This window comes from Melospiza melodia, chromosome 26 (assembly GCF_035770615.1).
Source record: "Melospiza melodia melodia isolate bMelMel2 chromosome 26, bMelMel2.pri, whole genome shotgun sequence".
Taxonomy (NCBI): Eukaryota; Metazoa; Chordata; class Aves; order Passeriformes; family Passerellidae; genus Melospiza; species Melospiza melodia.
In genome coordinates this window covers 9193958-9337267 of record NC_086219.1, presented here as the reverse complement: position 1 = coordinate 9337267, position 143310 = coordinate 9193958, and the positions used below count along the sequence as shown (strand labels likewise).

At 51.1% G+C, this 143310-nt stretch overlaps 1 protein-coding gene across 1 annotated transcript; it reads left to right on the top strand.

Moving 5' to 3' along the window:
* Positions 1-9529: 9529 nt before the first annotated feature.
* Positions 9530-11932, top strand: LOC134429725 (serine/threonine-protein kinase pim-1-like; the record flags this gene model as incomplete). Its single annotated transcript, XM_063177003.1, has 5 exons — positions 9530-10063; positions 10173-10223; positions 10428-10794; positions 11410-11586; positions 11826-11932. Coding segments are annotated over 5 exons (1236 nt in total), but the record flags the coding sequence as incomplete, so codon positions are not given.
* Between the last annotated feature and the right edge of the window lie 131378 nt (positions 11933-143310).

Here is a 143310-nt window from a genome sequence, read left to right as displayed (position 1 = left end):
CACCAAGCTGGCCTCTGCCCTCTGCAAGGTGATGGGCACCCAGCTGAAGGAATGTGCTGCCAGCAAGCCTCCACATGTGCTGGAAAACCTCTCCAAAATGTTGGGCTGGTGAAGGCAAGATGTTCACCAGAAAGCTGAGGAAGCGCTGAGTTGGACAACTCTGGATTTGCCTTTTGAGCTGTGCCAAAAATGACAGAATGCTAAGGAAGGGTGTGCATCTGCCCCGCTCTCTCCATTGCCCTTCCTAGTCATGGCATGGCGGCCTGGAGCAGCTCCAGATGGAGGACAAGGTGAAGGCAATCATGGCTCAGGCTCACACAGAGGTGAAGGGGGAGCTGGGCCAGTCTCTGCTGGGAGGAAGGGTCTTGTGGCAGCCCAGAGATGCTGTGCACATTGCCAGGGAACAGCTGTGCCCTGCATGTGCCCCTGCAATGAGCTGTGCTGCTGCCAGTGCCCCTGGAGCTGTGGGGCTGCTGAGCTGTGGGGCAGGCAGAGGAGCAGGAGGGTGCATGTGCAGCTGAGCCATTCCTGGGGAGCACAGGGCTCTGGGCTCCCTGCTGTCCCAGGGCAGCCCAGAGGCCACGCTGTGCCTGTGCCAGCTCTGGGCAAGTGCCTCAGGGTTTGCCCTGGCCTGCCTCAGTGTCTGCCAGCAGGAGCATGTTTCCCTGTGCAGCTGTTTGGACATTTCCAGGAAATGTGTCCCAGGAAATATGGAGCTTTAGCTGCTTTGGGTTTGCCTAGGTGGCCTCTGTTAAACTTTGTGTCTCCATTTTGCAGATCTGGCTGGTTACAGTCTTACCAAGAAGTTTTCTCTGGTCAGGAAGAAGCCGCTGCCTGTTTGAAGAGTGTTTGAAGAACAGGATTGATGCATTAGGCTTGATAGTTAGAGCTGTACGTATGTTTTGATCTTTAGTTGTAATTTTGAATTATTGTGTTTTGATTGTGTCTTTAAGTTTTGATGGCATACTTTTAATTGTATATATTTCATTTTGATGATGGAAAAAAAGTAAATTAAAAAAAATAAATAAATAAACCAAGAGAAGAATATGTGACCAGGACCTGCTAGCCTAGAGATTATGGGAGTGCAGCTCACTCAATGTGCCAGTGTCTCACCACATCCTTTCCTCATTAAGCCTCTCCTCTTCCACTTTGGCCACGTTTTCTTTGTGTCATTTGTGCTGCTCTTTGTTACTTAGCATTACAACAGAGTCACCTGTTGACCTGTTTGGGGGACAATGGATCCAAAAGATCCTGTATAGTCAATAGTTTTCTACCTAGGTGTGTTCTGTGCTCACCAAAGGCCTGAGTAAAGAAACCAAGAGTGCCCAGATCCCAAAGCTTTGCTCCTTTGCAATCTCCCACAGATCTGGCTCACAGGTGTCTTCAATCACAATTCCATAGGTAAGAAGAGGTCATGTATTTCACTGGGAAAAGGTGCACTGCTTTGGCAACGTCACCTGTATGTATATTTACCCGGGACAGCAGTGCAGCTGTGTTCTTTGCACCTTGTTTGCAGAAGGATAAGTGCACTGGGAGGCCAATAACAAGTGACAAGGGTTCCTCAAATCTGCACTGCAGCCTGGGTGCCATTCAGCCCAGAGCTAGGGGATCATTTGTTCCCGTGGACCAGTGCTTGCCAGTGGAATGAATTCCTGCACAGCTGGAAGAAGCAATTCGGGATTCAGCTCCAGCTGTTGGTGGGCTGTATGATCATTGACAATGCTGCCCTTCCAGAAATTATTCTGCAGTTTCCTTTCATAGTCATTTGAAGCTTTTAAACTTCACATTTCAATTTGCTTTGCCTTAGGGAAAAACACTTCTGGGCCCAGTGCAAGCTGTAACCTTTTGACAGCAAAGTCCTCATGGTTGCCAGCTTCTGATGTTACAGAATGTCACCTGGCTGCATGTGTTTGCTTAGCTCTGGGTCTAGTCCCGGCCTAGTAAAGCCCAGGCAGGGCGTCACGTTGCAGGGAAAACTGGTCCATGAGCTTATGGGGTTGGCATCAGCAGCAGAGTCAATGTGCCCTTTGGGGATTCCTCTGGAGACAAAATTAGGGACCTACTCCATGCCACAATATTCTCTTAGATCTTTCTAAAATACCCTAGAAAAGGCTGTGAAACTTCACACCTCCTTGCACACCCACTGTGTGAAGAGGGGCATTTTTGTCCCTCCTCAAAGTCATTGATCTTGCACACCAGAAACATGAACATCCACCAACAGGAATGATGCATGGTCCTGCTGCTGCTGCTGCAGAGGACTGGGCAGAGCAGGCCTGGGTATTACCAATATGAGCACTTAATTAGCATTTCATGCCCCTTCAAGCTGTCCAGACCTCAGGGCTTTTTGTTTCAAAGCAGCCACTGCACCATCTCTAGGGAAGAACAGGAAATGGGAAACAGCAACTGCCAGCCTTGCAGGGGTGTAGGGGAAAACCTGAAGTGTCTGCATCAAAAGATGAATGGGAAGAGTGTAACTGCCAAAGCAAACGCTTCGTTAGGATAGCAGGAGCAGTTCTTTACTGCATGCTTGCATGAAGATCATTTGGGATCTCCTTTTTGTATCTCATGCAGAAAAGGAGCTCTTAATAATACCATGCTACTTAAACCAGATTGGGATGTAGCTCTGTAGTGGTTCAGAATGAAGCAGACTGCCTGCTGTGTCACTGCCAGCCCTGCGGAGCCTGCGAGGGACCAGAGTGTATCCCATGCCTGTTTTGCCTCCAAGCAAAGCTTGGTTTTCCTTATTAGTGTGGAGTAAATACAAGAGTAATAAAATGGACAATTAGACTGGCCACTTTGGAGGATATGCTCATGCCTTCGCATGTCAGTCCTGTACCTCATGCTCCTGTCAAAGTTTTGACACTGGCACAAGGCCAAATGCCCCCATGAAAATACACTTTCTCTGGTGTCTGCTGTGAGATTTTGACCAGGAATAAACAAAGCAGGCTCTCACTTGAAAAAAAAAAGAAAAGTTTATTAACTAAACTACAAAAACAATTCCTAAACTACACACAAAAGAAAAAGAAAATACAAGGAAAATGAAAACCTCACAAAAACACTCTCCTCCTCCTCCCCCCTAAATTCCCAATACAATACTTCTTCCAAAATCACCAGTTCTGGGTCCAGCACCACCCTTTAAAATGCTCAACTTTCAGTTCCTCAAGAGGAGAGGGAGTCCTTCCATGTGTCGTGGTGGCCTTTTCCGTCCTTGTTCCGGTGCTCTCACCACCGAACAGGAATCAGGGCTGCTTCCAGGGTTGTCTTTTTAAGGATGCTTTGTCCAGTTCCAGGAAAGCACAGTCTTTTACCTTTGGGACATCTGTCCCCCCCATATTTTATATACCCCCTGTGGCCGAGGGGCATCCACACTGAATCTTCTTTGGCTCTGGGACATTTCTCCCCCTGGACTCAGTCTCTGTATCACACGGAAACATGGCTCTGTCCATGGCTACACGAAGGAGTCCAGCATAAAATGCCACTCCATCTTCTCCATTCTTCCAACATCTCTCACTCTCTCTCTCTCTCTGGTCCAGATCTTCATCACTCTTCTAGGAAGGGTTAATGTTCTGTGAAGTTTTCATTGTCCAAGAAGGGTTAAAAACTCCTCCAAGTGGCTGGACTCCTGGCTGCACACCCCCCCCATCTCCTCAGCCGGGCTGCCTGCTGCCAGCACATGTTTACTAAATTTCAAGGTAACGGCCACAAACACAGGCTGCACTCTCTCTCTGTCTGTCTCCAAGGGGGGGAACAGGCTGCACATTGCTTCCCGGCATTTCTTTACTTCTTCCTTCCACCCTTGGGGGGGCCAGGCCTACCTCTCCCGGGCTGGGCCGCATGGCTTTTCCCCTCCCCCCGCCCAGCCAGACACTGGGCCGGGGGAGAGACCCAACTCCTTCCCGCCGGAAATCCAAAGAGAAACTGCCAGGGGGAGAGCCCTGCTTTTACCCTGTGTTCTCAGAGGTGGATCCAATGCCCAGTGGTTGGGCCAGATGGCAATATTCAAATCCGAGCACTCGTTGGCCCTATCTACAGCATCCCAGAAATCCTGTTTCCAGGTCAAACCATGACAGCTCCCAAGGCTTGTTACTCATCATTAAATATTTTAACAAAAACCTCAGCTCTCATGTTACATCTGAATAAAACTGCATCAGATCATCAAGAATTCTGCTGTCAGGAACAAGACAAGAGCCTTCTGACATTCACTTGCAGCTGTCCTGGATTGCTGCAGCCCTTTGTGAAAAGCTGCTGCAGACAGAGTGTTTGGAGTTGGTTTGGGCCTTAATGAAAGATCTGTGGAGCAGTGTGCAGGGCTCTCCTGGCAGGAAACTGTTTGTCCAAGCCCAGGGACACGGTGCTGGCAGGAGCGGAGCGGCCCCGCTCTCAGCCCGAGAGTCTGTGAGCTGAGCCACGCCGGGGAGAAAAGGCAGCAAGGGTCTCCAACCCAGCTGCTTCACTGCCCTGCCCTCTCCATGGAGCTCTGCCATGGGAGAAAGCCGATGCCAGTCGAGCCCCTGAGCTTCCATCAGCTGCTGGAACTGCTCCGTGACAGCTCCTGTTCTTCCGAGAGAGAACCCGGCGCCTTCTTGTAACGCGTGTCATGGGGGAATTCTGTTTGTTAATAAACTGTTGGGGGTTTTCCACTTTCATCTATTAGGAATAATTTCCTATTGCTGGAAAGGGATTGTTGGAACACTTTAGAGGAGACGACTTATTGCACGATATCCTGTTTGAAGCTGTCTGAAACTGTGTGAGACAGACGGCTTCACACAGGAGCATCCCCAAGGCTGCTGAGGGGAAGGCACAGAGGAAGACAAACCCAGTATTTCTGAGGGAACTCCTTGACACCAAACCAACTAGAGTTGTCAAACAGCAAACCTGATGTTTCGAGACATGGGCCACAGGGGAAACCTTTCAGTGCGTTTGGTCCAGGCTGGGTTATGCTCAGGGCAAAGGTGTGTCAGTGTGTTGGATAATACTCTTTTCTTGACCTAGAGATTGGGCAACTGAGAGGTGTTTTAAAAACTTGTATTCCATTTTCAGTCTCATGAGAAGGGTGAGACAATACAGATGTTATAATATGCGCCATCACAATCAGAAGCCAACTACTTCCTAAATATTATACATTAGAAGTGTTTCTTGGTCTTTCAGCCTTTTGCCATGCCATGTTGTAGATGCCTTAAAGCCAATTATTTAAAACTACCCCTCGTGGGTCCCACTACAAAACATCTTTCATAGCTCTATTTTTCCAAAGTCTTATTTGCAAGGCCATCTTTTGAAACTTTTTTCTAGCTCCATTTCTCTTTTAAAAATATCTGTCCTATTCCATGGCATTTTAAAGTTAGCATTCCTTGTCTTAAGATTTATATATATGTGGAGAGTATTATTAATAATTGGTTAGCTGAGAAAGGCCATACTGACATAATGCCACTGGTTAAGCTGAAGGAGAAAAGTCAGCAGTCAGCAAGCTGAAAGGAAAAGTCAGCAGTGACCTTGCTGCAACATGAGGATAGGGAGTAGAGATTATTCCTGAATATATCCTAAGAATATGTAGAAAGTATCAAAAGTAGAACCATAGGAATGCAGAAGTAGGCATAGGTGCTGATATGTAACTGACCAATCCTGAGCTCAACTTTTGCAATATGTATGAAGCTCATTATTAACTGTATTTAACCCGCCGTACTGATCAATAAAATCGAGCCTGTGATGATCAAATTGATGTCCTAGTTCCCTTCCGTCGACATATATAGATTCATACTTTGTGGGCCTTCTATTAGGCTCTAAAAACTTTCTACAAATCCATTTCCCACATCAGTGCACTTGGCTCCTTCTCTCCTCATTGTGCCTGGCAAGCACAGGAGCCCAGAGCTCCTGCAGAACCCATCACAGCACTCAGTGGGAGCAAACTTGTGTCCAGTCCTCACCTGGAGCTGTGGTGCCCAGCATTCCACCTCATTGCAATGAGGAACTGTTCCTGCTCTTTCAGAAGGAGCTAAGGAGCTTTGGCCTTCAGATCAATTGTCTGCAGGCTCCTGCAGTGCCTGGTGCTGCTCCCTTGCCAGAGGCACCCCAGGCCAGGGGGGGCACATCTGGGCTGCTGTGTCTGGCTCTGGGGCTCCCTGTTCTGGGCAGTGAGGAGGAGCTGCAGAGGCTCTGCAGGACGGACAGGATGGGCTTTGGGGCTGGCAGGAGAAGTTGAGGGACCTGGGCTGCTGGAGCTTCTGAAGAGGAGGCCCAGGGCTCATCCTGCAACTGCTCCAAGGGTGGTTTCAGAGAATCCCAGAATCAGCAAGGGTGGAACAGACCATGGAGACCATCAAGTCCAACCTGTGCCCTGACACTTTCTTGTCTCCCCTGTGCCTCCTCTTCTCCAGTATAAACAACCCCATCTCCCTCAGCTGCTCCTCAAAGCTCTTGTGCTCCAGACCCCTCCCCAGCCTTGTTGCCCTTCTCTGGACACGCTCCAGCCCCTCCATGTCCTTCCTAAACTGGGGGGGGGGCAGAACTGGACACAGCACTTGAGGTGCTGCCTAAGCATTGCTGAGCACAGGGGAAGAATCCCTGCCCTGCTCCTGCTGGCCACACCATTCCTGATCCAGGCCAGGAGCCATTGGCCTTCTTGCCCACCTGGGAACACTGCTGGCTCATGTCCAGCCTGCTGTCCATCAGTCCCTGCAGGTCCCTTTCTGCCTGGCTGCTGTCCTGCCCCTCTGGCACCTTGTTGAGGGAGGGATGCAGGGAGGGAACAGGTCCAGATCCAATCCTTCCTGAAATGTGGTGTTTGCTGGCACTGCCAGTTCCCAGTTCTTGATATTTCCGTATTCTGGTACAGCCCAAGTGCAGCAATTTGCCGGCAAAGAAAGCCAAAACCAAGCAAATACCTGGTACCTACAGCAACCCGATCTCGGGTTTGCTGACACCGCCAGTGCCCAGATCAGGAATGTTTCAGATGCCTGCACAGCCTAATTCCAGCAGTTTGCTGGCACAGAAAATTATCATCTGGAAATTTCTCAGTGGCAGCAAAACCTAAATGCAGCAATTTTCTGGCAAAGAAAGCCAGAACCCAGCAGCTTCCTGGTGCTGCCACCAGCACCACCCAGGTCTGGTGTTTGCTGCGCAAGTTCCCAGATCTGGAAATTTCCCAGTGCTGGCACAGCCCAAGTCCAGCAATTTGCTGGCACAGAAAGCCAAAGTCCGGCTATTTCCTGATGCCAATACAGGTGCCCAGACCTGGTGTTTGCTGCCACTGCCAGTGCTCACATCTGGATAGTTCCCTATTCTGGCAGAGCCAAGTCCAGCAATTTTCTGGTAAAGAAAGCCACAATCTGGCAATTCCCTGCTACCGTCATTGGCATTGCCAAGATCCGGTGTTTGCTGGCACCACCAGTGCCCAGATGTGGGAATTTCCCGGTGCCAGCACAGCCCAAGTCTAGTAATTTTCTGGCAAAGAAAACCAAAACCTTGCAAATACCTGGTACCTGCAGCAACCCAATCTTATGTTTGCTGACACCACAAGTGCCCAGATCCAGAATTTTTCAGGTTCCTCCACAGCATAATTCCAGCAATATTCTGGCACTGAAAGTTCACATTTGGCAATTTCCTGGTGCTGGCACATTCCCCACCCAGATCTGGTGTGCGCTGGCACTGCCAGTGCCCACATCTGGCAATTTCCCTCTTCTGGCACCACCCATGCCCAGAATTTGCTGGCAAAGAAAGCTAAAACCTGGCAATTTCCCCTTGCCAGCACTGTCCAATCTGGAGTTTGCTGGCAGCAGGATCCCAAGCAAGAAGGAAGGCAAGAAGGAAAGAAAAGAGGAAGGCATCCAGATCCAGTCCCTCCTGGAGCCTGGAGCCTGAAATGGGCTGTTTGCTTGCACTGCCAGCGCCCAGATCTGGAAATTTCCCTATTCTGGCACAGCCCAAGTGCAGCAATTTGCTTGCACAGAAATCCAAATCCTGTGGCAGCTTCCTGCTACTGGCTCTGGCACCGCCCCCACATCTTGTGTTTGCTGCACCAGAACCCAGACTTGGAAATTTCCCGGTGCCAGCAGAGCCCAAATCTGGCAGATTTCTGTTGCCGGCAATGACACCACCTAGATCTGGTGTTTGCTGGCAGCGCCAGCGCCCAGATCCGAAAACTTCCTGGTGCTGGCACAGCCCAAGTCCAGTGATTTGCTGGCACAGACAGCCAAAGTTTGGAAATTTGAAGGCACCAGCACCATCCAGCTCTGGTGTTTGCTGGGACCGCCAGTGCCCAGATTTGGAAATTTCCCGGTGCCTTCACAGCCCAGGTCTAGCAATTTGGTTATAGCTAACTTAGGAAGAGAAGTTCCTTGGACTGTGACTTTCCTTTTTCTTGGAACTGTTTAAACCTGCTCTGGACTAAAAACCCAGAAAAACACCGGCAGCAGCTCACACCTGTGGCCCACTGAGTTCTGGGACGCTGCATTCCAGCACCAGAGGGACTTAGAAGAGACCGAGTGAGCCAACTACAACCCACAAAAAGGACTTTCTAAATTTGCCATCTCTTCAGCACTGTCCAAGGTTTGATTTAATATTGTTCATTTTTCATGCTTGTGAATACTTTACTTGTTAAATAAACTGGGGTTTTTTCCACTTTTCTCAAGGGAAGTCTTTTCCTGAACTAGTAAGGGTAGGGGCTACTTGAACTTGCTCTCTAGACGGACCCCTTTTGGAGATTTCCTCCCAAAATTTGCCCTAAACCAGCACAAACAGTCATAATGAAAACTTCACCAGTGGCCTAATTTCCTGGTGGCAAATCTTGTGACAGAAGCTTGACCTTGTTCTCCATGAGAGGTTCTGGAAAAGAGCAGACAGGAGAAGACTCCTGGAAAACTGAAACAGCTTTACAGAAATGAAATGAAAATGAGAAAAACAATCCAAGGTGTTTTTCTTTATTTATTTCTGTGTTCCCCTTTTCCATGTTGCATCCCAATAATTCCAGATGCACAGCACCTCTAAGATCGGTGACTTAGTGATTTTTAGACACTCCAAAATACCATGAGCCACAAACAGTTTTCCTTCCCCTATTTTTACAGAAAAGCAACACTGGAGATGTAAGTGCATTGCTTGGGTCAGGTAGGAATCCTACCCCAAGGGAAGGTGGCCCGACAGTGTTTGACCCTCAGCAGGGACAATGCACAGCAGCGAGCCAGGGGATTGCTGTGCCAGTGCGCAGGAGTCAGGGCTCTGCATCTGGGCTCAGCGCTGCAAAGTTCCCGTGTTTGGGCAGACAGAGGGGCTGTCCCCGGGGCGCGCGGGGCTCGAACGTGGGGCTCGTGGGGCGAGCGGGGAACGGACACGGGGACGAACGGCCCCGGTGCTTCAGTTGCAGCAGCGGCAGCAGCAGCGGCAGCAGCGGCGGAAGCAGCGAACAGATAGTTTTGAATACTCTTTCTTTCTCTTTCTCTCTTTCTTTCTCTTTCTCTCCCTTTCCCACTGTCGGGCACCCTTCTCTCGGGGTCCATTGCCCGGCGTCCCTCTCCTCTCCCCGCCTCCCTCTCCCCTGCCGGGCCGGGCCATGCCCCCGGCCCGCCCCCGGCCCCGGGCGGGGCTGCCCCGAGCCCGGCCCCGGCCGTCCCGCCGCGGTCTCGCCTCCGCCCGGCTCTGGCCGTACTGGCGATGGCGCTGCCGGGCGGGCATCAGTGCCTGGTGCGGGGGCGGCTTCGCCGCCCTTTGCCTCCGCCTGGCCCGAGCCCGGCGCCGGCCCCGGCCCCGGCTCCTCCCGGGGCCCGCGCAGGACATACGCGGCGCGGCCGCTCCCGCTGCCTCCGCTGCGGCTTCCCCGGCCCGAGCTCCGCCGTTCTGCGGCGCGGCCTCCGGCCCCAAGCCGCCGGGGCCCGGGGCGGGTGGGGATGCCGGGCCCGGGGCGGGTGAGGGGCGCTCGGGGGCCGTTGCTGGCCCCGGGCCGAGCGCTGACAGCCGCGTCCCGCCCGCAGGGAAGGCGCAGGAGGCCCTGCAGGAGCGGTACCGGCTGGGCTCGCTGCTGGGGCGCGGCGGCTTCGGCAGCGTCTTCGCGGCCACGCGGCTCTCGGACGGCGCCCCGGTGAGCGGCAGGCAGGGCCGGCGGCGGGCGCAGGAGGAGGGGCGGAGGAGGAGGAGGAGAAGGTCGGGGCGCGGCGGGAGCTCAGCCCGCTGCTCTCCCTCGCTCGCAGGTAGCCATCAAACGCGTGCCGCGGGATCGCATCCGGCACTGGGGCGAGCTGGTGAGTGAGCGGGGCCAGCGGCAGCAGCCGGGCCGTGCCAGGCGGCGAGGAGCCGGGGCCCGGCAGGGTGGGAGCCGCCGGGAGCCCTGCGGGGAGAGCGGGCGTGGGCTGAGCGGGGCGTGCAGAGCATCCCGGGCTGTCTGAGGGCTTCCCCAGGCCTGGCACGGCATCGGCCCCACTGACGGCACCGCTCTCCTCCCGCAGCCCGACGGCACCAGCGCCCCGCTGGAGATCATGCTGCTGACCAAGGTGTCCTGTGGCTGTGGCGGTGTCATTCAGCTCCTGGAGTGGCTTGAGCTGCCCGACAGCTTCCTGCTGGTGCTGGAGCGTCCGGAGCGGTGCCAGGAGCTCTCGGGTTTCCTGGCGGAGCGGGGGTTCCTGCCGGAGGAGGAGGCGCGGGGGCTGTTCCGCCAGGTGCTGGAGGCCGTGCGGCACTGCACCAGCTGCGGGGTCCTGCACCGGGACATTAAGCCCGAGAATGTCCTGCTCGACCTGGCCAGCGGGCAGCTGAAACTGATCGACTTTGGCTGTGGCGCCTTCCTCCAAGACACAGCCTACACCCAGTTTGCAGGTGAGCCCTCGCAGGGGGTGCTCCTGGGCATCTCGTGGCCCAGCCTGGGTGCAGCACTGGGGCTTTCCCCTATTGCAGCTGGGATGGGATTGATGCTGGAGCCGAGTTGATTTGGGTGGGGTGTGAGGGCGGCCAGCTCCCAGCCCTGCTGACAGCCTTCAGCACCCACTGTGCCCTAGGCTGGGGCTGGAGCTGGGGCAGCCAGCCCAATGCAAACCCCCGTGGGGGCAGCAGAGAGGGGGGTCTGACCGCGTGCCCCGGATGGTTTGGTGTGCAGGCAAGGAAGGGCTGGACTGCTCCACTCCCCTTGCTTGCCTTGGCTTATTAATATTTTTGGGAGCCATGCAGGTGGGGAGGAGAGTGGATTTTCTCCACTACGGGGTGGGTTTTTCCTTTGTGTGTCATGGTTGGGCCTTCCTAGGGTTTCTGCTGCCCCCTTCCAGCACCAGTGGCTTCTTTTCCAGGCCCGGGTTTGTGCACAAGTCCCAAGTGCTGGCGAGAGGGCAGCGCTCACCCCGTGTGCCTCTGGGGCAGCCCCCCACATGCCCAGGGATGCTGGGGCCAGGCTCTGGGAGCAGCAGCATCCCCCTGCTGAGCTGTGTCTGTGTTCCACAGGAACCCTGTCCTACAGCCCACCAGAGTGGATCCAGCACCAACGCTACCACGGCGAGGCAGCCACGATCTGGTCCCTCGGCCTCCTGCTGTGCCACCTGGTCATGGGGAAGCACCCATTCAGGAGGGGCCAGGAGATCATCCGGGGGCGGATCTTGTTCCCACGATGGCTCTCTCAAGGTGGATCCTCATCTCTGGGCATGGGGGCAATGCCAGTGCTGGGAGACAGCAGCGGGCTCATGGGCAAACCCCTCTGGCAGCTGCTGAGCAGGCACATGTCCTGCTCTCCTGCTGTCCTCCAAACATAGCATCAATGGGGAAGTTTAGGCCCAGCTCTGGTCACACCCAGCATGACCTGGGCATGGGAACAGGGGGGCAACTTCTCCAACTGACTGGTGATTTCTGGTTTCTCTCCCCAGAGTGCCAGGATGTCATTAAGAGGTGTTTGTCCATGCAACCCTCGGACAGGCCATCCTTAGAAGATCTTTTCTGTCATCCTTGGGTGAAGGGTGTTACTCTGCCCTAGAAGATGGAAGAGATCCACGTGCACAGTTGGATCCAGGGCCCTGGCAGGTACCAGCCCCAGGCATCTCTTGGCAATCAGTGGCAAAGCAAACCAAGCTGGTTTTGTCCTGCCTGTAGCTCTGAGCAGGGGTCAGCAGAAGGGAACACACAGCTCTTGGGCTGGAGCTGAGCTGGAGACCTGGTGTGGCACGCACTGGTGGCCACCATCCCCCTGGTTTTGTTTGTATGGTTCATGGATGGCTGGGGCCCTGGGCAGAGCCCTGACAGCCTGGTCTGACCCCAGGGAAGGAGAAGGAGCCCCTGGAGAAGCTGTTCCAAGTGGGGCTGCTGCTGGAGACACCAAGGACAACCTCAAGGATGAGAATCTCTTCCTTGGCCTGGCCAGCTGAAGATGATGGTCTTGGATTCTGCCACCTTCTGCAAAGCCAGGCTCCAGGCCCAATTTGCAGGTGAGTCCACAGGCAGGGGGATGCTCCCAGATCTGGGCATGGCACAGCTGGGCACCAAAGGTTCCCTCTTTGCTGGGGCAGATGCAATGAATTCTTCAGTCGGCTGCCCAGCTGCTTTTTGGCTCTGGGCAGCTGCTGAGGGCTGGATGTGCCATGGCTGGCTGCAGGCTGGGCACATGTCCTGCCCTCCTGCTCTGTGCCAAAGGCAGCAGGGATGGGCAGCTCTGGGCACAGCTCTGGGCACAGCCAGCATGGCCTGGGCACCGCAGGCCTTGGCACAAGGGCACAGGAGCCCTCAGCTGACGGGCGGTTTCTGCTTTCTCTCCTTGCAGCCGGGCTCTGCGGGTGCTGAGGCTGCTCTGGGCTCTGCCAGGGCTCTGCTGGGCTCAGCCCTGGGCCCAGCTGGGCTGGCTCTGCCCTCACATTGCTCTGACAGCTCTGCATCAGACGAGCCCATTGCGAGCACAGCGCCTGAGCTTTCTGCTTTGGCAGGTGAGGGAGACTCTGCTGCAGGCCCAGAGATTGCAGCTGGGGACACAGATCCAACTGGCAAGGACCCAAACTCTCCACAGTCCCAGCTGAGCGCCTGGATCTGTACAGGGTGTTTTGTCTGTCCCAGTCTTCATTCCTTTTTGGCTGGAATTGTGCAATTGCACTTTCTTCCTTCTCTAGAAGTGCCACGAGTGGGCCAAAGCTGGTGAGTGGGCCGTGCTCCTGAGGCAGTGCAATCTGGAGCTGGTGGATGGAGAACTGCCCTTCTGCACTGCCAAACCAGAGCAAAAAGCTGTCAGTGGGACTTTGTGTCTCTAACACATCCCTGACAGTTTTAAAGGGAATGTGCAGCTCATTCACAGGGTGAGAAGGAAGGTCATCTTCTAAAGGATTTGTGGTTTGACAAAGCTTCCATTCCCAGTCCTGCTTGGAGCTGGCAGAGCACAAAGCAATTTCTTCTTCCTTCACACCAATTTCACCGCAATTCAAAATTACAGTATTGGAAACAAACCCCAAAATCTTTTTTAAAAAGGTTAATGTAGCTGATAAGATGGATCCATGCCATTACCACATTTACAAAATAATATCTGAGTTCTCTTTTAAGAAAACTCAGTTTTCTCTTTATCCAAAGTTATGCGCTATTTTTCTTTACACATTTGGGTTTTGTTTGTATCTATCACATTGTTTATGTGTTTTTATTAATTTCTTTTCCTTTCTTTTTTTTTTTTTAACAGAAAACCTGTCCTATCAAAGGAATGTCCTTTGCTCCTGGTTCCCATGTGGAGCAGCTCCCGTCCTGCTGGCTGAGCTGCTCAGGCAGAGCCCGGCAGCTCCTGGCCCTGCAGGGCTGAGGCTTTTCCCTGTTGCTGGGCACAGACTGATGGAGCAGCACTGCTGAACACGGGCACACAGAGGGACCAGCAGCAGCTGCCTTTGGCCACCTGAGGCTCCAAGGCCCAAACTGAGCAGCCAGGGCTGGAAGAGACTGGCAGGATCTGATCCCTGACTCTGGGCCAGGGCTGCACAAATGACCCCACAGCAGCAGCAGCAGCAGCACATGGAGCTGACTTTGAGCACAGCCCCTGCCCCTCTTCCCTCCCGTGTGCAGCAGTGTCACAGCAGCCTGAGGCACCTGGGAGCCCCCAGTGCCAGCAGGGACTGGAGATGGCAGCCCTGGGCTCCTGGAGGCTGTGCAAGGAACAGAGCTGGGCACTCCCTGTCCATGGGGAGCTTCCAGATGGAAAAGGCTGCTGTGCCCAGGCAGCTCCAAGGGCACAGAAAGGAGGCTCTGGAGCACTGGATCTGTGCCAGTGCCACAGTCCTGGGCAGCAGCCAGCGAGCCCTGGGGGAACAGAGGGCACAGCAACAGGGAAAGAATCATTCAAGGGCAGAGACTGGAGGGAGCCAGGCCTGGGAGCGGGAGCAGCTGCTCCATTGCACTCTTGGAGAAAGCTCTTGGCTGGTTCAAAGTGCTGAAAGGCGTGAAGGGCAGAGAGGAGGCCCCACCAAACAATGCTGCTGTTTGCACAGCCTCCCCTCTCCGTGTCCCAGAAGGAATTGCATGGACTGTGTTCTTCTCTCCAAGCTGACTCATTCAGCATGAGCAGCTCAGCACCAGGAGCTGAAGGAGCTGAAGCCTCAGGCCACAGGAGCTGGGCAAGAGGGAGCTTTTGGAGCAAAGTAATGCTGCTGAAATAGCCCCAGCTGAATGCAGTGGATATAATCATGGAATCACAGAATCCTTTCTGTTGGAAAAGCCCTCTGAGCTCACCCAGTGCAGCTGCTCACCCAGCAGTGCCAAGCCCAGCACTAAAGCACGTCCCTGAAGTGCCAAGGCCTGGACACCAGCCCTGAGTGAGGCCTGGACAGCAGGCCCTGAGCCAAAGGTGGCCTTTGGATGAACCTTCCAAGCAAAGGTTATCTTTGTATCTGTTCCCTGATGAAATATGCATGGTCATTAGCCCTGTGATAGATGTAGCCACTCATCAGTGAAACATGTATTGACCTTTGTGTATTTAGAAGCCAGACAAGGCCATGAAATCTAACATCTGGCCTAGTTTGGGGCTGTATGGTCAAAGTCAGCTCCCTTGGTTCCTCCTTGAGCCCTGGCCAGGCTTTGGGAGGGACCCAAGAGGAGGATGAAAGCAGATGTTGCCACACTAGCAGTGCTGTCAGTTTGTCCATTCAGCACTGTCAGAGCTGGGCCCTCTCCCAGCGGGGTTGGAGCCTCACCTGGGGCTGGAGGCACCTGCAGGAATTCCCAGTGCCCAGGAGTGGCTCTGCAGCCCTTGGCTGTGACAGCTTCCCCAGCTGCTGTGTGGGTCTGGGGGATAGTAAAGGCTGAGGGTAAATGCTGCTGGATCTTTCTTAATCACTGCTGCAGTCTTTGTTGGGGATTATTGGGTGCATTGCTGAGCTGCTCCTTTTGTGATTCTTTGCTGCTCTGAATTGCAGGAAATGACACTGATTCCTTCAGTTGGAGTCTGTGTCTTTGGTGCTGACTTTGCCCACTGGTAAAACAAAACTGGCACAGTCTGGCCAGATGACAACAAAATGTCACGTGTTCAATGTAAATGTGAGGAATCAGTGCCATCAGAAATTCCCAGCTGGGAAGCCCTTCCCTGGAGTTCCCTGGCTCTGGAGTGGGCTGAGGTTGGAGCCCTGTGTGAGCAGTGGGGCAGTTTGGTAAAAGACGCTGCACCCCTGGATGGCTTCAAATGCATCCAAAAATTGCACATGGAAAAGGAAAACACCTTGTGAGTTTGGGCAGACAGAGATTAATCTGTTGAGAGTACATTGGAAACAGCATCTTCAGGAGGAGCAATTATTGTTGGAATGCTCCTACATGGAGCAAAAGAACAAGGTTTTAATCTTGAGCTCAGATGTATTTGTGCAAGTGAAATATCAATATAATAACCAACTATATACATATTTAAAGGATAATAAGACCTTAATATATATTTATAGATTTTTATACATATATGTGTCTATCTCTATATCTATCTATATTTCTATATCACTATCTACATATAAAATAATAATAATGTGAAATAGTGCTGACAATACTAATTTGGTAGCTTTGGCTGCTCAGGGATGTAACACTAAATACCCTACAGGACAGGATTGGCCAGGACCCTCATGTCAGTGGTCAACTTTGTGAGATTGTATACAATGAAAAAAGGAGGAAGGGAGGAAATTGGCTGTTTTTACAGGGTGTGCTGATACTGTGATGCCAAGTGCTTTGTCTGTTCCTGTGAAAAATACAGTGATTTTGCCTGCAGAGATTTTCATGTACCAGACTATGCACAAGCTGCAGGATTGGTTGTGCAGGTGAAGGGGTTGTTAAAAGAGCAGTTGGAAAAATGAGTAGATAGGAACCTCTGCCCATGGAGAACCCATCTCCCAGATGTGCTCCATGCCCTTAACAATGGCCCACGGGGGAAATGGAAACCCCCTGGCTGTGCACAGCTGCCCCCAATTTGCAAATCCAGCCATGGGCAGTGAGACTTGGGCTGCCTGGGAAATTGTTCTGGCTGTGATGGGTCTGGCAGGGCCAGCCCAGAGGCTGCAGGACTGGGCCTTCATGCATTGGAATTAATGAGGAGAAATTCAAAGCAAATGAGAGCTATCAGTACTGAAACAGGAATTCAGATTCCTCCAGGTCACTTTGCTTTGGTAACTGCTCCCTTGGAGCTTGGCCTTGCAAAGTGTTCCTCTCATGGCAGGAGGAACTGATGCAGAATATGCAGGAGAAATTACAGTAATTCTGTAAACAATAATGAACAAGATTGGATTATTCAACCCCATGACAGAGTAGCACAATTATTGAACTTGCAATTTTGAGAACGATTGTGATAAAAGGAGATCCACCTCCAGTCACCACCGTTTGTGGGGATGAAAGGTTTGGATCCAGCAGGCCTAATAATGGAGCCAGAGTGTGGGTCCCAAGGCCAAAAGGCCCTCCCGAGGCAGCTGAAGGAGCAGCTCCTAGGAAAGACAACTCTGAGTCCTGAAACCTGGGCAGGAACAATGGGAATGTTTCCCTGCAGCCAAGGATTCTGTTTGAGAACAAGTAGATCTGCCAGGATATTGTTTTACACATCCTGCCAGACCAGATCTCCCTGTTTGCCCCATGGGCCCCTTTGGGAAATGCTCTGATCCACGGGGCTCCATGTGAAGGCTGCTGTGACACTGAGGGACTTGCACAGGAATTCCATCCAGGAGCCTGGGTGCCCCTCATGGACTGGGACCCGGCCCCCTCCAGCCAGAGGGGAAAGGGCCCCCCAAGCCTTGTTAGCCACAGACAGCATGGTAAAGCTGAACAGCAAAGGGCCTCGGGGCATTATTCTGGAATTAAAAAGGTGCCTGCTCCATGGACAACAGAATTCTTGATCCTAATTGGAATGAGATTGAGAAAAAAGAATGAAGAATGGTGTCACTAAAGTACTACTGATGTCTGTAAGGTGAACCTTGATAGTCAGCCAGAATCTTTGTCTGCTACAAACACCTCTAGTGTTTCACCAAGGGATTGGTCATCAAAATGTAATGATGGTTCTGATGGATTGCTGAGCTTCCTTTGTAATTCATTGCTAATGATGATGTGCTTTGCTGAGCTTATCCTTTTGTAAATCTTTGCAGCTGTGCATGATAAAAATGACACAATTCCTTAAGTTGGTGTCTGTGTCTTTGGTAGTGACCCTGCTCACTGGTGAAACAGGACCCCCTCTTGCCTAAGTTACCTGGGAAGGCAAAAACCCTCCCTCCAAAATTCCCCCCTTCCTCCCTGTTCCCTCTGCCAATACCCTGAACATGATGTGCTCTGGTCTGGGGTATGCCCGGGCTCAGTTGGGGTCCCCTGTCCTGGCTGTGTCCCCTGCCCAGCTCCCCCACAGCCCCAGCCCCTCCCCAGCGTGGCCAAACCTCCTTAGGAGAGTCCCTGCATCAATATCAGTCACTGAATGCTGCAATCACCTCTTGTGTAATAAGAACAGCAATAAAAGACACCCTTTAAAATAGGAATACATATTTCTTATAAGCTCTTTGAACTCTTTCTCCATAACTGTCAAAGGAAACCCTCCTAATGAACTGCACCGGAGCAGAGGGAAATCAAGACAGAGCCATGGTTTGTCATGACTTGCTTGATCCTGACTAGCCCTGTGGTGCATTTGGAGTGAGCCCTGGAACCTCAGGGCCTGGGAGGAGATTGCACAAACCCTTCCAGGAGTCAGAGTCAGAAGAAAACACCCAAAGTGTCTCAGAGCACTAATTGCTCCCACTGAGGTCCATCCCCAACAGAGGCTCCTCATGGACTCCTTGGAGGAGAGAACTGGAGACCAGGATGGCACAAAAGCCTCTCAAACACTCAGTGTGGGAAGGAAAATCCGAAGTACCTTAAACACCTTGAGTGTCTCAAAGCATTAATGAGCCCCACTGAGTGTCAGTACAAAGCTCTCCAGGGACTAATTAACGCAGATAATTGGGGCCATGATTGCACAAAGCTCTCAGAGACTCCAAGGCAAAAGCCAAACCCCACGTCCTTTGAAAAACCTGCAGTCCCTGCAGGGAGCATTAAGGAGCCCCCAGGCCCATTCCTGAGCAAGGCTCCCCAGGGACTCCTTCCAGCAGATCCTTGAGGCCACTGGGATGTGGGCCAGGGGGGGATGCTGAGGGCAGGACAAGGGGCTGACAGTGCCCAGCCTGGCTGGGGCTGTGCCAGGAGGCCCCAGGGCCTCAGGACAAGGTGTCTCCTCCCAGCCCTTGGTGGCACAGACCCTGCTGTGCCCCAGGGCACCAAGACTTGGCTTCTCTTTGTCCCCACCAGTCATCACTGCCTCCAGTTCTCTGCTCTGCCTGGGGCCTGGGGACACTTTCTCAGTCGTGTCCCTCAGTGGGACCCATTAAAAGTCCAAGAAACTTTGGAGTTGGATTCTGCCTTGGAGTTCTGGAGAGGTTCGTTCAGCTCCCTCTCAGGGACTGATGTTCAGGGCTCAGAGTAAAAGGGGTGAAATTCAGGTATGATCTACAAAATACTTCTTCCCTGTCAGGGTGGTGAAGTCCTGGCACAGGTTGCTCAGAGAAGCAGAGTAAATTAAGTCTCTGAAGTCTTCCTTTCTGTCCCATTGCTATTCCATAAGTTCAAGTTTCGTTTTCAGAGTGCCATCTTCTCAGCTGGTTGTCATTTGTGTCCTGCTTTCTCTCCTGCCTTCCTTTGTCTGCTCCTTTTCCCTTCTAGGGTCTCTCTTTACCTGTGGCAGCTTCCAGTCAAAGACCCTCCCCTGATTTTATTTGTTTTTTTTTTCTTCCCCATCCAGGTGCCTCAAACAGCCCTGGATGAAGTTCTGGAGGCTGGCAGTGAAATGTCTTTGTAAGATCTTGCTCTGCTTGTGTCTTGGCCCCTTCAGAATTTGGCCTTGAAGGGCAAGAGCATCTTTTCCTTGCTGGCAGCTGGAATTGCAGCCCATGGCAGTGTGTGCCAGAGATGTCAGAGGGCGATTGCTGAGGCTGCCAGGGCGCTGCTCCTGCCGTGCCTGCCAGGGGAGCTGTGCAGGGCAGGGTCAGGCTCCAGCAGCTGGCTGGGCTTCCCGAGCAGACAGCAAAGGTGGCTTTGCTGCACATTCTGCAGCTGGAAGCAGAGGGAAGAAGGGAAGGGAGTCCCTGACAGAATGCTGGAATGCTTGTGGCTGGAAGGAATCTGCCCATGGTTCCATCCAGACTTAAGGTGCCATGAGGAAGAGGTGCCTCTGCCCAAGTGAAGGCACAAATGGCACCATAGGAGAACAAAACCAGATGGTTTTGCTTATGGATTTTAATGAACAAGAAATGGGAGCTAGGGAGATCGAAGTGCGAAAGAGGTCTTGGAGAGAGAGAGCTCAGAAGATGATCAGTAGATACTTTTTAAGGTCCTTTCCTGCATTCTGGGATTCTAGAAGATGTGTAGATGTGCATTTAGATTTAATATTCTTCCTATTATTTCTTCTTCTTTCTCTTCTTCTTCCCATTCTTCTTCTTAATTGCTACTATTCTTTCTTCTTCTTTAAAATATTCTTTTTCTCCTTCTAATTAATCTGATTCACTTTTTATGCTTTCTTACACTGTCACCCTATTTATTCTTCAGGGATACAATCCCAAAGGACCAGCGTGGAATCCTTTCAAGATGAGAGGAAATGGCCTTTGATGGTACCAGGGGAGGTTCAGATTCAATATCAGATGGAATTTTTCTCTGACAGATAGGTGAGGCATTGGAAGAAGTTGCCCAGGGAGGCAGTGGAGTCGCTGTCTCTGAGGCGTTGAGGAGTTGTGTGACTGTGGCCCTTGGGGACGTGGTTTTGCAGTGATGATGGTGCTGCCAGGGTGCCGGTGGCACTGGGTGAGCATCAGGGTCTCTTCCCACCTCGATGACTCTGGGATTCCCTGCTGAGCACTCTGGCACCAATCGTGTCCCATGCATGCTGTTTAGGGCTGGCCCAGCAGTGACTGTGGGGGCTGGCGAGATGCTCCAGGCTGGCCGGGGCAGCTGAGGCTGCGGGGCCGTGTCCAGGCCGAGGCCGCCCATGTGGCTCCCTGGGGCCCCGCGCAGGGAGCAGCCGCCATCAGCCGGCCCGGGCTGGGCAGGGCCATGGGCGCTGCTCCTGCAGCTGCCGCGCCAGGCAGGGCCAGCAGAGCAGCGCCCGCAGTGCCCGCAGCGCCCGCCTGAGGCGGCCGGGCCGTTTGCTCGGGGCAGCCGCTGCTGCCTGCGGGCCTGCGCTCCCGGCTGGCCAGCTGGGGCGCCACCAGGGCTCTGTCGGGCAGGCCACCAGAAGAGTGACAGCCACCACAGGAGGAACTGACACAGGTGCTGAAGCCACTCAGGGTTATAAAGCTGTGACGCAGCTTTATGCAAATGTGAGTATGCTAATGAAGTGTTGTAATTGTGACTTTTAAAATGGAACTGAAGGCTAAAGGAGATCGTGTGGGTGACAGCGTGGAATCTCATGGAACCAAGTGTGAATTGTTACAGGACCCAGGAGACTATGATGACACCATGGAACCAAGTGCCCAGAGTTTCACGGCTCAGCCTCATGGAGCGCCGGAGACCATTGTGTCCCAATGGGAACACATGGAACAAAGGCTTCTTAGTGACACAGCAGGGCCTCATGGAATGCAAGAGGACCTTGTGATTGAATGGAAACTCATGGATTCAAGAGTCCAGTCTTTTGCTGCGTGGCTTCATGGAATGCTGGAGACCATTGTGGCACCAGGGAAATGAATGGCACAAAGGCTCCACTGTGACCCAGCAGGGCCTCATGGAACCAAGGACACCACTGTAATACAAAGGATCTTATGGAACCAGGGTCCAGTTGTGACAAAGCTGGGCCTCATGCAACCAAGGACACCCCGTAATGCAATGGAATCTCTAGGATCCAAGGATCAATTGTCGACACATCAGGTTCTCAGGAAACCAAGCAGAACATTGTGACACAGTGGAATCTCATGGGAGCAAGGCTCTGCTTTGATCAAGTGGGGCCTCATGGGACACAGGTGCCACTGGGACATTGTCAGGCCTGGTAGGAACATGACACCACTGTGGCAGACCAAGGCCTCATGGGTCCTAGGAGAGCACTGTGACACAAAGGAACCTGATGGAACCAAGGGCCCATTGTGACACAGCAGGGTCTCATGGAACCCCTGTGCCACTGGGACATTGCCAAGGCTCCTGCAAGCAAGATTCCACTGTGACAAAGGCAGGCCTCGAGGAACCCAGGAGACCATTGTGGGACAATGGAATCTCAGGGAACCAAGGCCCCATTGTGACAAAGCGTAGCCTCATGGAAGCCCAGTGCCACTGGGACATCTCCAACCTTGGCGGAAGCAAGTGTCCATTGTGACACAGCACAGCCTCAAATCACAGGAGAGCAGAGGGATGCCATGGAATCTTGGGGAACCAAGTGTCAATTCTAAACACAGCGAGGACTCATGGAACCCAGGAGACTATTGTGATGCTGCACTCTGTCACAATGGGGCCGTGCTTCTATGAGGATCCATGGGCCCACAATGTTCTCCTGGGTTCCAAGAGGCCCTGCTGTGTCTCAATGGCCCCTTGCTCCCATGAGCCACAGCACGGTCCCCATTGCCCCTCGGTTCTGTGAGGCCATGCTGCGTTCACAACTGACACTTGCTTCCATGAGATTCCATTGCGTCACAGTGGTCCCCATGTTTCCTAGGGTGACGTTGTGATGTTTGTATCCCCATTCATGTGTTCTGTAAATGCTGGATATTATGTTCTGTGCCTTTAAGACTGCCTCTGAAGAGTGAAAGTTTTGTTTGGGTTTTCTTATCAGCCTGGTGGGACACAGACGGGCAGTACATGGTGCTGCTTTTGCTTTCTTGCTTTAGATTTTTTGCTTTGCTCTATCTCTCACTCTTGCTTCTGCTTTGCTTCTGCTTGCTTTTGCTTCTACTTGTTAGCTAGTTTAGCTAAGCAGTCTGAATTTCTTCCTGGACTGTTTCTCCTTTCCTTTTTTTCGACCATCTTGAACCTGCTCCAGATTGGGATCTGGGAACACCGAGAGTTTGCACCTTGTGGCTGCAGCAGCTGCCCCAGCGCTGGAGGGACTGATAACAGAGCGACCACCCCCAAGAGAGACTTTCTGAATTTGTCATCTTTTTCAGAGTGGTGTCATCTGGTATTGTTTCATTCTGTGTGCTGGGGGGTGCTGTGCCTGTTAAATAAACAGGTTCTTTCCATTTCTCTCTTAGGAATCCTTCCCGAACCAGTTGTGGGGAGGGGCCCTGTGGGTTTGCTTTCTGGAGGGGCCCTCCTTTGGAAATTCTCTACCAAATTTGTCCTAAACCAGGACAAAATCTTGGTGCCCAACTCGTGGTGCTCGAGAGACAGTGGAAAAACCCTGTTTTGACTGCATTTTGGTCCTTTTTGCTTAGGATGCTTCTAACTGAGTGTGGGGTATATATTTTCAATTTTCCTCTAAGGGTTAATGTCTAGGTTTTAAAAGACATGTGTCTGCTAAGGAAGGCAGGAGCCTCCCTTGAAATGGAAAATGTAAACCCCCTCCTTCTGAATTATTATAATTTTGAAATTAAGAGGCTCTCAGGAAAGCAATATGGGAATAGGAATAACAGTTATTTACTAGGAAAACTAAAAATACAAATGTAATACTACAAAGAAAAAGAACCAACCTATTGACAGAGTCAGAATACCTGTTGGTCAAGGTGTTGGGAGCAGTCCCACTGAATGGTGGCTGCCATGCTCCTCCATGACAGATGTGGTTCTGTTGGAGCAGGGATTCTCTAGAAGGATGGAGTTTTCTTCTGAACACCCAGTGGTGGTGTAGAGGCCTGATCTTCCTCTGGGAATCCAGTGGGGAAAAGGCTGCTCCTCTGGGAGTCCAGTGGAAAGGCTGTACTGGTGTCCCAAATTCTCAGATTATACCCAGGACGGAATGCTTGGCTCCTCCCTCTGGGTGGAGCATCTCACAATGGGATGATGTAATTTTGATCAGTCATGCAGTGATATTCAATAGCCCATTAACAGCAGATGTCTCCCCAGAGGGAGGATTGGTTTGTGGAAGAGATTAGAAAAACTGCCCAATTAACAGATGATAACTGCCACACCTCTAACAGATGGCAAATAGAATACACATAATGCCTTGCAAACCAGGACGTTATCCACCCCTTATTCTATTTCCATCTACATCACAATGAAACCTTACACACTGTCCTCACTTAAGACTGGGTTTCGCTGTGGTACACAACGGCTTTTTCCATCTTTCTGCATTACCCACCAAGTGTAACCAGGTCCTTGAACACAAAAAATCCTATGGATGGGTTTGTCTTTGCCTGAGGTGGGAGTAATCCAAACAGTCTTTCCTAAAATACCTTTCATGTGTACAACAGGGACTTTATCTCCATCCACTGTGTGCAGGGGTTCAGACTGGGCAGGACCAGCTCCATTGATGGACCTTCGAGAGTTGACCATTCAGATGGCTTTTGCTAAGTTCATTTTCCAATTTCTAAAAGATCCCCCTCCAAGTGCCTTAAGGGTAGTCTTAAGCAGTCCATTGCACCATTCAACTTTCCTGGCAGCTGGTGCATATTAGGGAATATGATAGATCCATTCAATGCCATGTTCCCTGGCCCAGGTGTTGATAAGGCTGTTCTTGAAATGGGTCCCATTGTCTGACTCAGTTCTCTCAGGGGTGCCATGTCGCCACAGGACTTGCTTTTCCAGGCCCAGGATGGTGGTCTAGGCAGCAGTGTGAGGCACAGGGTTGGTCTCCAGCTATCTAGTAGTGGCTTCCACCATGGTCAGCACGTAGTGCTTGCCTTGGCGTGTCTGGGGCAGTGGGATGGAGTCAATCTGCCAGGCCTCCCCATACTTGTACTTGGACCACCACCCACCGTACCAGAGGGGCTTCACTCGCTCGGCCTGCTTGATGGCAGCACACGTCTCACAGTCATGGATAACCTGAGAAATACTGTCCATAGTTAGATCCACCCCTTGGTCTCGTGCCCACTTATAGGTGGCATCCCTGGCCTGATGGCCTGAGGTATCATGGGCCCATCAAGCTAGGAACAACTCCCCCTTATGTTGCCAATCTAGGTCTATCTTGGGCACCTCTATCTTTGCAGCCTGGTCTACCTGCTTGTTGTTTTGGTGCTCCTCATTAGCTCTACTCTTGGGGACACGGACATCTACACGGCAGACCTTCACAGGTAGCCTCCCTACCCTGGTATCGATGTCTTTCCACTCATCAGCAGCCCAGACTGGTTTTCCTCTACGCTGCCAGTTGGCCTCTTTCCACCTCTCCAGCCATACCCACACAGCATTGGCTATCATCCATGAATCAGTGTAGAGGTAGAGCTTTGGCCACTTCTCTCTTTCTGCAATGTCCAGGGCCAGTTGAATGGCTTTGAGTTCTGCAAGATTACTTGATCCACCTTCTCCTTAAGTGGCCTCTGTGACCTGTCTTGTGGGGTTCCATACAGCTGCTTTCCACTTCTAGCTCATCCCTACGATGCAACAGGAACCATCAGTGAAAAGAGCGTAGCGTGTTTCCTCTGTTGGCAGTTGGTTATATGGAGGAGTGTCGCAGACATTTCTCCATAGAAATCCTTTCTTTCAGATTTCTGCGTCTTCTGGAGGCCAGAGGCTTCAGAAGACAAGGTAAACAATTATTATCAGCTGCTGGGGAATGCAACAGGGACACCTTGATTGGCTCATTTCCTATGTTTATAATTAAAGGCCAATCACCAGTGCAAGCTAGGGGACTGAGTCCTTGAACACAACTTTGTTGTAGATTCTTTTCTGTCAATTCTTTTCTAGCCTAGCTGCTCTGCAAACCTCTCTCTATATTCTATTTAGTATAATAATGTATTATATATAATATCTTAATAAATTAAGCCATCTGATAGAGATACAAGATTCACCGTCTCTCTATCACCAGCACCCACTCAGGTGCGGTAATAGAGGAGCCTCTTCAGCCCGTGTCATTGGTTCTTGTTCTTCATGTATGACACCAAAATTTTCACCTTCGGGCCAATTTGTAATTACCTCCAAAATCCCAGGGCGATTCAGTTTACCTATAGGGGTGCGCTGAGTGATAACAGCAATCCACTTTCTCCATGTTGCACTGGTGGCATAGTAAGTGGAAGGAACCTTGCCTTTGAACATCCACCCCAGCACGGGTAGTCGGGGTGCCAGGAGGAGTTGCGCTTCTGTACCAATCACCTCTGAGGTGGCTTGGACGCCTTCATAGGCAGCCAAGATTTCCTTCTCTGTGGGAGCGTACTTGGCTTCAGAGCCCATGTGGCTTTGACTCCAAAATCCCAGTGGTCAGTCTCGAGTCTCCCCAGGCACCTTCTGCCAAAGGCTCCAGGACAAGCCATGGTTCCCGGCTGCAGAGTAGAGAACATTCTTCTGATCCTGTCCTGACCAGGCCAAGGGCTACTGCATGAACAATCTCCTGCTTGATCTGGACAAGGCTTGTTGCTGCTCAGGGCCCCAGTGGAAAGTGTTCTTCCTGCGGGTGACCAGGTAAAGAGGGCTCACGATCTGACTGTATTCAGGAATATGCATCCTCCAAAAACCTATGGCACCTAGGAAAGCCTGCATCTCTTTCTTCTTGGTGGGTGGAGACATTGCTGTGATCTTGTTGATGATGTCTGTAGGAATCCGTCGCCGTCCATCTTGCCACTTCATTCCCAGGAACTGAATCTCACGAGCTGGTCCCTTTGCTCTTTTTAATGGCAAAACAGCTCCCAGGAGGATTTGGATGATTTCCTTTCCTTTCTCAAACACTTCTGCAGCTGTATTCCCCCACAAAATGATGTTAACAATATATTGCAGATGTTCTGCAGATGTTCTCACCCCTTTCTAGTGCAGTCTGGATCAGTCCATGGCAGATGGTAGGACTGTGCTTCCACGCCCCTCCAGGTGAAGGCAAACTGAGACCTGCATTCTGCTGCCAGAGGAATGGAGAAAAATGCATTGGCAATGTCTATACTGGCGTACCACTTTGCTGCCTTGGACTCCAGCTCGTACTGGAGCTCTAATATGTCTGGCACGGCAGCACTCCGTGGTGGAGTCACTTCATTCAATGCATGGTAGTCCACAGTCAATCTCTATCCTCCTTCAGATTTACGCACAGGCCAGATGGGGCTGTTGAAGGGTGAGTGGGTCTTGCTGACCACCCCTTGGCTCTCAAGCTCTCGGATCATCCTATGGATGGGGATCACAGCATCTCGAGTGGTTCTATACTGTCGTCAATGCACTGTGGAAGTGGCAATTGACACCTGTTGCTCTTCTCCCGTCAGGCCTCCTACTGCAGATGGATTCTCAGACAGTCCAGGCAAGGTGTTCAATTGCTGGACACCCTCTGTCATTACAGCCGCTATTCCAAATGCCCACTTGAGTCCTTTCAGGTCTTTTAAACATCCGCTTTGAAGGTAGTCTATGCCCAAAATACATGGGGCCTCTGGGCCAGTCACAATAGGATGCTTCTTCCACTCATTTCCTGTTAGGCTCACATCAGTTTCCACCAAACTAAGATCCTGTGATCCCCCTGTCACACCAGCAATAGAAACAGACTCTGTCCCCACATGTCTTGATGGGATTAATGTGCATTGTGCACCAGCATCAACCAAAGCTTTGTACTCTTGTGGTTCTGATGTGCCAGGCCAACGAATCCACACAGACCAGAAAACACGATTTTCCCTGGCCTCTACTTGGCTAGAGGCAGGGCCCCTCTAAGCCTGGCTATCCTTCTTTCCCTGGGCATATGTTTTGGATGTTCCTTCGAGCGGATCAGACATATCATCATCATCATACCTGGCCATTCGGCTACGGGCAACTGGAGCTGCTTTCCTCCTGGTGGCTTCCTTCAGTTCACGCACCTGTCGTGCCAGAACAGCAGTAGGTTTTCCATCCCACCTTCTCATGTCTTCTCTGCAATCATGCAGGAAGAGCCACAGCTCGGCTCATGGGGTGTACCTTCTCTTGCCATCTGGGGAACATCTGCCTTGGATACCAGAACCTCTTATCTGTACTGCTGAGATTTGGAGAAGGTCTTCTTTAATCTCCTCTCTGAGCTTCTTACGGTTCTCCTCTATCTTATCCTCTAAGTTCTGCAGACGTGTTTCCACCGCTGCGATTCTGGCATGTGTCGGACCATGTACAGCATCTGCATATGCTCGGAGCTTCCTTGCCATGTCAAGCACAGTCTCATCCCTCTCATCCCTCTTCATGATGGCTAAGGCAGAAGCATATTCATGTGGCCCATTTCTTGTCACACAAGTTTCCACCACATCACAGATGTGCATGGTACTAAGTCTGGATTCCTAGTTGTTACGTCATCTGAGAAGACAATCTCTGCCACTGCCATTTCTCTCAGGCATTGGATCCCTTGTTCTATGGTCTTCCACTGTGTTTGCTGCATATAGAGATCATCTGCACACAGATATCTTTGTGCAATACTTTCCAAGACCCCTGCCCAGAGGCTGTGAGGGTTAGCCCCCCCTCAACATTCCTTGGTGGATGACAAGATCATGTGACAGGGATCCCAAATGCCTTGCTTCAGTGCCATCCAGAATTGTAGCCTCATCTGCAGCATCCCAGAGATGGACTAACCAACTAATTATGGATTCATCAGGTCATCGGGTGTAATCCTTCTGTAGGCCACGAAGGTCCTTCAGGGAAAAGGACTCAATATTTGCTTCTGATCTTGCACCTGCTGCTTGGACTCCTGATTTTATGTCAGGAGACATCGAGGTTCCTTCTCCTGTATCACCATCATCATCATCATCCACTGGTCAATTAGTTTTTTCTGTGCATTTCCCACTTCTAGTACTGGTAGCAACAGCCATGGGTTTAGACGCTGGCTTACGCTCACTGTCTGGTCTGGCTGCTGGCTTCGAGCCTGGGCTGTTGGCTACAGCTTGAGTGACTGGGATAGCTGATTTATCTCCCTGCCCCCCTGCCTCTGTCTGCTGCCCTACACTATCGAACAAAGTGCGATAATCATAGGCCAGGGCCCAGCTTATTGCAATTAGCCTTTTCTTCTTAGAATCATCATGGCACTTCTCTTTTAGGTATTTCCCCTCTTCTGCTGCATTCTGAATTTGTTCCCATGGAAAATCCCAGTCTACAGGATCAGAAAATTCCTTCAGGGTTTGGCCTATATTTTCCCACTGTCCACACCACTCAGGATTTTTGACACCTGCATCTGCTTCTGGGCCAGGAGTCTCACCAGCTCCTCTGGATATATCAGCCCTCATTCTAGAGAAGCTGCAGAACATATAGAGGAAGCTTACCAGATTAAATACCAGAAAGATGGTCTCTTTAACATTCAGCGGAAACTGAACATTCTCAAAAAGTGACATAACCGATCCAAAGGAGAAGAAGGAAAGGGAAGGCTGGAAAGTCTCATTCTTGGCTCCACCTCTAGCAGACTGAGTGTAATTACTAATAAATTCCCAAAACGTACTACTGGAATTGGGATGCAGTGTAGGATGAAGAAGCCATAAACCATACATATCATAAACAGACGCCAGTATCTTTGTAAACGCTTTATAAATCATTATCACCAAGGCCAGCACAACAGCTATTCCAATCTGTACCCCTCTGTACCGTAAAAATTACTTGTTATGGACAATAATCCTAGTGACCAGAAAGGTATTGAAACCTCAAAAAGGTCTAGAGCCCAGAGCCACACGGAGGCTTTCACAACCAGAGACATCAGGGGTCCAAGCAGCATGGCTACTAACTGCTTTAACAACAACAAACACACAATTAATAGAGCTTTTTCCCACCTTTTCCAGCCACGCGTTGGGCGCCAATTCATGTATTTGTCCAGGTTTAGAGCAAATTTGGGGAAGAATCCCCCAAAGGAGCTCCGCTGGGAAAAGCAGATCCAATCGGCCCCTCCCCCCAACTGGTCCGGGAGGAAAAAATACCTCCTTGGAGAAAGGTGGAGAAAAAACTGTTTAATTAACAATAAAACTAAAACAATATCAAACAATGAGACCCCATGCCACTCTAAAAGAGATGACAAACTGAGAAAACCCCGAGTTGAAGCTCAGCTCACTCAGACTGTGATCAGTCTCTCTGGTGCTGGAATTGTCACAGACCAGGCCCGGCCCGGTGGGCCACAGCTGCAGCTGCCGGTGCTCTCCTGGGTGTTCAGTCCAGAGCAGTTTCAAAAGGTCCGAAGAAAAAGAAAAAAAAAAAAAAAAACAGTCCAGGGAACTTCTTTGCCTCAGCTAGCTAACACTAACTAAAAAGCAAAAGAAGAGCTCTGTCCCGCTGTCTGCCCATCCACAGACAACAGTCCAGAAGGAGAGGAGGAGGAATGTGGAGGAGTGAGTGCAGTGTCTGAAAACAAACTGAGCACTTCTTCTCTCCCCCGCCCTTCACTCTCTGGAACACTCTTAAAGGTGCAAAATTTATTATTCAACATAAACAGAATGAGATGATTGGGGATAAAAGCATCTTATAGTCAACCCAGGACACTGTCCTCCTCTTTTCTCTTTCTTTCCAGACCTCTCTCTAACTCACATTTACTGTTCAATAAAGTACACTTTGGATTTGGTCTCATTAGCACCTTAATTGGGGAGAAGGCATCTCTCTAACAATTTTCTTAACCAGACTGTGACATTATTTTGGCACAGTGAGTTCAGGGCACTGTTCTCTGACCCCAAGTGCCTTTGACAACAGCATGATTCCCTCCACTCAGGAGGTTGTGGTTCTTTCTGGAAGAACTCTTGAAAACTTGGACACAGTCCCTCCTTCCTCCTGGGGAACTTATGGGAGAACTGATGAGGAAAATGGCTGTTGTGGGTGCCACGTGTAAAGAAAATATTTTGTTGTCCTTTCTTGAGAAGTTTGTTAAAATCACTGGAGGAAAGGGAGCAAATGATACCAGCGAGACTGACAAGGTTCATTCACCCCACGGTGAGGAACACAAGGTGGCTAAAAGTCCCAGAAGAAGCCCAGCTCAAGTAGATAGATTTCCAAATAAGTCCTGAATTCCCAGGCTTGGCGGCTTTACCAAATGTGAGAATAATTTTTCTTTTTTATCCCTGTCACCTTTGTGACAGCTACACAGAGCTTTCTCTTCCTTTTAATAATCTGTATTGGGCCAAATTTCCACTTTCTTGTTATTGGAACTGTCCAGCAGCTGAGCTGGAGCTGTGCAGGAAGCAGTGAATATTGGAATTGCCACATCACTTCTTGGAATGTCGGTTTATTCATATGTGGGATTTGTTTGCGCTTTCATCACAAGTTACTTGTGGGAAGAGCATATATTCTTCAAAGTGATTTTGCAGAGTCAAGTTTGATTTCTGCCAAGTTTATTTTGTCCAGTGCCCAGAGGATTCTCAAGGGGTCTCTGTGCCTCTCTCACTGGGGGATGCCTGGGAAGCATTTTAGGGGGAGTTTTGCTGTCCCTGTCACCCCAGGCAGTTCCCCAGGGGGGGTCCCTGTCCCTCTCACCCCAGGCCATTCCCCAGCGGGTTTATCCCTTTCCCTGTCACCCCAGGCCATTCCCCAGGCGGTCTCCATTATTTTCACCCAGGAAATGCCTGGGGGGTCTCCCTCCCTCTCACCCCTCTGCCGGGGGGTGCTTGGGGCAGTCTCTGTCTCTCTCAGCCCAGGGGATGCTCGGGGGTCTCTGTTCCCTCGCCCTGGGGGATGCTCAGGGTGTCTCCATCCCTCTGGCCTCAGGCAATGCCTGTGCAGGGCTGGGGACCAGGGGCTCTGTGTCCCTCTCACCGCTGAGGGTGCTCGGTGCTGGGGGGGCTCTCCGACCTTCTCACACCTGCGGAGGTCGGGGCAGTCTCTGTCCCTCTCAGCCCTGCTGTGACCCCACCCAAACATCATCGGGGTCAGAGGGACAGAGACACCCCCAAACCCCCAGAAGGGCTGAACCCGGGATTTGGTTTGGGGCTGAGGATTTAGGAAGGGGCTGGAATTGGGGCTGGGGTTGGAGTTGGGGCTAAGATTTGGATTAGAGCTGGGATTGGGGTTAAGGCCAGACATGGGATTGGCTTTAGGGCTGGGGTCGGGATTGGGTCTGGGGCTAGATGAGTTTGGGATGGGATGAGATTAAATACAGAACTGCGAGTGTGTCTCACCATGGTCTGAGATTGAGACCAGGATCAGGGTCAAGTTTGGGACTGAGTTCACCCACAGTGGGACAGGGGGGATATCACAGTGGGAAGGTTTGGGGAAAATCCTGGTTTGGGGAAAAAAAAGGTGTGAATGCCTTGTGTGGGGGATTCCTCCCACCCAAGTCCATCTCTAGAAGTCACCTGATGTCCAGAAATCAAGAGTGAATAAAAAAAGGCCACCCGGAGTATCCCATTTCCAGTCTCATAATTCTCAGGTTCTGGTTAGTCCCCCATCTCAGGGCTGGTGGGGATCCCATGGGTCCTGGGGATGCCCCCTCTTCAGGGCTGCTTAGGGATTCTGGGGGATTTTGGGGTCCTGCTCTGCAGCCTCTCCTCAGTCCAGCCACTTGGGGCTCCCCCCACTCCCCACTACCCTGTCCTGGTTTAAAGCAAATTTGGGAGAAAATCCCCAAAATGATTTTGAGGAACACAAGGCTGATGAAAGTCCCACAAGAAGACCAGCTCAAGTAGCTAAATTCCCAAATAACTCCAGCCAGGGGTCTCCAGAAGGATTTTTTGGAGTGTTTGGAGCCGGCAGATCCCGGACTCGAGCCCCGGGTATCTCGGCAGCCAAACCCAGCAGTGGGGTCAGTGCAGTGCCCATGGCCAGAGCCCCTTGCAGTGGCCCAGTGCAGCTTGGGCTGATGATCCACCCTCACAGCTGGCCCAGGGCAGCTCTGCAGTGGCTTTGGTGGCACCTGGGGCTGGCACACACCTGAGCAGTGTGTCTGTTTGCAGTGGGGAAACTCAGCAGTTTGAGATTGCTGCGAAAAGTACAAAAAGGGAAAACCCCTCTGAGGCTGGGTGCAGCCAGCTCTGCAAGCACAGCAGGGCCCAGGGCAGTGAGGACAGACAGGATGGGGCTGGGCAATGTGGAGCAAGGTTGTCCACACTGGGTCAGAGCTCAAGGCACAGCTTCTGTGAGCAGGCCAGAGCTGCTGAGGAGAGACCCTGGGTCAATATCAATCACAGAATGCTGCAATGACCTCTGGTGTAAAGAGAAATAAAATAAAATACTTTATTTTAAAAAGGAATGTGTATTTATTACATGTTCTTTGAAATCTTTCTGCATAACTGGCCTAGGAAACTTTAATGATTCTCACACAGCTTTGATGTTTGTTCCATCAGACTCAGTCCCTGAGAGTGACTTCAAAAAACTTCTCAAGAACCCAAAGTTAAATTTAGACTCCAAAATTTCTTGAAGTTTTAATGGGTCCCACTGAGGGACAGGACTGAGAAAGTGTCCCCAGGTTCCAGTTAGAGCAGAACACTGGAGGCAGTGATGACAGCTGGGGACAAACAAAGCAAAGGTGTCTCTGGTGCTGAGCAAAGCTGGATGTGTTTGAGGAATGCAAAGGGCCAAGGCCTGAGCCCCAGCCCCTGGCCAGGCAGATCCTGTCCCTCCCTCCTTGCTCAGGGCTCTTCCCGGGATGGGCACTGGCATGTGGGGATGTGCAATGCCAAGGGCAGGAGCATGGGGCGGCCCCTGCCAGGCTGCTGAGCAGGGACAGGGAGGCAATGAGGCCCCAGCCCTGCAAGGGTCACTTGTCTCCTGCTCCTGCCTCAGGCCCAGGCCCAGCAGCCATGGCCAAAGTGCTGACCAAGTTGGCTCTGGCAGGGCTGTCTTGCAGCTGCTGCCCATCCCTGTGCCCTGTGCAGCCCAGGCTGTCCCACGGTGTCCCTGCCCTGCGCCTCTGTCCCTGCAGGCTGTCGGCATCCCCCGGCTGTCCCACCTGGCTGGGCCCTTCCTTTGCTGACAGCTCTGCCTCCTGCCTGCCTCTGCCTGCCCACACAAAGCCTGGGGCTGATACCAAAAGGGTTCATTCCATTTTTACCCTCCCTGTGAACTTTCAGCACAGCAACGAGGCATGCAGGGGCTGCTTTCCCAGCAAGGATGGTTGGAAGAGAAGAAGAAGACATCTGGCTCAGGGATGCAGGAATAGGGGAAACAAGGAGTGAATCTGGGAACTTGGGGTGGGTTTTATGGAAATGGGTAAATTGTAATCTACATTTAGGAACTGTATATAAGCGACAGCCTGGTATAATCTCCTGTCAATGTAAGTTTAGAAGTTATCCCATGTTGCACCTAAGACCTGAATAAATTATGCCCTCATAAACACCAAATTATTGTTAAGGAGACTTACTCTGTTTTTTCAGAGATTTCGTGACAGCGGTTCCTCACAGAACCAAGGAGTCATATGTGACACTCTGCCAACTCATGGAACAAATGATCCATTGTGACACAGCAGAACCCCACGGAACCAAAATCCATTTTGGCACCCTGGGGCCACATTGAACCAGTGGCCCATTGTGATAGTGCGGATCCAAGGAGACCATTGTGACCCTGAGAAACCTCTTGGATCCAAGGGGCCATTGTGACACTGCAGAACTTCACGGAACCAAGGTGACCGTGTTCTACCGCAGAACCTCATTGAACAAAGGGTTCATGGTGACACTGCAGCACCAAGGAGACTGCTGCTGGCAGTGTGAGAGCTCATGGAACCACAAGTCTGTTGTGACGCAGCAAGGCCTCATGGAACCAAGGGTCCCTTGTTAAACCATGTGGCCTTATGGAACCATGAGCCATTATGACACAGCGTGGCCACACAGAGCCAAGGCACCACCATGACACTGCGGATCCAAGGAGACCATTATGACACTGGGGCATCATGGAACCATGAGCCATTGTGATCAGCAGGGCCTCATGGAACCATGGAGTCCATTTTTACACTTGGAGGCCTTGTGGAATCAAAGGGCCATTGTGGCACTTCAGAGGCTTGTGGAGCCAAGGGGACCATAGTGACACTATGGGGGTCCATGAAACCAATGGTGACACTGCAAGGCCTTATGGGATCATGGAGACCATTGTGACACTACAACGCCTCATGCAAGCAAGGAACGATTGTGACACTATGAGGTCTTGGCAGTCCAAGGGGCAGTTGTCACACTGTGTGGCACCATGGAACCAACGAGTCCATTGTGACACTCCAGGGCCCCATGGAACTAAGGATCCATGGATCAGTGCAGGACCCCATGGAACAAAAGGTCCATTGGGACATTGCAGGGCCTCATGGAATCCTGGAGGCCATGGTGACACTTGGAGACCTCGTTGAATGAAGGGGCTCTGCAGGGCCTCATGGGACCAAGGAGACCCTTCTGACATTGTGAGACCCCATGGAACCAAGGGTCCATTGTGACACTGCGGCACCATGGAGACCTCTGTGACACTGCAAGGCCTCATTGAAGCAAGGGACCATTGTGACACTGGAGCCCCATGGAAACCAGAGGCCAGTGTGACACAGGAATGCCTCATGGAACCATGGAGACCATTATGACTCATGAGGCCTCATGGAACCAAAGGAGCATTGTGAAACAGCAAAGCCTCATTGAACCAAGGGCACAATAGTGACACTGTGGGGCTCCATGGGACCAAGGGGAGATTCTTAAAGTGCAGAATCAAGGAGACCATTGTGACAGTCTGGGGCATCATGGAACCACTGGTCCATTTTTACACAGCATGGCTGCAGGAAACCATGGAGGCCATTTCTACACCTTGTGAAACCAAAGGGCTATTGTGGCACTTTGTGTCTCCATGGAACCAAGGAGTCCATTGTGACACTATGAGGCCCTGTTGGGCAATTGTGGCTCTGTGTGGCACCATGGAACCAAGGGACCATTGTGACACTACAGGAACTAAGGATGTGACATCTCCATGGAACTAAGGATTCTTGGAACAGTGTGTGACTCATGGAACCAAAAGTCCATTGTGACTTTGCAGGGCCTCACGGAATGAAGGGGAGGGACAATTGTGACACTGTGGTGCCCAATGGAAGCAAGGGGCCAGTGTGATACAGCTGGGCCTCATGCAGACATGGTGTCACTGGGATCCTGAGGAGTCCAACAGAACCAAGGGGCCTTTTTGATACTCTGCAGCTGTGGAGACCCTGAGAGGCATTCCCTGGGTTAGGGGGACACAAGAAGCTTCCCTCAAAAGCTGTTTGATCCCATTGGCTCCTTCGCCTTGTTCTGTGTCCCTCAGCCACTCCCTCCCCATTCCCCTATTGGCCCCATTTTGTACTGCCCCCATGGCACTGATCAGCCCCTTCCTCTCGAGATACAGAAACCTGGACTCCCCCCAGGAGTCCTGCCTTGTGACCCTGAACATCTCACTGCATGGCTGAATTAAACATCTGTGGGTACCATGCAAAGGCCCTTTTTGGTTCCCTACCCTGGGTTTTATTAGCAGCTATTGCGGCTGCGACAATGGCCCATTATGGCAGTGTGGATCCAAGGACACCATGGTGACACTGCGGGACCTCATGGATCCAAGGGACAATAGTGACACTGAAGAACTTCATGGAACCCAGGGTCCATTGTGACACAGCAGGGCCTCATTGGAACAAAGGAACCATTCCTGATAGTACAGAAACTTATGGAAACAAGGTGCCATGGTGACACAGTAGGCCACATGGAACCCAGGAGACCACTGACATTTAGAGATCTCATGGAACCAGGGTCCATTGTGACACTGCAGAAACAAGGAGACCATTGTTGATGTTATGGAAGCTCATGGAACCAAGTAGCCATTGGGACACTCCAGGACCTCGTTGAACCAGGCAGACCATTGTGACACCACAGAACCTCATGGCACTGAGGGTTTATTGTGACACAGCAGGGGCCATGGAGCCAGTTGTCCATTGTGACAGTGTGGATCTGAGGAGACCATAGTGACAGCATGGAAGCTTAAGGAACAATGGGTCAGTTGTCACGCAGCAAGGCCTCGTGGAATCAGGGAGACCATTGTGACATCATGGAACCTTGTGGAACTAAGGGTCCATTGTTACAGTCCAGAACCAAGGAGACCATTGTGACAGTACAGAACGGGAACAAGATTCCATTGCTATGCAGTGGGGCTTCATGGAACCAAGGAACCACTGTGACACAGCAGAGCCACATGGAACCAGTGGTCCATGGACATACTGTGGATCCAAGGAGATCATGGTGATGCTGTGGAACCTCGTGGAACCAAGGCGCCGTTGTGACACTGGGGAACCTCTTGGATTCAAGGCAACCATGATACACTATGGAACCTCATGGAGCCAAGGGGCCGTTGTGACACTGTGGGGCTCCATGGAGCCAAATATTCATGGCGACACAGCAGGGCTGCTTGTGACCAATTGTCTGTCCATTGTGACCCTGCAGATCCAAGAGACCAGGGTGACACTTTGGCAGTTCATGGAACCAAGGGGCTGTTGTGACACACCAAGGCCTCGTGGAACTAAGGAGAGCATTGTGGCTGTGCAGAACCAAGGAGGCCATTTTGAGAATACGGAACCCAATGGAAAAAAGGGTCCATTGTTCTACAGCAGGGCCTCATGGAACCAAGGGGCCATTGTGAAACTGTGGGGCATAATGGAGTCAAGGACACCACTGATACTGAAACCCACTGGATAGAAACTTCTGAACAGAGTTTGGAGCATTTGAAGCAGGTATTCTTTATTACAGTATGGTGGTCACTTGGGCCATCCTCCCTCCATTGGAGTGCATTAAGCATTGAATGAACAGAGTTTTTATCACACACACTGAGTATGTATCCATTAGCTATCTCCACTTCCTTTGAGTTTATTTGACATGGTTGCATCTCTTATCACAAATCCTTTCATGGTTCTTTGGGTTTTGTCTTCAACATCCAATGTCCTTTTTAGTTGGCTGTTCCTTGTTCCCTCCTTTTGAGTAAGGGCAATATTATTGTTCTGCATAACTTCTGTTTTGTCAGCCTTGCAGAGCTGAGCTGGCATCCTGCTTGCATTTTGTGTGGCTTCTGTTTGCCAGAGGTACATCTTCAATCAGTTTCTCCAAGGCTGTGCTGTTCTCTTCTACTGTCCTTGACAATAGTAAATGTTGTTCTTTTCTCCTGTCCTTGTCTCAGTGCTCGCCCTGCATGAGGCGTCTGCAACCCCCCCAACCCATGGGCCTGGGGTGGGCAAGTGTTCCTGAAGAACAGGGATGGGACAGCTGGGCTGGACTGACCCAAGGGATGTTCCACTCCATGTCACACCATGATCCACAATCAACTGAGAGAAGTGGGGGGACAAGGAGGGTAGGGGATAAATTTCTTTTTTCAGACATTTTTATTTCAAAACAGCACCTACACATGCAGAATCCTCTCCTGCCACAAGGTGGTTAAATATTTTCTGCTGATAGGAGATTTCCTGTGAATCTGCTTTTCTTCTCTTTGTGGCCTTTTTCTTTTTGTGGTTGGTTTGTTTCTGGGGTTTTTGTGTTGTTGTGGGTGGATCTTGCTTTGGGTTTTTTGATTAGGTTTGGGGGGTTTAGGTTTTGGTTGGGTTTGGGTTTTACCCTATTGAACTGACTTTGCTCTGACGCATGAGTTTTTTCTGCCCTTTCTTGTGGCTTGCTTGGCACCTGATGGCAAGATAAATTTACCCAACTCAGTCATCTTGCCCAATTATGTTTTGCAGTCACCATTAACTAGATGAGTTGAGTGTCAATCACACATCAGTTCAGTCCCTGCAATTTGGCAGCATCCACAAAGGAATTGAAAGTATATTTCATGGCATTGTAGAGACAATAGAAATATTCCACAGTGGTGGCCAATTTGTTATCTTTTTCAGCGTGGTGTCATCTGGTATTGTTCATTTTGTGTGCTGGGGGGAGCCGTGCCTTTTAAATAAACAGGTTCTTTCCACTTCTCTCCAAGGAATTCTTCCCGAACCGATTGGGGGGAGGTGCCGTGTGGGTTTGTTTTTCTGGAGGGGCCCAGATTCTCTACCAAATTTTCCCTAAACCAGGACAAAATCTTGGTGCCCAATGCATGGCTCAAGAATGAGTGGAAAAACCCTGTTTTGACTGCATTTTGGTTACCATTACTCTGTGTTTGTTTAAATCAGCTAATAGCCATGCTGTTTGAATTCATAATGTCTCCTGGCATGAAGGCTTGCATGCATTTCTGGTCCCTAGGGTTTTTTGAGATCTTAATTCCTCTATGGTCCCTAGGTTTATTTTCTTATCCAGAAATAGCTTTAGTATTGTCCCTAATACGTAGTTTTTATAGCATAGAGGCAGTGACCAGAATAACTATCCTGCTGGGCTTGGTGGCAATGATTTGTAAGAATTTTATAAATATGCTGGGGTCTGCTCCATGTATTAATGGCTCATGGCTATTGGTATGCATCCAGTTTGTTAGAGGAGGAGCAGCAGGGGATGAGGTTTTTCAGCCTTTGCTTTCCTCCTTCTCCTATGAATTGGTTGCATCACTAGTGAAGGATGTTCAGTTTCCCCTGAATGTTAAAGAAACCATCTTTCTGGTATTCAATGTGGTAACCTTCCTCTATACAGCCTGCTGCTTCTCTAGAATGAGGGCTGAGATTTCTAGATGGGCCGATGAGACCCCTGACCCAGGAGTAGACCCAGGAGTAGACCCAGGTGTGGAAAATCCTAAGTGGTGTGGGAAATGGGAGGATATGGGCTAAATCCTGAAGGAATTCTCTGACCCTATAGTCTGGGATTTTCCCCATGAACAAATTCAGAACCCAGCTGAGGTGGGGAAATATCTGAAAGAGAAGTACCAGATGAGCCTAAGGAGAGGAAGGTCATTGCAGTGAGCTGGGCCCTGGCCTATGTATATCGCACACTGCTAGATACTGTTGGGCAGCAGACAGAGGCAGGGGGGCAGGGAGATAAATCAGCTATCCCAGGCTCGAAGCCAGCAGGCAAACCACATAGTGAGCCTAAGACAGCAGCTAAATCAAAGACTGTTGCTACCAGTACTAGAAGTGGGAAATGCACAGAAAAAACTAATCTACCAGTGGATGATGATGATGATGATGATGATGAAGGAGAAGGAACCTCAATACCTCCTGAATTAAAGTCAGGAGTCAAAGCAGCAGGTGCAAGGTCAGATGCAAATATTGATTCCTTTTCCCTGAAGGACCTTCGTGGCTTACACAAGAATTACACCCAACAACCTGATGAATCCATAAATAGTTGGTTAGTCCATCTCTGGGATGCTGAAGGCGAGGCTGCAATTCTGGATGGCAATGAAGTGCGGCATTTGGGATCCCTGTCACAGGATCCTGTCGTTAACCAAGGAATGATGAGGGGGGCTAATCCATGCAGCCTCTGGTCAACAGGTCTTGGACAGTGTTGCACAAAGATACCTGTGTGCAGATGATCTTTATATTCAACCAACTCAGTGGAAGACCATAGAGCAAGGGATCCAACGCCTGAGAGAAATGGCAGTGGCAGAGATTATCTTCTCAGATGATGTGACAACTAAGAACCCAGACTTAGTATCATGCATGCCTCTGACGTGGTGAAAACTTGTGCGACTTGGGCCACGTGAATATGCTTCTGCCTTAGCCATCATGAAGCGGGATGAGAGGGATGAGACTGTGCTTGACATGGCAAGGAAGCTCCGAGCATATGCAGATGCTGTGCATGGCCCAACACATGCCAGAATTGCAGCAGTAGAAACACGTCTGCAGGATTTAGAGGATAAGATAGAGGAGAATCATAAGAAGCTTAGAGAGGAGATTAAAGAAGACCTTCTCCAGATTTCAGCAGTACAGATCAGAGGTTCTGGTATCCAAGGCAGATGTTCCCCAGATGGCAAGAGAAGGTACACCCCGTGAGCTGAGCTGTGGTTCTTCCTGCGTGATTGCAGAGAAGACATGAGAAGGTGGGATGGAAAACCTACTGCTGTTCTGGCACGACAGGTGCGTGAATTGAAGGAAGCCACCAGAAGGAAAGTAGCTCTAGTTGCCTGTTGCTGAACGGCCAGGTATGATGATGATGACATGTCCGATCCCCTTGAAGGAACATCCAAGACATGCTTTCCCAATTCCCAGGGAAAGAATGATAACCAGGCTTAGAGGGGCCCTGCCTCTAACCAGGTGGAGGCTAGGGAAAATCGTGTTTTCTGGTCTGTGTGGATTCGTTGGCCTGGCATATCGGAACCACAAGAGTACAAAGCTTTGGTTGATGCTGGTGCACAATGCACATTAATCCCATCAAGACGTGAAGACAGAGTCTGTTTCTGTTGCTGGTGTGACAGGGGGATCCCAGGATTTCACTTTGGTGGAAACTGATGTGAGCCTAACAGGAAATGAGTGGAAGAATCATCCTCTTGTGACTGGCCCAGAGGCCCCATGTATTTTGGGCATAGACTACCTTCAAAGGGGGTATTTCAAAGACCCAAAAGGACTTAAGTGGGCATTTGGAATAGCTGCTGTAGAGACAGAGGGCATCCAGCAATTGAACACCTTGCCTGGGTTGTCTGAGAATCCATCTGCAGCATGATGCCTGACGGGAGAAGAGCAACAGGTGTCAATTGCCACTTCCATAGTGCATCGACGGCAGTATAGAACCATTCGAGACACTGTGATTCCCATCCATAAGATGATCCAAGAGCTGGAGAGCCAAGGGGTGGTCAGCAAGACCCACTCACCCTTTAACAGCCCCATTTGGCCTGTGCGAAAATCTGAAGGATAATGGGGATTGACTGTGGACTATTGTGCATTGAATGAAGTGACTCCACCACTGAGTGCTGCCGTGCCAGACATATTAGAGCTCCAGTACGAGCTGGAGTCCAAGGCAGAGAGGTGGTATGCCACTATAGACATTGCCAATGCATTTTTCTCCATTCCTCTGGTAGCAGAATGCAGGCCTCTGTTTTCACATGGAGGGAGTGCAGTACACCTGGAACCGACTGCCCCAGGGGTGGAAGCACAGCCCCACCATCTGGCATGGACTGATCCAGACTGCACTAGAAATGGGTGAGGCTCCAGAACATCTGCAGTATATTGATGGCATCATTGTGTGGGGGAACACAGCTGCGGAAGTTTTTGAGAAAGGGAAGGAAATAATCCAGATCCTCCTAGGATCTGGTTTCGCCATTAAAAAGAGCAAAGTAAAGGGACCAGCTCGTGAGATTCAATTCCTGGGAGTTAAGTGGCAAGATGGAAGGCATCAGATTCCCACCGATGTCATCAAGAAGACCACAGCAATGTCTCCACCCACCTATAAGAAAGAGACACACGCTTTCCTAGGCACCATAGGTTTTTGGAGGATGCACATTCCTGAGTAGTCAGGTCGTGAGCCCTCTTTACCTGGTCACCCACAAGAAGAACACTTTCCAGTGGGGCCCTGAGCAGCAACAGGCCTTTGTCCAGATCAAGCAGGAGATTGCTCATGCAGTAGCCCTTGGCCCAGTCAGGACAGGACCAGAGGTGAAGAACGTGCTCTACTCTGCAGCCAGGAACTATGGCTTGTTCTGGAGCTTTGGCAGAAGGTGCCTGGGGAGACTCGGGATCAACCACTGGGATTTTGGAGTCGAAGCTACAGAGGGTCTGAAGGCAACTATATTCCAAAAGAGAAAGAAATCCTGGCTGCCTATGAAGGAGTTCAGGCTGCCTCGGAGGTAATAGGCACTGAAGCACAACTCCTCCTGGCACCCTGACTAGCGGTGCTGGGCTGGATGTTCAAAGGCAAGGTTCCTTCCACTCACCATGCCACCAGTGCTACATGGAGCAAGTGGATTGCTCTCATCACTCAGCGCGCCCATATAGGTAAACTGAATCACTCTGGGATTTTGGAGGTAATTTCAAATTGGCCTGAAGGTGAGAATTTTGGTGTCACAGATGAAAAGGAACAAGAACCAGTGACACGTGCTGAAGAGGCTCCTCCCTATAACCAACTGCCACCAGAGGAAACACGCTATGCTCTTTTCACTGACGGTTCCTGTCACATTGTAGGGATGAACTGAAAGTGGAAAGCAGCTGTATGGAACCCCACATGACAGGCTGCACAAACTACCAAAGGAGAAGGTGGATCAAGTCAACTTGAGGAACTCAAGGCCGTTCAGCTGTCCGTGAACATTGCTGAAAGAGAGAAGTGGCCAAAGCTCTACATTTATACTGATTTGTGCATGTTAGCCAATGCTCTGTCAGGTTGGCTGGAAAGGTGGAAAAAGGCCAACTGACAACATAGAGGAAAATCAGTCTGGGCTGCTGATAAATGGAAAGACATTGCCTCTCAGTTAGAAACTCTAGCTGTGAATGTCCACCATGTTGATGCCCATGTCCCCAAGAGTCAGGGTAATGAGGAACACTGAAACAATGAGCAGGTAGGTCAGGCTGCAAAGCTAGGGGTGTCAAAGATAGACTTAGATTGGCAACATAAGGGGGAGTTATTCCTAGCTCGATGGGCCCATGATGCCTCAGGTCATCAGGGCAGGGATGCCACCTATAAGTGGGCACGAGACTGAGGGCTGGATCTAACCATGGACATTATTTCTCAGGTTATCCATGACTGTGAGACGTGTGCTGCCATCAAGCAGGCCGAGCGAGGGAAGCCCCTCTGGTATGGTGGCCAGTGGTCCAAGTACAAGTATGGGGAGGCCTGGCAGATTGACCCCATCACACTGCCCCAGACATGCCAGGGCAAGCGCTATGTGCTGACCATGGTGGAAGCCACCACTGGATGGTTGGAGACCCACCCTGTGCCTCACAGCACTGCCCAGAACACCATCCTGGGCCTGGAAAAGCAAATCCTGTAGAGACATGATGTGGAATGATCGTCATCCATTTGTCCCAGGTGTCTACGGGGTTGGGTTTCTTACCTAGGTATGGACAGTCATTTGGTGACAGGGGAACTCCCACCAGGCATATTGAGAGCAGATCATCTACGCTTCCCATGGCCATACAAAGATTGTCTGGCTTTAATGACTTTGCTAGAGTGACCCAGATGTTTTGTTTTGGCTGAGGGATGATCCAGCCGGTGGTCACTTGGATACAGATGAGGGCACTGATAAAGACGATGGCAACGGTGGCACTGGTACTGCTGCAGGGTGCCCTGGAGGATTTCACAGAAAGAATCATACTTCTTCTTTCCCACTGGGTAGTTTTCACTTGTGGATGGTAAAAACACACATTAGTTGACTTATTTTAAGACATTCTTAAATATTCTTAAGTTCCCCCTATAGTTCTTACCAACTCCTCCCAATCACTCCCTTCTCTTTTTTAAGAGAAGTTTGAGGGAGGGAAAAAGGAGTAGTTTCAAGAGGGGAAAGATGAAGGGGGTAGGGATAAAGGGTCACTGGTAGAGGGATGGAAAAGGGAGGGGTGTGTCTGCATTTGAGATAAACATGGACATTATTAGTTATCTATAGATATATCTATATCTACGTGTGATGAGTGTCCTTGCCACAATGTTTGGATATGTGAATTGCTTTTTTCTTGATCTCCAAGAGAAAGCTGCTTCTATGGCATGGTGGGAGAGGGAGATGACTTTGTGTTCATTCGAGGGATCGTCTTCAGATCTGTGTTCTACGTAGGGACTGATAAATCTTCTGGGAATCCACCAGGGTCCTGTATTTGTAGAAACACAAGCATATTCTGTCACCCACATAATGAGAGGGTATGGCCCTTCAATAATTTTAGATTCATGATTCTGGTCAAGTACTGGAGGTCTTTCTTTGAGGTGTGTGAAGATGTTGTTATGAGAGTGCCTTAAAACAGGGGGGTTTGGTTCTTTTTGAGAGCAATTCATGAAATATATATGACATTAGAATTAATGAAATTCGAATAATGTAAAGTACTTTGCACAGTCTCTCTTGTATAGAGAGAGCCAGGGGCTATATACAAATCACAAACGGGAAAGGCACTGCTGTGGAACGTGCCTTGAGCTGTTTATTTTTCAGCATCAGTTTCATTAAATGGTTTTGACATTGTGAAGATGCCAGCAGCTCACATCCCAGGCAGCAGACCAAGAACTTAATAGTACAACTTATTTATAAGTTTTTTGACCAATCCCACAAAACAAAAGCATATTGACAGTGTTAGCGTTCAAAAACACATAATCACGGGGGATTATATGCGGTGCTTTTTATTAAGAACCCTGGGAATTGGGGTATATTCAACCCAAATCTGACTCCGACCATACATCCCAAATGATCATGTTTTATACTCTATCGTTACATAACTTTCACGTTAATTATTAAACTTATATTGTTCTATTGTATACATAAATTTAGCCCCTCTCTGAATTTCTAACATAGTTTCTCACTATTCTTCTTATGGTTATATAATAATTACATTTAATTATTAAACAATCATCACATCTAACAATTATATAATTTATCATATTGCTTAGGCAGGTGCAGTGGATCTGGGAAAGCACAAAGCTTAACATTTTAGATTCTATCTTTAGATTTTTCCAGGGCTCCACTATCACTGGCAGTCTGCGTACCATGACACATTCTAGAATTTATTTATTTACAGTAATCTATAATATATAATAATAGGTAGAATTACATATACGGTATAATTTATTTATTTACAATAGAGATAAAAAATGGAAAAGAAGAAAAGAAAAATCTTAAAGAAACAGAAAATTCCACTGGCTCAGGTGGCCACAGCAGACAGAGCCTCTGGCATCAGCTCTCTGCACAGCTCTAGCAGCACAGCCAGCTGAGCCCCCACACACGAGGCCGAGTCCTCCATGCCCTGTGCAGCTGATCTTGCAGCCTTTGGATGGTGGAATATCGCCCATGCTGTATTGCTCAGAGGACATGCAGTGTTTCAAGTGCCAGCTGCGACACATGTGAAATACAAAGCTGTGGGCCTGGCTGGCAGCGCCACAGGCACCCAGGCTTTGTGCTCTGGTCTTGGGCAGTGCCTCTGGAGGCCCCACAGGAGGAACTTTCCTGGCAGGGGCTGCACTTTGCTTCTCCCTTGGCCTCCCTGGGGAGGCTGGCAGGGGCTGCAGGTTGATGCCATTTGTCCTTGCTACCCCTCACATCCCCCTGGCCAACCAAGAGCCTCGAGGCAGCCGTGAGGGACAGGCCCTGCTGGCCCAGGCTGGGCTCAGGGCTTGGCCTTTCTGCTTCCTGCAGCCAAGCCAGGCCTTGCTCAGCATTGCAGTTCCCTGCTCAGAGCCTGTGGCTCCCTGCAATCCTGGCCTCAAGGATCTGCTCTCACCAGGCCCTGGGCAGCCTTTGGCACTCCCTGCCCTCACTGGGGCCCAGCCATGCTCCAAGGGACTTGGAGTTTTGCTGCTGACTCCTTCAGCAGCTTCTTCATCCTTCTCTGCGTGCCTGAGGCTCCTGGACCCAGCCCCAAATCCAGCGTGGGGCTGATTAAAATACAGAAAGCCCTCAGGAGCTCTTTGTCTCCCTTCCATTGTCTTCAAGGCTTTAGGGTGTGTGCAGTGATTGGAGTCAGTTTGGACTTCTGTTAAGGAGGAAGATAACAAAATGCACATTGTGATTTTTTTTAATCAAGGGTGCATTTTTTTATTTTTCATTTCATTGAAGAGGTGGCAGAAGCATTCCGCAAGTCCTCTTGACCCTGACTGTCTCTTTAGGAGGTCTGGGCAGGGAGAATGAGCCCCTTAAAGGCTGAGCCTGTTTGCACAACCTGCTTCTCACCCTTAACCTCACCATCGCCCCCTTGGACTGAGATCCCAAAACATCCCAAAATGTTCATGCAATGTTTTTTTTAATTTTTATTCTGTAACACATTATTTAGTGTTAATATTTTATTATTTCTATATTTGCTATATTTATTTATATTTATAACAACAGGGTTAGTTTTTCTTACCTAGTTTTTATATTTATATAGGAAAAAATCAAGACATTTTGAGTAGACGAGAATTTTAATGCTGAGTGTTTCTAAGTAAGACAAATCCTTTTGTGAAAAGTGCATATTATATGGTTCCAAGCAGATATTTACCATATGTATTTTGATGCATTGATTAGTAGTGCTGTATTAACATTTTAATAATAAATGTAGTCTTGTAATTAAAAGATACCTTTTGTAGTTAAAAAAAGAGCTATGTTAGTGGGATTTTTTAAGAATGGAATGAGGCACTCGCAGCAGATAGCAGCCCCAGGACACCTAAATCTTTAAGAGAAAAAAAATTTATTGCCCTCTTATGAGAAGAAACAAACTTCTTCCTGCCTTGAAGGCACTGTTAGGATTAGAAGGAAGAAGTTGCTGATGACCAGACAGAATCCTGTATTTGAATGGAATTTATGCATCATATATGAAGCATGTGAATATGCAACAGGCTATTGCTCTTAAGGGTTAATTCTTTGTTAACAGATGTCCTTTATTGGGCTCATGCTGCCCAGAAAAAGGTACCCGGATGACCGTAACTCTTTGTCTGTATTGTCTCATATTGTCATAATTCAATTTTTCCAAAATACTATTATTCCAATTGCATTACTATTTTTATAACCCTTTTATTACTTATAAAATTTTAAAATTTTTAAAACAAGTGATTGGTGTTTTTCACACCTTTTTAAATTAATTAAGCTCTAGTAGCTATTTATTTCTTCCTCTTTCTGGAAATTAGATATATTTGTAGTCTTTTTGTCAGCTTTTTTATAATATTTTTAGAGTACAGGCTCGGGGGAGGGCACGTTGGGGTGACTGGAGACATTTCAGGGGCCCATTTGGGGCAGTTTTAGGTCTGGGGAGGGAATTCAGAGAGAACTTGAGGGTCTGGAGGATACTTGGGGGAGCCAGGTGGGCACTTGGAGGGGCACTCAGGGAGTCTGAGGGACAGTTCGGGGTCTGGGGCAGTACTTGGGGGTCCAGGGGGGCCCCTGGAGGTCGTGGAGGGGAATTTGGGGCCCTTCGGGATCCGGCAGGCCCTTGCGGGGGCTCGAACGGGGGCTCTCTGGGGCGCGGGGGGTGATGGGAGTTGTAGGCGAGGTTTATCATAGGGTTTAAGAAGGCCGCAGAGCATCACGGGAGTACGAAGCACAGCTGCAATGCCTCTCGGTGGAACGCAGGGCATGACGGGAGATGAAGTCCCGGCTGCATGTGCGCTGCGGAGCATGATGGGAGCTGTAGTCCCGGAAGTGGTTTGGACGGGGTGTTTGGTGGTCCGGAAAGGCACTTGAGTGACACTTTTGCGTCCGAGCCGCGACTGGAGGTCCTCGGGGAAACTTAAACGGTTTGGGAGACCCTTCAGGGAAGCTCGGGAAACTCTAACGGGCCCCTTAGCGCGCACGGCACAGAAGGACTTTTAGCCGCAGGACTGTGTTCTGAGGGCCTCTGGGGCTGCGGGGGATGAGAGGAGATGAATTCCCAGAAGTGGCTGTACCGGGCATCTGTGGGGTGGGGAGCACTCAGGGGGTCCGGGGAAACTTTGGGGGGTCCAGAATGGGCACTGAGGGAGCACGGACGGATCCTGGAGGGTCTGGTGGACACTTATGGGACAGATGGTGGCGATGCCGCGGGTTCTGTGGAGCGCGGGGCATGACGGGCGTTGTAGTCCCGGCTCCAATTATGCTATATGGGGCCGTGGGGCATGATGGGAGATGTAGGCCAAAAAAAATGGCGCCAATCTAGGCACTGCCCTCAGACCCAGATCCCTGGTGCTGATTAGGTGCGGGCAGTGATCGGTGGGAGCCTCGGCAAATGGGATCTGGTGTAGGCAAGAACAGCCTATTCACACTCCTCCAGTCCATCCCACTACAGCCCAGTTCATTCCCAGTACAGACCAGTATAACCTTAGCAAAGCTCAGTTCATCCCAAGTAGAATCCAGTAGAACCCCAGTGCCCATCCAATACCTCCCAGTACAGCCCAGTCCATCCCAATACACCTGAGTTAATTCCCAGCCGTTCCCAGTTCCTCCCAATGTCATCCATAGGTACCCCAGTGTCCCCAGTCTTCTCTGCAATATCCCCAGTGTCCCCAGGTTGTCCCAGTCTTCCCCAGTGTCACTCCCAGTATGTCCCAGTGTCTCCCACAGCCTTCCCAGTGTTCCCCAGTATGTCCCAGTCCTCCACAGTGTTTGCAAGCACAGTTTCATTTCTCACGGTGGCCGTGGCAGCCAAACCCAGCAGTGGGGTCAGTGCAGTGCCCATGGCCACAGCCCCTTGCAGTGGCCCAGTGCAGCTTGGGCTGATGATCCACCCTCACAGCTGGCCCAGGGCAGGTCTGCAGTGGCTTTGGTGGCACCTGGGGCTTGCACACACCTGAGCAGTGTGTCTGTTTGCAGTGGGGAAACTCTGGAGTTTCAGATTGCTTCAAAAACTAAAAAAAGGGAAAACCCCTCTTAGGCTGGGTGCAGCCAGCTCTGCAAGTACAGCAGGTCCCAAGGGAGTGAGGACAGACAGGATGGGGCTGGGGAATGTGGAGCAAGGTTGTCCACACTGGGTCAGAGCTCAAGGCACAGCTTCTGTGAGCAGGCCAGAGCTGCTGAGGAGAGACCCTGGATCAATATCAATCACAGGATGCATCGATCACCTCTGGTCTAAAGAGAAATAAAATAAAATAAAATAAAATAAAATAAAATAAAATAAAATAAAATAAAATAAAATAAAATAAAATAAAATAAAATAAAATAAAATAAAATAAAATAAAATAAAATACATCCTTTAAAATTGGAATGTGTACTTCTTAAAAGTTCTTTGAAATCTTTCTCCATAACTGGATTAGGAAAAGTTTAATGACTCTCACACAGCTTTGATGATGTTTACATCAGACTCAGTGCCTGAGAGTGTCTTCAGAAAACTTCTTAAGAACTCACAATTAAATTGAAACTGAACTTCTTGTAGTTTTAAGGATTCCTACTGAGGGAAACAATTGAGAAGGTTTCCCCAGGTTCCAGTTAGAGCAGAACACTGGAGGCAGTGATGACAGCTGGGGACAAACAAGGCAAAGGTGTCTCTGTGCTGAGCACACCTGGATGTGTTTGAGGAATGCAAAGGGCCAAGGCCTGAGCCCCAGCCCCTGGCCAGGCAGATCCTGTCCCTCCCTCCTTGCTCAGGGCTCTTGCCGGGATGGGCACTGGCATGTGGGGCTGTGCAATGCCAAGGGCAGGAGCATGGGGCGGCCCCTGCCAGGCTGCTGAGCAGGGACAAGGAGGCAGTGAGGCCCCAGCCCTGCAAGGGTCACTTGTCTCCTGCTCCTGCCTCAGGCCCAGGGCCAGCAGCCATGGCCAAAGTGCTGCCCAAGTTGGCTCTGGCAGGGCTGTCTTGCAGCTGCTGCCCATCCCTGTGCCCTGTGCAGCCCAGGCTGTCCCACGGTGTCCCTGCCCTGTGCCTCTGTCCCTGCAGGCTGTCGGCATCCCCCGGCTGCCCCACCTGGCTGGGCCCTTCCTTTGCTGACAGCTCTGCCTCCTGCCTGTCTCTGCCTGCCCACACAAAGCCTGGGGCTGATACCAAAAGGGTTCATTCCATTTTTACCCTGCCTGTCAACTTTCAGCACAGGAACGAGGCATGCAGGGGCTGCTTTTGCAGCAAGGATGGTTGGAAGAGAAGAAGAAGAAATGTGACTCAAGGGTGCAGGAATAGAGAAAACAGGAGTGAATCAGGGAATTTGGGGTGGGTTTTATGGAAATGAGTAAATTGTAATTCACATTTAGGGACTGTGTATAAGCAACACACTGGTAGATTTACATGTTCATGTCAAGTTGTGAGTTATCCCATGTTGGACCTCTGGCCTGAGTAAATGATACCCTCTGAAATAGCAAATGAGTGTTCAGGAGCCTTATTCTGATATTTCAGAGATTTGGTGACAATGGTTCCTCACAGAACCAAGGAGTCAGCTGTGACACTGTGCAAATTCATGGAACTAAGGGTCCATGGTGACACAGCTGAACCCCATGGAACCAAAATCCATTTTGGCGCATTGGGGCCACATTGAAGCAATGGTCCATTGTGATTGTGCAGATCCAAGGAGACCATTGTGACCCTGAGAAACCTCTTGGAACCAAGGGGCCATTGTGACACAGCAAGACCTGGTGGAACCATAGGTCCATTGTGACACTGCAGAGCTTCACAGAACCAAGGTGACCGTGTTCTGCTGCGGGACCTCATGGAACAAAGGGTCCATGGTGACACTGCAGAACCAAGGAGACTGCTGCTGGCAGTGTGAGAGCTCATGGAACCAAAAGTCCATTGTGACACAGCAAGGCCTGATGGAATCAAGGGTCCCATGTTAAAATGTTTTGCCTCATGGAACCATGAGCCATTGTGATCACAGCGTGGCCACATGGAGCCAAGAGGCCACTGTGACACTGCGGATCCAAGGACACCATTGGGACTGAGGAACCTCGTGGAACCAAGAGTCAATTGTTCCACTGTTGGGCCCTGTGGAACCAAGCGGAGCACAGTGGCATTCTGGGGCCTCATGGATCAATGGAGACTGTTCTGACACTTTGGGACCCACTGGAACCAAGGGGCCATTACAGCATGGCAGGGCCTGGTGGAATCAAGGGCACTGCAGTGAACACTGTGGGTGTCCATGGGATGAAGGGTCAATTCTGACACCATGGGACCAAGGATACCATTGTGACACTCTTGGGCATCATGGAACCAAAGGTCCATTGTGACACAGCAGGGCCTCATAGAACCTGGAGGCCATCTTTACTCTTGGAGGCCTTGTCGAACCAAAGGGCCATCGTGGCACTTCAGGGCCTTGTGGAGCCAAGAGGACCACAGTGACACTGTGGGGCTCAGTGAAACTAATGGTCTGTTGTGACGCTGCAAGGCCTTATGGGATCATGGAGATCACAGTGACACTACAGGCCTCACTGCACCTAGGGCCCATTGTGACACTACAAGGCCTCATGGAAGCAAGGAACAATTGTGACACTGTGGAGTCTTGACAGGCCAAGGGGCAGTTGTCACACTGTGGGGCACCATGGAACCAACGAGTCCATTGTGACACTCCAGGGCCCCATGGAACTAAGGATTCATGGAACAGTGCAGGACCCCATGGGTTCATTGGGACATTGCGGGGCCTCATGGAATCGTGGACGCCATGATAGCACTTGGAGGCCGTGTTGAATCAAGGAGCTCTGCAGGGCCTCGTGGAACCAAGGAGACTCTTCTGACATTGTGAGTTCCCATGGAACCAAGGGTCCATTGTGACATTGCATCACCAAGGAGACCCCTGTGACACTGCAAGGCCTCATGGAAGCAAGGGACCATTGTGACACTCTGGAGCCCCATGGAAACAAGAGGCCAGTGTGACACATCTGGGCCTGACGAAACAAATGATCCTATGTGACACCATCACTGTGAGACTGCAGGGCCCCATGGAAACAAGGGAACAGGGAACAGATCTGGTTGGCTTGGCCTGACTGGTCCAACTGCCCTTGGCATGTCAAGGGTCTTCTCAAGGGTACCCCTGAAACCCTGGAGCTCTGGGCTTTCCTTCAAATGGAAAACAAATGCTCTTCTCATTCGGCAGACATGGCCAAAATGGGATTCCCCCTTCAACCTTCCCAATATTCAGGGATTGCTCCCAGACAAAAGCTGCCATTACCAACAATTCTGGCTGCTTTTGGCTTCCTGACAGCTGGGCCTCACCTGCCTTCAAACACTGGGGCTCAGTGCTTTCTTTCCTATGGAAAATAAACATCCTTCTCAAGGTGCCCATGGCTGAAATTGGGATTCCATCTCCAAAAGTCCTATATCCAATGGTTGCTCCTATACAAAAGCTGCCCTTACAGACAGGTCTGGCTGGGCTTGGCCTCCTGAGGGCCGGCTCTCACCTGTCTTCCAAACACAGGGGCTCTGTGCTTTCCTTTCTGTGGAAAAGAACTGGCCTTGTCTTCTGGGCAGAAATGGCTTAAATTGGGATTCAACATTCAAAATTCTGAATATCCAAGGGTTTCTTCCAGACAAAGATGCCAAGACAGGTAGGTGGGTCTATCCAGAGGCCTTTGTCTCTGGTAACTGCCGTTCATCACCCCGGAAACGCTGGGGTGCCATGGTTTCCTTCTTGTTGAGATCATGATGAGAGTTTGGGGACCCTGTGGAACCAAGGGATCATTGTGACATTGTGGGTATCATCAATACCAGAGACCATTGTGACACTGTGAGACCCCGTGGCACCAAGGCCATCACTGTGGCTCTGTTGGGCTGCATGGTCCCAAGGGGCCAGTGTGAAGCAGCAGGGCTTTGTGGAACCAAGAGGCCATTGCTGCATTTCAGGGCCTCGTGGAACCAAAGGGCCGTTGTGATTCTGCAGGGCACCGTGGATCCATGGAGAGCACTGTGGAATTGCAAGGCCCCATGGAATCATGGAGACCATTGTGATACTGTGGGGCCCCACAGAACCAAAGGGCCACTGTGACCCTGCAGGGCTTCATGGAAGCATGGGGCCATTGTGACACTGCAGAAGCAAGGAGAACATTGTGACACTGCAGGGCCTCTTGGAACCAAGGGGACATGGAACAAGTCTGGCTGGTTTGGCCTCCCAGGGGCCACCTGACAGGTCCAGCTGATCTTGGAATACTGGGGGCTGCCTCTCATCAGCCCCTGGAGAACTGGGGCTCTGTGCTTTCCTTCCTATGGAAAAGATCAATCTCTCTTTCCAGGTGTCCATGGACAAAACTGATACTCCCCCTAAAAAATTCCCTATCTGAAAGGGTTCTCCTCGACAAAAGCTGCTAGGACAGAGAGCTCTTGCTGGACTTGGCCTTTGCTGGTCACCTCTCATCTCAAGGAAGCCCTGAGGAAAGTATTTGAACAGGTTTGACCAATGGAACATGAATGAGTGTGTCCTCCTCTGAAAAACTCAGATGCTTTTCTGATCATATGTGCCTTTTTAATTTCATCATGTATTAAGCATGAAATATTATTTTCAGTCAGGCAATATTATTCTTCTCACTCTACCAGTGTTATCTGACACAAATCACCTCCTAAACATATGGATCCTGGTCACGTGTTCAAGAAGACAGAAGAAGGGATCCAGCAGGAATGATTTGTGTCTGCTCCCATCTGTCCCATCTCCTCTGGAGCTGGAGGTGCAGCCCCAGCACTTGGCAGGGCTCAAGGGCTCACAAGCTCAGCTCCCACCCGGAGAACTTGCAGACCCTGGGCTGCTCTTCTTGGCCCCTGCAGGCTCAGCCAGGCTGAGATGGACACTGATGTTTTCTGGGCCAGGCTCTCGGAGCCCAGCCCAGCTCCCTGCAAGCTCTGACAGCTGCCCTGAGCTCTGGGCAGCACCAAGGGCCTCTCCCCAGCCCAGCCCAGCCGGCTCTGGCCCCACAGCTCTGCTCAGGCCAGGCTGCTCTGGGCACTGCCCCCACGGCCTCAGCCCCTGGCAAGGGCACAGCAGCAGCTGAAGCTGCCACAGGACTCAGCCCCAGCCATGGGGGAAGGTGCTTGGCCAAGGCCAAAGGAGGCTCCCTGGCTGCCCTGCTCCCCTCGGGCTGAGGTGCTGAGAGCTCTGCAGCCCCTGCTGCCATCCCATCTGCCCAGGGCAGCACAAGAACCCCGGCCTTGGGGCCCTCAAGAGCTGCTCCTGCTCCAGGCCCAGGGCCCATCCCAGGGCTGGGGCAGCCACAAAGCTGTGCCCATTTCTGTTCATTCCTTATCTGATCAGGATGTGTTGTGGTGTGCTGTGATGTCCCATTTTGGCCTTCCAGGTCACTTTCCCAGGTGTGCCTATACGTCTATCCCTTCCCCCTTGCCCCCATGCTGAGTGAGTCCTGTCAATCAGGCTAAACGTTCCAGCAAGGCGTCGTGTGGTTGGTCAAGTTTAAAGGATGCCACTCAGGCCCAGGGGTCATTGGCCTGTCTGGGTGTCATCTTCCCCTGAGACCCTGCCCCTCTCACCTGGTTGGTGGCTCACCTGTACCTCCACTCCCCCTGTCCCTGAGCTTAAAAAGGTGATCAGACCATGCGGTCACAGTTCTGTTGGAGCAGCTCCTCACGTTCAGACCTCTGTAACCATGGAATAAACCTCTGGACATTAAACCCTCCAGCAGAATCCACTCCTTTTTCTCTTCACCATCGCCTGAAGCTATCCCTCCTGAGGTAACGGGGTCCCTTACAAGCCTGGACTTGTTCAGTGCCCAGCTGCAACCACCAGCAAGCTAAGGTATCTCTGGGGTGACATGCCGCAGTTGCTGCCTTTGGCCCAGCAGCGAGGGTCAGACTGGCCCAGGCACAATCTAACTGGTAATATTGGGAGCCTTTTTTTCCAATATTTGGCGTCCCTGGGTGGGCAAAGCGACTCTGCAGCCCAAGACAGACCTGCAGTACCTTGGAGAAGCTTCTGGCAGCCGTGCATCCAGCTGAAAGGGGCTTTGGTTTCATCGCCCTCGGCTAGAGACTTAGGGAATATTCCCAGAAGAAGTTTCGTGGACTGTTCGGCGCCTCTGGAAAGCCCAGCTCCTTTCTGGTGAGCAGATTTTCCAGACGGAGGACAGGGGAGCCTCTCTCGCCCATAGAGAGGTCCTGTTCCGGTGAAGAGACCTGCCTGTACCCAGCCAGCTACAGCTTCCATTTTGGGTGAGTATCTCTGCTCTCGGTAGGGCAGGAGCTCAAAAACAGACTCTGCCGTGAGTTCTGTTCCTTTTTGCATTTGCATTTTTGGCTGCGCAGCCCCACAGACGGGAATTCATTGATTTCTAGCTATTAGCTTTCTGCCGCGTGTTTTGCTGTCTTTTGGAATTCGCGCGGGAGCTCTCTCTCTCTTCCTCTTGGCTCTGCAAGCTCGGCTCTCTCCACGTGGTCGGGAGATCTTTCTCACTCTCTGTGCGGGGCGGGGGGGGGGGGCTCTCGGCTCTCTTGCCGCGGGGGATCCCTCTCTCTCTCTCTCTGTGTCGGGGAAGGGGGGGTTCTCTGCACACGCGGCGCGGGGGGCCCCGGTTTCGGCTTGCCACGTGGCGTAGCTGCTCTCTCTGCTCCGCGGGGGGGTGCATTCCACGGCGGGGGGGGGAGGCTTTGTTTCTGCCTTTGCTCGGCAGGGCGTGCCCTGCTGCTGCTGCCCGGGAATTTTAAAAGCAGTATATACAGCTCCATTGTGAAGCTTTTGTCGGCTCGTTATCCCTTTCCATCTGTGGTTTTTTTTAGAAATCGGTAGCTGATTTTGGCTTTGTTTTTGGTCAGGCAGGATTTAGTACTTTGCTTTTTACATTTAACATGGGTTTGAAACTCAGCATTGTACAAAAAGGAGTGTATTATAATATTGTAAGCATTTTGGACAGTGGTAATGTTAAGTTCTCAAAGGGAAAATTGAAACAGTTTATAAGATGGCTTTTCCTCCACTTCCCACAAATCTCCCATGAAGAAATCCACAATATTCAATTCTGGGATAAAGTTGGAAATGAATTGATAACCTTAGGACAATCTGGCAATGCACCCTCAGCTAAATTTGTGTTTTGGAGTTTACAAATTCGAACAGCATTGCTCAAACAAAAGGAAATGGAGAAAAAGCCAGATGTAAAGCCATGTATCTCTGCTCTCCCTGTTTCTCCCTCTCCTAGCTCTAAAACCCCTAAACCTCTTTACCCAAAACTTAGTATTTTAAACAGATCAAACTCATTGGGAAGTCGACGCCCAAAGTCTGTTGAAATGCCTGAGTTGCCCTGTTCACAAGGCCCTGGCCAGGCTGCATGGTACCTTTCCCAATCCCCTATGTCCCCTCCTCTGAAACCCACAGCACGTGTTAGCTTTCCGGAGAGCAGTGATGCCCAAAATGGCCCCCAGTCCCTAGGGGGTCCACAAGATGGTGGATGCCACGTGGCATCTTCCCAAACCTGGTCTTCTTCTTCCCAAAATCCTCTTAAGCATCCCGAAACTCCAGCCCCATCCCCCTCTCCTCCTGTTCCTCGTGACACCTTCCCCCCTCCCCCTCCCTTTCCTGCTATACCCTCAGCTCCGCCCCTCTACTCCTCCCAGAGGGTGTCTGCTGACGTGATGTCACCAGGTGTCCCCGCCCCCTGCCTGCCCCTTGACCCCGCCCCTTGTTCCCACGGTTTCCCCGCCCCTTGCCGGCCCCCTGTCCCCGTTGCGTCCCCGCCCCCTCCCCGGGTTCCCACGGTGGGGACACACCCACTGCCATCCCCCAAACCTGTAGCTGTGATCCCAATGCTTCTGTTTCAAGGGATACAGAGCAGGAAACAGCAGACCCAATGCATAGTCCCATGTTGTCACTGGCTCCTGTTACCTTTCAGCCTGCTGCTCAGGGGGGAGCAGCTCCAACTGCTAATTGGAGTTCTTTTGGACGACAATTGATTAAAGAGATCTGTAAATCTCATAAAGAATATGGTCCACACAGTCCATATTTCCGTGGCCTTTTAAATTCTGAATTGAGTAGGACTGTAGTGATTCCACATGATTTAAAACAGCTTTTTTCCTGTCTAATAACCTCCACGGAATTTAAATTATGGGAAATAGCATGGAAACAAATGCTAAAAAATGCTCTCCCAGGCTTGCATGCTGATCCAAACACAGCCAAAGACAACAGTGGTAACCCTATCACCATTGAGCACCTCTGTGGTGAGGGCCAATGGTCTTCTCCCTCGATCCAAGCTGCTGCAATTCCTGCAGAAACACTCGAAAAAGTAAAGGAAGCAGCTGAAAAAGCGTTCTTTTCCCTACAACCTGAGGGGCCTTTTGAGCCCTATAGTAAAATTAAACAGCTACCATCAGAGCCTTTTTTGAAATTTGTAGAAAGGTTAACTAGAGCTATTGAAATACAAGTTAAAAAAGAGAATGCTAGAGAAGCAATTTTAGAAGAAATGGCATTTACAAATGCTAATAAACAGTGTCAAGCGGCAATCCTCAGCCTTCCTCTCGAACCTACCCCTACGTTAAAGGACATGCTTCTAGTGTGTAACAGGAAAGTGCCTCTAAAGAGTGTGACTGAAGACACCAGACCAAGGCTGCTGCCAAGACCACCTCAGCGTGTCGCCGTTGCCAGCCCTGCGCCTTTTCCCTCATCACAGCAGTACCCTGGGCAGCAGCGGAGAACAGCACTGGCTGAGCCCACAAAACCATGCCTGCTTTGTAACAACCTAGGGCACTGGAGTAACCAGTGCCCCCTGAAAAGGGAATTTGATGAATTTAGAAATGGCAGGGGAGGAGAACTACAAGCCCTCCCTGGGGGTCAACAACAACAAAAAAACTGAAGAGCCAGCGCCGGCCTGCCAGGCGCGTAGACACAAAAAGAGCAGGCCAAGGGAATAAGGGTAGCAAAACAAATCAAGCGCGTGATAATATTAATGTTTGTGTAAGTGAAGCAGGTGCTTCAAAGACTGTGTATGATTTAAGTGATCCTGTGTTAACCACGTCTTCTGTCAATGAGCCTTACAGGTTGCAGCTGACTGAGTCACTCCATCTGGAGGACACTGATTGGCATTTTGTGTCTGTAAATCCTGAACAGAAAGGTACTTGGAACCGGATTCGTTGTAAGTACATCGTCATTGGGGACACCAAACACACACCACAAGAGATCGAAATTGCTCCGGGAATGACAACATCAGATCCTGAGCAATTCGTTCTTGGCCTGCATTGTTTCCACCCACCCCTGTTCCTTCCCAAGGGACAAATTATTGCACAAGCTATCCCTGTGCCATCTTTACTTAAAAATATCAAAAAACAAGGGCCCACAGTCGCCCGGGTCCAAGTTATTACAAAAGACAGACCCAAATTATGGTGTAATGTCAGTGGGGGTGGGGAGTCTAAACGCATTGAGATGCTTGTAGACACAGGTGCAGACTGCACAGTGATTCCAGTACAAGACTGGCCAGCACATTGACCTTTGCAAAATGTTGCAGGTCATCTTCGAGGTGTAGGAGGTCTGCAATTGGCAAGACAATCCAAAAGCATTATTCAATTTGAGGGACCAAACGGACAATTGGCTAATATCCGTCCATTTGTGTTGGATTATTCAGAACCTTTGTTAGGGAGAGATTTAATGGCCCAGTGGGGTGTCACAATTGATATTCCAGACTCTCCACAGCATATTTGTACAGCAGTCACTGAACAACAGCGCCCCACCCAAAAACTGAAGTGGATAACAGACAAACCAGTTCAGGTGAAACAGTGGCCGCTAAGTAAACAAAAAATAAAGGTGCTTGAAGAACTAGTGGAAGAGCAACTAAAAAAGGGCCACATTGTGGAGACCATGTCCCCATGGAACTCTCCAGTGTTTGTCATCCAAAAAGCTGACAAAAAGAGATGGCGGCTCCTCTGCGACCTCCGACAAATTAATAATGTAATTGAAGATATGGGTTCTCCCCAACCTGGTATGCCATCCCCAACAATGCTTCCCCAAGATTGGAAATTAGCTGTTATTGATATTAAGGATTGTTTTTTCCAAATCCCCTTGCACCCTGACGATGCACCGCGTTTTGCATTCTCAGTCCCTTCTATTAATATAGAATCACCTATGAAAAGGTACCATTGGACCGTTCTCCCTCAGGGATTAAAGGTATCTCCAGCTATCTGCCAGTGGTATGTGTCTTCCCTGCTTTCCCCAGTACGTGCAGCCGCAGAGAAGGACATCATCTATCATTATATGGATGATATCCTTGTGTGTGCCCCCAATGATGATTTACTCACACATGCGCTTGACCTAACGATCGATGCATTGGTTGTTGCAGGGTTCGAGCTCCAGGAAAAGAAAATTCAAAACATGCCACCTTGGAAGTATTTGGGCTTAGAAATTGGAAATAGGACCATTGTTCCTCAAAAATTAGAAATCAATCCAAAGATCAAGACCCTTGCGGATGTCCACAGGTTGTGTGGGTCTTTGAATTGGGTAAGACCATGGCTCGGTCTGACTAATGAAGACCTTGCCCCTCTTTTCAATTTATTGAAAGGGGAAGAGGACCCAGGTGCTCCTAGGTCTGTTACCCCAGAGGCACGGAAAGCTCTAGAAAAGGTTCAGATTGCAATGTCCACAAGACAGGCCAACCGGTGCCGGCCTGACCTGCCATTCAAATTTATCATCCTAGGTAAGTTGCCACACCTCCATGGAATTATTTTCCAGTGGGAGGAAAAACAAACACCTAAGGCAAAGAACACACCAAAAAAGGACCGGGACCAGAGGGACCCTCTCTTGATCATAGAATGGGTTTTCCTCAGTCACAAAAGGTCCAAGAGACTGACAAAGCCTCAGGAGCTGGTAGCAGAGCTGATCTGGAAAGCAAGGACCCGGATCAGGGAGTTAGCAGGATGTGATTTTAAGTGCATTCACATTCCAGTTGAGTTAAAATCAGGTCAAAATACTATGAAAATACTGGAACAACTGTTTCAAGAAAATGAAGTGTTGCAGTTTGCTCTGGATTCCTACTCAGGACAAATTTCGGTAGTGCGGACCGCTCACAAATTGTTCGAACAAGATGTTCAATTTACCTTAAAACTGAGAAGTGCTCTAAGTAGGAGACCTTTAAAAAAGGCTCTAACTGTCTTCACAGATGCATCCGGGAGGTCCCACAAGTCCGTTATGACTTGGAAGGATCCTCAAACCCAGCAGTGGGAGACAGACATTGCTGAGGTGGAAGGTTCACCTCAGGTTGCTGAATTGGCTGCAGTTGTTAGGGCCTTTGAAAGGTTCTCAGAACCATTCAATCTGATTACAGACTCTGCATACGTGGCAGGAGTAGTATCCAGGGCAGATCAAGCAATACTGCAAGATGTGTCTAACATCGCACTTTTCGAATTGCTCTCAAAACTGGTGAAGTTAGTCACTCACCGAGAGCAACCATTTTATGTGATGCATGTCAGGTCACACACTGACTTGCCAGGGTTTATCGCTGAAGGCAACAGAAGGGCAGATGCCCTTGCTGCACCTGCAGTGATGGCCACTCTCCCAAATGTTTTTGAACAGGCAAAAATCAGCCACCAGCTTTTCCACCAAAATGCACCTGGCCTGGTTCGTCAGTTTAACATCACTCGAGAACAGGCCAAAGCGATTGTGGCCACATGCCCAAATTGCCAACAACATGCACTCCCTACAGTGAGTACGGGAGCAAACCCAAGGGGACTGAACAGTTGTGAACTGTGGCAAACAGATGTAACACACATACAGTCTTTTGGACGGCAGAAATATGTTCATGTTAGTGTAGATACCTTTTCTGGAGCGGTCTATGCTTCTGCCCACACAGGAGAATCATCTATCGATGCTATTAAGCACCTCTTACAGGCTTTTTCTTTCATGGGCATCCCCAAGGAGCTGAAAACTGATAATGGGCCTGCTTACAAATCCAAGGAATTCGGGAGCTTCCTGCAGCAATGGGGAGTAGAGCACAAAACTGGCATCCCCTACTCCCCTACAGGTCAAGCCATTGTAGAAAGAACTCACCGTGATATTAAAAGGGTCCTGGACCAGCAACAACAGGTTCTGAAGGTAGAACCTCCCCACATCCGGTTATCCAGGGCGCTATTCACAATAAATTTTCTGAATTGTTCTTTTGACAGCCTGAACCCACCCATCCTACGCCACTTTGGGGGGAGCAATCATAGGTTAATTAAGGAAAAACCTCCAGTTTTAGTAAAGGACCCTGAGACTTGGAAAATGATGGGACCTTACAAATTGGTTACTTGGGGACGTGGATATGCCTGTGTGTCCACCCCCTCTGGTTCAAGGTGGGTTCCTTCCAAATGGGTAAAGCCCTATGTTCCCAAGGTCTCAGAGAAATCTCCAGAAGCACCCCAGGTTGCTCATGCTGCCTGGAGAAGAAAACGCCGCACGTGTTCTCTGGAGGAAATTCCATTTAAGCCTCCTATCTGGAATAGTTTATAATATATGTTTGTTTCAAGTTTTTGTACCAGTTTAGATCCCACTGTTCGTGTGTAGCCTCGAGACACCATGAGACCGAGCCTGCTTCTCGTCCTACTCGTGATCATCCCACCTGTGACCTCCTGCATAGTTCCTCAGCCCAAACCACATATGGACTACCTTGACAACGGCTCTCAGACATCAACAGAGAAACTGACAACTGGCTGAATGAGCTGTTCAAAGGCTGGGGACTCTCGGGCTGGTTGGGATCTATTCTGAAAACTGTGTTTTTAGTTCTGTTTATTTTAGTTATAGTTATTGTAGTTTATAGCATTGTTTTTGGACTAATCGAACGCATGGTGCTCAAGTTAATTTCAAGCTCATCTCCCCCTCCTGAAGTCTACCATTTGGAAGCCCTCAGTGCTCCAATGGATGACCTGGAAGCCTCAGTAGAAAACACTGACCCTCCTGTAGAGGAAGAACTGATTTACCAACCATGGTTTGGCAATCATTCTGCACCACAAACCTAGTCCTCTTCTTTTTAAACAAAACTAGGGGGAGATGTTGTGGTGTGCTGTGATGTCCCATTTTGGCCTTCCAGGTCACTTTCCCAGGTGTGCCTATACGTCTATCCCTTCCCCCTTGCCCCCATGCTGAGTGAGTCCTGTCAATCAGGCTAAACGTTCCAGCAAGGCGTCATGTGGTTGGTCAAGTTTAAAGGATGCCCCTATGCCCAGAGGTCATTGGCCTGTCTGGGTGTCATCTTCCCCTGAGACCCTGCCCCTCTCACCTGGTTGGTGGCTCACCTGTACCTCCCCTCCCCCTGTCCCTGAGCTTAAAAAGGTGATCAGACCATGCAGTCACTGTTCTGTTGGAGCAGCTCTTCACGTTCAGACCTCTGTAACCATGGAATAAACCTCTGGACGTTAAACCCTCCAGCAGAATCCTCTCCTTTTTCTCTTCACCATCGCCTGAAGCTATTCCTCCTGAGGTAACGGGGTCCTAACAAGCCTGGACTTGTTCAGTGCCCAGCTGCAACCACCAGCAAGCCGAGGTATCTCTGCGGTGAAACACCGCAGTTGCTGCCTTTGGCCCAGCAGCGAGGGTCAGACTGGCCCAGGCACAATCTTACTGGTAATATTGGGAGCTTTTTTTCCAATAAGGATGGATCCTCAGCAACTTGGAGGTTGCTGTTGAATTTTACATTTACAGAGGCCTCCTGTTTCTTGATCTCTTCAATTCAGGAATTCAGTGAGAAAAGCTCATAAATATTTGTTCAAAACACCCAAACAAGACAAGCCCATGGGAATAATTCAAGTCTTGAATTCTGTGTCTAATTAGAAAGATTCCAGAAGTGTATTCAAAGTGAATCTACTATATTGAAAACAATCAAAGGAGAATTGTTTTTTCCTTTTTAGTTTTCTTTTCCCCTTTTTAAATTAGTATCAGCAATCCCCAGTTGATATTGATCCCCAGCCCCTCCTCATGCAGTCTGAACAGATATAAAAATCAAGACACTTATGGCTGACAATCAATCACACTTTGTTCCTATCCCCACCCCGCCATTTCCCTCACCCAACCCCTGGCACAGAGCAGCTGAGGAATGGAGTCACATCCAGGGCTGTCCCCAGGGCTCAGGATTGGGGCCAGGTCAGTGAAATCTCTTTATTGCTGATCTGGATGAGGCCATCGAGGGCACCCTCAGTCAGTTCCCAGGTGAGCCCAGACTGGGTGGGAGTGTGGCTGTGCTGGAGGGCAGGAAGCTCTGCAGAGGGATCTGGCCAGGCTGGAGCCATGGGCCCAGGACAATGGGATGAGGTTCCCCAAGGCCAAGGGCCGGGTCCTGCCCTGGGCTCACAACCACCCCAAATCCCTGGCCCTGCCCTGGCCCGATCCCCACAGCCTGTCCTGTTTCCTTCATCCTTGCATTGCCAGGGACTCTCTGGGACAAGGGAGCTCTGCTCTGGGGATGGAGGGAGGTGCAGGTGCCACCACTGGAGTGGGAACCAGAACTCACCAGGTTTGTGTCCTTTGGGGGTCAGGAACTGGTGGGACTCAGAGGCACAGAAAGTTTCTCTTCATGGCCAACATAAAAAATGTAAACTTGATACAATTTAAGACACATTTGACCACTTTCTCAGCAATGTGAGACATCCCAGCAACATCTGACATGTCCACCATTCACAAGGGATTTTTGTGCAAAACCAATTTTAGACAAAGATGATTCTGCCACAGTTATGAACACAGTTAAGTTGCTGTATCAGGATGCTCTGGGTGAAGTGGGATAAAACAGCCTGAATAAAAATAAAAATACAAGTGACATCAGGTTAGTTATAATTTTACACACGAATTTCATAAAAAAGAAGCACCATAAGGCTGCAGGACAAAGTCACTTCCCAGTTGTCGTCTTCAGTTATGTTTCAAGCATCCAGAAAAATAGTTGTATTGAAAAACACATGGATTCTAACTTGGCCCTTCCTGGAGTGCTATGGTCATGAATTCCAATGCCTAAAATCATTCCTAATTATTTTTACCTTTGTATTAGATATTACACAATAAGAAGGACATCTTTCTATTAAGAAAGATCAGTTTCATTATAATGAGAAGAACCCAAGGATAGTATAGGGACTTATGATCCAATATTTTCAGGAAAAAAGGGGTGAGAATTTATATTTTGGTTTTCTGTAGCCATCCATGTGGACAACATTCCAATATGTCAAGGTATGTGTCCAAAAGGTACAGGGGGACCTGTTCCCAGAGCCTGCAGGGACAGAGGCACAGGGCAGGGACACCGTGGGACAGCCTGGGCTGCACAGGGCACAGGGATGGGCAGCAGCTGCAAGACAGCCCTGCCAGAGCCAGCTTGGGCAGCACTTTGGCCATGGCTGCTGGCCCTGGGCCTGAGGCAGGAGCAGGAGACAAGTGACCCTTGCAGGCCTGGGGCCTCATTGCCTCCTTGTCCCTGCTCAGCAGCCTGGCAGGGGCCGCCCCATGCTCCTGCCCTTGCCATTGCACAGCCCCACATGCCAGTGCCCATCCCGGGAAGAGCCCTGAGCAAGGAGGGAGGGACAGGATCTGCCTGGCCAGGGGCTGGGGCTCAGGCCTTGGCCCTTTGCATTCCTCAAACACATCCAGCTTTGCTTAGCACCAGAGACACCTTGGCCTTGTTTGTCCCCAGCTGTCATCACTGCCTCCAGTGTTCTGCTCTAACTGCAAGCTGGGGACACTTTCTCAGTCATGTCCCTCAGTGGGACCCATTAAAACTTCAAGGAACTTTTGAGTTTAAATTGAATTTTGATTTATTGAGATGTTTTCTGAATGTTGCCTCTGGGACTGAGTCTTATGTAAACAACACAAAACCCTGAGAGGTTCATTAATATTTTCCTGGTCCAGTTATGGAGAAAGATTTCAAATACCTTGTAAAAAAATATACATTACTATTTTAAAGGATGTACTTTATTTTATTAGTCTTTAGACCAGAGGTGATTGCAGCATTCTGTGAGAGACCCAGGGTCTCTCCTCAGCAGCTCTTGCCTGCTCACAGAAGCTATGCCTTGAGCTCTGACCCAGTGTGGACAACCTTGCTCCACATTGCCCAGCCCCATCCTGTCTGTACTCACTCCCTTGGGACCTCCTGTGCTTGCAGAGCTGGCTGCACTCAGCCTAAGAGGGGTTTTCCCTTTTTGTAGTTTTTAAAGCAATCTGAAACTCCAGAGTTTCCCCACTGCAAACAGACACACTGCTCAGGTGTGTGCCAGCCCCAGGTGCCACCAAAGCCACTGCAGACCTGCCCTGGGCCAGCTGTGAGGGTGGATCATCAGCCCAAGCTGCACTGGGCACTGCAAGGGGCTGTGGCCATGGGCACTGCACTGACCCCACTGCTGGGTTTGGCTGCCACAGCCACCGTGAGAAATGAAACTGTGCTTGCAAACACTGGGGAGGACTGGGACATACTGGGGAACACTGGGAAGGCTGTGGGAGACACTGGGACATACTGGGAGTGACACTGGGGAAGACTGGGACAACCTGGGGACACTGGAGTTATTGCAGAGAAGACTGGGGACACTGGGGCATCCTATAGATTAAAATGGGAGGAACTGGTAACAACTAGGAATGAACTCGGGTGTATTGGGACAGACTGAGCTGCACTGGGAGGGATTGGAGGGGCATTGGGGTTGTACTGGGCTCTTCTTGGGATGAAATGGGCTTTACTGAGGTCATACTGGTTTGTACAGGGAATGAACTGGGCTGTAGTGGGAGGGACTGGAGGAGCGCGAATAAGCTGTTACCGCCTCCACTGCATCCCATTTGCCGAGGCTCCCGCCCATCACCATTTGCAGCCAATCAGCACCAGGATCCGTGTCTGAGGGCGGTGCCTAGATTGGCACCATTTTTTTTGCCTACATCTCCAATCATGCCCCGCGGCCGGATACAGCCCCATTGGAGCCGGGACTACAATGCCCGTCATGCCCCGCGCTCTTCAGAACCCCAGCATCCGCCCCCATCTGTCCCATAAGTGTTCCCCAGACCCTCCAGGATCCCTCTGCGCCCCCTCAGCGCCCATTCCAGACCCCCCAAAAGCGTCCCCTGACACCCTGAGTGCTTCCAACCGCACAGATGCCCGGTACAGCCACTTCTGGGAATTCATCTCCTCTCATCCCCCGCGGCCCCAGATCCCCTCAGAACACAGTCCCGCGCCTAAAACTCCTGCCGTGCCCCGCGCCCTAAAGAGCCCAGTTAGAGTTCCTTGAGCTCCTCCCAAGGGCTCCGGAAGTATTTCAGTTTCCCCAAGTACCTAAATTTGCAGCTCAGACACAAAAGTGGTCCCCAAGAGCCGTCCCTGACCCCCAAACGTCGCGTTTGAGCCACTTCTGGGACTACAGCTCCCAGCATGCTCTGCGGCACACATCCAGCGCTATTCCACCCCGGACTTCATCTCCCGTCAAGCCCTGCACCTTACCGAGAGCTGTTGCCGCTGTGCCTAGAACTCCCGTGATGCTCCGCGGCCTCGTTGAACTGCAGTATATCCGCGCCTTCAACTCCCATCACCCCCCGTGGCCCAGAGAGTCCATTTAGAGTCTCCCAAGGGCCTGCCCAGACCCCGAAGGGCTCCAAATCCCCCTCCCTGACCTCCAAGGGCTCCCCCCAGACCCCCAGGTGCTGCACCGGACCCCGAACTGTCCCTCAGAATCCCTGAGTGCCACTCCAAGTGCCCACCCGGCTCCCCCAAGTGTCCTCCATACCCTCAAGTTTTCTCTGAATTCCCTCTCCAGGCCCAAAACTGCCCCAAATGTGTCCCAGAAATGTCTCCAGGGATCCCAAAAGGCGGCCCCTTGACCTGTGTGAGAAAATAAGAAAAAAGGTGACAGAAGTGCAAAATTATTAGCATAAATAAGGAGAAATCAAGACCCTATAGTTGTCAATTAAGTAAGGGAATTTTGTTACTTAGAACTAATGATGAATAATTTTTTTGGTTGCTAAAATTGCATTTATTTTTCATATCAATTTAGAATTTGGGTAATAAAAATATTGATCAATATTATAAATTAGAATAATACAACTTAATTTTAGAAATTATTATCTTTTAAATTTCAAGTAAAATGCATATTTTTTTATGTTTTGGGATGTCTGTCCCAGGTAGGTGATGTAAGACATGGTGAGGCTGGGGGTCAGGAGCAGCTTGTCCAAACAGGCTCAGCCTGCAAGGGGCTCATTCTTCTCCATCCCCCGACGACCTAAGGAGACATTCAGCATCCAGATCACTTGGACTTGGAGAATGCTTCTATCCCCTCTTCTCTGAAATGTAAAGAGAAATATATTCTCTTGACTGTGGATAGTCAGGGATCTGCGTGCGGAAGAAATTGGGCTGTACAGTCAGTCAGAACATCCTCCCCCCTGCAGTCAGACCTTTGCCCCGTATCTGGCCGCACCCAGCCGGCCATGAGCAGAAGGAAATGACACTGACTGCCCAAGCTATAAAAACCTGTGTGACCCCTCAATGAACGCCATTTGCTGTCCACCATGTTGGTGTCAGAAGCATATGGACCAAGTGACCCTGGGGTTTGGGCCACCGTGCCGGACTAAGAACCAGGTCGCCATGCCTTGAGAAGGCAACATCTGGTGCCAAAAACCCAGGACACGATCACTGCCCGGGGTTCAGGGATTGCGTGGATGAGGAACCGGCGGCTGCACAGCTGGCCTAGTACAGCAGGGGGGACGCCCCCGGACCAGCGAGGAGCATGCACGCTATAATGAAAGTCGTAAGTCAGATCCACTCGCAGTGGGGTATTGAGTGTAAGCTTAAGGATTTTATTCTCGCAGTGCCGAGACTGATAAAGCTAGGGGCAATAGAAAGCCCGGTAGAAATTCTCCATCCGGAGATATGGGATAATTGCACGAAGGCTCTGGCCGAGGAAACCATGTCCTCAGGCTCAGGGAAAACCCTCAAATCGTGGGTCAGAGTTATCCAGGCTCTGCAAAAAGCTCAGCAAGAGCAAGAAACCTGGAAAGCCGCGCCAACTTTTTTATTAGCCACACCGCAGTTGGGGGTAGGGGCAGCGACACAAACCACGGAGGACTTTGACCCGGTCGGGCGCGCGGAGGCGCCAAGGCCGGAATCCCCTCAGCGACCAGACTCACCATCAGACGGGGGGGAGCGCATGCGGACGTTTTGGCAGGGGCTAGCAGAGGAGGCGCGGAATGCTGCTATAATATCGGACCCCGAAGCGGTTGATAAAAAGGCACCCCCACCATATGCATTTGAAAATGGCGCCGGAGAGCGTGACCAGAGCTGGAATGATGACACGGGGTGGAAACGCAGAAGGCTTGCTGAACAGTGCAAGCGTGGGCAGGCAGGGAGGAGGGCCGGCCCTAAAGAAGGAACTTAAGACCAATCAAAGCGCTCAATTTAAATTAGGTCCTTATAGGGCAAAAACCTCCCCCAGCAGGAGGCGGGGGGAGCCCAGGGGGAGGGAACAGCCTGACCCCCGCAAGAAGGGGCGGGGTCGGAGCCTGAAAAAACGGCTGAGCAGCCCGGAAATGTCCGGCCAGTCGACTTCCGGCTTGGACTCTGACTCGAGCTGGGATGGGCTCGAAAGGTGCTCGGAGGATTCCGACACTGACACGGGCTTTAACAAAAAGGGAGCAGCGGCATACAAGACCACTAGCTGCAGCACTCCTGCGTGGGTTAAGGGGAAAGATCGAACTCCGCTTACAGACTGGCGGTAAACAAAAATGGCTCGCTTGGAGTGGGCTCCGTCTGCCACACTGGTTTTCCCGGTCCGTGGGGGGACGGGGGCAGGCGGAAATCAAAGAACCTACTCCCCGGTAAACCCAAAAGACGTGCAGGCAATTGTTAAAGTGTTTGCAGGCAGGGGGATTACTTCTGCCATGGTTTCCACACTCATTGACAGCGTTTTTGGAGGTGATGATATGCTTCCCTTTGATATCAAACAGACTTGCAGGCTGATTTTCGATGGGGCGGGGATGATCATTTTTAAACAGGAATGGGAGGACAATTGTGTAAAGCAGCTAGCCTTTGTGAAGGTCCGCCCGAAATAAACGGGTGACGAATGATTTTTGGGTGCAAAAATAACCAACAAGAGGCACAGGGGTTTTGCAGTAACAAATCAACAAGGTGCAATTTATTGATTATAACCACAGTTAAATATGCGTTTGGTTAAGGGATCCGGGGAAGAGAAGGGTAAGACAAGGAAAAAAAAAGGGAGGAAAGAAGGTCAGGGAATGGGGTATAGCTACCAAGACGTGATGTCTTCGGGGTCCCGCCGCCGAAACTCGCTGGTACACGTCTTGGGGAGATCTCAAAGGACAGTCGGGCCGAACCCCAATATATATACTGTTCTTGGTTGGGGGAAGGTAACTGAAATTAGGTTTCCATGGAGGGAAGTCCATTGTTTTCATGGCCGAATGCTCACAGGTACGTTAAGTTTTCCCCCTCCCTGAGTTGGGAGGGAGTACAGTCCCAGTCTCTGGAAGGAGGTTGCCATGGGGGTGCCATGGGGGTGTCAATAGGGTGCCAGAGGGGTTCTTGGTTCCTTGATGAGGAGATTCGCATCTCTGTTGGTCCGTCACGGTGGTTGAAGACAGGCAAGAGGGGTCTTCTCATGGAGCAGGGGGGAGCCACCCCAGAGCTCAGTCCAGCCAGCTCAGGAGTTTGGAAGAAAGTCCAGTTCAATTGTCCAGAAAAGGGCAGCATGCCCCCTTCGAGTACAGCATGGCGTGTTCTGCAAACATCACTTGTGAACACACTAGATAAGCAGGGGACTTTCTTTCCCAACCGGCTCAGCACTTTTAACTCTTCGGTAGTCTTTTCTCATGACAATTGTGAGGCAAAAAATGAAGGATTTTCGGATGGACTTCTACACCTTAGTAACAGGGGCAGACCATCCACTGCATGGCTCTAGCATACAGAGGCTAATGGGAACAGACCCCACTATGATCACACCCCAGGTGCAGGCTGAGGGCCTGCGGGCCCATGAGGTTATGACAACAACCCGTGCTGCCCAAGAAGCCATCCGTGTTGCTTCCAAAGTAACAGCCAGACCATCGCCATGGTCAACTATAAAGCAGAGTGAGAGTGAGAGCTTCACTTAGTTTGTGGACTGCCTTCAGGCAGCATTAGCTTCCTTTGCATTACCCTCAGAGGCGAAGGGTCCTGTGCTAGCAGACTGCCTACACCAGCAATGCAACTCAGCCACCAAGGACATCTTAAGATCACTGCCACCTGGGTCCAATGTAGCTGCCATGATCAGACATGTTGCAAAGGAAGAACACCTAGCTCCCATCAAAGCAGCAGTTCACACTGCAATAACCAGTGTGATGGCATGCTTTAAGTGTGGCCAGGCAGGCCACGTGGCAGAAAACTGCCCCCAGTCAGGATGCCCACCAGCAGCTGCTCCACCATGCCAGGGGAAACTTAGGGGACCATGCTGGGCATGTGGAAGGAAGGGGCATTTAGCTAAGGAATGTAGATCCAAGCCTCAGGGAAACGGGAAGGGGAGGGGGCAGCCAGGCCGTACCCAGCCTCCTTCCACCTGGAACATGAAGCAGCCCAGCTACAGCAACCCTCAATGGGGCACAGGGCTTCCATGTCCACTACCCCCTCAAGAAATGACCAACTTCGTCACCCAACCAATGGCTCAATCAAAACCACCTGCACCTCAGGAATACCAAGAACAGTCCCCTGGGGGGGAGGCCCCTGGGTGGCATTGGCCATGAAAGCATGGGAACGAGACCCATGGGTGGCCTTCGCTGTGAAGGTGGGCAAGCACCCACTGATCATGTGGGCAGTGTGTCGTCTCCACAACAGTTTCGATGACTCGGCCATCTGCCTTCCCTTTTGGGTGGACACAGGATCAGATGTCACCGTTATCCCAGACATACACTGGCCTCTACCATGGAAGCTAGAAGAAGCTCCCATGGTGGGCGGAGTTGGAGGGCTGTCCTGAGCCCACAAAAGCACCCAACCACTAGCAATAACCCTCTGCACCGAGAGAGGACCAGGAAGAACTATCACCCTCACTACATATGTTATGTCAGATTGCCCACCCTTGTTGGGGAGGGATGCCCTAGCCCTGCTGGATGTTAGGGTGACAAATTTATTCTAAGGGCCGCTGTCGCATACCCGCCATTGCCCGCATTCTCCACCAGGGGTGGGGGTATGCAGCCGTTAAAAAAGATGGGGACATTAAATGTGTCCACTCAAATCTATTAAACCAGACCTTCAGAGTGAAAATCATGCGAATTGTGAGACTTTGTTTCAGGACTGGATCATCGGACGCCCCCGCAACCCATCCGCCCCACTACCAGGAAAGAGAGAGAGGCCACCGAGCAACCCGACATCACCTGAGAAGCTTGCACCATCAAAATCAAAGCAGCAATGGTATCTCTGTGTGATCTTGTTTCTAGGGTTAGCAGGCGGAGGACAGACAGACGCAAAACATTACCCTCACCAGCCATTCAGGTGGGTTCTACGCCATCTCTCAGGTGAGGGGGTCATCAAAGAAATTGTTACAGCCGACACCCCATCTTTCGAGTTCAGGCTAAAAGACATTTTTCCCGTGCATACAGGGCACCCCAAATTTGAGGAGATGACATTATTTCAGACCTCCTGATGCCCTGCTTCCAACCCAGGAAAAAGTTACTGTAATTACCCAGGGTATGGATATTGTGGATATTGGGGGTGTGAAACTATTGTGACAAGCAATAGATGGAAACCACTACAGCCTGATAAGTTTCTGCAAATTAAGTATACTCCCCACGGCTGTCTCGAACCAAAATTTGATATGGATGGGTACGTGATTTCACCCCAAGGCAGGAAACAGCACACCTGCACAGGCTATATAATGACAATACTGCAGCCGACCCATGATGGCTGGGCCATGGGCAAAGTGTGGACAGCGTTTGTTTATCTCTCTCGCTGCATCTGGGCGAATATACAAATTATCAGATTCCCACCTCCAATATCCCAATCAGTCGGACCCAATCCAATTCTTGCAATGAGTAGACCCAGGAAGGGGATTGCAGCTAATGATAGTTCTAGGCACAAAACACAGATGCTAAAACTTACCTCCTCCCCATCTGATCTCTTAGCCAAACCAACCCTCTCCAATCCATTCTTAAGCGTGTTAAATGCTACCTTCTTATCGCTAAACCAATCCAAACCAAACATCACAGAGTCATGCTGGTTATGCTATGATGCACAACCCCCTTTTTACGAAGGAGTTGTCCTTGATCTCCCATTCATCTTCTCAAAGTCAGACAATCCATGCCAATGCAGATGGGACACCCCCCAGAGAGGCATTACCCTAAGTCAGGTTACAGGCCAAAGCAAATGCTTTGGCAATGCAACCTTGGCAAAGCAGATGGGCAACGTCTGCCGGGAATTTGTCAAACATAAGGGAGGGAAGTTCCAGTGGGTGATCCCAGCTGCATCGGGAATGTGGGTCTGTCAACGATCCGGGGTAAGCCCATGTGTACTCCTTGACAAATTCGATCATTCTACTGACTTTTGTGTCCAAGTTCTAATAGTCCCCAGAGTCCTGTATCACCAGGAAGAAGAGGTGTACCACTTGTTCGAGGAACCCGACTGGCTCCACAAATGAGAAGTGATAACAGGCATCACCATCGCAATGCTCCTCGGTTTAGGAGCCACAGGCATCTCGGCCCTTGCAACACAACATACAGGACTGGCACAACTGCAGATGACTGTCAACGAGGACTTGCAGAGGATCGAGAAATCCATTTCTTCCCTAGAAAAACCCCTTTCCTCGCTCGCAGAGGTCGTCCTCCAAAACAGGCGAGGACTGGACCTCTTGTTCGTGCAGCAAGGAGGCCTGTGTTCCACCTTGAAAGAGGAATGCAGCTTTTATGCGGACCACACCAGAATCGTTAGAGACTCCATGGCCGAACTGAGAAACTGACTAAACCTGAGAAAAATGGACAGAGAAGCTCAACAGGGATGGTTCGAGTCATGGTTCAACCTGTCCCCATGGCTCACCACCCTGATTTCTACCCTAATAGACCCACTCACTATAATCTTACTAACCCTAAACTTCGGGCCTTGCATATTAAACAAACTGGTGCTATTCGTTAAAAAGCATTTAGAAACGGTTAACATTATGTTTGTCGAGTGCCGACATTATTTAAGGTGTGCCAGTTACTAACACACTTAGAATTTTATACTAATTTTACTAACACATGAAAGTTTGTAACCTCTACATTTTATAATTTTATATGATTTTTACTAATCATGAGGGAGGGGGGAAATGTGGAGAGTTAGGGATCTGCATGCGGAAGAAATCGGACTGTACGGTCAGTCAGGACATCCTCCCCCTGCAGTCAAGCCTTTGCTCCATACCTGGCCGCACCCAGCCGGACGTGAGCAGAAGGAAATGACACTGACTGCCCAAGCTATAAAAACCCGTGTGACCCCTCAATAAATGCCATTTGCTGTCCACCACGTTGGTGTCAGGAGCATATGGACCGAGTGACCCTGGGGTTTGGGCCGCCGTGCTGGACTAAGAACCAGGTTGCCACGCCTTGAAGGCAACACTATAACTGTTCCTTTTGGAATGAAAAGGGGAGAGTCTAAGCATAGAGCCTGGACAGTTATCTCCTGCAAAGATGTCAAGGTGACTACATCAGGTAGCATCGTGAGTGTCTCCATCTCTTCCCTGGTGTTGGTTAAAATCAAAATGTCTCTGAGCCATTCCTCAGGCCTGTATTTGCCTGTTGGAATATGGTGAACATAAATATCATGGATTGAAATTGAAAAGGCTCTCACCAGCTGCCTTTGGGTTCCAGGGCAGAGCTGTCTTCTGTTGAGTTTCTGCAGCAATCGAGCTGTCCTGATGGATCTGAGAAGGTCGCTGTGCTGGTTCTCCACGATGTTGCGGAGAGTAGGGCGGGACAGCCTCACATTTGGTGTCATCACGCAGGGCCTTTCAGCATCTTTGTGGGGTTTCCTGAAGGCCACCAGTTTTGCTAGGGTTGAAAAGCATGTGGACGAGGGGGGCAGTAAGGACAGTGGTTGTGATACCAAGATGGTCCCTGGTATTTGTCTTTATTTCAACAATTCTCTTGAGAATGCCTCATCTCCCCACATTTAATGCAAGGTTCTTTTTCATGTGTATGTCAGGGAATAACTTGGGAGACTACTAGCACCTCTACTACACCCCGATTAGGAGCCTTATCTAGGCTGGCATAAAGGTGTTATGATGCCTTAAGGGTGCATGCCTCGACCATTTGTGTAATGTTCGGGTTTGGGATGAGGGGTAGAGAGGGCAAAATGTCTTTTCAGGTGTTGTTAGTATTTGTTTCAGCAAGTTTCTGAAGTAGTACTCTCCTGACTTTTGGATGTTCAACTTGCTTCTCTATTGCTTGTGTAAGGCGGTCAATAAATTTTAGACTGGATTTCCCAGGTCCCTGCAGAATGTCTGTGAAATCTAGAGTAGGTGTTGTTCCACTGGGTGTCTGCATGAGAGCTGTCTTTGCATCACCTTCTATCTCTCTAACAAAGCTCGGGAAGGTGTCTTGCTTGGTTCTCAGGTTTAGTGAAATCTTCCTCCCTGGCTAGATGGTCTGGTGTTAGGTGCCCCCGCCTGTTCTTCTCTAGCATAGTCTTTCAATAGTAGTTGTATTAATTTTTTCCCCATTCTTTCCCACAGAATAAATTCAGTGGGAGAGAGTAGGATGTGCATAAAATGGCTCAGATCATGAGGCACAATAACACGTGCAGCGAAGATGGCATTTAACAAATTATTAAAACACGGTGAGCCCCGCCCATGGTCTTTTGCTGCTTTACAAAGGGATTTCATCTCCCCGTGTGTGACAGCTTCCCATTGGAGGTTTGCTCCCCTCTGGTACTGCACTGGTGCTGCTTGTATTTTAGCTACCAATTCCCAGTCCCCCTCAGCCACGAGCTTCCGCATCCTCTGCCAAGAATGCTCAGGCTCATCCTCAAGGTCGGATGAACCTTCCCTCTCCTCTCCAGAAGAGGGAACTTGATCTTTGGCAGAGGAGAGGGGTCTTGGGGTGACTGGCCAGGCCTGGTGTTGTGGGCCTTTGGTAGCCAAGATGGCAGCCTTCCGGTAACCACCCTGCACACTTCCGGCTCTGACAGTGTGGGATCCGCAAGGGGCTGAGTTGGAGGGGGCAGGGCCAGCGGGAGTAGGCAAGGAAGTGCTGGATCCTGACACAGGAGAGGTACCTTAAGCAGAGCTGGCACCCAACACCAAATGATTACCCAATGAGACAGCCGGGGGTGGGAGGGATTTTGACATTGACGTCCCGCCCCAGACAAGGGACTCCATTTTGTGATCTATCTGAAGGGCATACAGGGAGAAGAGGTACTGGAGAATGGGTTAGGGTAGAATCCAGGCCTGTGTGATCAGTACAGACCTGGTCCTGGGTTGCTGCATGTAAGACTCTTTTATCCCCCATATAAACCCTTCGTTCCCAGCCCCATTTTGTCTCTGGCCCTGGGCCCTCTTCAGGACACAGTGTTTGGAGTTCCACACAAAGACCCCTCTCTTGCCTCATTCATCAGCAGTTTAAGCAAGCCTGCTCTCAGCTCTGAGAGTGCAGGTCTCTCACAGAGGCTGGCTGTGGACACGCCACAACAAGTGGTGCCCAAACAGGGACCTTCTTTGAGAATTCCCTGAGAGCGACTCCAGTGAAAATCCGGCTGTTCCACTGTCACTGGACAGAAAATGCCTCAGGTCAGCCTCCGCCCTGGAGTGGGACCTGAGTTTTATCAGAGCTTGCTGAAGGCAGCGTCAGCACCCTCAAGGGGCAGGAGGGCTGGCTCAGCAGGTGAAGCCCATGGGACATGAAACACCTGCATCCAGAGCCGCCAGAGCAGTGAGTTGGGGGACAACTGCCTGTGGTGCAGGATCCTTGGGTGATATTTTAGTCCTGTGGGTGGGCGACCCTTTACATCAGGGGCAGCTATGGGTAACCAATTATCCAAAACTGAGAGGGGCATATATGTTTCAGTTAGGGAGGTTCTCCTTTCAGAGGGGAAGACTTCTACTAAGGGAGCTTGGAAGCCTTTTGTTCGTTGGCTCTTTAAAGAGTTCCCAGACATTTCTGTTGATTCAGTTTGTCATGGAGCATTTTGGGACTCAGTTAGGGGAAGACTCTTTCTTTTGCAAACTCAGTGAGTGGTAAGAGTCACAAAATTTTACCCAATTTTTCACATGACTTATAGAGTTTTCTCAAGGGTTCTGCAGTGCTCGAGCTGTCCCGATGGACCTGAGAAGGTCGCTGTGCTGGTTCTCAAGGATGTACGGGTGAGTAGGGTGGGATGGCCTCGCATTTGGTGTCATCATGTGGGGCCTTTCCACATCTGTGTGGGGTTTCCTGCAGACCACCGGTTTTGCTGCTGTTGGCAAGCATGTGGACAAGAGGGCAGTGAGGACAGTGGCTGTGACACCTAGAAGGTCCATGGTAATACCCTGAATTTATAAAATTCTGTTGAGAACGCCTCATCTGCCCATATTTAATTCAAGGCAATTTTCATGTATATGTCAGGGAATAACTTGGGAGGCTACTAGCATGTCTACTACACCCTGACTGGTAGCCTTATCTAGGTGGCATCACGGTGTAAGGATGCCTTAAGGGTGCATGCCTTGACCATTTGTGCAATATTAGGTTTTGGGATGAGGGGTAGATAGAGTAAAATGTCTTTTCAGCTGTTGTTAGCATTTCTTTCAGCAAGTTTAGCAAGCAATACCTGCCTGATTTTTGGATGTTCAACTAACTTCTCTATTGCTTGTGTAAGGCGGTCAACAAATTTTAGAAAGGATTCCCCAGGTCCCTGCAGAATGTCTGTGAAATCTAGAGTAGGTGTTGTTCCATTGGGTGTCTTTATGAGAGCTGTCTTTGCATCAACTTTTACCTCTGCAAACACAGCTCGGGAAGGTCTCTTACTTGATTCTCAGCTTTAATGAAATCTTCCTCCCTGGGTAGATGTCTAGTGTTAGGTGTGCCCACCTGCCTTCTCTAGCATAGTCTTTTAATAGTTGTTGTATTAATTTTTTCTCCCATTCCTTCCCGCAGAATAAATTCAGTGGGAGAAAATAGGATGTGCATAAAATAGTGCAGATCGTGAGGCACCATAACATGTGCAGCAAAGACAGCAATTAACAAATTATTAATATATGGTGAGACCCTCCCATGGTCTTTCGCTGCATTACAAAGGTCTTTCATCTGTGTGTGTGACAGCTTCCCGTCGGGGGTTTGCCCCCCTCTGGTACTGCACTGGTGCTGCTTGTATTTTAGCTACCAATTTCCAGTCCCCCTCTTCAGCCGCCAGCTTCCACATCCTCTGCCAAGAAGGCTCTGGCTTATCCTCAAGGTGGGGTGAACCTTCCCTCTCCTCTCCAGAAGAAGGAACTGGCAGAGGAGCAGGGCCTTGGGGTGACTGGCCAGGCCTGGTGTTGTGGGCCTTTGGTAGCCAAGATGGCGGCCTACCGGTTACCGCCCCGCACACTTCCAGCTCTGACAGTGCGGGATCCACAAGGGGCTGAGTTGTAGGGGGCAGGGCCAGCGGGAGTAGGCAGGGAAGCGCTGGATCCCGACACAGGGGAGGTACCTGACGCAGAGGTGGGACCCAACTCAGGGGGAGGACCCGATGAGACAGCCAGGGGTGGGAGGGAGTTTGACATTGGCATCCCGCCCCCACGAGGGACTCCATTTTGTGAGCTATCTGAGGGGGATCCAGTGAGGAGAGGTACTGGAGAATGGGTTAGGGTAGAATCCAGGCCTGTGTGATCAGTACAGACCTGGGCAGGGGGTAGAGAAGGAGGTGAGATGGCAGACAGCAGGTGGCTTGTCTGTGCTTTACAGCAGTTTCTGTCTCTCATCCTAATCTTGGTATCAGTGGGTTCAGGAATGCTGGGGGCAGAGCACAAAATCTGGCTGAATATTAGAACTTTAAACCCTTGAGAAAATGTCCAAAAAAAATATAAAAAGTTGGGTAAAATTTGGTGACTCTTATCACTCCCTGACTTTTCAAAAAATAGAGTCTTTCCCTAACAATGCTATATGAAGAATGGAATCAACCGAAAAGACTGGGAACTCGTTAAAGAGCCAATGAACAAAAGACTTCCAACTTCCCTTAGTAAAAGTCTTCCCATCTGAAAGGAGAACCTCTCTAACTCAAACCTATATGGCCCTCTCAGCTTTGGATAATTTGTTACCCATAGCTGCCCCTGATGGAAAGGATCACCCACCCACAGGACTAAAATATCACCCAAGGATCCTGCACTCCAGGCGCTGTCCCCCAACTCACTGCTCTGGCAGCTCTGGATGCAGGTGTTTCAAAATGTCCCATGGCCTTCACCAGCTGAGCTGGTGAAGGGGAGAACATCCTAGGGGGATATAAGGAAAAAAAGAAGTCGACGATACCAAGAAAATTTGCTGAATCCCTATGAGCCTGCAAATGCCCATAGGCAAGATCGTTGCATTTAGAGGAGTGCCTCACTTTAATTTGTCATTTTTGTCATGAGGTATTGCAGTTCCAGTAATAGGCCCCTGGGCCTCCACAACCCTGCACCTTCCTGGGATATCATTGCTGGGTGAGGAGCTCAGCAGTGCTGAAAGCAGAGGCTTGTCCTTTGTGGTCCCTTTGGGATGGCAGTGGAAGTGTCCTGAGTGCACGTTCAGAGGCACCTTCATGGCTTCTCATGCAAATACAACAAAACTAAATGTGCAAGGTGGCTTCCTTGAATGACATTTAGTCCTTTGAAATATCTGCACGAAGTGGTCTGAAGCTGCTTTCTGAGCCTGCTCCTTGGGATCAGCTGTGAGGGGCTGAGGGCTGGCCTGAGCGCAGTACTGTGTCCCACTGGGAGCAGCCCCACAGCCTCACGTGCAGAGCAGGCACTGCCAGAGGCCCTGGAGATCTCACCTGCTCTGCACCCACATTCATAAATGTGCTGTAAACATCAGTTGGTGCTGACTTTCTCCGTGGACACCTTGGTTTAGTCACTATGGGGAATTTCTTTCCTGAATCCCGTGGGATTTCCCCCTGGCAGCTGTGATGAGGATGCTCGGGGAGTCTGGGGCTTTGGGGGCAGCTGCCCGGGCAGGGGCTGAGCTCAGGGCCCTGTTGGGCCCATGGCCCCCAGCAGCAGCAGCAGCAGCAGCAGCCCCAGGGCCCAAAGCCCCGTGCCTCCTGCTCAGCACAGCCTGCCCTGTCCCTGCAGCTGTCACCCGAGTGCGGTCCAGGGGCCAGTGGCCGCTGGCAGCAGCAGGAATGCGGGCAGGGTGAGGATGCCCTGGCTTGGCTTTTGTCTCTGGAACAATGTGGGCTCAGGGCAGCGCAGAGCAGGCTGGGAAGCAGAGGCCGGAGTCTTTGGAGGCTGCAAGACTTAATGATCAGCCCCTGCAGCAGCCCAGATGCAGGTGCACCAGTTGCCAAGGCTGTGATGGCCTTCAGAGCGTGCAGGTGGATTTTGCATGCTTGTGGCCTGCTGCCTGCTCTGGGCCCAGGATTCCCTGTGGCGCCAGCAGGGAGGGTGGCTGAAGGTTTGCTGGCTGCTTTGGTGGCATGGCTGCAGGGGCCAGTGCTGTGAGAGCCCCCTGTGTGAGAGCTGGTGAGAGCTGAGCTCCTGGGGACAGCGCTGTGCCCCAGGCCTGGAAGAGCAGCAGTGCCCAGTGCCAGGAGTGGTGTCAGTGGGAGCCCCTGTGCACAGGGAGCCCCAGCCCCGGGGTGGCTGTGCCAGCACTCCCAGGGACCTCCAGCTTTCGGAACGCAGAACAAGTGGAACCCACAAGTGTGCAAACGCTGCTTGTGCCCAAAGGAATGGCCAGGAGAAGCCACATTTTAAAAGAAACAGTATTTATTTGCCAAAGTTCAGCAAAACATTATAACAATCCTTATAAAAACAACAACAATGTACAGAACATATTTACATGGGATCCGATGGACTAACAGTCTTCAAAACGTATTTACAGAGAACTTCTAATGTAGTGAATGTATTTACAAGAAACTTCCAAACTTTGAAACGTATTTACAAAGGCATCACAACTGTGCCATCGTCTGCACCAGTCCTGGAAGAAAGGAAGCAGCAGAATTGCACTCAGCTGCCAGCACTGGGCCCAGCAGGGCTGGGAGCTGGGCCCCAGGGGCAGGGCCAGGGCTGGCAGGGCTGGCGTGGCCCCAAGCAAGCGCAGGGCAGGCCGGGGCTGGTGCTTGTGGCAGAACAATCCAGGCCCCCTGTGGGCACCGTGTCCCTGAGCGGGGCCATCCAGCCCAGCCCCAGCCTGGTGTCAGGGGACCCAGTGTGTCTGTGGGCAGGGCGTGGGAAGCATCTGCCTCTCTTACCTGTGGGGCTCCATCTTCATCCAAGTACCATGGGCTCCTCCTCATCCTTCTCGTCCACTTCCATGTCCTCGATGTCATCCTCCTTATCCACCTCCATCTCTTCTATGTTGTCCCCCTCCTCTACTTCCATCTCCTCAACAGGGTCTTCCTCGTCTACCTCCATCATCTGTTCCCTCTCCAGCTCCATGTCCACTTCCATCTCTTCCACACTGTCTCTGGCAGTCTGCAAAGGGCAGCACAATCTCCCAGTGGGCTTCCTGTCCCACACCATCCATTCCCATATGGCTGCAGCCTGCCCAATCCAGGTGCCCCCTGCCTGGCATGGCACTGTACCTCCATTGGCACAGCAGAGCACATCGTGCTGGGATTGGCGCGCCAGAGCAGGCAGCGGGAAAAGCCCAGGCAGCAGCACCAGCTCAGCAGTGAGGGGCAGAGCGCAGAGCGAGTGGCAACTGACCCTTGGCAGCCGGTGAAGTGTCTGCTGTGCTTGTTTCCAGGTCCTGGACGTTCCACCTGGAACCCTCTGGGAGCTGTGATGTCACTGAAATTTCAGGGGAGCTGTGCAGTGGGAGATGGGGATGGCAGAATGATCAAATCCTTGAATGGTTTGGCTTGGAAGGGACCCTAAAGATGATCTGATTCCAAGCTGAGCAACCTCCCAGCACACCAGGTTGCTGTGGCCCCTGTCCCACCTGGCCCTGGATGTTGCTGGGGATAGAGCATCCATAGCCTCTCTGCACTGGTCCCTCTGTCAGAGACAAGCACTCTGAGAGTAAAGAACTTCTTCCCATCATGAAATCTCTTCCACCTCTTGCAGTTTGATCCCATTTCCCCGTGTCGTGTCACTACAGTTCCTGACAAAAAGTCCTCTCCCACTTCCCTGTGGATCAGGCTGTTCCTGCAGGGTGACATGTGTGGCTGGACCTTTAGATAGGAGAGAGAGAAGCCATGTACCCAGTCAGAAAAAATGGGGAAAGTGGAATGAGAGATGAGAGTAGGAGGAAAAAGTAGAGACATGCAAGGCATTGGTTTGGGTGGGTTTGGGATTCATGCCTTTTATTAGAGGCCAGGTTTCCAGGTGCACTCAGTTCTTATGTTGCAACCTGCCCACTGCCAACCTCTGTGAGTGACCTGCACTCCCAGAGCTGGGAGCATGCTTGCTTAAACTGCTGTTGAATGAGGCTCTAAAGGGATCTTTGTGTGGAACTCCAAACACTGTGGTTTTCGCTGAAGAGGGTCCAGGGAGGGAGATAAAATGGGTCTGGGGACACAGGGTTTTAAATGGGGTGGGAAAGCAGGGTAGCATTGCAGTAAGCCAGGATCCCTAGGTGACTAGAGAGGGGAGAACATTCCAAAGGGAGTACATATAAGGAAAAAACAGCAATTGAACTGGGTGATACCAACAAAAGCTGCTGCATCACCATGAGCCTGCAAATGCCCATGGGTGTCACCATTGCATTCTGAGGGATGCCTCTCTTCATCACTTTACCCTGAGGTATTACAGTTCCAATGGTAGGCTTCTGGGCCCTCACAACTCCACCCTTTTTGTTTTCTATAAAGAAGGCTTCTGCCATAGAGGTTTGCAGGAATTTAGCAAAAAAAGCATAAAATAACCGACACAATGAATACAATAAACAAAGTCCACAAAACAGTCTTTACTAGAGATGAAAGCCAGCCTTTCATCCCCCAGTGTTTGAAAAGTCCACTGAACCAGTTGTTGTCGCCTTCCGTCTGGACCTTGTTTCCTTGATCTTTTAGCAGCTGGATGCTCTGATATACTGACTCCCCATGTGACAGCAGGTTGAAAAAACACATGCCTTCAAATGCCTGACAGCCATGGCCATGGACAAGAACTTGTGGCTTGACTGTGGAAGCACCCAGCTAAAGGCATGCAGCTCAGTGAGGAGCATCCAGATTCCTGCTGCAGCGGCAACAAACGGCAGCATCCTCTAACTTGAGCTAATTTAGTATCTGGAGGCTTGGGTGGCCTAAAAGTAAACAGATAAAGAGAAGTTGAAACGTAAATTCTGGTCCCACTAAACTCTCTTCTGTAAGCCAAGGGTGTGAACACAGCTTATCAGAAGAATCATATATCAATGCTAAAATATAGTTTTTACAAACTTTAAGTCATACATTGTGGTCGTGGTTTGAGAGGAAGTGAGTTTTTTGGGATGGTGTGGTCAAACCAATGGGTGTTCAGATTGAATTTTGGCACCTGGTGTGGCCACTGGGGACATGGATACGCCTCTGAGAACACAGGAGTTAAAAGCAGAGAACTCCCAGGGGAAGCTCTCTTGGGTTCTGGCAGGGAAAAAAGGTCAGACCTCCCCTGCCATCTGGGTGGGGGAGGGGAAGCCATGCAGCCAGGTGAGGAAGGTCTGGCCCCGAAGGGAAGGGTGGAAGGGTGGAAGAGTGGAAGAGCACTGGCACTGAGAGGCATCGGGCAGCCACCCACCCCCGGGGGGGGGGGGGGAGAGAGAGAGAGAGAGGGAGAGAGAGACCAAGCCAGCCTGTGTCTGTGACTGTGCTACCTTGAAACTTGATAACATGGGCCCAGAGCATGGATGAGAAGGAGAAGGGAGGGAAGAGGGGTGCAGCAAGAAGGTGTCTGGCCCTATGGGAGTTCTGGGTGGGCTGAGCCCGAGATTTTAACCCTTATTTTGGACAATGAAAACTTTGCAGAACAGTAACCTTCCTAGAAGAGAGATAGAGATGAAACAGAGGAAGAAATGGGCAAGTGTGATGAAAGCTCCTGCAAGTGAAAGATGTCAGAAGAGTGGGGAAGAATCTTAGGTGAGAAGAGATGATGGAGTGGCCTTAGCTGGACTTTTCTTGTATAGTCCTGGACAGAACCATGTTTCCTGTGACACAGAGACTGCATCCAGGGGGAGGCAATGGCTCAAAGCCAAGACGGTTAAGTGATGAGATACCTTGGCCCCAGGGGGTGAAATTTGGGGGGGACAGGTGTCCCGAAAGTGAGAGACTGTGCTCTTTTTGGAATGGGACAAAGCATCCTTCAAAGGAAAACCCTAGAAGCAGCTCTGGTCTGTGTGCAGTGGTGGGAGCACTGGACATGGAAGGAAGAGGTCACGATGGCAGATGTTCTCCAGGCGGTGCCCACGAGTGACATGGAAACACATATGTGGGAATCCATAAAAATCAGAGTTTTAGGAAGGTTGTTAAAAGGACAGGCTGCAGAAACAGCAAGAATTGTGAAGTGCTAAAGCAGCAGAAAAAGATATATAAGCTGTAGCGAAGACAACAGGGCTGTGTAATGGGCCTGTTAAGTTGCAACAAGTTTATTTAGTATATATCTAGAAGGTTATGCTTATGAATACAGCTTTATTCGTTGTCTCTTATAAACAAGCCATTGTGTTGGAGAATTGGCTGCTATTGTTTTAACCAAAGCTACGGGTGTTTAAGATGATTGGATAGAACTACTGTCGGTATGCTTTTGCTCTATGTAATTGGCTGAGATGCATTTATGGTATGGTGTAACATTAAGTTTCTTTGGCCTGCTGCGAAAGTTGCAGTCGGGGCTGGAGCAGCTGCCCTGCAGCCCTGGCTTGGCTGTTTGTGGCAAGGCAATGCTCCCTGTTCCCAGCTGTCCCTGCAGGATGGCCCCAGGGCAGAGCCAAGCCAGGCTCCCACTGCAGCCCCTGGAGCTTGGGGCAGACAGTGCTCCCAGAGCTGAGGTTCCTGGGCAGCACCCAGAACTGTGCCTTGCACTCTGCTGCCGTGTGTCACAGTGCAGGCTGGCTCGGGCTGTGTAAATGTACCAGCCCTGGTTTGACTGCCTGAGGCCTCGCCCAGTCACATCTCTCCCAAGGCTGCAGCATTTTACTGGCCAGAATCTGACAAGGCATAGAGATCATAGCAGTGAAATTATCCCAGCTGGGTTTCTCAAAGGCCCTTTAGAAGGAAGGGCTTCAGAATAAACGCTCTCTGTTTGCCACGTGAACATCGGGGTGAGTGCTCTCTCTGTCTCCAACCCACTACCCCTCAGCCAACGTTACAGCCACGCACTCCCTCACACATCCCCCTCATGCCCTTGCACCGCCATGTCCTGTCAGGGCTTCCCAGCCCCTCGTCCCTTCATGGCCCCATGCCCTCAGGTTCTGCCCCAGCCTGGCCAAGCTGCCCGGCAGCAGCGCCGCAGCCCCACAGCAGCTCCATCCAGAGGCACCTGGGAGCCCTCAGCACTGCAGCCAGCAGCACACGGGCAGGAGGACACGGCTGGCGCTTCCTGCCTGGCACAGGGCTTGAGGCCATCTCCAGGCTCCGCTCTCACCGAGATCCCCGCAGCTCCGGCCCCTGCCCACCTGCTCTGTCACCAGCACAAAGGCTTCAGCAGAACCACCACAGGGCAAGGGGCTTCTGGCCATTTCCTCTGCAACACTGCACACCTGGACATCTTGCTGAGCCATGGCACCCTTTTCCCCCTCTTCCCCTATGCCATGCAGACCCTGGGCAGCAAAAGAAAGCTCCTGGGAGTCTGTGTATTATAACACACTCTATATTCATATACTAATGAAAAAAAAAAAAAAGAAAAGAACAATCTCAAAGAAATGAAAAATTCCCGCTGACTCGGGTGTCCTCAGCAGAAAGAGGCATCAGCACTCAGCAGAGCTCCAGCAGCGCAGCCAGCCGAGCCCCGACAGACGAGGCCGTGTCCTCCATGCCCAGCGGAGATGTTCTTGCACCCTCTGGAAGACGGAATATCGCTCACTCTGCAGTGCCTGAAGGACATACAATGTTTGATGTGACAGGTCCGACACAGCACTGCTGGTGTCCTCTGTCAGGTGTTCAAGGGCTGAAAGAGAAAGGAACAGAGCCATCGTCAGATCCTGGATCTGCGGGGAGCCGAGGAGAGCCCCGTGCCAGGGCCATCCCAGCCAGATCTAGCCATGGCCAGGAGGGAGCAGGGACCAACGGGAGCAGCCTGAAGCTGCTGGCCATGAATTCACCAGGTGGCCCTGAAATGTCTGTGTGCTCTGCCCATGCCGCCCCTGGTCCGCACAGGGAGCAGAGCACTCCGCAGCCGGGGCAAGGCTTGAAGCTCCCCCGGCAGTTCCCGCTGCCAGCCCGCTGCCCTCACTCACCGTTGCAGATGAGCTGCAGCTCTTCCTTCTTCCTCCTTAGGTGCCGCCCGGCCATGCCTGTGAACACAGAGCCTGTCACGGCGCCAGCGGCACAGCTCCCTGCCAGCGGCGCTGCCGGCGCTGTGGCCACACGGGCTGCTGGCCCGGCAGGGCTCAGCCCGGGCCCTTGCCGCACGCTGCCGCCCCAGGGCACGGCTGCCAGAGGGCGGCAGCAGCAATGCCCGGGCCAGGCGGGGCTCCACGGCGCCGGGCCCGGCTGGCGCTGCCGGGGCAGCAGGCGGGGCTGAGGCCGAGCTGCGGCGGGCCGGGCCGGGGAGGGAGCCCGGGCTCGTGGCTCACCCATGAACCTGACGGCCGCCGCTCGAAGGGGCTCCTGTGGGAACTGCAGGTAGAGCAGGGCCCGGCGCAGGTGCTCGGCCGCTCGGCTCCTGTCCTCTGCCAGCTGGAGAGAGCGGCAGGAGGGAAGGGTTGGCCCGGGTTCAGCCCCTGGGCCGGGCGCTGCCTGCGCCCAGCCCCGGCCTCCCTTGCCCGCACAGCCCTGAGGCGCGGCCAGCGCCCGCCGGCACCCGGCTCCCGAGGGGAGGGTCAGAGGGCCGGCTGCTGCCCGGGGAGCCGCGGTGCCGCCCCGCCCCGCAGCCCCGCCGGGCCGCGGCTCCGTCGGGAGCCTGGAGAAGAGCCCGCGCGGCCTCTTGGTGCAGCACCGGGCAGGACCACAGCTGCCCGCCCCGCACACTGAGCACCGCGCTCACTGAGCTTCTGCGGGCTGAGGCTGGGGCTTGCAGGCTGTCCTTACCAGGCACTTGCTGAACTTCCACAGATTCTGGTTCTTCACCAGTCTTTCAAGATCTCTCCTCTTCAGGAACTCAGCCACACAAAGCAGAGTTTCCTGAGAAGCCTGGAGAGCAGCAGAGACACGGAGATGGCCCCACAGCCCAGGGCACAGGACCCGCGTCCCTGTGCCAAGGCCTGGAGGAGGCAGCAGCCCAGCAGGTGCCAGGGCAGGAGGCAGCCGAGTCCCCTGCCAGGGGGACAGCAGCAGCCCACGAGTCCTCACCTGTGCCACATCCTGCTTCTCATCATGGCAGTGGAGGGTGAGGGGCAGCAGGCTCTGGCGCAGGGGTGTCTTCAGGGCCTTTTTTTCCTTTTCCTGTGGAAAAGTCACCAATATTCGGAAGAGTAGTATGGAGATGAGCTGAACCTGCCAATTGTTCTGTATGGAAGGAAGGAAAAAAAGACCTCAGCATCGGCTGCACGGGGCTCAGACTGGCACAGGCCTGCAAATTCACAGGGCACAGTGTGTCGGGACAGCACCCAGTGGCCGTGGCTGGGAGCAGTGAGCCTTACATGGTCAAAGAGTGGCAGGAGCGCCTCAAGCAGCTGCAGTGTGATGGCGCCAGGCACCAGCATGTCATTGTCCAAGGTGATAAAGCTGAGTAGCATGACTGTCATGAAAACTATCTCTCCATCTGCATCCCACAGGAACTCCACAAGACTTTCAGTCAGGCTCCACATTTTTTTTGGTCTGTGCAGAACACAAGTTTGTGAAACACCATCCTGCTGTCGCAGGGCCCAGAGGCCAAAGGCCTGTCCCAAAGCACTCGGGCAGCTGAACCGGGAGGCAGGAGAGCTGGGAGCAGCTGCCCCAGCACTCAAAGCCCTGCCAAGCCCAAGCGACCGCATTCCCCAGCTCAGCCTCAGCCGCTGCCCCCTTCTCACCATTGAGGGCTCCTCAATGAGCTCAAGAAGGGCCCTGAGTGCCAGGCGACGCCTCTCCCTGCACTCGCTCTGCAGCTGCCTTGAAAAAATTTGCAGGACTCTGTTAGCACCATGTTCACTCAAGTCCAGGAACTCGAGGACCTGAAAGGCACAGGGCAGTGACAGGGAGCCGGCCGTCAGGAGCCCGGAGCCGCACAGGGCCAGGCCCAGGCAGCAGCACAGGGCGCGGGCACCGTGCCAGGCAGCTGCGGTGACGAGAGGGCAGAGAACTGGGAGGCAGCTCAGCCAGGCAGCACTGGCCATCAGCCTCACCTCCGCAAGGAACGCCAGCGCGGGCAGCTCCCAGCGTGGGTCCTGTGTGCTGAGCAGCTGGAGCAGGTATCGAGTGATCCGGGAACACAAGGGCATGCAGACACAGCACATCTCCCTGGCAGGAGGAAAAGGAACCAAGACTGTGGGCCAGGGGGACAAACCTCTGCCAGGACTGATACACAGAGGTCTGGTCTTTCCCCAGCATCCTGCAAGCGGCCCTGGGCTATTTGGGAGGCAGCTCTTGGTGGGCACCCTCCTCTCCCAGCCTTTTCCAGTCTGCTTGGCCATCCCTCGGTGACAAGGCCTTCTGGGCCACGACCTCGGGGACTGTGTGGAGCTCCCTAGGCACAGAGCACAACTGTCAGAGGCAGTGGGGAGAAGGGGGTCTCACCTGGCCAGCAGACCCACGGCATAGTGGTGGGTGTCAGCACACAGCAGCGTGTCCCAGCCACACCTGCGTTCCATTGCCACCACCACATCCTTGTGCTGCATTCAGCAGAGCAGGGACTTCAGGGTCCGCACTGCAAACCCGCGTGCACAGCAAAGCTCAGGTCATGCTGTGAACACTGGCTCCTGCCCAGGGATGTAGCAGGGAAAGGAGGAGTGGGATGGAGCACCTGTTGGGGCTGGTAGCAAGGCCGTATTCCTCCTGGCATCCCTTCTAGAATGCATTGACATCCTCTGGCATATCCAGAGTGCTGAAAAACACTTGGGAGAGCAGATGCAGAAAGAGGTAGGGCAAATACACCGTCACCATATGTGGGACACAGGGCATCTGGAGGATCTTCCACATCACCACAGTTGCCTGCAAAGGACAAAGCCCCCCGAGACAGGGCTCAGTGCCGAGGTGTCCATGTGGCAGGGCCCGAGCAGGGGAGGGAGAGGCTCAGAGAGACGCAGGTGGAGCACAGGGCCTGGTGGGCCTGAAGCTGCCCATGGGCCACATTTCAACCCAGCGCCTGAGGCAGGGAGATGCAGTGGGGGAAGGAGGATGGAGAGCTGCTGGAGAGGCAGCCTTGGGGACAGTAAAGGCCGGTTACAGAAACTCACAGCCAGGGCAAAGACACCCGTTTTGTCCCCATTGGAGGTGCACGTGCTGTGCTCTGGCCAGCTCCCCAGCAGATCCAGGAGTATCAGCAGCGCTGGCTCTGCAGTCCTGGGCGAGCACATGATGATCTTCCACATGGTCAAAGCAGCTCTGTGGGGTTAGAGCTCTTTCTCAGGAGGGTCTCAGACACAGCACTGCGGCCTGGGCAGCAGTGGGGACCTGAGCTGGCTGCCAGCTCTGCCTGTGCCCATTGCCACTCGCCAGCAGCATACAGGCAGCCCAGGCCGCTGGGGACAGGCCCCTGAGGGGCAGCGAGGGAGCACAGCAGCAGGCTCGGTGGCTGACGTGCCAGGGCTGGCCAAGGGAGCAGCCAGAGAGCCCTGGAACTCTCTGTTAGTCAGACACCTGGGCCAGGCTGTACAGGCTGATGGGCTGGCGAGCCCTGAGCCCTGTGGGCAGGTGGGCCCCATACCTGTCACAGGACGGGGCCACACGCAGGAGCGTCATGACTATGTCAGCAGGCTGTGCTTCGGTGAGATCCAGCAGGGTCCTGTTCAGCCTGTGCTCAGCAAACTGATTGGCCAGGAGCCACTGGTGGATATACCTGACCAGGGCAGGAACCTGGAGAAGGCATGGGGAGACTTGGAAAGCTGCCAGAGGGAGGAATGTGCCCAGCTTCCCCACAGAAGTACTTCCCTTCCCTCCACACTGCCATGGCCTCAAAGAGTTACAGTGACCAGCAGGCATGGCTTGGGAGACCAAGCAATTCCTGGGAGGATCAAACCCTGGCCACAGGCTGCTTACTTGCTTTGGATTAGTAAAGCCCTCCTCTACGAGCATATCCAGCAGGGCAGCACTGGTCTTGGTTTTGAAGATGTGCGAATATGCTCTGAGCCCAGTGCCCATGGAGCTGTAAATGAGCCTTGCTTGGTCTTATCCTATGCAAGCTGTTACAGCTCCAGAGCTCAGTCCCCAAGGAGACTGGGTGCCAGAAGCCAGCTCGCTCTCAGACCAAGGCCGCGGGAACAGCACTAGCAAGCAGGGAATATTCAGCTCTTAGTGATTAGGCAGCTCTTAGGATGTCAAGCTCTTTGCTTGCTAGGTAGCTTTTCCCTTGGCCTAAGGCTCCACCAGATGGTAGAGAGAGGAGAAGCAGAAGACGCTGGCTGTTCCACAAGTATGGCTTTATTGGAGGGTCTGTGAAGGGTCTCAGCTCTTCTTTTTCCGAGTTAGTAGGGGTACAGTATGCTACTTTTATACCCTTGGCCCGGATCCAATCCTGACCAATGGCAAAGGTGTTAGAGTGACCATGAGTGACAATAGTAGGGTTACCAACATATCCCTATAGCCTTACATGGCTATAGGGATAAGGTACAAGGTGGATGTCCCTGGAGACAGGAAACTTCTTTGCCGCTGTGTCAGCATTCTATTCTCCAAGGGGCCCTGGCTAAACCTGAGGGGTTTACTACAACTCCACTTTCTGTTTTTACAAATATGCATTCACGAGAGTTCTTTTGAAAGAGTGAACAAGACACAAGAACATAGCTAACACAGTAAAAATTACAAGGAGAATCAACAACAATCCCTTAACTAAAGATGCAGCCCATCCTGTTAGTCCCCATTGCCCGAAAAGTTCATTAACCCAATCTGGGATTCTTTCTACTTTCAAGTCCTTCACAAGATCTTTCAGTTTCTGGATGTTCACATGGATGGACTCCGAACGTGAAGAGAGGTTGAAGCAGCACATTCCTTCGAAGTCCTCACATCCATGTCCATGGGCAAGCAGCAGGAAGTCCATTACTGTTCGGTTTTGGAGTGAAGCTTGTCTTGTGGTTTCTTCTTCCTTTAAGAGATCACTTAAGGCTGCTGATGTGGCATTAGCTTGTTTACTGAGCCAGCACCCAAGGTGATTGATTTCACTGAGGGCTTTAGCTGCAGCTACCCAGGGTAAAAACAGAGAGACAGCAATCTTTTTTGGTCTGTTCCAATTGTATAATCTCGGATCACAATTTTCATCGAATTCAGTGTACGACCTTTTTTCACGTTTTGATTCTCTTTCTTTTTTCCAATTATGTAACAGGGTGATGTTTGGAGTAAGGGTAGAAAGTTTTCCCAGAGTACAGGGACCTCCCTGGAGTCGGGAGGGGATCCCTGCCCATACTTTATCACCACAGATGAGAAACATTCCCTTGGGTAATACTTTGGGATGGAGAGAGGACACAGAAATTACACGAGCTGTGTAATTGCACCAATCGTGAGGGTTATGGGCTTTGTTAACTGGTGATCCATCTTTTCGATATGTGTTTTTGTGTTGGTCAATTTCTGGCCAATCATTTTTCGGACGCCTAAAGTAAAATTTGACACAATATGTGGCCTTGGAGGATCCCAATAGATCCAATTCTTGGGGTTCCTCTCGAGCATCTGGCAGAATTTTCGTCCACTCGTCCCAAGTATCAGCCCCATTGGGTCTCTTACCTGTGGTGGACAGGCCAATCGTCTGCTACAAAGGGAATTCCTACTAGACATGTAGAAAGTGGATTATCTATGCTTCTCACAGACAAGCACATGTTGTCTTGTTTTAATGTTTTTGCTAAGGTTACCCAAACATTATGGCTGGGCTGAGGGCTAATCCAGCCGAAGGCACGTGGTACGGTGTAGAGCATCCAGGCAGCGGTGAGGACAGCACCAACGGAGATATTTTTCATCTTTGGGCAGGATTAAGGCTTTTGATAGGGAATATAAGCACAATTTGTTTCTTTATGATGAGAGGGATTTCTGCCTTGTTCTTTTCTGTGTTCCCCTCCTCCCCCCCTTTTTCTTTAATTTCTAAGCTGCACTACAGAAGGAGGAGAGGGTAGAAGGTTATGAGGTTTTAAGGTTAGGGAAAGCGAATAATAAGGCTTTTTACAATACAACACACAGTGTAATAACACATAATTCAGAGAACACTTTTGTGTTAAGGCTATCTGTGGCCTATTACAGCAGACTGTTATTTAACTTTCTGTTTTGTCTGCTGCCTTGTAATGGGGCGGTCTGTTCTGGTGTTTGTGGGTGTTCGGCGACACCTTCGTCTCCAGGCTGAGCTGGTTTGGTTTTGAGGTGGTCTTGTGTTTGCCTCAGGAGAGTTCTTGTCCTTGTCTGTATTAGTGTTTGCTGTGCCTAAGTATGGTTTTACGTATTTTCCTGGGTACCACCTTGGACCTGATGGTAGTAGCATGCATGCATAACCTCTTCCCCAGGTAATCAACTGATGAGGCCCTGAAATTTGGTGTGTTTCAGGGTCTTTCACGAGCACAGGTGGTTTCTCCGTGAGCTTTGCTTGTGTGGTATTCGCAAAGTGGCGAAGTATTGGTGGGTCAGGCTCTGACGCTGTGCAGTTCAGGAAGTTGATGATGTAGAGAGCCTTGCAAAGTCTCTCCACTGGAGATGTGATTTTCATGTCCCTGTTCTGTTGCTCGAGGACTCTTTTGAGGGTTTGATGTGTCCTTTCCACGATGGATTGTCCTGTGGAGTTTACAGGTATGCCCGTCTTGTGTGCTATGCCCCATTCATTGAAGAACTCCTTCAACTTGTGGGAGGTATAGGCTGGCCCATTATCTGTTTTAATCTCCCAGCGTGGCAAAAGTGAGGAGGAAGTGTTTTATTGTGTGCGTGGTCTTTTCTCCTGCATGTGATGATGCAAACACTGCTCCTGAGAATGTGTCGACCAAAACATGCACGTACTTTGACCTTCCAAAAGGTGCATAGTGAGTTACATCTGTCTGCCACAGCTGACAGCAATTCAGACCTCGGGGATTGACTCCCGTACTCATTGATGGTATCTGGTAGTTTTGACAGTTCGGACAGGTAGCCACGATAGCTTTTGCCTGATCCTTTGAAAGCTTAAACATTCTCATAAGGGCAGGTACATTTTGATGAAAGAACGCGTGTGACAGCTTTGCCTAAGCAAAGATGTTAGGAGCATTAGCAGTTTCTGCTGCCATAGCTAATGCATCTGCTTTCCTGTTGCCTTCTGCTACAACACCTGGGAGGTCCATGTGAGACCTCACATGCATTATGTGATAAGGTTGTTTTCTCTGGGATATCAATTGTATAACTTAGAGAGAAATTGGTATAACTTTGGGTTAGAGACCTCTTTAAGAAGAGCATGTTCTGCTCTTATATCTATTCCCGCAACATTAGCTGAATCTGTGACCAGATCGAAAGGCTCGTTTTTAAATTTTTCAAAGGCTCTGATGACAGCTGCTAATTCTGCACTCTGTGGCGATCCTTCTACTGTCTGTACGTCAGATTGCCATTCTTGTGTTTGGGGGTCTCTCCAAGTAATCACCGACTTGTGGGATGACCCTGAGCCATCTGTAAATAGAGTTAGAGCCTTGAAAGGTTTTCTACTTTGGATTCGTTTTGGAATAAAATGGAAAGTTTCATTCTGGTTGAAAAGCTTGTGTTCTGGGATGTCTGATGAAGTTTGACCCATGTAACTGTCAAAAGCAAACTGTAGACTCGCATTGGTCTTGATCAAATCCTCAAAGTCTTTAAGGGTTATTGGCAAATATATGCATTCAAAATCACAACCTGAAAGGGAGCAAAGGCGAGTCCTAGCCTTTTTTATTAAATGTGCTATAATCTCCTGGTAGGTGGTAAGTGTCTTTGTAGGCTGGCTACTTGTAAAAACCCATTCCAGTATCAACAAAGGATCTCGCAGCTGAGGGTCCCATTGGAAGAACAGTCCATGGAATCGAGGAGCTTTTCCCAGGATGATGAACTGGAAAGGCAGACTGGGGTCGTAGCGATGGGCTTTGCAAGAAGACAGGGCTTCCTGGACTTTGACGATGGCATCTCTGGCTTCCTCTGTGAGAGTGCAGGGAGAGTCCAGTTCCTTGGGTCCACGAAGAAGATTGAACAAGCGAGCAAGGTCCTCTGATGAAATTCCTAGCAGTGGACATACCCAGCTGATGGATCCACACAGGCTGTGTAAGTCCCTGAGGGTTTTTGGGTCGTTGTTGATGACGATCTGCTGAGGTAGGATAGTTCTTTCCCGGATCTGGACTCCAAGGTAAGTCCATGGCTCGGTGTACTGAATTTTGTCCTCACGAATTTCCATTCCTGCCTTTTCAATGGCTTCAATAGTCTTTTTGACCGTTTTGTCCAAGTAAGCTTTTTCTGAAGCACACACCAGAATATCATCCATATAGTGATAGATGATGGCGTCTGGAAATGATTTCCGAATGGGAGACAGGATGTGAGACACGTACCACTGGCAGATTGTCGGCGAGTTTTTTAATCCCTGAGGAAGATAACGCCAATGGTATCTTTTGAACAGAGCTTCCTTGTTAATAGAAGGAACGGAAAAAGCAAACCGTGGAGCATCCTCAGGATGTAGTGGTATGCTGAAGAAACAGTCCTTAATGTCTATGATAGCAAGTCTCCAGTCTCTGGGCAACATTGATGGGGAGGGCAGGCCAGGCTGAAGAGGGCCCATGTCCTCGATGACTTCGTTGATTCTGTGAAGGTCGTGGAGAAGCCTCCACTTGTTTGTACCTGGCTTTGGTAGAACGAAGACTGGAGAGTTCCAAGGGCTGTCGGACTCCACTATGTGGCCTTTTTTGAGCTGTTCTTCCACAAGGGCGTTTAGGGCGCGCAGCTTGGCTTTCTTTAGGGGCCACTGCTCGGTCCAGATTGGCTTGTGGCTTTTCCAGGTGAGACAGAGTATTTTTGGCAGCGCACTCAACTCAGTGGCCCCAGTCAGAAATCCTGAATGGGAATACGTAGGGAAGCACCCCACTGGGATAAAACGTCTCTTCCCCAAAGGGTGATGGGGGCCCTTACCACAAATGGACGGATGGTTGCCAGCTTGCCTTCTGGCCCTTTAACCAGGATGTTGTTCTTGCTCCTCATGGATACTGTAGTTCCATCAATCCCGGAAATCATGCCTGCAACAGGCTGTAGATCCCAGTGTGCTGGCCAATCTGAACGGGCGATGATGGTCACATCTGCACCAGTGTCCAGCATCCCTGGCAGGTGGATCTTCTCTCCTTTGTGGGAGAGGCTGCACTCGATGGTAGGCTTGGATGGTCCCATGACTTGTGCCCACATAGCTGTAGGGTTGAGAGGAATCTGTTCCCTGTGATTCTTTGGGAGTAAAAATGCCTGTGCTATTGGAGTTCCCTTAGAAAGAAAAAATGGTAAGTCTACGCAGTATACCTGCACGAGGATCTCTTGTCCCGGCTGCACTGTCAGCACTTCCAGAACAACGAAGATTTCCTTCGGAGTATTAACAGAATCACCTGTAATTAAAATGTCTGAAGGACTCCCTTTAGGTCCATATTTTCCTGTAGGAACACGGTGAACATTCTTATCATTAAAGTCAATGGACAACGCAGTTACCAGTTGCCGGTGGGTACCTCTCTGGGTTGTCCCGTGGGTTGGGGCTTCTCCTTTGGGTCTGGAGCAGCCTGGGTTTGTACGTGATTGGGTCTTGGTGGTCTTTGATTTGTATTCTGTGCCCGAAGGTCGAACGGGCACCTCAAGGAGTTTAAAGGACGCGATTGATAGCGTTGCTGATGTTGGGGTCTTTGATAATAATTCCGATGGTATCGGGGTTGTGTTCTCTCCGGGCAGTCCTTTATATAATGTCCAGTGATAGCATTTAGCTTGTTCTTTAGAGGTTATGACTGCATATGCACCAGAAACTCCTTCAGCAATACCCTTAGCAACTGCTTGGGCCACTGTATTTTCAGTGGACACGTGACGTGTACGCATTCTAGCATTTGCTCTATAGTGGGGTCTGTATCCACGGGTAAAGACCTCAAAATGGCCTTACATTTCTCATTGGAGTTGCTGAAAGCAAGCTTACATAAGAGCTCCTTTCTTGCCTCAGTACTCTCTATTTGTTTCTCCAGAGCATCTCTAAGTTTGTCCACAAATTTTATAAAGCTTTCTTCAATGCCTTGTTTTATAGTAGAAAAATGCATTGTTGGCATTGACTCATCCTGCATAAGAAGCAAGGAGGTTTTCGCTGCGATTGCTACATCCTGCAGCGCTTCTTTATTCAAAGTTTCCATTTGTTCTGCTGGCTTTTGAAAGTCTCCTTCACCAGCCAATTGTTCTACTGTGAAGTTGGTCTTAGTAGCATCGGCAGTATATGAATCTGATAACGTTTTTAAGTGTTTCTTCCAATGCCTATCCCATAACAAATATTCTGCCGGTGACAGAAGGCATTGTGAAATAGTTTTTACATCGTGAGGAAGCAAGACATGTGCAGAGAACATGGCTTCTAGGAAATTTCTAAAGAGATGTGAACTACGTCCATGTTCCTTGGCTATATTTCTCAATTGTACCAGTTCCTTATTAGAAATTGGTTTCCATGCCTTGATATTAGATTCCCCACCATTCCTTCCTTGCCTGTACTCGACCGGAAAGGCTGTGATTTTCTGTACTAGGTCCCAGTTCCCAGACTTTGTAGCTTCTATCTTAATAAGAGCCCATGGGTCTATATTAATCGCATCAAAATCAGATTCATCAGAAGAGCTCTCATTGTCTGAGGAACACTGTGAAGGATATGCTACCCGTGAATTCCTTTTTTTTCGTTTAGAAGTGTTTTTCAAGGTTTTCAGTGAGTGGTCAGAAGTTGGCGCTATTGGGTGAGGGGTAGCAGCAGAGCAGGGACCGGATTGGGTGGGGGGGGGTGACGCCACAGGTGGTCTCTGATCCGTTCGGGTGGCAGGAGGGTTGGGTCAGGGGTTGGAGGGACGGGTGGGGGCAGGGGGGGTATGGGGGCTGGGGATGCACGCCTGGGGGGTTTGGGGCTACGCAAGCAATGCCGCTGGTTTGGGGTACTACAGGTATACGGTGAGTTGGTGTTACTGCACATGTGTGCGGCTCGGCGCAGGAGGACAGGGCGTGGGCATGGCTCGGGAAAGTGGCCGGAGGGGCAGGAGGGCCGGGGCAGTCTCGGGGGGAGCGGGAGCGGGGGCGGTGACGGCGGGGAGGGCGATCGCGGGGGTGGGGGATAATAGCGCGGGGTTGGGTGGGGTGGCGGCGATAACAGGACCGGGGAACGCGGCGGGGATAGCGGGGTGCAGGGCGGGGGCAGCAGCGGGAGCGGGGGATACCGCGACGGAACGAGTGGGGGCGGGGAACGGCAGCGCGGGGGTAGGGGGGGACCGGAATCGCGGTGACGGGAGGCGGCAACGGCAGCACGGGCGCGGGGGCAGGGAGGAGGGGGTTGAGCGGCGCACAGGGAGGGGTGGCTGCAGCGGGGGCTACGGCGGCAGGGACAGGGAACGGGGCCCCCGGGGCCGGACGCGGGAAGGAAGCGGGGCCGGGGGGATGGGGGGCTGCAGGAAGCGGGGAGTTGGGCAGCGAGGGTCCCGCGAGGGGGGGAATGTGGGGGGGGTGCTGGACTTCTGCCTGCGAAATGGGATCTGCAGGAAGCACTGCAGGGGCCAGCGACTCTGCGGCCTGCAAGGCACATTCCTCTGTTATCTTATCAGCACAATTAGCATATGAAGAGGAAAGATCTGTTAGTTTGGAACTTTTCAGAGTTCGATTTTTCAATCGTTTTTGTTATTATATGAAATAAAGGTAAGAAGTTAGTAACAGAAAAGTCCTGTTTTGTTTGAGACATATAAATGGTGTTTCCAACTGTATCCCAAAAGGAATTTTCAGTAATTGTGGTCTTATCAGTTTCAGGGAAATTCAGCACAATCCAAGATACAATTTTTTTAAGAGTCTTTTTTGACAGACTACCTTTAGAAAAAGCGAAATTGTTAACAGATAAGGTTTCTACAATGTTTAAATATAACTCTCTCTCACGTGTTGTTAGTCTTAGGGTTCTTACACAAGTACCCATGATTTTTCAAGCCCTTTCCACAGAAAAACGAGAAAAAAAAAAGAAAAAAAAAAAAAAAAGGTTTTTAGAGCACCCAAAGGTATGCGCGCAATCTTAATACTTACGTCCTTTGGGGTCAGGGGTCTGTGGAAGGGTGTCTGCTCCTCAATTCTCCTCAGGCTTTATCTCGTCCAGATGTATTGTTGAGGGTTGAATTGAGCCTTCCGCAGAGAGGATTTTCTAAAACGAAAAGTCCTTTCGCAGAAGGAGAGGCTTCCCGAACAGATAATAACAGGAGGCCCTGAAAGGCTACGATGCTCCGGTGACGCTTGGGCGGCCACTTAAATGAGCCTTGCTTGGTCTTATCCTATGCAAGCTGTTACAGCTCCAGAGCTCAGTCCCCAAGGGGACTGGGTGCCAGAAGCCAGCTCGCTCTCAGATCAAGGCCGCAGGACAGCCCTAGCAAGCAGGGAATATTCAGCTCTTAGTGATTAGGCAGCTCTTATGATGTCAAGCTCTTTGCTTGCTAGGTAGCTTTTCCCTTGGCCTAAGGCTCCACCAGACGGTAGAGAGAGGAGAAGCAGAAGACGCTGGCTGTTCCACAAGTATGGCTTTATTGGAAGGTCCGTGAAGGGTCTCAGCTCTTCTTCTTCCGAGTTAGTAGGGGTACAGTATGCTACTTTTATACCCTTGGCCCGGATCCAATCCTGACCAATGGCAAAGGTGTTAGAGTGACCATGAGTGACCAATAGTAGGGTTAACCCAATATTGCCTTACATGGCTATAGGGATAAGGTACAAGGCGGATGTCCCTGGAGACAGGAAACTTCTTTGCCGCTGTGTCAGCATTCTATTCTCCAAGGGGCCCTGGCTAAACCTGAGGGGTTTACTACACTGCTGGTCTCTTTCGCCCGAATTTTCTTGATGAATTTGCAAACCAGCTGTAGGAGAAGAGCAAGAAGCCAGGGGTGTTGCAGGGAATGCTCAGGCGTGGTGCCAGCAGGCCCAACCCAGGTGGGGATGGCTGCAGGTACCTGGGCTGTTCTGCAGAAGAGGCCACAGGCGGGGTCCTACTCCTGTGTGCGCTCCAGGGCTGCACCTGGCAAAGAGCGAGAGCAGCCAGAGCTGAGGGGCTGCGGGAGAGGCCGGAGAGCACGGCCCAGCCCTGCGCTCCCCAGGCAGGGACAGCCCTGGGATGCCCCAGGGGATGGAGCATGGCCCCTGTGGGGTGTCTGCCCGGCCCCTCTTCCGTCCTGTCCATGGGAATGGGATGGGATTGGGTGAGATGGCATAAAATGGGATAGGATGGGATGGAATGGCGCCAAGTTGGCTGTGGGCATCGACCCTGTGGCCCAGCTCTGCCACTCACCCTCCTGCAGCAGCTCAAACGGCACCACCGCTTTGGTTTCATGTGCTGGGGCAGCTCCAGGGCCTTCTTCCTCCTCTTTCCCCCAGGCCACCTTGGGTGCTTTCAGGAGTCTCTGCTCCATGATAATGACTAGATTTGTGAGGACACCTGCAGAAGAGAAGCCTTGGGAAGGCCACGGGTCACCAAGTCCTGTGGTCTGGCCTTGAGCTCAGCTGCAGGAAGAACGACTTGGAAAGGCTCCGGGTCAGACAGGAACGAGTGCGCTGTGTGGGGGCTCCTCACGGCACCGCTATGTCCCGTTCTGCCCCGTTGTGTGTTCCCAGCACCGGGCAAGCTTCTATTTCCCACGTGTCACAAAGGGCCCTTGGCCACCGGGTTCCGTTCCATGGCACAGAGACCGTGCTGCAGCGTGCCACACAGGGCCCTTGCACACACTGCCTTCTGCCCTGGGGCCGCCCCCAGCCCAGCCAAAGTGGCCCAGCTTGGAAGGAATCCCTGGCCCCAGGTGTCTAAGACAGCCCAACAGGATCTTTAGGAAGGGCTCAGAGCATCAGCAAACACTGCCTGGCTCTGCGGGCTCAATCCTATCCCCGTATCTTTCCCTGGGAACATTTGAATTTCTAAATGAGAATCATTTGAAGGGAGGGGATTTACATTTTCCATTTCAGAGAAGCCTTCTGCCTTCATTAGCAGACACGTCTCTCTTCAAACCAAGACAATTGTTTATCATCTTGTAGATGCGCAGTTGCTGGAGAGCCCCGTTTTACACCAGGGACCTGGAGAACCATTCCCAGCAATTGGGAAAATCCTCGGTGGTCCATCCACCCACAGATGAGGTCTCCAAATGTACCCCAAAATTGGGTCCAGCTCTTAGAGGCCTAAAAGAGCAAGTCCAAGTGACTTGATGACATTTTTAGCCCAGAAAGCCCTGCAGCTGATGGCACACTTCACAATCAGCAGGGGACACAGCTAGGCCAAAGCCCAGACCTCTGCTGGGAGCCTTTCTCCTCAAATACCCTTCAAGCAGACCTCCATGCAAGTCACTTGGGAAAGTTTCTTCAAGTGATACATTTCTGGCACATGACTACACAAGGTTAAGTGAAAGATTCTAAAGCAGCTGCTGTGGAGTCAAAGAGCCAGCACTAAAAGTCCCTGTCATCTCTTTATAGCTAAATCCCACTTTGAGGGGTTTGAGGGAGTTTGGAATGAGCTAGAGAGCAGACCTCCGAGTTTTTTAGATGATGCTATTGCTTTTTCTTCTCTTCTGCATAGACAGGAAGGGTGAGTTTGGCTCACATCTGCACTGCATGGCTCACAAGGCCCGCAAGACTTGTAGTTACAAGAGCTTTGAAGGATTTCTTGGCCAAGAAGACACTGCCAACAAGGATATTTATGTTTTGCAGCCAATTCTTCAATATTTTGTCTTAGGGACTCATGCTACAGTGTAGGTTTCCTTAGCCAATCATGTTATGACACACAAACTTACAGCACTGCATCCTAAGCTTCTTGTTTACCATTGTAACTACTTATATTTTTTCTAGATATTCAGCACTAAAGCTCTAAACTTTCCTCCACTTCAACATTCCTGCCCGTGTCTCTGCTATAATAAACTAGAAATCCACATTTTTGCTTCTAGCACCTAGCTTTGCAAGCCCTTTCCAAGGTCTCCGATCAAATCCTGTGTTTAATTCTAAGCTTTGCTGACAAGACCAAAGGTCTGAGATTTCCCTGCATTTGGGTTTCCAACAACACCCATGCTTTTAGTTCCACAATGCCCAGGGTCCGTCTTGCAAGTCAACTCTGGCAGGAACAAGGTGGGCAGATGCCGGAGGGCTGCTTGTGGCCTCTGACAGCCCATTGCCCAGGGCTTGCCAGCGCCCCAGCCCCTCAGGGGCTCCCCCAGCCCAGCCAAGCTGCCCGGCAGCAGCGCCGCAGCCCCACAGCAGCTCCAGAGCAGCCCCATCCAGAGGCACCTGGGAGCCCTCAGCAATGCAGCCAGCAGCACACGGCCAGGAGGAAACGGATGGCGCTTCCTGCCTGGCACAGGGCTTGGGGCCATCTGGTGTCCTCTGTCAGGTGTTCAAGGGCTGAAAGAGAAAGGAACAGAGCCATCGTCAGATCCTGGATCTGCGGGGAGCCGAGGAGAGCCCCGTGCCAGGGCCATCCCAGCCAGATCTAGCCATGGCCAGGAGGGAGCAGGGACCAACGGGAGCAGCCTGAAGCTGCTGGCCATGAATTCACCAGGTGGCCCTGAAATGTCTGTGTGCTCTGCCCATGCCGCCCCTGGTCCGCACAGGGAGCAGAGCCCTCCGCAGCTGGGACAGGGCTTGCAGCTCCCCCGGCATTCCCCGCTGCCCGCCCGCTGCCCTCACTCAACGTTGCAGATGAGCCGGAGCTCTTCCTTCTTCCCCCTCAGGTGCCGCCCGGCCATGCCTGTGAACACAGAGCCTGTCACGGCCCCAGCGGCACAGCTCCCTGCCAGCGGCGCTGCCGGCGCTGTGGCCACACGGGCTGCTGGCCCGGCAGGGCTCAGCCCGGGCCCTTGCCGCACGCTGCCGCCCCAGGGCACGGCTGCCAGAGGGCGGCAGCAGCAATGCCCGGGCCAGGCGGGGCTCCACGGCGCCGGGCCCGGCTGGCGCTGCTGGGGCAGCAGGCGGGGCTGAGGCCGAGCTGCGGCAGGCCGGGCCGGGGAGGGAGCCCGGGCTCGTGGCTCACCCATGAACCTGACGGCCGCCGCTCGCAGGGGCTCCTGTGGGAACTGCAGGTAGCACAGAGCCCGGCGCAGGTGCTCGGCCGCTCGGCTCCTGTCCTCTGCCAACTGGAGAGAGCGGCAGGAGGGAAGGGTTGGCCCGGGTTCAGCCCCTGGGCCGGGCGCTGCCTGCGCCCAGCCCCGGCCTCCCTTGCCCGCACAGCCCTGAGGCGCGGCCAGCGCCCGCCGGCACCCGGCTCCCGAGGGGAGGGTCAGAGGGCCGGCTGCTGCCCGGGGAGCCGCGGTGCCGCCCCGCCCCGCAGCCCCGCCGGGCCGCGGCTCCGTCGGGAGCCTGGAGAAGAGCCCGCGCGGCCTCTTGGTGCAGCACCGGGCAGGACCACAGCTGCCCGCCCCGCACACTGAGCACCGCGCTCACTGAGCTTCTGCGGGCTGAGGCTGGGGCTTGCAGGCTGTCCTTACCAGGCACTTGCTGAACTTCCAGATTCTGGTTCTTCACCAGTCTTTCAAGATCTCTGCTCTTCAGGAACTCAGCTACACAAAGCAGTGTTTCCTGAGAAGCCTGGAGAGCAGCAGAGACACGGAGATGGCCCCACAGCCCAGGGCGCAGGACCCGCGTCCCTGTGCCAAGGCCTGGAGGAGGCAGCAGCCCAGCAGGTGCCAGGGCAGGAGGCAGCCGAGTCCCCTGCCAGGGGGACAGCAGCAGCCCACGAGTCCTCACCTGTGCCACATCCTGCTTCTCATCATGGCAGTGGAGGGTAAGGGGCAGCAGGCTCTGGCGCAGGGGTGTCTTCAGGGCCTTTTTTTCCTTTTCCTGTGGAAAAGTCACCAATATTCGGAAGAGTAGTATGGAAATGAGCTGAACCTGCCAATTGTTCTGTATGGAAGGAAGGAAAAAAAGACCTCAGCTTTGGATTTGGTGCTGGCAGGCTGAGGAGGCAACACAAGCACTGGATGTACAAGAAAATCTACTTCTGCTCCTAAAGAGTGGGTAAAATCCTGCACTTCTTTCAGGGCTCTGGCTGCATCCCCCTTTCTAATCCTGAAGTGCCTCCATCGAGTTGCCAGGGAATCCAAACTGGTTTCCTTCCTCTTTGGTGGTTGGGGTTTGAATTTCGCTGGGTGGAGCTCATCTCTGGAAAATAAATAACTATGAACAGGGACCTGCAGTGGGAGGGAGGGAGGGACACCTGCACGAGTAGCTCTTGGCCAGGATGCAGACCCTTGGTGGGTGCTGGCATGTTGAACTGAGAAATGGTTTGATCCAGCCCTTCCCTATCCAGGCTGGGGCAGGTCTGTTCTAAAGGCAGCCCAGGGATGGCACTGAGATGCTGCAGCAGCTGCAACTGCTCGCATTAAGCAACTATAGAGGACAGGCATTTACACCTGGTGGGGATGCAAAAAGCACAGTGGCAGAGGAAAAGACAGAGAAGGCAGCAAAAAGGTGAGATTTGAGACACCGAGGGGCAGACCCAGCCAGTGCCCAGCCAGCACAGCCCACCCAGTGCCCAAGGGCAGAAACTCTGCAGCTCCACCAGGGATTTATCAGGAATGTTCCCCTGACACCGCTGGGGGGTTGGTTGACATTTTCCAAAACTCCAAGGTGACTCAGGTCACATTCTTCAACCATCCATCCATCCATCCATCCATCCATCCATCCATCCATCCATCCATCCATCCATCCATCCATCCATCCATCGGCTGTGGTGCTGGGATCCTGCCAAGCTCTGCCAGCCTTGGGCTTGGGGAGATTTCTGCCAGCCGTCCTGAGCTCCATAATTGTGCTCTCTGTTCCAGGAAACAAGCAAGAAATATTTTAAAAAACTCAAAACAAACCACAACAGAGAAACCTAAAAAACATTCAATAGCTTAACCCTGCTCAAGGGATTTCTTTAGGGACAGCTACCAGTCTCCAGCTGAAATGCTGGGCTTTTGGGGAAAAAGAAAATTACATGTTCACCTCCAAATTGAAAAGGATTAAGGTAAGATAACCTTTCAAACTAAAAATTATTGGCCCAAAGCTTTTACCTTTGCAAGAAATCTCTAGTTAAGACCAGCCTGACAGTTAAACAACTGGTTCTTCTGGTGAGGAAGAAACCCTCCTCTTTAAGGGAAGCAGCCTGATAGTTAAAAGCAACTGTTTGGTCAAACTTCAGGCTCCCTGGTACAGCCTGCATTGCCTTTCCTTCCTGTTCACTGATTTACAGGCAGTGCCACGATGGCCCGGGTTCAGATGTTTGGTGCCATCCAGGGAATTTGGCATTGCCATTTCCATATGTTTTAATCAAAGTTTCAATCCTTGCAAACATTCTTCAAATGCCAGTTTTTCTTTCTTTTACAGAAAGCTCAAGGTTCCCAGAAGTCTTCTGACATCCTCTTTTGCGCTCAGAGAGATGACATTTTCAAACAGATGTTTCCAAAGTTAACAGCATTTGAAAGAATAATGAACTCAAATGCCCCTGGATTCCAGCTTAGCCCAACTCCATGCTGTGTCAGACACTGAGATTCCCACCTCTAAGGCAGGAGCTGTTTGTGCCCCCATCCCTCCTGTCCTTCTCCCCAGCAGCCTGTGCCTGTTTTCCCCGGCAGAATCCCTCTCCCCGTGCACCCTGCCAGGAGCAGCTGCACACAGGCTCACAGCTCCCCTTGCCCTCACCAGGGGGTTCCTCTCATCCCCAAACACGCCGATGAGAACGTCGGTGCGATGCGTGCCCAGGGCCTGCACTGCCACCACAACTGGGATCTCTGCTGTGCTCTGGGGCTGCACAATCCCACAGGGCTTGGGGCTGGAGTAGAGCACAGCAGAGTCCTCCTTGCATTTCTGGAAGGGACACAATGAAATGCAGATGCAGAGGGACCTCTCAAGAAACTTTAGGCTCCTTAACATCCACCACAAAAGCAACTAACACACACGTTTAAAACTCCCCAGGACAAAGGTCAAAGGCACAAACAAGATGCAAGAATTGTAGGCTCAACACTCCCAGGGGATCCTGCAAAGAGGCTGCCAGCACAGGCACTGGTGTCTGTGGGTGCAGCAGCTTTTCACAACCCTCTAAGATCTCCCACAGGAAAACACCCTGAGGACTAGAGCATCAACTGTTTCCTCAGGAGCTTAAACTGCCTCCTCAAGTTTACATTCAGGTAGGATCCTGTTCTCAGCAAATCTTTAAGACTGAATAGAAACCAGCAAGGTCATATCCAAACCCTTTTTTCCCCTAATAATCTCCTCAGGAATATTTGACAGGAGGAGGTGGATGTGATGCCAAACCTGGGGAATAAGCCCGTAGCAGCCAGGAAGGTGGCTGGGATTCCTAAAGAGGATCTTACTCTCATAGGGCACCTTCAGGTGGCACTCATCACACAGCAGCACTTGGGGGGACACTTGGAGCTCAGGAATGAGACACCTGGGCAAAGAGATGACCCCAGGACAATCAGAGATACTGAGAGAATGGAGAATGCCTACCCCCAAAGATTGTGAAATGGAGCAGAACACATTGGTCACTGTCAAATGCACACTGAAGAGCCCTACAGGGATAAATTGCCTTCTACCTCTTCCCCCTCCAACATGTCTTGTCAAGGAGGGGCAAACCCTGAGAGGCAGCACCCAGAGGCTGCCAAGTGCCCCAGGCAGAGCACTTTGCCCCACAGCTGCCTCAGCCCCTCCTTTACCCAGGAAGGCTGGCAAGGACTCCTGGAACAGTGCCAGTGATCCATGAGCTCTGGGGGAGCCTTCCCAACAAGGATCAGTGCTCCCTAAGGCTCAAGGAACACACTAGCCCAGTGTCTCAGTAAAAATTACTCCCTTCTCTGCCATGGTGCTGTTGCCCTGCTTGAGAACTCAGCTCTTTGCCCCAGCCCTGGAGGGCACGAGACAGCAGCTGCCCAACATAGGGGCTGATCAGCCCCTGCCAGCCCCTGAAGCTCCCTGGCTCCTTCACTGCACAGCTCCTTCAACTCAGCAGATGCTCCCCAAAAGCCACCAACATCCACTGAAATCAGCACTTGAAGCTGCAAACATTCACCAGTTGATTTCATGGTTGATGCCAATCAGTGCCCACTCTGCCTTTTGGTTCAAAATCAAGAACCAGTGAACTGTGTCCTCTATTGTATTCACAGGACTGCCCCTGGCTCTGCTCTGCACATCTCAGCAAGAGACACCTGCCCTTGCTCAAGGAGAAAGCTGCTGATGCAGTAACACCCCACGACCACTTTGGGGGAGAGACAGAAGAGAATTCATTATTTGCTGGTAAAAGGTTCCCTCTTGATTTCCAAAAGAAAAAAGCAGCACTTTCCCTCCAAAAACAAAGCCAGCATCATTGTTTCTCCACTGTGGGCACACCTGCTCACCACTTTTCTCTTCCTAAGGAATAACTTCCTTGTTCTTTTTTATCCATCTTCCTTATCTTATTGGTATCACCCAGTGCAGATTGCTTTCATTTCTTCACTGCCTTGAGGCAGTGCTGCCCAAGAGCAGCAGCCCAGCTCCAAAGCTGCAGAGCAGCCAGCATCAGCTCTCCTGCTTCCACTGCATTATCCTGCAGCACATGGCTCAGGCTGGCAGGGACAAGGCCTCACGCTGCTGTGGTGCTGAGCACTGAGCTCTGCCTCCCCTATGATCAGCCCTTCTCCCTTTGGCTGGGCCAGGATTGTCTCTTGCCATGGCACCAGCCCACGGGATGGTGCCCAAGTCCTTGGCACAGTTCCTGACTCCCACATCAGCGCTTTGCTGGCTGTGCAAAGGAGGCACCAGAGCCCTCTGGGCACAGGAGCTGGGAGCACAGCTTGTGCCCCACAGCATGGCCATGAGAGGTGAGCTGAGGCTGCTGCTGCCCATCTGGCAGGGATTATTCACACAAGGTTTTACAAACACTGCTGCTGCTGCAGAATCAGCCAGGCTGGCCCATCTGCAAAGCCCTGGGGGCCTTGCTGGGTGTTCAGGTGGGACACCCCAGAGCAGCTGCTTCCCAAAGCTGATCCATCCCACTGCCTGCCATGGCCCAAGGCACAGGGAGATCCCTTCAGGGAGGAGTCATTCCAGCTCCCGGCTACCACACAGGGCAGGAGGCAGCCTCACACTAAAGCAATGCCAGCAGCAGAGCAGAGATTCAGACCTCAGGAAACACCTTTTTTCTCTGCTCCACCCCAAAAGAAGGTAGGTGGGGGATGTCCCAGAGACAGCCACAGATGTGCCCACCCAGCTCCCAGGGTCCTTACTTGATGGTCAGGATGGCAGGCGTAGGAGATCCAGCCACACTGAACTGGAGCTCCTCCTCAAAGCTCCCCAGCACGGTGGCACTGAAGGAGATCTGCACACTCTGGCTCCCACGTGCTGCAACGATGCCCTCCTCGGGGGCAAACTTGAAACACAAACCCAGGTTGGTGGCTGAAGGGAGACAGGTGAAGGGAGCATCAATAGCTCCTTGATTCATCAGTTTCACCTGCAGCAGCAAGAAAGCAAAATGGAAATACGTGTGGAATCTTCCCTTCTTGTGAGTTATTGTCTAATGATGCAACAAGCACCCAGCAAAGGCAGAAGATGCTTTGTGCTGCTGAATGACAGAAGTCAAAAGATACAACAGGACAAGTTCTGCCTTTGGGTTTTCATGCAGAGCAGTGGCAACTCCACAGAACTGCAGTCACTCTGGGCTTATCCCATGGACACAGAGCAGTGCCCCTCTGCTCAGCAGCACCAAGTGCTTTGAGAGCTGGCGCTGAGAGCAACGTGGGCTGATTGCAGCTGTGTAGGGAATCACTCCAGAGCTGCTGCTGCCCCAGTGAGCACAGCTCCAACAGCACCATCTACTCATTCACCTTTTCCCAGACCATGAAAACAATACACTGAGAATGAGGCACCAGCATCAAAATGTACAGACAGCACCACCTTCTGGTGAGAATACTCAGCCTGCCTTTCCCATCCACAGCCAAGATTTTGAAAGTGTCCGCCAGGATGCAGTGCCTCATGAAGTTTTTGCAAGCTTGACTCTACTGGGGGGGAGGCAAATAGGTAGAAAAACCCCTTGCTTTATTCCCAGGAACACTTTTCTCTTTCTACAGCCAGAGATGCACCGAGGCTGAAGTGTGGTGAGGGACTGATCAGCAAGGGAGAGAACTCCCAAGGATTTCCTGTGATTGCAGCAATAAGCAGAAGACACTTGGCTGGGAGCTGTTGGCAGTGGGCTGAAGCTCAAAGGCAGCCAGTTTGTTGCAGCTGTTTCTGCAGAGCCGAGTCCAAAGGTGCCTTGTGTCTGGTACTGCCACAAAAGCCTCTGAACATGCAGCTTTGGAGCCAGTGAGGGTTTCATGTGCCAAGGGGTTGTTTTGCAGGAAGCCTCCCAGCTGATCCCTAAGGAAGGCTGCCCAAAAGCACGGACTGGGGCTTCAGAAACAACAGACACACCTTTGTGACCCCCCAGATTTGAGCAGTCCATCAAATATTCCCTGCTCACAGCTGCCCAGGTTGGCAGCAATTCCACAGCTGCACCAGGCTTGCTGCTGCCTCAGGAGCCATCAGGATCCATCCCAAGCCCTGCTGCTCACCTCATAGACATGGGGGGTGTTGACGAAAACATTCCCAAGGTTCAGAGTAGGAGAGCTGAGTTCAACCAAGGGTCCTTGGCCTTCCCCTCTGAGCTGCAGGGGCAGCCTGCTCTCACGGCCTGGGGAGAGATGTCCATTGCAGTACAATCATTCCCTCTGCTCCACTGCATTTTCCAGGCTGCCTCAGTGCTAGTCCCTGACTCCGAGCTGGATGCAACCAGCTCCTGATGCTGCAGGAGAGAACATGCACCCTTCTCTTCCCTCAGGACATATCCCCTGAGGCTGACTTGCAATTTCTAACCCATTCCTTGGGCTGCTTTCCAATTTGAGCCACCAGTTTGCTGAGTTTAAAACATCTCCGGTGTCCTGTAGTGACAGGTCAAGGAGTAATGGGTAGAAATTGAAAGAAAGGAAATTTAGAATAGATATTAGGGAAGAAATTTTTCCTGTGAGAGTGGTGAGGCACTGGTGTGGAGAGATTTATTAATAATTGTTTAGCTGAGAAAGGCCATACTGACATAATGCCGCTGGTCAAGCTGAGAGAGGGAAGTCAGCAGTCAGTAAGCTGAAAGGAGAAGTCAGCAGTCGGTGACCAATGACAGGCAAGGACAGAATGCCCTTGCCGCAACATGAAGATAGGGAAGAGAGATTCTCCCTGAGAATATGTAGAAAGTATCAAAAGTAGAACCATAAGAATGCAGAAGTAGGCGTAGTTGCTGATATGTAACTAACCAATCCTGAGCTCAACTTTTGCAATATGTATGAAGCTCATTATGAACTGTATTTAACCTGCTGTACTGATCAATAAAATTGGGCCTGTGATGATCTAATTGATGTCCTGGTCTCCTTCCGTCGACACACTGGAGCAGGTTCCCCAGGGATGTTGTGGAGGTTCCAGCCCTGCAAGTGTTCCAAGCCAGGCTGGATGGGGCTTGGAGCTCCCTGCTCTAGGGGGAGGTGTCCCTGCCCATGGCAGGGGCCTTGGCACTGGATGATCTCTAAGGTCCATTCCATCCTTACCATACTGTGATTCTGTGGTTTCCTTCCCATGCACCTAGAGGAGCTTTTAAATCCATTCAGTGCAGGCACAAAACTCCTACAGGGTTTGGCAATTCCCAAACTCCCTGGCCCAGGAGCACAGGACTTTGTTGCCCAAGTGCTCCCCTTGTGACACTCAGCACTGTGTTCTATTGCCACAGACTGAGAGCTGCAAGGTGACAACTGCCACACAGGGAGAGAAGCAGCTGCTGGCCAAGGCTGCTCCCTCTACCAGCAGCCCGGGCTCAGTGGGGCTCAGCCCACTCTGCTCTGCTGCTGTCTGGGCACTGGGAGGTGATCCAGGCTCAGGGAGCCCATTTCTAACTCAGCTCCTGCTTCCTGATGATGGATCCATGGCAAATGGAGCCATCCTGGAGGCCAGGGACCTGCAGGGGCTGAGTGCTTGTTCACTAAAGCTGTTCTGCTCTGGAGCTCTCTGGCCTTTGAGGGAATGCTGGCAAAGCCATGGCATGAAAATCTCTCCCTGCACGCCTGGGCTGTTCTGGGCTCACTCAGGCACACACAGCATTCTGAGCCCTGGCCTGGCACGGGAGAATCCCTGGGAGCTGCAGGGCCAGGGGGGATGTGCCAGCACTGCCCTGCTGACCAGGGACCCTTCCCAGCACTTCCATGGGAGCCCAGTGGGCTCAGGCTGGCACCATGGCTTCACTGAGGGGGAGAGAGGCAGGGCAAAGGAGCTGCACCTGAGATGCTGCAGTAAGCCACACTTCCATACTCCAGTGCTTCCAGGGGTTTGAAGGTCACCTTGACTTCAGCTGAACAATTCGGCTCAATTTCTCCCTCCTGCAGCAGAAAGAGACAGCAAAAGATTGCTCTGCAAACTTCACATTGCTTGTTTTCACCACCCTCCTGTAAGCCTTTGTTTAGAGCATCAGTGATGAGTGAACAACACAAGGAGCCAAGGAAACACTCCAAACCCAGCCCAACACAGCTCTCAATGCTCAGCTGATCAGCTCCCACTCTCCACAATATTCCTGCTGCTCTGACACAAGCTCTTGGGCACATCATGCTGCTGTCAGCTACAGTGGGATGCAACTGCCACTGTGCCCTGCTGGCTCTTGGCCTAAGATGGGCCATAGCTGCAACCAAGAAGAGAACATGATCCCCTTCCTTGGAAATAAAAATATTAGTTTGACCTGTATTGAAAGAAAGCAGAGGCTGGGATTATTGTAGGGTTTACTCCAAGATGAGAAGGGTGTTCCACTGTGCAGACACCAGGCATTCATCCTCTCTCACAATGCCAGTACTCAGAATCAAGGCTCTGGTTGATGGGAGCATGTGGCACTTTGCTTGCATCACCAGAAAAGGAAAAGGTTTTCTGTCCCTGTGTGCAGAACAACTCCAAAGGCCCATTTCAACCTTCCACCCTTGTGTCCAGGCTCACAGATGACGCTGGAGGGGACACTCAGAAATAGTGCAAGGCATGGTTACAGGAAGGGATTGGCATTTCTGTCATTAACCTTGGGCTGAATTTGGCCTCCTTTTGTCAGGGAACAATTGCAAGCTTCAGGTCAGTGTGTGAGCTGGCAGTGCTCCAACAGCCTCTGCTGAGCCCCACGTGTCAGGGGAGCCCCTGACTACAAGAACTGCTCCCTGGGACACTGACAGGACACGCAGGCAGTGCCTTGAGCTTGAGCCTGGCGGCAGAGCTGGGCTTTGTCAGGCTCCCAGCCCTGCCTGGAGCCTGCAGGGCACAAATGCTTTCAGCAGCGAGCCCTGCAGCCTCACCAGAAACTCCATGTCCTCCCTGCCAGCACATGGGGCCAGCTGAGGATCTGCCCAGTGACCACAGCCAGGGAAGGGGTGGGTGTAGGGAGCAGGGTGGATGGGAGGAGGAGGAGGAGGAAGAGAAGGAGGAAGAGAATGTTCTCAGCTATCACTTACCATTGGCTCAATGAAAAAAATGTCATCAGAGAACAGCATGGGGTCATCTTGCAACTTTGCCATCTTCTCCTGGTCCATGCTGCTCAGGAGGGCACTGTGATCTCCACAAGAGCCCTTCACCTTCTCTGTTTCTTTCTCCTCTGGGAAGTTTTCCTGGGACACCTCTTTGGGCGGCCGCAGCAAACATTGCCTGCAGCCCCAGGGAGAGACAAGGCCAGCAGATGGTTTCATGAGCCACAGATTTGCAGAGAGAAGTGTGAGCGCAGGAGAGCAAAGCCCTTGAGGAGGAGCAGCAGCAGCAGCTCCCCAGCAAAGGCTGAGCCCAAGCCATGAGGGTTCCACAGGGATCAGAGGACAACTTGCTGTTCCCTGGCCCAGCAGGGAGTTTCACTCCACCCTTGCAAGCTCAGCAGAGGTTTGCAAAGCCAGCATCCCTCCAGAGAGCCTCCTGCCTCAAAGCCTCTGCCACAGCTGAGGGAGAATCAACCAGCCATTTCAAGTGGCTTTTCCTCCCACTGAGCTGCTCGGGGGGGCACAGAAAGGTCACAGAGCACCCACTGCAGCATTTCCCTGGCAACGGGAGACAAAGCTGGCTTGCAGCTACGTGTTACCAGCATCACTCTTTGTTTCTTCCATTTTGGACCTACCCTGTTCCCTACTCTGCCTTTCACAAGAGCATCCCAGAGCACTTCCACAGGAAATTGATGAATTCAGACACCAAATCCCTTCGGGGACATTCAAGTTTTTATATGCAATATGCATGCAAACAGAGAGGGGAAGGAACTTTGTTGTGCAAGAGAGAGACAGCAAACTCCTGGAGAGACCTTTCCATGAGCCAGAGCTTTTTGGATCCCATCCCAGTGCACGGCACTAGAATGTCCTGAGAGGGAAAGGATCCTGCACTATCTTCTCTCACAAAAAATCCTCTCTGCTCTGAGAGCACAAAACGTCTCTGACAGCAGCACAGGGACACACAACCAGCCTGCATGGGCAAGGAGCTTTTGAAGGAACTATGGGGAAAAAAGAGGGTGTATCACCTTTGGAAAGAGGGACTGGCAACTCAGGAAATGCTTAAGGATGTTGCCAGGTCATGTAGAAAGAAGATTAGAGAGACAAGAGCCCAATTAGAACCTGAGGAAATCCAGTCATCCCAATCAACCTTTCCTTCCCAAAATGCCATCCCTGGTTGGAGTATAAATGACCTGGAATGCTGAGTGCTGAGCTCCTGAAGCCCAGGGACACACACCCCAGTGCCTGGCATGGTTTACTTGGCCTAAACCATTCAAAAGCACCCACATCCCCTGAGGCCACATGTTAGCTCAGTCTTGGGCCTGTATCTCACTGAAATGCGTCTTTCAAACCAACCTCCTCTTCTCTTCATTCTCTTCTTCCTCAGTAGCAAAAGCCTTCCACTGGACGTGGGCTGTGATGTTACTCCTGTTTTCAATGAACAGGGTTCTGTGGCTTGACATGGTGGTGAAAGTCTTGTCAAGCTCCATGGAATTTGTGCTCAGCCCAACGTTGACATCTACAGCTTCTCCCTGGAGCTTTGTGTGGATTCTTTCTTCACCTGGAACAAAGCAAAGGGGAGTCTTTGCTCAGCTCACTGGCTGATGGAAGCACAAGAAACAGAGCAAGGCACAGGGCACAGAAGAAAGTGTCCCAGTTTTGCGCTGAAGGAGCAGTTCTGTGGACCACCCCATTGATCACATCCTTCAGCTCTGTGTGTACAGCGTGAGGATGTCCTGGGCACCTCCTAAGACACCTTATTTCTGAGGGTGTTTGTAGAGATTTGTCCCCAAGGTGACAGGATGGACAGGGAGATTGGTCCATGTGCTCCGGTGACCCACTCAGATCACCAGGATTTCTGCATCCAAGTCCTTCAGGTGACAGGGCTGAGGAGCCCTGCTCAGTCCTGCCTTGCCCAGGCTCTCCCCAGGCATCCCAGGAGACTCCTGTCTCTCCTGATACCTTGCATCCCTTCTTGCTGACCAGCAAATATGCCTGGGGCAGGTGGGCAGCAAAAGGAGGCCCAGAGGAACAAGTGAAGTGCCAGCCCACAGCAGGAGGGGACACAGGTGAGGAAACACAACCAGCCTGGCTCTGCAATGTGACAAACCACTACAGAATGAGCACCATGAAAATCATCTCCCTGTCCAAACCCACAGCCACATCAGACTTTAAATATTTTATACTGTTCTGATCTGAAAAACCAAGCTGGAGCATTGCAATCAAATAAGAAAGGGACAAAGGAAAGATTAGTGAGTACAGAGCAGTTTCTACATTAAGACTGAATGGGATCCCTGTCTAGAAATCAAATGGGAGATTGATGTGGCTGGCAACAGCTTGAACAGCCTGGGAAATGGGGACAGGGAAAAAATTGTTTTGATTTGTCACAAAAAAGGAACTTGAGGGCCTGAAAATGTTGTTAGGCAGAAACTACATCTATGTGTAAGGGCCACATAGAAAAAGGGTCCGTGACAAGCCAATGGAGAAGCAGCATATGGGACAGAGGTGTGCAAGAAATCCATTGCATTGGAGAGAGTCTGATGGAGACCTCACCTACAGTACTGCCCAGGAATCAAATAAAACTTCACCCAGGCATAGCCACGTGGTAGTGGAGAATCAGAGTTCCTCCTTCCTCCACTCAGCAAGTCCTAGCAAAACAGCAGTCAAAAATCTTTGCCTTTCTCAAGCCCCTAAACACCAAGGAGTTCTCAGTTTGCTTTGGGGTAAGGCTGAACAGGGGAGGCACCTCTGGAGGAAATGCAGGGGATGGACAGCAGGGAGCCATGTGCAGAACTGTCCTGTGCCCTGCAGGGCCCAGCACTCACCTGAGCTGCAGCACACGGCCAGGGAGCCGCAATGGGCACCGCTGGCCAGCGGGTGAAATGCCACTGTCACCTGCACGGTGTCACCAGCGCCCAGAGCTCCTGTGGCCGGCACCACGGAGAAAGGACTGCCAACACAGAGAGAGGGGTCAGGCCTGGGGACGCCTGGCCATGAGATTCCTGCTGCACTGCAGCTCCCTGCAGCTCCCTTGGGCAAGCAGGGAGCAAACCAAGCACAGGCAGCACAAGAGACAGAACAGACAGGATCACAAACAGCCACTGAGCCACTGCTGACAAGATCCAGCCCTCACAAGATCCTGGGGGTAAAATGACCTCAGCCCCCATACTCTGCATCCAGCTCTCTGCAATGAGGCTCAAGGCTCCCACTGCCAGCAATCCCATCAGAGAATGGTTTGTGAAAAGCACAGAGAGGGTTCAGAGCTATTTGCATGCACAACTTGACACTGACTGCCTCAGGAATTTCTCTTTTCCTGCTGCCTATAAACCTCATCTCAAGAGACGAAAATGTTACAGCACTCCCTGTCCTGGGAGATTACAGCCTAGGAATCAGATAGGGAGAAGGAACTTTTCCCTGAAGACCAAGGAATAGTTCCTGTTGAATTTGCAGTGTGCTTCGTTGGTTTATTTTACCTTGAAAACATCATGATTTAGCCTAAAAAAGGGCAACTTTTATAAGCATTTCAATGAAAGCTGCTCTTAGAAAAGGAGCAATCAAAACTCTGAAAGAGTGCAAATACAGTTTAGAGCAATACAGTGACATGGAAACCCAAAAAGACAATGCCATTTACAGTCTGAAGGGTCCAATCCCAGCTAAATGAAGCACCATGAGCAGGAGCACATCAAGGAGGCAGAACTGGAGGTTTCTGTGTGTTTACCAGCAATGCAGTCTGGGACTCTGGGCTGTCATGCAGGCTGGTAACTGTTTGCTTGGCCCAGCAGAGAAACTCTGTGCAATGTGTTGGAAATAATGATGCAGATGCGTTGGTGCACTTTGGATTTAACAGGAGCAATCAGGATTTAGTCACCAGGTAAACAGCTCTCACCTGACAAACACAAGACTGTGCTTTGATGCTCAGGGACAGCTCAGGGGAAATGTGCTTCTGTCCAGCAGCTGCTGGGCTTTGTGCCCTTCTACAGCCCCAGTGGGGAAACAAAAGTTCCTGGCCTTGGTGCTTTGTTGCTGGTCCATCTATCACTTCAAATGTGTTCTGGGGACTTTGCTGATGAATGCATCACACACAAAAACAAAGAGAACATCTGGCAAGCTGAACTTTGTTCATGTCAGTAGTAACAGCTGATGAACTTGCTTCAGGTTCTGCTCATTAAGGACCTCTTGCTGTAATTATGGGCTGACCTGTTCCCATTGCCACTGGTGAGAACATCACTGCTGGCTGATGGAGAAGCCTGGGGCCAGCAATGTTCATGTGCTGGACGTGAGACTTTGGAGGGAGGGGAGGAAAGACAAGGCCCCAGCAGCCCCAGAGCCAGATCAGTGCTCGTGCTCCTGCATCTGCCCCGGGGCTGATGCCAGCACTGCTGCAGCTCTGCTGGGGCTGCTGGGGGCCAGGCACAGCATTTTGTTCTATGCTTTGGCCAGAAATTTCACCGCAATAGAGAAGCTGCCAGTTAGGGGAATCCCTGGCCAGGCTTCAGCACTACCTTCCATTCCATTCCCTTCCCACTCCTGCCCCATGTTACATGCTCCTGCCTTCAGGTGGCAGGATGGGAATAACATTCCACGGATGACTTCAGGGCTTGCCTGAGAAAGAAGGTGTCCTCTTCTTTTCAAATTATCAGGAGAAGAGGATCCAGCCAAGTTCAGGACTCAGCTGTCAGGTCTGGAAAACTGAGTGCAAATCAGCCCCCGCATCTCCTCCATCCCTGGGCTGTACCCACCAGACTCCTCTGTTCCTGCTGTAGCACTCACCTCTCACACACACCTGGCTCCCCAAGACCCAAAGACACAAGCTCCCCAGCTAAACTTAACGCCTCTGAATTTCAGCCAACATCACTAAGCTGTTCCCTGAGCCCACAGCTAGAAGAGCTGTGAAGGAGACATCCCTGACACTGTAAGAACCAAATGAAAATCGCTGCCAAGAGATAGGCCTGGAAAGCTAAATTTTGGGCTTTTCTCTGTTAATTGTGAGCTGCTCCTTAAGACACTTCTCATCCTGTTAGATCCATCCTCTCAATGAATCACTACTGCACCTGACAGGCAGAAAAGATAAGGTATGGAGGGGGTTTTAAAAGGTTGTTTTCTTCTGCTTTTATAACTAGGTCCATTGACATGTTTGTTTTCTTGTATGGCGTTTAAAGACAGGTCCATGTCTCCCAACGGCACCTTGCAACCCCCAGACACTGCTCTTGCTTTGAGCAGTGTGTTTGCTCAGATGATTTCCAGAGGTCCCCTCCAGGACCACTGCAAAGCCACGTGCCTGTGGCCTCCCAGAGAATGGATCTGTTTGGCTGACAGGGCTGAGGAAGCATTTCAGAAGCTGCTTGTGCTCAGCAGGGTGCAAGCCAGCTCCCAACATGTTCCAGCAGCCTCCAGGAAATCTGGGACACAGAAAGCTCCAAGGCCACTGAAAGCAAGAGCAGATGCCTTCCATCCTGCTCACTTCCAGCCAGGCTGCAGGGCAGCAGATCCGATGCTTGGGTCCTTCTGTAGTGCTTTCCCAACTCCGCTCTCACCCAAAGGTGTTTGCACAGGGACAGATGAGCTGCCTCACCTCTGGGTGCCCAGCTGGTACCGAGCTGCCCGGGCACCGACATTGCGCACCAGCAGAGTCTGCTGGGTGCTGACCTTGACTGGACACTTGGAGAAGTCCAGCTGGGCAGGGAAGTCCAGCACAGCTCGGGCACCAATGGCCCGAATTGGCACAACGATCCTTTCCCTTGCAGTGAGGCACACCAGCTCGTGGCAATAATCCTGCAGGAAAAGAAACTGGCTCAGCACAGGACATTTAGTGCCATCCCCATGGCAGAAGAAAAACCATTTCCTATACCCCTTCAAGGGCATCCATTTACCTATTGCACCCTCAAATGAACACTAAGTTCTACTACTATGTCACATTTTAAAGGCACCAATGCACTTTGCAAAATCTGTCTCAGTGGCATTCAGCTCTTGTGTCACTTGGGTCATACAGATAACAGCCCTAGGCCACCATCATTTTTACTCTAAACTTTAATGATATTAAAGAATTCCTAAGCCCCTTCTAAGCAACATGGAGCTGGGGAACACAGGACGTTGCTCTTTAGGCTTCTATATTCCCACTGTCTGAGAATAGGACAAAGTGTTCAACTGACTCTAAGCAGCAAAAGGAAGAGGAGAAAACAGCTGCACCCAAAGACATCCTGCACCTCTGGCCTGGTGCAGAAGCATCAGTTGGCTCACAACTCCCCTCTAACTTTGCCTCTCCAACCAAGTCAGGAGAAGAACAGTGCTAAGAGGTAGCAGGATGCTGTTGGAAAAGGCCTCTCTTTGTTTCCCTACAAGGCTTCCTCCCTTCCATGCCATGCCCTCAACCCTTCTGTATGAGCAAGCCTCCAGATCAGAACATGAACCCTCCAGATCCCAGCACTGAGATCAGACTTGCCAGGGCCTCAGCACTGCTGTGCAAACCTCCCCACAAAAACACCTTTGGCACGGAATGGGTGCCAGCTGACAGAGCAAGCACAGGGACAGGCATGAAGACAGAGCCCCAGCAGTGTCACTGCCACGGGCTCTGGGCTCACAGCTCTGCCTGCAGCTTGTACCTGCCCTACAGCAGCTCCTTCAGGCAGGTGTCCAAGTGCCCTGCAGCTCAGCAACCTCCTGCTGACCAAGGGCACCCAGGGCCCAGTGTGCCTGTGCCAGGCCGGGCTCACGGGCACAGCACATCCTCTGCCCTGGCCCTGCAGCTGTGTCATGCTCACTTGTGCTCTGGGACAGCACAGCTGCAAGGCTGCACAACAGAGGGGGTGAAAAAGCACCGGCTTTGCTCCAGCCCAGGGGCAGGCAGGGAAGCTGTTGGCAGTCCAGGAAGGAGGAAAGCTCTCTGACCTCTTTGTTCCTCTGGTGTTTTCCATCAGAATGAAACCCCTTCCACTGGACCTAGAGATGGCCCAACATCTATCAACAGCCCTCTGTCATTTTCATCCTGTTTCCTGTGCATCTTCCCTTGGCAATGCTCAGGAATGTGCAGGGAGGGCAAGCAGAGCCTGTCAGGCCTGGCTGCAGTGCCTGCCAGCAGTGCCAAGGTGTGACTGGCTGCAGGCTGCCTGCCCACGCCTGGAGCCCAACTCACAGCATGCAATGGGCTGGAGCCAGAGTGCAGGGAAAACAATGGCTGTGGAGATCATTGTGTGCTTTTGCTCCTCCAGCCTCACCTTGTTCTTGCTGGGGGTGAAGCGGATGCGCACAGGGGCAGAGGCGCCCAGCGGCACGGCACGGTACGCATCGCTGGACCTCACCAGCTGGAAGTAAGGTCTCCATGGAGACCTTCACCACGTGAAGAAACTGCAGCAAAGACATGAAATTATCATTTTGCCACTTGGGGAAACACGACGAGAGGAGACCTGTCCATGCCCTGCTAACACCCCTCCCCTGCCCCTTTTCCAAAGCACTTTCAGCTGAGCAGGCAGAGGCACATCATTCACAAGGCTGAATTTGAACCCCTTTTCTCTCTCTGCCTCCAGCATTTTGGCCAGGGGCAGTAGAGCAGCGCCTGCTGGGAAGGAAGGGCCAAGCAGCTCAGCACCAGCAGGATGGAGACACAGCACCTGAACCAAGTCACCTGCATATTCAACAAGGCCAAAAACCTGCTGGCTTCCGCCTGCACACAGCCACGAAGTGGTCATGTTCCAGAGGGGGAATGTGCTACCTAAAAGCAAACCAGCCCATTACTGTGGGGCAAGGAAGAAATTCCCTTCTAGCAGATCAGGTTTGGGTAGGGACCTTCTGGGGATACAGTCAGGCAGGCAGAGCAGCAAGACAGGAGACCAAACACTGTGGTCTTACTGGGAATAAAAGCAAACCTGAAAAGCAAAAGAAGGAATGAACACAGCAAGACAATCCCTAAAACAAGGAGATGGCAAAGAGAATTTAAATGGGCAGTAAAGCAGCAAGGAGAATCATAAAACCATGAGAGCAACCAGCTTGCCAAAAGTAACAGAAACACAGACAGGCGGTGTCTCTTGACCATGGGGCTTCAGAGGCATTTTCTGCCTGGAGAAACAGGACCAGCACTGACTGACAGTGTGGTTCCAGTATGCAAAGCCAATCTTGGCTCTCCAGGGCTTCCTGCTGCCTGTGCAGGCAAGCTGGGCATTCCTGCCTGCAGCCAGCAGGCCAGGTTCTGCCCTCTGGGGTTCACAGACACAGCACACATGCATTTTCTAGCACACTGATATCATCAACCCCTGAGCACCAAAATCCTCTCCAAAAGTCTAAACCAGATGATTTGGACTCCCTCCTGTCTCCTCCCACCAGCCCACTCTTGGCACAAGCCTCACTTGAGAAAATGTTTCCCTGACTGAAATTCAAATGGTCCCAAGTTTTCCTCTTTACAGTGGAACACAACTGACAGTTTTCAACTTTTTCCCTCTCAGCTCTCTTGGGAAACTGCAAAACAATCCAAATTTATTCAGCTGAAGGTGGAAACCTCCAGAAGCACATGGCTTTGGATGTGCTGTGCTTCTGCAAAGGAAAAGCAGAGCACCGTGTTGCTTTTGGAAAAGCTGAGCAGAGCTGGATGAAGCTGAGCAGGAGCCTCAAGTGGCACCTAAAGGCCTCTCACTGCTTCTGCTCCATCACTCTAATTGCAGGGCTCTTGCAGAACATGGTTCCTGCAGGGCCAATGCCATTAATGAGAAGTGATTCCAGCATAAAGTGCAGAAGGCTCAGCCCCTGAGCTTTGCCTGTGAGCTGCACAAAGGGAGCCAAACTGGCTGAGAGAGGCAGAGATTCCTACCAGGAGCCAAGATTAACCAAGGACACACAGGGTGTGCTATAGACCCAAGGCAAAGCATGAGAGCAGGTAAGAACTGTACAGCCCTCAACATTCCTGTCAATCCAGAGCTTTCAAGAGAAGGAAACTCCTTTGGGATAGACACCATCAACGCCTGGCCAAAATCTGGGGACAATTCCCAGCACAGGATGACTTCCACCATCTTGCAGAACAAGGTGCTGAGACATTTTCTTCTGCATGTGCTGCAGCAGATAACTTGCTTTGCTGTACACTGAGGGAATGAGAGCACTCTCCTCTTCCAGAACAGTGTTAAAGCTCTGGGTGCCAGCACTTACCTTGTCCTTATTCATGAGAGACAGCACCATTTCAGAGACCTCCTGAGCGACGAAGTTCTGAAATACCAGCTCTGGTGGGGAAACCCCAAACCAGCTCTGTTTCGGGGCAGCTGACGGCAGCTGGAGAGGAGAGAGAGCAGGGAGAGCTTCAGCTGCTGTGAGGAAGGTTCATGCAGGAGAATCTTCCACTGATCCCCAGTGAAGTACAGACTCTGGGGGAGCACGTCTGCCCAGAGGACAGTGCTACAAATGTGGGGAGTTTGGCCACATGAAAAGAAATTGTCCACGGACACATACGCCAGTGCCAGGACAGAAGGCGGAAAGGCCAGTTTGTGCGCGGTGCGGAAGGGGAAGACATTCAGCGAAAGAATGTTATTCCCGGACAGACGTGGACGGAAACCCGCTACCGTATCCGGGAAATGGAAAGCGGAGCGCGCCCGTAAGCCAGCGCGCTCAGACACAAATACTGGCGGTGTCACAAGAGCAGACAGGGCAGTCATTAGCGAGCGACAAGCAGATGCCCTCAGCAAAACCCTTAGTCAGTTCCACAGTGACCCAGACCTCCTCCCACCAGGGGCACAGTGTGCACTGGCAGCTTCAAGGCTAGTGTGCTTCTTAGAGGATAGTCATGCGGAGATACCAACGGGTATCCACGGGGACTCCTATAAGAAGCAAGATTTCCTGATAATCGGACAAGATAAGTGCAGTATTCTTGGACTCATTGTCTATCCAACAGTTGTCTCAGCGGACAAAAACACAGAATTAACAGTTTTGGCAAGAGCGCTTCGTCCACCATTGACTGTACCGGAAAATACTGTGGTTGCGAGAGCTTTCGCATTGCCGCCACACGCAGTTGGAGAGGTCATGTCAATCTTCGACGAAGAAGGTTTCCCTATGAAGAACATGTTGAAGTACATACAACATGGGTGAAACACATAGGTCGAGACCGACCCACGCTCACATGCCAATTGACATGTGGGGACAGGACAATAGCGATCAGAGGTATGCTCGACACAGGGGCGGATGTAACGGTAATATCGTACATCTTTTGGCCACGCAGTTGGAGCTTGGTCACGCCAATGGGTTCTCTCTCAGGCATAGGGGGAGCATCTCTGTGTCTGCAAAGTGAGAATTCTGTCGTTGTCACGGGACCAGGAGACAAGACGACGATCATTCGTCCTTTTGTCGTCCAAAAGCCGATCACAGTTTGGGGTCGGGACCTTTTGGCACAATGGGGTGCGAAGATCGAAGTGGATTTTTAATAGGGGTCACTGCAGCACTCGCCACACTGAAGCTGACATGGAAAACAGATGATCCAGTTTGGGTGGATCAGTGGCCCCTTGAGCGGAGAAAATTGAGTGCTTTGAAAGACCTGGTCCAAGAACAATTGCAGAAGGGACACATCAGGCCAACAGACAGCCCTTGGAATTCTCCGGTGTTTGTCATCAAGAAAAAACTATCGGGCAAATGGAGATTGTTACACGATCTCAGGAAGATCAACGAAGTCATAGAAGACATGGAACCGCTTCAGTTGGGACTTCCATCTGTTTCAATGATTCCCAGAGATTGGCAGCTTGTGGTCATTGACCTCAAGGATTGTTTTTTCAGTATTCCACTCCATCCAGATGATGCTCCGAGATTTGCCTTTTCAGTTCCGAGTATCAACAGGTAAACACCTCTGCAGCGGTACCATTGGGTCGTTCTTCCACAAGGACTGAAAAATTCTCTGACGATCTGTCAATGGTACGTGGCATGAGCTTTGGCACCAGCGCGGAAGAAATTTTCGGAAGTGAAGATCATTCATTACAGGGATGATTTGCTCATTGCAGCATCAACACAACAGGAGCTGCAAGAAGCTCGTGACTGTGTGATTGCAGAGGTGCAAAAGGCAGGTCTGGAAATCAGCATTTCGAAGATTCAAGAGGTTGCACCTTGGAAATATCTAGGGTGGAAAATTGCAGAAAGAACAATATAACCTCAAAAAATGGAGATCAGCATCAAGGTCAGCAATTTGCATGATCTGCAACCGCTTTTAGGAGAAATCAACTGGATGAGGCCAGTTTTGGGAATCACGAACAGCGACATCCCAGCGTTGCTCGATCTTTTGAGAGGAGACACAGACATTCGGTCTCCCAGGATGCTCACGCCAGAAGCGAAAAAGGAGTTGGAGAAAGTTGCAGACGTGATACAGAAAAGGCAGGCACATCGATTTGTTCCAACGTTGCCTTTTCAGTTGGCAGTGCTGGGGAAGAAAACACAGTTCCATGGTTTGATATTCCAATGGGACGAATCGCAAAAGGACTCTTTGATAATCATAGAGTGGATTTTCCTATCACACAGGCCCGCAAAAACAATTCTTACAGATTTAGAGATGGCAGCACAAATCATCATAAAGGCAAGAACAAGGTTGCTGACAATGGCAGGAAGAGAATTCTCAGTCATCAGGTTACCTTTGAAGCGAGACTATTTCGATTGGGCGATGCAACAATCAAAAGACCTGTTAATCGTGTTGTTGGCGTTCCCAGGAACTTGCACAGCCCACTTTCCGAGACATAGAATACTGCAATCGCAAATATGCTATAGAGCGAAACCAAGAATAAGTGAAGAACCTTTGGACGGGATCACAGTGTTCACGGATGGCTCAGGGAAGACACACAAGTCAGTGATCACGTGGAGAGACTCAATGACAGGGGATTGGGAATCGGACGTGAGGATGGTTCAGGGCTCTCCACAGATTGTGGAGTTGGCAGCCTTTGTCCGAGCATTTCAGTTGTTCGAACAACCTCTCAATCTGGTGACAGACTCCGCATATGTTGCGGGTGTGGTCAAGAGATTGGAAGGTTCACTCTTGAAAGAAGTCAGTAATGAGGTTTTATACTCATATCTGACAAGCTTGAAAATACTGCTAGAGAGCAGGGAAAGAAAGTATTTTATCACACACATTAGAGCGCACACAACACTTCCGGGATTTTTAGCGGAAGGGAATGCTCGGGCGGACAGGTTGACGATGCCCATTTCGCAAACACTGCCGGACATTTTTGAGCAGGCGAGATTAAGTCATGCGTTCTTTCATCAGAATGCGCAAGGGCTAATGGAGTCCTTTCGTCTCACAAAGAGTCAGGCGAGGGAAATCATTAGTGCTCGTCCAGACTGTCAGCTTGTGCAGCCACCTTCTTCTACTGGAGCCATCAATCCGCGGAGGCTGCAAAGTCTTCAACTGTGGCAAGCTGATGTCACAAAATATCCATCTTTTGGGAGGCTCAAAAATGTTCATGTTTCTGTAGATACATTCTCAGGGGCAGTCTTTGCTTCAGCACATGCAGGGGAAACAGCAGACCATGCTTGCCGACATTTCCTGCAAGCATTTGCAGCGTTAGGTGTGCCTCAAGAGATAAAAACAGATAATGGGCCAACGTATACAGGCAGGGTGCTTGACAGATTCTTGAAAAGATGGGGTGTCAGACACACGTTTGGTATTCCACATTCGCCCACAGGTCAGGCGATCATTGAAAGAACACATCACACCCTGAAATCCCTTCTGGACAGACAAAGAAGGGGTGAGCCAGAGGCAACACCTCACATGAAATTAAATAAGGCACTGTATGTGTTGAATTTCCTAAATAGCTCATCCTCAGAACCCAATCCACCGATCGTGAGACATTTTTTAAACAGCACACAGGCAAAGCTAAGGGAAAATCCTTTAGTTTTGATCAGAAACCCAGAGACAGGACAAATAGAAGGTCCTTTCAAGCTAATCACTTGGGGCAAGGGTTTCGCTTGTATCTCCACAGATCGAGGTCTGAAGTGGGTGTCGGCGCGGCACGTAAAGCCATTCCAAACGCGAGAACACGAGAACGCTGATCCAAGAAACAAAGAGACGAGTACTCAGACGGAAGTCGAGACTCAGACCGCACAGAACGATTCAGAAGAAAAATAAAAAAAGGCTAAAGACTTTGGGGGAATTTTCTCTAGGGTCTTGAATGACAAGCAGAACAATGATTCCACGCAGAGGCAGAGTCGTGGGTTTCATGATGCTTATGTGCATCATTCTTTCATTCATTGCAGTAATTTACCTATTACTCAGCCAAGGCACAATGTATGGGAGACTTTAGCTCAGGCAGCAAATTTAGATAGTATTTGCCTGACACATTCGAGGCCAGGAAAACCATTTTCAGCATGCATGGTTGGATTGCCAGTGAACGAATGGCCAGTTCCAGGGCACTCCACAGTTAACATTTCGCAGGTCATTAAAGATCCTGTGAAAGAGTGGTGTGCTTGGACACATCTTCTTCCTGTGGCTTCTACAGAACCTCAGGAATTGGAGATTTTTGGGTCCATGACAATGGAACTCTGCATGCAGTTTGAGGCTCCGAATGTCACAAAGGTGAAAACTGTCGATTTGACTCCCATTCATGAATTTTATAAGAATGCGTCAGCATGGTGTAAATATACAGAGAAAACTACCAAAGGATCGGTCCAAGTCCCAGTGCAATTGCCACGGGGTTTGTTTTTAATTTGCGGGGACAGAATTTGGCATGGCATTCCTGCTAATGCCACGGGAGGTCCATGCAGCATTGGGGAAATTTCAATGCTATCACCTGATTTGAACATGTTAAGGGAGAGAAAACGCAGAGAAAAAAGATCAATAGAACAATATGCGGCAGATTGCAATGATAAAATATTTTCTTGGGACAAGAAAGCGAGTATTGCTACAGCAATCTTCTCACCTCAAACAGCATCAGGGGTAGCCTTGACTCAAGTTGACCGCATGGGTTGTTGGTTGAGCAAACATGCACGGTCTGTGTCTGTCGCATTGGATGACATGTTAAAAGACATCAGTGGTGTAAGACAGGCGACTCTTCAAAACAGAGCGGTGATCGATTATCTATTGCTCACTCATGGACATGGGTGTGAAGAGTTTGAAGGGATGTGCTGCATGAATCTCTCAGATCATTCAAGGTCAATTCATGAAAGTATCAAAAATATAAAGGACAGCATAAATAAGCTTGGCGAGATCACAGGATCATGGATCGATCAGCTGGTAGACTTCTTTGACATCTCTCCCATTTGGAGAGGAATTTTAAGAGTAGGGTTCTATGTTTTCATAGTTCTCCTAGTCCTCATACTTGTTGTCCCATGCATATTTGCATGTTTAAAACACGCTATGAATCGGATAGCAAAAGAGGTCTTCCTGGTGCAAACAGAAGGGGGAGATGTGGGATCTCAGCACCTCAGGATGGAGGTGCAGAGTGGCCGAAACCACCCTTGGGGGGCTCGAGAGTCCTGGAATGTTGCCAGAAGTGTCTGGTGGCAGGATTTTGATCCTACACAGGAAATGACACCTGTATGAGGACTGGGAGGATTTTACTGGGTGAATGGTGAAGGGATAAGTTAATTAGAGTATAAAACACAGGGTTTAGGATTTCTGTACAGGGGGGTCTAAAGAAGTAAGAAAGAGGAATTGGGGTGTGTCCTGTCCTTCTTCTTCTTCTTCTTGGCCTCCATCTTCTGTGGTGATGGTGGCACTTTGGGATTGGTCATTACTAGAAGTGCACCGGTTAATAAGGGTAGAAGGTATTGGGGAAAAATTATAAATATTGTATACGTAACTTCGGGTATAAAGATAAGTGACCGCCCCGGGGGCTCTCAGTGTGCTCATGGCTGGCTTGCTGTGCAGACTTCTGTCGGGCTGAAAGAAAATCTTTTAGATAAACAATTAATAAACACCGAGACCGAGAAAAGATCAGAAGTCTCTTCTCGTCCTTTGAAGCGCCGGGCTGTCCAAGGCCACCCTGGGCCCTTCCAGGCCACCTAAACAGCCGAGAAACCGACAAGGAAGGTTCATGCAGGAGAATCTTCCACTGATCCCCAGTGAAATACAGACTCTGGGGGAGCACGTCTGCCCAGCCCACACTGGGCAAACAGTGGCTCACCCACCTCTGCTCTGAGCTCATCCACAGCTGCTGGGCCACACAGAGCAGGCTGAAGCCAAGCTGCTGTTCTGGCATGGATTTCTCCAGGTTTCTTTGTCCAGAATGCCAGGCAGCACTTTTCTAAAACACAGCCCTGTGCCCATGTGGTCACAGAGCTCTGGGGCACTGACTGAGCACTCATGGAGTAAGTAAAACCCATGAATTTACAGGAGACTCCGTGGGAAAGGATTTGGGATGTCTTTTACTCTGAGACAGGGAAACCGAGGCCCACACAACTGCAAATATCTTTTCTGCTCTACAACTTAGACATCAGTAAGAAGAGCACAGGACCAGAGGAGGTGTGAGAGATAAGGTGATGCTTGGCTGAAGCCAAAAGGTTATTAAGCAAAAGAATGGAATTTGTTGGTTCTGTGTGTTATTTGTGGTTTGCATTTGTTCAGGTTGGTTTGCTGAGTGTCACAGTGAGAGGGACAGGGTTGAAGACCTGACCAAAAGGAAGGAGGACGAGAAGGGAGGGGACAGAAAAGTTGGTGCTCAGTAGAGAATGGAAGCTCCTGAGTACCCATCCAATGGCAAAGGGCACAGGGACCGCCCCAGCCAGGTACAAAGGGGATACAAAGATTGCCATTTTCTCAGAGGGTGTGTGTGTGCGCTTGGCTCTCAGCAAGGGAGACATCCCCAGCTGAATCCTTACTAAGAAACACTTTTCTTTTGCTTTGATGATTTTGTTCCTTTTCATTGTATTTAAAAGTTAGTATGTTCCAAAGAGAAGAAAAGGCAAAAATAAAAAGACAAATGAGCTGAAAATAAAAAGACAAGTGAGGTGAATGCTGAATGAGGACAAGTTTCAGTTATTTTCTCAGCAACTTGGGTAAAAGTAGAGTTTGTATCTCCTTTTTCAATGGTTTTTAAATGGGTACTTTGTTGTCATTACTGCGATCTTATTTCATGCCATTGTAGAGGCACGTCTGGAATGACACAACAACAGCAAATGCTTCTGGAGCAGAGACATTGCTTGGAGAAAACTCTGCCCTGCTTTGTCTGCCTTCTCCAGCCACACTGCTGTTACTGCAGAGACGCGAGCAGGTCTCCTCTGTGACTTCACAGCAGACTTCACATTCTGCTGAAGAGAGTGGCTGCAGCACACTGTCCCTTAGCTGTGCCCTTCCCTGAGGTGTTCCCAAGGCCCCTCTCTAGGACAATCCTTTACCTGGATTGTGTTCCGTGTCTCTTGCTGCCAATTTCCTGCTCAACAGCCCACGTCAGTCACCTACCCGTTTGGACTGTGCTTTATACCGAGCTAGTCCTGCCAGAAAAGCAGCTTTAAACACACCTCTGAGTAGGCACTGATCCAGACAAAGCACATCCACTCCCCTCTGCCCAGAACCAGTCCCCTGTACATCTGGCAGCCTGCAAAATCTAACACCCCGTCAGGGTCCAACACATTGTTCCAGCCCAAAGCAGTAATGCAATTTGTTTTGTTCAATCTGAAGTAATTCCTGCAGATCCTTGGCCTTCAAAGGCCAACGCTGCCACTCTGCAGGGAATCCTGTGACCCCAAGCATTTGATGGTGACCACACCAAAGCAAGAGGTGGCTCCTTCAGTAAGAGAATGGCAGAGGGCAATTTTGGGCCTTTGTGTCCCCAGCCTTCCTCCCATTGTTTTAGCAATGGCAGCTGCACTCCAGCACACCCCAGCGGCTTCAGCAGAGGGTATTTGTGTTGGCTTAGTGCAGATCAGGACTCCCAGTCCACCACTCCCAGCACCTTGCAATGACAGCAGGACCTGGACACTGATGTATTTTGCTGGAGGCAAGCCTGTCACAAACACACACCCTCTTCAAACTTCATGTGAAACAGAAAGGAAAACAGCAGGAAAAGGCTACCTTTGGGCGAGTCTCACTCCTGTCTAGAAATGGGCCAATTCTGAGCAGGATACCTTCCCCAGTGCTGGCCTCCTTCTTCCTGCTGAGAAACTTTTCCCTCTGGAACTTACAGGGAAGCAGCTGAAAAGAAAAAGTAGACCAGCTAGAGCCTCAGAGTTGTGCTTGTTCAGAAAGGCTTTTCTTGAACAAGTGGCACTGGTGAATAACTTGTGATCACAGCCACTAGGACATTCCTGGAAGCCCTGGGAGTTTCCTGCCGAAATACTTAGCATCAGTGAATTAATAATACAGAGTGCAACACACATACTCCAGCCATATGGCTCTGTCCCATTGGCTTCTCCATGATTGGATGAGACATGGTTGGGGATTTCTGCTCTTTGGGCATTTGTTTCCTCTTACGTTTCATTGGATTGATGTTGAAAGCGAAGGGAGACGACCCATCTTGTTGTTGATCAGCATCGACTCCGATTTATGGATTAAATCAGCCACTTTATATAACAGTGTTAATTAACTTCATGCATATTACAAAATTCGAGCTCACGATAGGCTACAGAGAAAACTGTAACCCCTCCTTTTGTTTTACAATACCTGTGGTTTGTTTATTGAAAACAGGACCAGCGTTCTCACTGTGATATGAAAAGTTCTCAAAACCTTCATATCTGTTCCCAGAGCAGCTATCTGTTCCCAGAGAGCCCAAGGACAGAATGTTTTGCCTGTTATGGGAAGGAAGACTGTCTGAGAATCCTGCTGTTTATAGAAAAGGTGTCTGAGAACCTAGTTATTTACAAAATCAAGCCTGGGAAATGCTGCTTTACAGCTGCCTTTTACTTTCCCATCAGCTGTATACCTTTATGGCCTCTTTCTTTAAGCCATGCTTGAACTAGGCTCTCCACACTTTCCCCGTTTGTTGTTTTTTTTTTTTTTTTTTTTTTTTGTCTTTTTGAGAAAGGAGGTTAGTTTGCCAAGTTTTCTCTATCATCCTAACAACCATATTTTGGATACAACTACAAAGACAAGGTAAAATAAGTAAAAGCATTTAAAGCACACTCAGTATCTCCAGTATCTCTATAAGGTTCCCCAGCCACGGTCTGAGCAATGGCTTTTATCCCAAAGGGTTAAAACCACCCCTAGCTGAGCCATGATGTCCGGCCTTATCAGGCATTGCGGGGTAGGTGGTAATTGGACTAAGAAAAGAAGGCTGTTAGCTGTTTTCATTCATGTGAACCTGGAGAGAAGGCGAACGGCAAGCCTGAAAATGATCCTTTCTGTCCTTGAGATTTTCACATCCACCCTTTTCTTGGGTTTCTCAGAAAAGTTCAAAATCATTTTTCAGTCTGTAATCCTTTAGTCATTTGGCTCAAATGGCATCAGCTGGGCGATTCTCAGTCCTTTGTTGATTTGGAGTGGTGGGAAAGTAGTATGCACTTAAAGCACTTAAAATATTTAAACTTAACAGACTTATTTGTAAATAATGTAAAATCACTTAAATCTAATAAAACTTTAACAAAATCAACTGACTTTAAATTCTACACAACTTAAACCAAATATAATTCAAACTTAACAGAATCTAACTTAACTTAAACCTAATATAATTTAATCTTAACAGTATTTAATATTTAATGGCACTTAATAGACAATCCAACTTCAACTACTTAACAACAAATAAAACTTATAAAAATAAAATATAGCATTTACTATAACTTACTTACAGGCCTGATTCTAAAATACTAAGCTAAAACAACTTTTTTCACGTGTTTGCTATAGCATTTCTATACCAAAAAGCACACTCACAACATCTCACTCATACAGTCAGTCCAACACATGTTAATATTTTTAAATTTTTCAAAATATAATTTTAGAGTCTGATGTTCCACCGACTGAGCCATCCGGGTTTCTGATGTTATAGTCTATGTTAATGCAGGTGATTCTGACAGCATAACCAATGCCGAGCCAAATCGACCGAAATTTGACTCCCGCATTCATTTACGCTGATTTCTGTTTCACAGTCTGCTAGGAAGAACAAAAGTCCCCCTGACTTAGGTGGAAAACGTCCTGATAGCCTTTGGTGTCGTTTGTTTATTATCACTGGTTTCCCATTTGCAGCAGGGATCTTTTCTTTTGTTGACAGGAATCACATTTATTATGCTGTAAGGTCTCACACTGAAGCTTTTGCCGGCTGTGTAACGGAGGGAGAAGCGCTCCCGCTGTAAAAACGCTCTGGTCCCGTGGCGCTTGTGTCGGAGCGGGTGAAAAATCCCCCCCCCCCCCCCCACGCTGGGCTGATTGTTTCGCAAGATTCGCCGGCGGGCTGAATCACAGCGTGCGCTGCAGACACCGCTGGTCGGGTCGCTCCCACTGCGGTGGCGCGGCTCCAGCGGCGGCAGCTCCGCTCCCCTCCCGGGGTGGCGCGGCTCGGCTCCCGTGCGGCGGCTCTGCTCTCCCCACTGCTGCCTCCGCTCCCGCCGCTACAGCACAGCATTTCAGGCAGTCGCTCGCCGCGGCTGCTCTCCATGGCGGAGCGCCCGTGCCGAGTTCGGAGTAGCACAGCCCCGCAAGCGCCACGAGCTGTGGCCACTGTCTTGCACTCAGAGACATAGCAAAACAGTGCACCGTACATCACCCGCCATGGCCCGCTTAGCTTCTTGGCAGTTTTATCACTCTCCAAAGTAGCTTCCCATAATAAATCACCGAATTCACGCCATTCCGTTTACTCGTAAACCGTATGGGGTTTAAGGAAAACCCCTTTACCGTAGCCATAAGTCCAAAGTCCTGTTAAATCCTTTTGCCAATCTACTCCCTTAATTTGCCCTTTTTGTAAAAAGATAGTCAATAATTCATATGCTGCTTGCCTTTCCATACCTAATTAATCAGTGCTGAATGCAGCCTCTTCAAGGTCCGTGCAGCACGTATCAGTAGGGCTTGTCTTTACGATCACCCAAGGCACGACGCAACTCAGCTTCTTTTTTATCCCTTTTATGGCGTTTCTGCTGCTCCGCTGCTTAGGACCTGACCCTTTCTTCGCTTCTTCGTGGTGCATTGTTGTATCACGTCGGGGTCACCATTATGTTGAAATCGAAGGGAGACGACCCATCTTGATGTTGATCAGCATCGACTCCGATTTATTGATCAAATCAGCCACTTTGTAAACCAGTGTTAATTAACTTCATGCATATTGCAAAATTCGAGCTCACGATAGGTTACAGAGAAAACTGTAACCCCTCCTTTTGTTTTACAATACCTGTGGTTTGTTTATTGAAAACAGGACCAGCGTTCTCACTGTGATATGAAAAGTTCTCAAAACCTTCATATCTGTTCCCAGAGCAGCTATCTGTTCCCAGAGAGCCCAAGGACAGAATGTTTTGCCTGTTATGGGAAGACTGTCTGAGAATCCTGCTGTTTATAGAAAAGGTGTCTGAGAACCTAGTTATTTACAAAATCAAGCCTGGGAAATGCTGCTTTACAGCTGCCTTTTACTTTCCCATCAGCTGTACACCTTCAGGGCCTCTTTCTTTAAGCCATGCTTGAACCAGGCTCTCCACAGATTGAGGCAGTCACCTTTCCAGAGAATGGGGAGGAGCTCTCAGAACTGCCTGAACTCCATCCCTGCACAACACTCAGAACTCACAGCAAGGAGATATCGCTACTGGATGAGTCCAAGAGATGCAAGAAAGGAACACTGTACCAAGAGTGAGGTGCACAGGAATGTGTCCAGGTTTTAGTTCTCCCTGTTGATTGTTTTCTCTGTCTGGGCTGACAGAGCCCTCCACAGAAGAAAACAGAGGCATCTCCTTGACACTCTGACACCCCCCTCAGCAGTGGGGCATCTTCAGCCAAGTGAGCTGCAGACAGCAAGGGACCTTTGTGGCCCTGGCTCCAGCGCTGCCTGCAGGGCTGCATCTGTGCCCACACTGGAGCTGGGAGAGAACAGCTGCTTTGGAAGCTCTTCCAGCTGGGACCAGCCGTGGCTCTCAAGGCTTTGGGCAGAGTTTGAGCTTCCCCCCCCCCAACACGCCCAGGTGCCCAAGGGCAGCATGGTCAGAGCAGCACAGGTGAGTGGTGCCCAGCCTGACAGAAGGAATTCCTGTGGCAAAGGGAAAGGGACAGAACACATGCTCAGGGCTTCAGCTGTACATTGGTTTCACTTGGCTCTGCTGGCACAGCCAGGCAAGACACAGCTGAAGCATCCCACAGTGTTCCCTATTGCACCAGGACAGCCCCAGCAACATCAGCACAGCACAAAGGGCTGGGGAGGGGCTCTGCAGCTTCACAGCACTGCTGGACAACAGGGGCAGGGAGAGCAGGGACACCAGGGCAGTGCCAGCCTTAACACAGCCCCAGGGGGTACTCACAGTATTAGGCTTCAGCCCTTCCCTGGACAAAAGACGAGGTGTTGGTGTCTTCTTTGGCAATCCAGACGCCATTTCCAAGGGACGATGTCGCAGGTGAGCGACAATGCCTCAACAAAACTGGAAGGAGCAACAATGGAACTCTGAAAATCCAAAACCCAATTCATGGCAGATTCAAGGCATATTCTGATGCTAAAAATGTTACATTACTTGAAAGTAGCTAAGTGCCTGTTTGGTGTAAGTAGCTAGTATAATTAGGCCTCTAGTTGGACTTTATTTGAGCTATATGGCTACCTTGTGCAATTCAAAGTTAGATCATACTGAAACCTGGAGCTAAAAATCCGAACATTAATAACAGTTCGAACAGACAAAGCTGTAGCTTAAATATTACTCAAAAATAGCTAGAGTGTGCCTCCTCTTCTTTAGCCTAAAGCACCCTTGCTCTCTCAGCTGCTCCTCACAGCTGAGAGACTAATGAGAGATGGGAATGTTATGGCTATTGGCTTAAATATCATTATAAAGGACTTTCTGCCCATTGTGACAAAACTGTATAAAGAAGCTGCGACCACCCAAGCCCACCCTTCCCTGAAAATGCCTCCTGACTGGAACTTGGCACTGTGAGTTAAGCTGCCTAAGGGAACTTGAGACAAGATCAAGGTGACACTATTGTCCCATTAGCTCAGGTCTGGGGAGAAGTAAACAAGGCTGAGGAGAAAAACCTATCCACAACAAAGCCAAACCCAGCAGCTGTCCTGAAAATCAGCTCTGGGTTCAGGCTGGGGAAGTCATAGCCACAGACTCTTCTGCTGAGGCCAGGTTTGCACACAAACCTCCCAGCAAAGACCTCCACAGTGCCTCCAAACCCATTCCTGAGGCCTCACACCAGACGACTGCAGGGCATGCAAAGCAACACAACAAATCTGAAAATCCAGAACCCAACTCATGGCAGACTCAAAGGATATAGGGGTGCTAAAGATTTTATATTATTTGAAAGTAGCAAGAGACAGATTCCAACTTGCCCCACTCCTGGGAGGTACCTGGGCAAGGTACCACCTTGCCCAAATCTGCATTAATCCATTGGAGTCTTACATTTTGCCAGACCTCACCACAGAGAAGACCAGAAGAGGATTTAATGGTAGGCCAATGGGATCCATGGAATGGTGATATTTTTTACTAAATCTCTCTCTGTCACTCTCTTTCTCCTCCCCCCCCTTCCCAACCTCCATCCCCCTCCCACTTTTTCTTTTCTTTCTCTCTCTTTCTCCCTCACATTTACTGTTCCATAATCTCCAGACCGTTGACTTTGGCATATGGTCTCATTTGCACCTCAATACAGAGGCATCTCCCTAAAAATTTTAAAACCTAGATGATAAAAATCCAGTGAAACTTGAACATAACTCATTCACCTTTAAGCAGTTTAAGCAGATACTATAGGAAAAAAATGTATAGACTACTGTCTTTAGAAAATGTTGCATTTCTTCAGTAAAAAAAGCACAATCAGTAGTCCATTTATTGTTCATCCTCTCAGGTGTACATGTCACTGAACTACTGCGCCAGAAGACTGGCATGATCACATCCTCTATTTCCCTTTGGCATTCTTTCAGAGCACAGATGAAACAAAACCAAAAAGTTTAACTTTAGTCGGTCTTTACCTTCAAATGAAATTCAGGACTCCCTAGCAGACACCAGCGTTCTGCACGCTGCGGAGCTTTTCGCAGAGGCCAATGCTCTGCACCTTTAGCAATTCTCTACGCCGACAATTCCCCTGGCGAATGGCCCGGTGCAGCCGCCTGCAGGAGCCCGGGCTGCACACACCCAGCCAGGGCCGCGCTCTCAGGCAACTGAGGCTGCGCCGCTGTCACAGGCGCTGAGGGCCCGGGCGCGGTTACCGGGCAACCGCGGCGCCGAGTGCGGGGCCGGGCGGGGCCGGGCGGGGCCGCAGGGATTTGCAAAGGAGATTGTCACTGCAGCGACTGACTGCAGTTTGGGGCTTCCCAAGAGTCTTTCTGTAACTAATGAAAGGTTAAAATGTGGTGACAAAGGCACCTATGCCAGGTCTGTACAGTGCTCTTTGCAGCACTGGTATTCGACCCTGACTGGAACAGCAGGAGGGGCTGAGGCAGAAGGGAAGGGGGCTCAGCCTGGAGAAAAGGAGGCTCAGGGGGGACCTTCTGGCTCTGCACAACTCCCTGACAGGAGGGGACAAGCGGCTGCTGCAAGTTCAGGCAGCGCCGGAGCCGCCTGGCTCCCCCTCTCCTCCCCCGCTCCGCCTCTTCCTCCCTCCCTCCTCCTCCTCCTCCTCCGCTCCCACAGCCCTCGCAGCCCCTGGGAGGGGCGGGGATGGAGCCAGGACAGGCCGGAAGGCAGAGAGGCCTGGGGGGATGCCAGGACTGGGACTGACCGGGCTGTACTGGGATCATCCTGGGAGCAGCTCCTGGGTGACTCAGTTCTACTGGGATCATCCTGGGATCACACTGGCAGTGAGGAGGAGCAGCGCGATGGCTCCAGCGCTGGGGCTGAGGGCGCTCCTGGGGGACCAGGGGCGAGTGGGAACCCCGGCACCGGGACCCTGAACTGCCACTGCCAGCACCGGGCCCCCCTGCTCCCCTTAGCCTGCACAGGGACCCCCTGAATCCCCCTGTTCTGGACATCAGGACCCTCTGCTCCCCTTTTCCCGGGCATCCCATGGCTCCCAGGCTCCAGACTTGGCGTAGGCCTGACTCTGGGACAACCTGGAACGCTTTGGTCTCCCATTCCTGCCTTTCCCAGGCACACCTTTCTGCAAAACCAGAGACCCCCTGAACTCCCCCTTTCCGAACATCCCGGGTGTCCCCACTCTGGTCCCCCCTTTTTGGGAACCCCTGGACTCCCCTTTCCTGGGCTGAAGGACACCCTGGAACTCCCTTCTACCTCTCCACGTCCCTGCCCCCCTCCTCCCCCCATTTTCATGACCCTGAGACCCCCCTGGCACCCCCATTCCTGAGAACCCAGACCCCCCTGCATCTCTTCATCGAGTACCAACGCAAGCTTTTCCCAGCCCCCTGCCTCTCCCAGCCCCACCCTTTTCTCTGGCCTGGGACCAGACCTGCAACTGACTGAAAACAAGTGTGACAGAAAGAAATAATTTTGCACCTTTTATTTACTATTGAAATACAATTTCCCCCCGTTCTCACAAATCTCCTCCCAGTGTCATTCAGCAGGGCTGTCAGAAAGTCCTTAATTCTGGGTGGGTGTTCCAAGCTGCAGCCACAAGGAAACAGGGAATGAGGATTTTCCTGCTCCTGGGAAGTTTGACATCCTCAGCTGAGGAGAGGAGGAGGCACCAGAAGGAAAGGGCAGCTGGGCTTCATCTTTCCACAGGGAAGAGGGGGGGAAAATCTCTCATCCTGTCTGCAGCTGCTCCCACAGGAATATGAGGGCTGATCCCAGAGCCCTAAGGGTCATAGTCAGGGCTTCCCTCAGGGAATGCTTGCCTGGTATGGAGGGGCAGTGTGCGAGCACCTGGATCTTGGGGCACCCAGCTGCCCCTCATGTTTGGAGGTGCCTGAGGAGGGCTGGGGTGATGCCAGGGACATCCTGCAGCGACATCCCCTCTGTCCCGCTCTGTGTGAGCTCAGTCCTAAACCTGACCCTGATCCTGGTCTCAATCTCACTCCATGTTTAGACACATTCACAGTTCTGTATTTAATCACATCCCAATTCCAAACTTGTCTAGCCCCAGACCACAACCCAACCCCAGCCCAAAGCCAATCCCATGTCTAGCCTTAACCCCAATCCCAGCTCTAATCCAAATCTCAGCCCCAACTCCAAGCCCAGCCCCAATTCCAGCCCCTTCCAAAATCCTCAGCCCCAAACCAAATCCCAGGTCTGGCCCTTCTGGGGGTTTGGGGGTGTCTCTGTCCCTCTGACCCCGATGATGTTTGGGTGGGGTCACAGCAGGGCTGAGAGGGAGAGAGACCCCCCCGGCCTCCCCAGGTGTGAGAAGGGGGGAGAGCCCCCCCAGCCCCGAGCACCCTCAGCGGTGAGAGGGACACAGAGCCCCTGGTCCCCAGCCCTGCACAGGCATTGCCTGAGGCCAGAGGGATGGAGACACCCTGAGCATCCCCCAGGGTGAAGGGACAGAGACCCCGTGAGCATCCCCTGCGCTGAGAGGGACAGAGAAATTCCCTGGGGTGACACGGATAGGGACAACCCCTGGGGAACTACCTGGGGTGACAGGGACAGGAAAACTCCCACCAAAACGCCTCCCAAGCATCCCCCAGTGCGAGAGGCACAGAGACCCCTTGAGCATCCTCTGGTCACTGGACAAAATAAACTTGGCAGAAATCAAACTTGACTCTGCATAAATCACTTTGAAGAATATATGCTCTTCCCAAAAGTGACTTGGGATGAAAGCGCAAACAAATCCCAAATATGAATAAACCGACATTCCAAGAAGTGATGTGGCAATTCCAATATTCATTGCTTCCTGCACATCTCCAGCTCAGCTGCTGGCCAGTTCCGATAACAGGAGAATGGAAATTTGGCCCAATACAGATTATTAAACGGAAGGGAAAGCTCTGTGTAGCAGTCACAAAGGTGACAGGGATAAAAAAGAAAAATTATTCTCATATTTGGTAAAACCGCCAAGCCTGGGAATTCAGGACTTATTCGGAAATTAATCTACTTGAGCTGGGCTTCTTGTGGGACTTTTAGCCGCCTTGCGTTCCTCACCGTGGGGTGAATGAACCTTGTACCTTGTCAGTCTCACTGGTAACATTTGCTCCATTTCCTCCAGTGATTTTAACAACTTTATAAGGAAAGACAACAAATTATTTTCTTTACACTGGCCACCCATAATAGCCATTTTCCTCATCATTTCTCCCATAAAGAAATAAAGCTTTTAAAGGCTCCATAAGCTCCCCAGGAAGAGGGAGGGACTGTGTCCAAGTTTCCAAGAGTTCTTCCAAAAAGAACCACAACCTCATCAGTGGAGGGAGCCATGCTGTTGTCAAAGGCACTTGGGGTCAGAGAACAGTGCCCTGAACTCACTGTGCATAAATAATATGGCAATTTGGTTAAGAAAATTGTTAGAGAGATGCCTCTGGCCCAGTTAAGGTGTTAATGAGACCAAATCCGAAGTGGATTTTATTGAACAGTAAATGTGAGGTAGAGAGAGAGATGGAAAGAAAGAGAAAAGATGAGTGACAAGGGACAGAGACTTCCCCTGGAGTGGGCCAAGTGTGACATTGTCCTCTGTGTGTGTGGCCTTCCCAGGGTGGGGGTTTTACACCTGAGCCAGTTTGGGTAAGGAGGGTGGTGTTCACCCCCTGAGCAGGGATTACCCCACTGTTTCAGGTTTCAATGCAAGAAGTAACCAAATGCATATTTTCAATCACCATCTTCATCAACTGCTATAAACAGGTGGGGCAGGGTTCTTTATTTCTTCCATGACTCACTCCTGATAACGCCTTCCAGGGGAGATATCTTCTGTGAATGGGCCATTGAGTGTCACTGCAGGACTGATAAAATTCCATCATCCCATTGTGGGATGCTCCGCCCTGGGGGAGGATCCAAGCATTCCTACCTGGATATAAGCTGAGCCTTGCAACACCAGGAGTAGCTTGCCTACTGGATTCCCAGAGGACAAGAGCTCCATAACCAGCACTGGACCTTCAGAGGAAGACCAGACCCTTCTACAAGATCACTGCTTCGACAGAATCATCTTCATCACTCAACAGTACTGCAACCACCATTTATTGGGACTGCTGCCATCACCCTGACCAACAGTGTGTCATATATCCCAACTCTGTCAGTTATAGGCAGTGTTTCTGTATCATTGCCTTGATCTTCATTTTGGTATTTAATTGCAATTCTGGTTTAGACGTTCCCCAGGTTTGCCTTCAAACCAGTACAAATCTCAATGTGCTCATCCCTTGTTATTCTCCCAAAACAGGATTTCCTATTCCCAAACCTTTGCCAGATGGAAAAGGAGGCTGTGAGGAACAGGAAGGATCCCCGGGACACCCAGGCATGTGAGGAGGAATTCAATGCCCCTTTATCCCTCTCTCCTGCTCCATCTCCCAGCCCAGCACGGCCCCTGGCTGCAGGACAACCCCTCTGCCATTGCCATCCTACCTGGGATGCACTGGGGCGATCTCCTTTCCCTTCCCTCTGGCATTGAGGCAAATCCCATCCTCTCCTTGTCTTTCCTCCCCCAGACAAGAAGCTGAGGATTGGGACCAGAGAGGACAAATCCCCACTGCAGAACCTCGTGAAAGAGGCTGTTATGAGTGATTCCAGGGCACAGGAATCCAACACGGAGGAAACTCCCCAGAGATTCCACAGGAAGAGGGGCTGCAAACCCAGCCCAGGGTGCTCTGAGGAGGAAAGACCCTCCCTTAGCCAGGAAGGTGGACAGAGCTTCAGCCAGAGCTCAGAGCTGGTGGTCCATGAGCAGCTTCATGATGTAGAGAAGCGCTACAAGTGCTTGGAGTGTGGGAAGAGCTTCAGGCAGAGCAGCAGCCTGATCTGCCACCAGATGATCCACATCGGGGAATGGGCCTATGAGTGTGGGGAGTGTGGGAAGGGCTTCAGCTACAGGTCAGAATCATCAGGCACCAACGCATCCACACTGGGGAGAGGCCCTAGGAGTGTCCTCACTGTCAGAAGAGGTTTCGAACCAGCTCAAATCTCCTCCAGCACCAGCAGATTCACACAGAGCAGAGGCCCTTCCGCTGCCCTGAGTGTGGGAAGGGCTTCAAGAACAACTCCAACCTCATCAGGCACTGGCGCATCCACACTGGGGAGAGGCCCTGCGAGTGCCCCACCTGTGGGAAGAGGTTTCAGAGCAGCTCCAATCTCCTCCTGCATGAGCGGATTCACACAGAGGAGAGGCCCTTCCGCTGCCCTGAGTGTGGGAAGGGCTTCAAGTAAAACTCCCACCTCATCACCCACCAATGCATCCACACCAGGGAGAGGCCCTACGAGTGTCCCCAGTGTGGGAAGACCTTCACCCATAGCTCTAACATGACAAAACACCAATGGAGGCACCAGTAAGGGCAGCCCTGCGAGTGCCTCAGCTGCAGGAGGAGCTTTGTGAACTGCTCCAGCTTCATCCCCAATGCAGGTCTAACGTTGGGAAGAGCGCGGGTGATCCATGTTCCCCATGATCAATGCTGGGAAGACAACTGCCCCAATACCTTCCCCTCTCAATGACATGGTGTAGAACTGAAGAACATGAGGGTCTTTCCATGGCCCTGTCATTACATTCACTCTCACCTCAGGTCATTGCCAGGGGCAGGAAAGGGACTCTCTCTCTCCCTGAGAATGAGGGTGTCCTTTCCAGGTGGGGGAAATATGTTGCTGGGAAGAGCCAGGCAGTTGTGGTTTAGTTTTCCCTGTAAACAGTTTTATTTATCCCTTCTGTTATCAATAGTTTTTCTGTTCCATTTGTTCCTTATCTTGTTGCTGTTCCCAATAAATTGTTCTTATCCCAGCCCAGGATCTTTGCCTCTTGTTCTTTCCATGGGAGGTGGGAGGGCAGTGAGGGCAGTGCACTTTTAGCGGGGGCAGGAAATTGGGGAATCCCATTCCTGAACCCCAGCAGGTGGAAACCGAGCATCCCAGCTGGTCCCAGCCCTGGTGGCCATGGCAAACGCCTTGGGAGCGGGTCCCTGGCTGGGGATGTGGGAACCTCTTAACTCTGGTGCCCAGGGACAGGAGTGGAGGGAACGGCTGCAGCTGAGTCGGGGCAGGCTCAGGTTGGATGTCAGGAAAAGGTTTTTGCCCAGAGGCTGCTAGGGCCCTGCTCAGGCTCCCCAGGGAAGGGTCCCAGCTCCAGGGCTCTCTGAGCTGCAGCAGCGTTTGGACAGCGCTGCCAGGCCCAGGCTGGCATTGTTGGGGTGTCCTGTGCAGGGCCAGCAGTTGGACTGGAGCATCCTGATGGGTCCCTCCCAGCTCAGCCAATTCTGTGGTTCTGGGATCCCATGAGCCTGGGGATGGGGCTGCCAATGGTTGGCATGGCAACGGGCTGTGGCTGCAGGCCTGAGCTGGTGTCCATGGCAACCACCCCTGGCATGGGGTCTCCATGGAGCTGCACAGGGACTGAGCACAGCAACAGGGGGCTGGTGATGGTTGCCATGGAAACTGACCATAGCAACAGGGGGCTGGTGATGGTTGCCATGAAAACTGACCATAGCAATGGGGGGCTGGTGATGGTTGCCTGCTAAGGATCAGATTTGTCACAGGCCCTCAGAGGGGTTCCATGGGGACTTTCCAGGAGTCTCCAGGCTGTTTCAAAGCTTGTTCGCACCTTATAAAAAGCTCAGTCCAATGCCAAAATTACTCAGTTCCACAGCCTCCGGGGTGAGATGGGATTGGAAGGAGATTGGGAGAGGTGGGATCCAAATTTAAGGGCGTGGCTTGGGAATTGTCTGGGGCTGGGTGGGTGGGATATATTTTGATAGTAAATAAAACTTTCAGAATATTGATTTCTGTCCCATTCATTTTCTGTCAGTTCTAGTTTGTTTTTCAGAGTGCCACCTTCACAGCTGATTGTGTTTGTGCCCTCCTTTCTCTCCTGCCTCTGTTTCCCTGCTCTGTTTTCCATTATCAGGGCATCTCTAACCAAAGACCCTGCCCTGATTTAATTCCCCATCCTGGAGCTACAACAACCATGGATGAAGTTATAAAAGTGGGCAGTGAAATGTCACTCTAAGATCTTCCTCCACTTGGCTTTTGGCTCCTTCTTAAAAGCTTTTCCTTTCAGGGCAGGAACATCTTTTCCTGGCTGGGAACTGGAATTCCAGCCCCTGGGAATTTGTGCCACTGATCCCAGAGGAGCATTCCTGAGGCTCGCAGGCTTCTGCTCCTGCCGTGCCTCCCAAGGAACTGTGCAGGGCCTGGGGACAAGGTCCAGCAGCTCTGTTGGTTCTGCAGTTCCACAAGGGCCCCTGGGTCCATGAGTTTCCCTACTGCCAAAAGCGGTTCCTTGGTTCCCATGATGCCCTGCTGTGTCACCATGGATATTTGGTGCCATGAAGTTCTTCTGTGTCACAACAGCCTCCCTCGCTCCATGAGCTTCCACAGTGTCACAATGGCCTCCTTGGATGGGCAGTGTCACCATGGACCATTGGCTCCATGCAGCCCCGCTGGGTCACCATGGACTCCTTGGTTCCAGGAGGTTCTGGGGGTGTCTCCGTGGTCTCCTTGGATCCACAGTGTCACAATGGACCACTGGATCCATGTGGCCATGCTGGGTCACCATGGCCCCTTGGTTCCATGGGACCCCAGGGCCACAACTGACTCCTTGCTTCCACATCACCCCCTCAGTGCCAAAATAGCCCCTTCATTCCAAGAGGAACACAAAAGTTTTGTAGAAACTTTGAAAAGTCCTGCTTAATTCAGCTGGGAACATCTGTTTGCATTCAAGAGAGAGGTTAAAGGTGAGGATGGCCCCAGCAGCTTCCATCTGCAACAGAGATCCACGGAAAGGACAAGGACAGAGAATTCAGCCACAAGACTCAGAGCATTCTGCTCCCAGAGATCATTTCTGCTCACATTGTCCCTTGGGGAAAGGTGACACCATTCCAGGCAGCCTGGACTGAGCAGGTGGTTCCTGAGTGGGGTTTGTTGTTTAGGAAACCAGCTCAGGCTTTTCCATTCTTTCCTTCCCAACAGGAAAACTTCTCCTGGGCCTGTGTGCAGGCAGAGCCATGAGGAGAGCAGGTGGGACAGGGTGCAATGGGCTGGGGCATGGAGCTGCAGAGCTCAGGGGACAAGGTTCTGCTGCAGGGCACAGGGATGTCAGTGTCAAGTGGGCAATGTCAGACATGGTGAGGCTGGGGGGTGAGGAGCAGCTTCTCCAAACAGGGTCAGCCCTCAAGGGGCTCATTCTTCTCCATGCCCAGACCTCTTAAGGAGACATTCAGCATCAAGGTCACCTGGGGAATGCTTCTGTCAGCTCTTCTCTGAACTGGAAATTTAAATAATACACACTTGATTAAAGAAGAGAAGTCATGAGGTGCACTTTAAATTCCCTCCTTACAAGAATCCCAAACTGACTCTAATCAGCTGCACAAGCCCTGGGCACTTGAAGACCATGGAAGGAAGACAAAGAGCCCTCAAAGCTTTCTTTATGTTAATGATCTCCACGGTGGATTTGGGGCTGAGTCCAGGACCCTCAGGCACTGAGAGAAGGTTGAAGAAGCTGCTCAAGGAGTCTGCAGCTAAACTCCAAGTCCCTTGGAGCAGCACTGGGCCCCACTGAGGGCAGGGACTGCCAAAGGCTCCCCAGGCACTGGTGAGAGCAGATCCTTGAGGCTGGGATTGCAGGGAGCCAAAGGCTCTGAGCAGGGAACTGCAATGCTGAGCAAGGCCTGGGCTGGCTGGGGGAAGCAGAAAGGCCCAGCTCTGAGCCCAGCCTGGGCCAGCAGGGCCTGTCCCTCACGGGTGGCTTGGGACTGTTTGTGGGGCACCGGGATTTGAGGGGCAGCAAGGACAAATGTCATAAACCTGTGTGACACTCCAGATCCTCATGGAACCAAAGGGCCAGTGGGACACAGTGGGAAGTTGTGGAACCAAGGGGATCATTGTGGCACTGTTGGGGCCCATGGAACCAAGGGGCCAGTGTGACACTATAGGGCCTCATGGGAACAAGAGGCTGTTGTGAGCCTGCAGGGCAGGAGCACTCCAGAACACTGAAATGCTGGGGGTAATCAAAGGTTCCTTCACTTGAGTTTGGTGCATAGGAGAAACACCAGGCAGCTATTCTCAACATGGCCAGATGCCAAGAATATTCTTGGTAGGAAGGAACCCACAAGGATCATGAAGTCCAGCTCATAAGTAAATGGCCTACACAGGGAGTGAACCCACAGCCTCAGTGATACCAGCACCATGCTCTAACCAAGTGAGCTAAGAGGTCAAAATGACACAAAATTTTACTGGCAAAATATGGACAAAGTCAAGGAACTTTGGCAAAGGGTTTAATACAACATCCACCTCCACCATCCACCTTATCACAGCATTAACTTCAATTACTTACCAAATTAAATCTAAAAGCCTTTATCCCTTAAGATGTTAAGTTACCCAAACATTTTCCAGTTAAGTAGTATTAGAAGAAGAAGAAATAGAGAACAAGAGAAAGACAGAAGATCCCTAGAAAGACACACATGTAGGTACAAACTGCTCGGGTTCCAGCATCGCTAACAGAGGAACCCCAAGAAAAAGCAGAATCCAGGCCATGGGTTGGCCTCATGCTCTGGCTTTTAACCCCCTGGGCCGTCATGGGCCCGCCCCTGGGGGGGGACTGCCAGTTGCTTGTCCAATCAGAGTCAGGGTAGCACCAGATGCTAGTGTGTGACTGATTGACAGCTTAATCAATCAGAGCTAGGTTAGCACTGCCCCTGCTGTGTGATTGACAGCTCTGCCAGGCCAGGGCTGGGGGCAGGGCTCTGTCCCACCACAAACCAAGGCCTGACCCGGCCCTGGCCCCACACGGGCTTTCCGAGCATCCCAAGGTGTCTCAGGACATCGATCTCTTCCAGCCACTGACAGCGACCATGGTGACACT